The 144179-nt window shown below is 38.4% G+C and overlaps 2 protein-coding genes and 1 long non-coding RNA gene across 3 annotated transcripts in view; 2 read left to right on the top strand and 1 right to left on the bottom strand.

Moving 5' to 3' along the window:
* The first annotated feature begins 27793 nt into the window (after nucleotides 1–27793).
* CPB1 (carboxypeptidase B1) lies at nucleotides 27794–72718 on the top strand. Its single transcript, XM_037154298.2, has 11 exons — nucleotides 27794–27864; nucleotides 27975–28050; nucleotides 40679–40803; nucleotides 53419–53518; nucleotides 53605–53706; nucleotides 54537–54638; nucleotides 58040–58150; nucleotides 58239–58329; nucleotides 58987–59189; nucleotides 70705–70789; nucleotides 72387–72718. Exons 1-11 carry the CDS (start codon nucleotides 27794–27796, stop codon nucleotides 72572–72574), a joined length of 1254 nt encoding a protein of 417 aa, XP_037010193.2. The 3' UTR covers nucleotides 72575–72718.
* A 6525-nt stretch (nucleotides 72719–79243) lies between these two features.
* CPA3 (carboxypeptidase A3) lies at nucleotides 79244–110179 on the top strand. Its single transcript, XM_037154300.2, has 11 exons — nucleotides 79244–79311; nucleotides 79408–79483; nucleotides 82324–82448; nucleotides 90411–90513; nucleotides 92369–92470; nucleotides 93505–93606; nucleotides 94923–95033; nucleotides 95923–96013; nucleotides 97027–97229; nucleotides 99818–99902; nucleotides 109659–110179. Exons 1-11 carry the CDS (start codon nucleotides 79244–79246, stop codon nucleotides 109844–109846), a joined length of 1254 nt encoding a protein of 417 aa, XP_037010195.2. The 3' UTR covers nucleotides 109847–110179.
* Nucleotides 110180–141337: 31158 nt separating this feature from the next.
* LOC128627752 (uncharacterized) overlaps nucleotides 141338–144179 on the bottom strand; it is a 3355-nt gene continuing 513 nt past the window's right edge. The window contains exons 2-3 of the long non-coding RNA XR_008392047.1: nucleotides 143887–144010; nucleotides 141338–141397 (exon numbers count right to left, since the gene is read on the bottom strand). This is a non-coding gene — a long non-coding RNA (uncharacterized LOC128627752). The remainder of the gene's footprint in view (nucleotides 141398–143886; nucleotides 144011–144179) is intronic.

Here is a 144179-nt window from a genome sequence, read left to right as displayed (position 1 = left end):
CAATCACCTTTGAAAGGGAAGAGATTTCTGACCGTTGATGAAAATCAGGAAAATATGATGGTGCAGCTGATGTCAATTGGGAAAACAGTGTGAGGTCCCAAGGTGCCTACTTTGCAAGAGACTGAGGCATCATTGTCCTATGTACAATGTTTCTTGTATCTTGTATCTCAACAAATGTCTTTGTTTTTCATATTGCATGGATGGATATTTTATGAACAGACCTCATGCAACCTATGAAATGATGCCCCAATACATCTAGTACCCACCTGATACCATACACAGTTATTCTAATATAGCGGTCCCCAACCTTGTTGGCACCATGAACCAGCTTCATGGAACAAGTGGTAGGGGGACAGGAGGCAGAGTTCAGGTGAGCTTCATTCCCCCGCTGCGGATGGGGCAGGGGAGAAAGAGAATGGGGGAGGTAGAAAACAGTGCTCAGGTGAGCTTCAGTTACGGCCCAGGGGTTGCAGACCCCATATTCTAGTGTATACTCATAAACATTTTTACACATGCTGATGTTATTTTTTATATAATTAACATCCTACAATTTTGTATCATGACTTCTAACCTAATATAGAACAAGCATTTCCTATCTAATTGATTATAGTTAAACCACATTACATGTAATAGTTATATATTATTCCATCTTGCAACTACATTATCATTTACTTCAGCAGACCACTATTGTTAAATATTTAAGTCATTTACTATATTTCATTACTAAAAACACTACAGACTTCCCTGATCAAAATATTAAAATGTGTACTAATGTATAACAAAATATACTTTTTAAATTTTAATATGCAGCCCAACATAAAATAAGATAGGGAAATTTCTAGGCTCCAGAAACAAAGAGAAACCTAAAAATCTTAAGGATATGTTGGAGATGAAACCACTCACCAGGGGTATAAGAATCACATATAGTCCATAGGGGCTAGAGGCTAAAATCTAATAGGAGTCAGGAAATAGGAGAAGAGAAGTCATACCTGTAAGAGTCAGAACTAAACTTTGCTTGAAACCAGGAACCATGGAGAACTGTGCATTCTATTCTATGAGTTCTGCTTGTGAGCCTAGGAAAGCCGAAAGAAGCTGAGTAAGTAAACAGGGTTAAGGTTGAAAAATAATCACCAATAGAAGAACAGAATAGCCCTGGCTGGGTTACTCAGTGGGTTGGATCATAGTCCAAAGCTGTGGGTTCAGTCCCCGGTCAGGGCATATACAAGAATCAACCAATGAATGCATAAATAAGTGGAACAACAAATCAAAATCAACGTGTCTGTCTCTTTTCCTCTCATTGATAAATCTAAAAAATTTGAAAAAGAACAACAGAACCTCATGGGTGTACGGGTCATGTTCCCAGGGTGTGTACAGCTCCACATGAAAAATTAATAGAATAGTTTGTCCAAACCAGTAAAACTCATAAATCCTTGGAAAAGGCAAAAACAAAATCATTCCACAGGAATGACTCCACAGGGACAATTCCACAACCCAGGACACTTGGACTTCTGAGGTAAACAACCCCCAGTGAAGTATTGCTCACAGCTTAAGATTACAAGCCCTGCGCACAGAAATGAGCCACATTGAAGAAGAGCAGGAAGATGCTACGAATGGGACCATTTGAACCCTAAGAACAAAGATAATAGAACACTGCAAAATAACACTTTAAATATAGAAGTGTCAAATGACTTAAGAAATAAAGAAACAAATAGAACTCTGTGTCAAGAAAAAATTAGTTATAAATGTGCCTTTTAAAGAGACATTCTAGAAATAAAAATATTTAATCGATAAAAATATTTAATCAGTGTAATTTTTAAAAACATAAATGTTTGCATTCAAAAATCATTAAGCAGAGTTCAACAAGACAGGTGTCCATGCAAGGTCAGTGAGTTGGGTCACAGCTGCAGTGAGGAATGGGCCACATGCAGGTGGAACTGATGCAGTAAATGAATATGTTGACGATAATGAAAGTCGGTTACCCCACAGTCAGAGAAAGGAGTGGCAAATATGAAAAGAAAAAATAAGGTGGATTGGAATTGAAGGTGCTTGTAGAACTCATGGTTGTGATTATGAACAGTTTGGGGACTAAATGTAGAAGTATAAATATGTGAGTGAGACCTTAGAATTATAGCAATGGTTACGCTTAACACTCAGATCTGTTTGTAAATAACCACTCTCCACTAAAAGAGGAACCAGGACTCCTTGGAGAAAAGGCTCCTTCCTGGGCTGGGGTAGGGGCAGCACAAGGTGAGTCTGGAACACCTTTGGGACAGAAAGTAAGAAAATGATCAAAGGATTGTGGTTAAATATCAGAGAAGCAAGCACCAGCATAAAGGACTTTTAGACAAACTTTGGACACTTTGAGCATCAAAATAAATAATGACTGCAACAGATTATAACCCATTGAATAAAGTAGGAATTCATGAGTCCACACTGATGTAAATAATAAGTGAATATCTAAGTGTGGAGAAAGCTTTTCCTTACAGCAGACTGCCAATGAATAAGTGAAGATAGAATAAAGAAATCAGAAATCACAACTTGACACCATCGCAGTAACACTTAATTCAGCTGAGAAACATCAATGAATCCTAAAGCTACTTGGAGAAAGTTTAAAGAGGAATTGGGTGGGTATTTGTACAGTTTCAAAGTACTTTACAAAACCCGTATTAAGTACAAAGGGATAAAAAGTACTTTTACAGTGGACAATCTTGACGGATACCACTTTAATCACGGGTAAGTAGTAGAACAAATCAAAACCACGTGCAACCTGGTGGAATGCAACGGAAAGAATATGCTATTAAAAAGCATGATAAAAAAATAGAACTTAACCAGCTGTGGAGTAGGGGGTGGAGAGATCAAACAAAAAAAGAAAAAGGACTTGTGGACACAAACAACAGTGTGGTGATTTCGGGGTTGTGGAGAGTGGGTGGAGATGGGAGAGGGTATAAGGGGGACAAGTGGTAATAGGGGAAATACAATAAAAATAAACTATTCAAAAACAAAAATAATAAAAAATTAAAGTTAGCAACACCCAAATAAACATCCTTGGATATATTTCTCTACAAACGAAATCCTGTGTTAAAATTTATGTATTTATGTAGACAATTTTAATAAAGACACAATATTTTTGGTGTATCACAAGTAAAGTAAGGTTTTACTTTACGAACTATATTTTTAATAAAAACATTAGCCGCATATGTCTTAAACTTCACTTTGACATGCTCCACGCTACTGCTAATGCTCCAACCACACTATTCTTCTACCTGCTCCCACAACAGACCAATCTCTTTCTCACCTTAGGACCTTTCTATATGCTGTTTTCCCTGTACTGGGCTTCCACTTTCTCCCACACCCCATTACAAATATGGTCCTTTTGGTCTTCACACAGTCACCAAAGAAGGTGACTCCCCAAAGGTGACCTTCTTGGAGTCGCCTTCTTTTGGACTCCCCAAAAAAGTCCTCTCTTACATTCTTCCTTAAATAGCCCTTCCTGGAAGATTACTTTTCGCCTAACACACAGCCACACTCTGCAGAAAACTTTCAACAACTTTCTCTTCTAAAACTGAGGATATAGTGTCACCTTCTTATGTTAATTTTATAGCACAGTCTTTATCTTTTGACACACTTATTCAATTTTTTCTTTCACAAATCAAGCTACTAAGTGCTAATAAGACATATAATAAAGAGGTAAATGGCCTCTGTATTAATCTTAAGTACTGTCACTTGTAATATGATTTTTAAAGCTATATTCTCAAATTACATAAACCCCGTGGGGCTGATTGTCAGTGTCTTTCACACATAAGAAAGCCTCATTGTGGTTGTCATTATAGCTCATGCCAAATCTGTTTTCTTCTCCTTCTAAAAAAAAAAAAGAAAAGCAAAGAAAACCTTGTTGTAAAGATACTCTTGCGAACTTAGTGCTGGTGAAAGGAGCCACACTGACGGTGCTCCTGACCTTGGCCTAACAACGGGAGAACACTTTCTCACAGCATTGGCATGCCTCACACACACATCAGGAATCCCGGTGCTCCTGCTAACAAGCATCTAATGCTGGTGAAAGTTTCTGTCACTAGAGTTTTTGCCATTTCCAATAGGAAATGACCTGGACTACCACAAAGCAACTGGCTTTAAGAGTCTAGTGATGGCTGATGAGCTGGTGAATTATTAACATTACTAGACCTGTCTGTAGCATTTAGAATTTTCTGAGTGTTTTACGATCTCTTTTCTCAGTCATAACTCAGAGACTGGTGAAGGAGGCAGCTCCTGTCATTTTCGCTTTGCCATTTGGATGCAGATCCCTGGAAAGGTTAAATACCGTTTCCAGGGTCACCCAGAGTTTTTCTGACAGAGCCTACTTAAGCATTCATTGCCTCTGACATGGGGCTCTGGGGGAGGAGGAAAGAGATGAGGTGAGAAATAGCCCTAAACTACGATGAGAATGCAATGCCATAAGCGCATCACCAGGGATAACCTTTCTCATAAACTGCTAAAGACAACCACACCATGAAATATTTGATTATGTCCAATTCTTGCTAATGTTAAATAACAGTATCTTTAGACTTCCTGGGAAATAGTAGAGCTAAAAATTGAAATAGAGTGTGAAGACAATGAAAAAAAAAGGACATTGACTTTTTATACCAAGACAGAATATTTATTTTCTATTTACACTATGTTGATGCTAACACATGTACCTCATGTTTAGAAACTTTAGTGTAGTTCTGTCATATGTGCTAAAAGTACTAGACATTGTTTGGTTTTTCTAAGTGTCACAATAAGATCTGCCAAGTGAATTCTGTCATTTTTCAGAGAACACTGTGTTCAGAAAAGTTAAGTGGCTCATCCAACAACACACAGATACCCAGTGCACCTTGACCCTTGCTTATCGTCCTGTCCTCAAGCCATGCCATCTTCCTCTGCCCTTCCTCTGGTGGGCACTACTGACACCCTTATGTATGTGGAGAACATTCATGAAGACATTTTACTTTGGGGAAGGGCATCAGTGGAGGATATCAAGTGGCAAGAAAGAGCTACTAATGAACTGCAGAGGATTTGGGTGAAATGTTAAAAACACCCCAAAATCATGTGATCTAGAAACATTAAAGTAGAGGGACTCATTATTGCTCAGTAATCACAAATCCCAGTTTACCTCTTTGGTCAAAGAGGAGTTTGGAAAACCAGATTAGCTCTGGCAGTGGGCTGCAACTCCAATCCTAGGCTCAGTCCTCGTAATCATGTGTGTCACCGGACTGGCTTCTGCACAATGAAGAGTGCAGTAATGGTCATTTCTTACAGAGAGCGAAGTAATCATGTACAAATCAAATCTCCAGGGTTTTTTTCTGTTTATGCCAGATACTAACACCTTCATTGCACTGTGGTTCATGAATACACTTGATCATAAAAACTTGGCAGTTCTTGGGGGTCAATGTTGTTTAACCTGGAGTAGCATAAATGCCAAAGCAGAACCTAAAGCTGCTGAGCAGACTTGGTCTTCAAGAAATTCCTTTCAGTCACACCATCCTCTAAGTGCAGTCCAAGCATGGTTCTTTTACTCCTGAATTCAGCAGCAAACCACAGACTTTTCACTGTGGGGTTTGGGGATTCAGTTTGTTTTCCCTTAGCCCTGTGACCATGGCTTTTCTAACATGTGAGCAAGTTCATTGTCTCTCTGCTGAGCTCCTCTATTGGTCCCCACAGAACAGACTTGGCACCCAAAATGACTTAGTTAGGCAGTCCACAGAGTCTCCAGAATGAGGAAATGATAGAAGCAGAAAATATATTCAGCTGAGCATTCTTCCTGGTAGTATAAGGGAGAGCCTGATTTGGACCTTAAAGGTTCAGTGGCAACAACAAATGAACACTAGCTGGTCTTCTTAGATAAGACAAGGTAGGTAATGTGAAAATAAATGTTAGGTACTTGCAGCTTCTGTGTGTATTTTAAAAAGTCACACTGTGCCCTGGCTGGCGTAGTGGACGTCTGGGGTGGAGAATACATTATATTTCTCTCCTACTCTTTCTCCTTCCCTTCCCCTCTCGAAAATTTATCCACTCTATACAGGCCACTGTCATGGAGTCATTCAGCTCTGCAGCCCTTGTGCGTGATCCAAAGCTCTTTGCATTTCTGACTACCTCCCAATACCTGAGGGTTAAGTATCCCACTGAAAGCTTGGAGAGAGAAGCCAGAAAGATTTGGAGCTGATGAGGGTGGCTGTCAAGCACAGATGGCTGGTTATTGATGTAATCTGTGTATCTGCGAGGCATGTGCTTTAAGGAGGCAGCTGCTAAACCAATTGAATCAAGCCACAGTTTTTAAGAAGAGAGCGAGTGTGGACTGGAAAGGATAGAATTTTTTAATATGCAGCTGTGCAGGGCTATGACTGATGGTTAAAAATCAGGATTACATGACTAATTGACTGAAGGTTTTCCCAAAGTATGGCCCTACAGAAAGTCAGAGTGCTGATCCATTTCACCAGGGTGGGGCGGGGGGGGGGGTCACTGTGCAAGCTCACCTTGAACTCTCTCCATCTATTTTTCTCCTGGTATGCCAAAATGTGGTTTATTACTGATGGTGCTCTGTGTTTTAGAATAAGACAGCGGGTCCAGGTTTAAAAGAAGGTATTGAGCTGTGATTTTCCTGTGGAAGGAGAACAAGGAATGTTTTTACTCCATTTTTTGGTCACTTAGATATATGTAGCTTAATCTGTATGGCTGGATAAATTGTGAATTTTCTACTTATCCACGGTATAACCCATTATGTTAGTGGAAAATGAGCCAACATCACTTTGTTCTGGCTATGTGAGCAGCGCTGAACTCTAATTGTGTTGCTCTATCTAAGCCCCAGAATGGAAACTGCCAAGATCAATTCATTTTGATAAATCAACTGTTTCTGATGGCCATCTACACTGAACTACAGCTGCTGTGCTTTTTTTCTCTAACAAAATGATTATGAAGCAAGCGTGCTCCAATGATTACTCACACTGTTTTACTGAACTAATGAATTGCTCCAGGAAGCCTGTTATGAAGACTTTTGATCAATTATTGCATACAAACTGGTTAAAAAGAAATACATCACAATTAGGCTAACAAATCTATTGTGACGCTGCCTCTCCTGATGAGCAAATTCCTTGGAGATGGAGGGCTTGGTGGGTGCATAGGGGTACTTTGCATTTTTTCAGTTTATTGATTTTCATACTTTATAATATGATGGATTAGCAAACACTGGCTCATGATTGCTCTTTGTCCAGAATTTAATAGAGAAAAAAATACCTTTCAGTCTCTTTAAAAGAGCTTCTCCTAGACATGTGAGAGGAATAAGCATATGGTCCCCAGCAATACTACTGAGAACATTCACCTAGATCACAATGAGGATGCATTTCAGCTGTCACTACCGTGTCATTACAGCCCCTCCCCAACTGCATTCACGTTGCCAACAAGAAGCCTCACCAGATCAAAATAATTGGAACCAGGCCCCAGACAGCTGTGGCCTAGATAAAGGAAACCAAATGTTTTCAGTGCCCTGGACACCGAAAAACAGAACATGTCATCGATGGCCAGTTAGCGATGTTGTCCTGCAGGCCAGTGCCGCTCGTCCGAGTGGAACACTTCCTGTACAGCCCTGGGACTGCCGCTGCTTGTCACAGTTTAAAAAGAAGATTCCATTTCCTTTGAAAGCTTTTTACTGCAAAGTTGGGAGCTCAGACACCAAGTGTCACAGAGACAACTTCACAAGGCTATAAAAAGAGCCAACAATCCAATCAACTACACGGGCCTTTATTTTAGAATAAGTTTATTTTTCAAAAACTGCGGCAAAATTGGTATGAATATATATATTTTAGCCTAGAGACTACCAAATGACAAATGGAGTGTGACTCTGAGTTTATTAAAATTTGAGCTTCTATAGTACATAAAAAAGGAAAATCTACATGAAGAGAAAGTCATCAGTTGAAACTCTCACAAGAAGTTTGGGGCATTGAAAAGAAATGAGCCCTTTAATACCCACCTAAGTTTAAAGATGCTGTCACCCTCATGCTCTCTGAGATGAAACTTAACATTAACTGAACATTTTACAGGTCAGATATGAATACAGGTAGTTGAAGTCATTTGAACTTTATGCCCAAACAAATAGAAAAGAATCTCTGGACTCAAGGGAAGGACATTTCTTAGAAAGAATCAGTGCACCATGTCCCCTGTCCCATGAAAGAGGCCAAAAAGTGCCCCTTTAATGGGCCTCCATTTCCCCTGGGCAGTGAGTGCTCTTGCTCTTATCCCAGGGATTCTTAAGCCTCCTCATTCAGACAGCTTCTGCTGCTCTAGCTTCTTGTTCCTCGTTCTGCAATAAAGCTTCTCTCTCCCTAAGATAAAGGTAATAATACCCAACAGCATGGATGGAACTGGAGAGTATTATGCTAAGTATAAGCCAGGTGGCAAAAGACAAATGCCATATGATCTCACCTATAACAGGAACCTAATGAACAAAACAAACAGATGAGCAAAATAGAAGCAGAGGCATGGAAACAAGAACAGACTGACAGGGATGGGGGGGAGGGGATAAGGGAGGAAAGCAGGGGAAGGGTCTAGTCAAAGAACAAGTATAAAAGACCCATGGACATGGACAACAGGATGGGGATTGACTGGTGGCGGGGAGACAGGGCAGAGGAGAGCAACAGGGGAAATTGGGACAACTGTAATGAACAACGATTTTTTTAAAGACAATAATGCCATGTATGAGACAATTTGAGAAAGTGTGGTTTCCTTTGAAGACCAATGTTAAAAGAGTCAAATCACTAATAATTTAAAGAGTGATTCCCAACCCTTCTCACACTGCAGAACCCGTGAAGTTACCATTTGTACACAAAAGGCGGTTAGAGGTCAGGCAGTCTGCCTGGGTTGCAACCTGCCACCCTGAGGACTGAAAGCAGAAATATCTCAGGCAACTTGTACGCCATTCACATGGCAGCTTTGCTGTCCAGCAGAGGCACTCAATTTTCTGTGTGTCAGGGACCCCTTCAGTGTCTGAGAGCACCTATGAGTGCCTTCTCAGAATATTTTTAACTGCATAAAGTAAGCCATAGGATTGAAAAGGAACTAATTATATTGGAATACATTTATAAAATGTTTTAAAACCAAATGCATGATACAGTATATTTGCTTTTCATTAAAGTATTAAATGAGGTCTAGTAACAAAGTCTAGTAACTACCATGATTTCAAAGTACTTACAAGTAATATTTTAAGATACCTGCAACAATTAGATTATAGTACGAAAATATTTGTTATTTTTACAGTCATTGGAGTTGTTAGTACTAAAGCGGTATGTGGCCTATATTCACAGTTGAGGGGAATTCCATCTTTCAATGAGAAGTGAGAGAAAATAAGGATGTAATTTTTCCAAATCCCAACTCACGGACCCTGCATTTTCTCCATGGATCTCAGGTTGAGAACCTTGAATTAAAAGCAGAAAGTTACAGTAAAAAAGAGTCTTTCTTGGTGCTTTCTATTCTTCTATTCCCCAGCTGTGTCCTCTGTTTCTCACACACTTTCCTGTTCCCTTTTCCTGCAGTTTCTTGCTGTTTTTTGTCTGTACTTGCCTTCCCTTCCTTCTTTCCTTACTTCCACCCCCTACTGCCTTCCTTCACTTCAATTTTCTTTCCTCATGTCCCATAATCCACTTCTTAAAACACTCAGCACATGAGCAGGCCCATGGGGGCAGGCCCTTGAACTGGCCTTCCCTGACGAGCTGTGAAGGTTTGGGCAAAGAGGGAAATACGCCTTCAAATGCAGTCAGGTTGCGAGATGGATATAGTTTGCTCCAGACCAGGCCTCTTTGTTATAAAGAAAAGAAAGAAAGCAGCTTCCACAGCTCAGAATGAAAATGGGAAACTGTTTGCAATCTTTAGTCAATGTTCAGTCAGTAAAGTCATCCAGTTTCCAAAGTAGAATATTTGTAGACATTATTTTTATCATTTAAATATCAAGCTCTTCCTATAGAAATTAAGGCTACATTAGCTAATCCTTTATCATACTAGGAATTAGTATTAGCAAAATCCTAAAAACATTTCTGGACAGTCAAGAAGATTGTAAGAAGAATTAAGCATGTAAAATTATTATTCACATACTGTAAATGCACAACCATACACTGGCATTCAAAAGTGTAATAATACCTTACATACACACACCTCCTCAAGTAATATTCTGGAAGTATCTTACATTATTATTCTCTTAGGGGCCACTGGATCCTCTGCTTGGCCTCTGGGCCATGCTGAGTAATCCAGAAGACTATTATTGAGTTGGCCAAAAAGCCCATTTTGTTTTTCTGTAAAATAAAAAACACATCTTTTTCACAAATAACTTTATTGATTTGGCCCTGGCTGGTGTTGCTCAGTGGACTGAGTGTAGACCTGTGAACCAGAAGATCATGGTTCGATTCTCAGTCAGGGCACATGCCTGGGTTGCAAGCCAGTTCCCAGCAGGGGACACACGAGAAGCAACCATACATTGATATTTCTCTCCCTCTCTTCTTCCCTTCCCCTCTAAAGATAAATAAATAAAATCTTTAAAAATAATAATAACTTTACTGATTTGGATATTTTGCGTATGTCGGCTCTCTCCTACTACTGGCTTCCAGTGGGTAGAGGAGGATGGGGTGCTGCTAAACATCTTCCCACGCATCCACAGCCAAGAATCATTTGGCCAAAACGTCAATAGCACCAGAAGCTTCACAAACCACCTTTGACACATTCAACCAGTCACAGCACCTTCTCCACATACTGCACAAATCCTTTTTTGCATTTCAGTCCAATTTTTACCTTTCTTGAAGCATTATACAGCTAAAATATTGTGTGTTTTCTTCCGTCTTCAATATTAAAATGGTTGCACAAAAATTCACCAATTTTGATAAGTTTTTTTAATCAAAAAACTGTCACAATACAATCTAATCAACTTATTTCGAATGAAGTTAAAGATAACTAAGCACTACTAGAGCCATCAATCGGAAAAAAAAAACTAAATGAACTTTTTGGCCAACCTTAATGAATCCCCCAGTAACAATTGAAAGAAATATACTGAATAAGTTTCTCTCCCTGGGTGGTATGGCTCAGTGGATTGAGCACAGGTCTGTGAACCAAAGGGTCATCAGTTTGATTCCCAGTCAGGACACATGCCTGGGTTGCCGGCCTGGTCAGGTTCCCAGCAGGGGGCGCATGAGAGCCAACTGCACGTTGGTGTTTCTCTTCCTCTTTCTTCCTCCCTTCCCCCTCTCTAAAATAAATAAATAAAATCTTTCCAAAAAGAAATATGCTGAATAAACATGAAAACAAGAGATTCTTAAATGATTTCTTTTCAAATTGCACTGGATAGATTAGACTTACAATAAGGAAAGGGAATTCATTTCATTTTAAATATTTCATATCAATAAGGCAGGTGTTTACAGCATTTAGTGTAATCTTGTATAAAACTATCCAAACTATTTTTGCAACAAAAATTCAGCCACTTAGGTAGAAAACTGTGTAGAAAAAAAAATGAAAATTTATGAAAATGCCAATTGAGGAAAAGCACTTATTACTATGCTATCTAGCCCCCCCAAAATGAGTGAGATCTATTCCAATCACTTCATCACCCTGACATGAAGTTCTTCGTGTTATTTTATTTTTTATTCATCACGAAGAAGACCAAATCAAGAGGAAGGCAGAAGTACAAGTGTGAAAGTCACACCTGAATTCACATTTCTTTTTCCAGATGACTCATCTCTTTCCAGACTCCATAGGTCACCCTTCCCATTGTTTCAAGTACAATAAACATGATGTCTCTGATTCAGATCTTGGCTCCCCTAACTGTGTGAGCATAAGCGTTTACTTTCTTCTAAGTCCCAGTTTCTTCAAATGTAAGAGAGGGGCTATGAAAATCAAGATAGACCATCCATGTTAAGTTGTTAGCGTTGAGCCTGGCACAGACGAGGTTCTCAAAAAACAAATGGTGACGGTGTTTACCTGATCCATCCAACTGACCAGATAATATTTCAAAAATTTAACTGTAGTTAAATGCTGTATAATGTGGGATGCTTTTTACCTGTTTAGGAATCTGTTTTGTTCTCCTTATATTGGGTAAAAATATATGCCCGTGGTGACCCAATGCTGTGCCACTTCTTACACACCAAAGTTGGTAGAATTGTAATTTTAGCTTCAAGTATAAGCAGCCCATATTATTCCTAGGACTATATCATCTGCCTTGACACCACATAAAGGAAAACTCTCATCCACCTGGAGAGAGAGGACAGCTATGGCATTGTTTCTCTGATGGAGAACAAATTAAATTTTTGTCATTTCTATACTTCAAAATCCAAAATGCATTAGCTCAGCCTACAGATTTCCAAAATAATATTTTTAAGTACTAAAACTAGAGAAATGATTTAAAATCCATCTCCTTTATTTAGTACACTCAAATATAATATCTATAAAAGCTTTGTATTGCGGTAATAACCCTTTACTATTTCCTCTCTCTCCTTGGTCTTTTCATTTATTCATTTCCCATTAATCGTAAAATTGAAATAAAAAGAGAATGAATTTTTTAAAGTCACTTTCCATTCTGAAGCTTTGTTAATTTCTTCTAAGTACACTTCAGTGCAGTTTAATTTGTATCTGGGGCAGCCCACTGGTGCAGCACTGTTCGCTATTCCTCTAGATAGAAGCAATTAGCTGGGCCAGCCAAATCCTCCACCTGGCCACCATCAGCATATGCACAGCACCAGGAGAAAACAGGAGGCTGAGTGTTCCTTAGGGCCTGCTTCCTGTGATATTCAAAATCCCCACTTTCTCTGCTGCGTCTATGGTGGTGAAGCCATATTTGTGAAACTCAGATAATCTCTGATCCTATTCCCGGCAGACAATGAACACAGTTGTATTTCTATGCTCATATTTCAGAACCACCATGTTTTTCTATTTAAAAACGATTTCACTGACAAGGAATCTTTAAAGCACACTTACGAATTTGGCATTGGTTAATACTTCTGATGTGTGTGTGTGTTTTAACACCACTAAGAAATTTTCTGTGACACCAGCTGCTTATTTTAACATTTACCTCAATTTGGACACTATCTACCTGGCGAGAATATCAGATTCCATTGGTTAACGACTCAGTCTTACAAGACTTGACCCCTCCCCTGCTTCAGATGCCAACTGCAAGTCCTGGTTGTCACCTGGGCTTCGGAACCACCAGCTGTCAACGGAAGTTTCCCATTATCTCCTCCTTGAATTTGATTAATTTGCTAGAGCTGCTTAAAGAACTCAGAAAAATATTTTGCTTACTAGATTACTGGTTTATTATAAAAGGTATAACTCAGGAACAGCCACATGGAAAAGCAATGTATATGGGAAGGGGCTCAAAGCTTCTCTGGATGCACCATTCTCTCCAAAATTGTGAATGTTCACCAGCCCAGAAGCTCTCCAAACGTCATCCTTTGGGGCTTGTATGAAGGCTCAGGGAAAATTGAGACTTCTCAGTACACAGGGAAAATTGACTAAGATCCTTAGCCATCAGCAATTGATTCAACCCTTCACACTTTTCTCCTCCCATAGATCAAGCTGGTAGAATGAAAATTTGAAACTTCTAATCACAGGATTGGTTCCCCTGGCAATCAGCTCACACCTTAGGTGCTTTCCAAAAGTCATCTCACTAACACACACTCAGGTGTGTTTGGGAGGGGTTTGTTATAAATACTAAGGCATCCGTATGGCTCTTATCACTCAGTAAATTCCAAGGGTTTTAGAGACTTTGTGATAGGAATGGGGGCAAAAAGATAAATGTATATTTCTTACGATAAATCACAATACTAGAATTCAATAGGATGGGAGTAAAAGACAGAAAACTGTACTTGAACAACAGTTAAAATTTTTTAAAAAAGAATCAATGTTTTCTTAATGTTATCTATGAAAAGTCTAAAGGCCATGGCCAGATAGCTCAGTTGGTTAGAGCATTGTTCTCATATGCAAAGGTTGTGGGTTTGATGCCCTGGTGGTGCAGCTCACTTACTTGTGTGCCATCCTGCAAACCAAAAAGTTACATGTTCAGTTCCCGTTCAGGCACACTCCTGGGCTGCAGGTTTGGTCCCCAGTTGGGGCACATGCAAGAGGCAACCAAACCATGTTTCTCTCTCACATTGATGTTTCTCTCCTTCTCTTTCTCCTTCCTTTCCCCTCTCTCTAGAATTAATAAAATAATTTTTAAAAAAAGAAGAAACTGATGAATACATGAATGAAACAGTAAGTGTTTTGAATTTGATTTGGTAAGTTTGAAATGTAACCTGATATATTCCTATATTGAAAATGGTTTTTTTTCCTGCTAGATGATAGCAGCAACAGTTTCTAAGTTTTCTTCCCAAAACTTAGCACAGCACCGTCTCTAATTTATAAGAAGTCTCACTCCCTAGATGTCACCTGATGAACACTTACTTTGACACAGAAAAGTTTGACTTTAAGAATTAAATCATACTTCATCTGGGAATCTGGTACCTAAGAGAGCAAACATCTTTAACTAAGGATCTCTGGAGTTACATTCAAATGAAGCAAACATTAAGCATTTTGTATAAAATCAATAGTGTGAAAAACATGCAAAAATTTAGGTAAATAGGACAAAACAATATTTTCATATGAAATGCTTGTAACTAACCCTTAATTTTTCTTTTGAACAATATTTATATCTTTATTCTTAGGGTTCGATAAGAGATGTAGGATTCAAAAGACCCAGAATTTGCAAGCTAGAAAGTGATTGTTTTTGTCCTTGGTCATGTTTTTCCTGGTCTTTGAAGCTGCCAAATACCAAACCCACAGGTCATTCAAGGAAAAGGCCAAATGAACAATTACATCACAGAGTTGAAGGGAAGCCCCAAAGAACCTCAAATCAAGTAACCAAAGTTGTAAGTTTCTTCTTCTAAAGCAACTTACCAGTAATTTAAAAAATTAGTTGGGAAAACCATCTGCTAAATAGCTTCTTTCTTTACTATGTACAATTTGAACAGCTGTTCAAAGTTGCAGCCTAGGTGCCTAGCTCAGAGCCTAGCACATGGAAGATGCCACATAAATATCTTTAGAAATAATGAGAAGCTAATTTAGTGAATACCTAATTGAATGAATGAATGAAGACCATATGTTTTTTAAAGAAAATGTTTACTTTTCTATTAGAGTTGACAGACAATATTGTACTAGTCGCAGGTGTACAACACAGTGATTAGATATTATATAACTTATACAGTGAACACCCAAATAAATCTAGTACCCATCCGACACCATACATAGTTGTTACAACGTTATTGACTATATTCTCTTTGCTGTACTTTACATCCCCATGACTATTCTGTAACTACCAATTTGTACTTCTTAATCCCTTCACCCTATCTTGGCTATTGTAAATAATGCTGCAATGAACATATGGATGTATATGTTTTTTTGGCTTAGTTTTGGGGGTTTCTTTGGAATAAATACCGAGAAGTAGAATTGCTGGGTCCTTCACTGTCTCTTGTTATAGCCTTTGTTTTCAAGTCTAATTTGTCTGGTAAAAGTATTGCTACACCAGCTTTTGTTTGCTTGTTTGTTTGTTTCTATTTTCATGAAATATCTTTTACTGTCCCTTTACTTTTAGTCTGTGTGTGTCTTTTGATCTGAAGTGAATCCCTTGTAGATAGCATGTGTACTGATCTTATTATGTTATTCATTCAGCCTTCATATGTCTTTTGATTAGGACATTTAGTCCATTGGCATTTACAGTAATTATTAATAGGTATGTATTTATTGTCATTTTATTGTTCAAATTTTTAATCTATTTTTTTCTTTTTAAAAAAGACAATTTAACATTTCTTGTAATACTGGGTTGGTGGTAATAAACTCCTTTAGCTTTCTTCCTGTCTGGGAAGCTCTTTATCTGTACTTCAAGTCTGTGTAATCTCTATTTTAGCCCCTTGTTTTTTTTTCATCACTTTGAATATTTCATACCAATCTCTTCTGACACTCAAAGTTTCTGGTAAGAAATCAGCTGAGAGTCTTAAGGAAGCTTCCTTGCTGTTTTTTAATATTTTCTCTTTGTCTTTAACCTTTGGCATTTTAGGTACAATGTGTCTTGATTTGGGTTTGGGACTCTCTGGGTTTCCTGGACTTGTATTCCTTTACCATGTTAGGGAAGATTTCCACCATTATTTTTTCACACAGGTTTTTCATTCCTTGCTCTCTCTCTTCTCCTTCTGGCACCCCCATTTTGTGAATGTTGGTAAACTTGAAGTTGTCCCAGAGGCTCCTTATACTATCCTCATTTTTTTTCTTCTGTTGTGATTGGGTGTTTTTGCTTCCTTACCTTCCAAATCTCTGATTTGATCTAATTCTACTTTATCTATGCCACTGTTGATTCCGTATTATGCGTTTTTCATATAGTTAGTGTATTCTTCATTTCTGACTGGGTGTTCTTTATATTTTTCTAATCTGATTTTATGTTTCCTGTCTCTTTGTTGAAGTTTTTAATAAGTTCATCTACTCTTCCCCTAAATTCATTGAGCATCCGTATAACCAGTGTTCTGAACTCTGCAACTGAAAGATTGTTTGTCTCGATTTTACTTCTGGAATTTTGTTCTGTCCTTTCATTTGGTACATGTTTCTTTGTCTCCTCATTTTGGCAGCCTCCCTGCATGTGTCCTATGTATTAAGTGGGGCTGCTACATTTCCTGGGCTTGGCAGGGTGGCCTTATGTAGTAGATGTCCTGTAAGGCCCGGTGGCACAGTGTCCAGAGCTGAGCACCCCAGGTGTGCCCTCATGTGGGCTGTGTGTACCTTTCTGCTGCTGGCACCTCAATGGAAAGAATTAACCGTTAGGCCTATTGCTGAGAAGACTGGCTGTGAGCACCAACCATCATGACAGATCTGCAGTGCAGGAGAAAACCTCATAGAGGACTTACTTTTGCAGGGCTCTGGTGCCTACTGACTTTACCTCTTGTATTTTTTTCTTGTGGAAGTGGTTGAGTGGTCCTTCAAAGTGGTCTGAAACTTTCCACCAGGTGTACTGGCTCTAGAACATTCCTGGGAGATGCATGCCAAAGTCAGCTGCTGCCTGTGGCCTACCTGGGGCCACCCAGCATAAACCACAATGCAATCTGCAGATGACTGCTACTTGTGCTGGACTTGGAGGTGCCCAGAAGAGGCCAGTCTACGAAGTGAAGCTGGCTGCCACTAGTGCCATGCCTGGGGCCACTTACTGAGAGGTACAGGGCACTTGAAGCCCAAATGCTGCTTGTTTGTGAGATTTTAGGAAAGTCTGAAGCATGAACTAAGTCAATCCTTTTGTATGGAAAAGTCACTGGAAACAGCTTGGGTGGGCCTGCAATTTGGGTGGGGCAGTGTTTCAGGGACTCACCAGGGCAGGTGAACTGTGTTAGCCAGGTTGATGGAGACTCATACATGGTGCCTACTTGCTGGCTCTGTAGAAGGATGGGCTCAGAGAAGTAACAATGACCTCTGCCAGCTCTTCCATTTGAAAGAAAGCTGCCTCTCCAGCTCTTGCCCGAAAGCCAGACAATTTGGTTTCTCTTTTTATGTCCTTGGTATTTTTCCAGCTGCTATGCCCCAGTGCTGGAGCTCACAGCAAGTAAATACAAATCCCTCCATGGGCCCTTTAAGAGGAATGAATACCTGGGACTCCAAAAGCCTTCTGTATCACTCAGCCACACTCTTTGCTGGTTTTTACAGCCAGAACTTATAGGGATTTATCTTTTTTGCATTGGAACCCTGGGTTGGGGGGCTTGGTGTAGGGCCAGGACCCCTCATTCCTCCAAGGGTGGGGAGGGAACATTCACAATAGAGATTTCCCTCTTGATTTTTATCTGCCACATGTTGGTGTGGGACCGGCCTATTCCATGTCTTCATCCCTTCTACCAGTCTCGGTAGAAGACGTGCCTTCTTTTTACCCTTAGTAATAGGACTTCTGTTCAGCTGGACTATATTCTGTCCTTTTTTTATTGTTATTCAAGTACAGTCATCTCAATTTCCTCCCCACTGTTCCCCCCCAACCATCCCTACCCCCCACCCTCTATCCTACCTCCCTTTCATTTTGCCCATGTGCCCTTTATACATGTTCCTTGACAACCCTTCCCCCTAATTGCTCCAATATGCCCCCACCCCCCTCTGGTTACTGTCAATTTGTTCTTAATTTCAATGTCTCTAGTTATATTTTGCTTGCTTGTTTGTTTTGTTGATTAGATTCCACTTATAGGTGAGTTATTCTCTCTTAACCTATCACTATCAATATAGCAGAAGTGTCCTGAGAAGTTTCTTTGTTAATGTTATATTAACATTCATCATCGTCACATTTTCTATATTCCTACTATCAAAAATGGGCAAATATAGAATTGGTCTCTAGACTGTATAAGAAGCCAGGGAACAGAGCGAATCAGGATTAGGAAATTTTCCTATCTCTTTAACTTCTCTGATAAATTAATAAACTATCCTGCATGTTCAGAATTTGAAAAGGTTTTAAAACAATTACCTTTTTATCTTGACCCTTTAAAAATCAATCCAGCCCTGGCTGGTGTAGCTCAGTGGATTGAGCATGGGCCTGCAAACCACACAATTGTGGTTCGATTCCCAGTCAGGGTACATGCCTGGGTTGCAGGCCAGTTCCCAGCAGGGGACTCATGAGAGGCAACCACACATTGATATTTCTCTCCTTCTCTCCTTTCCTTCCCCTCTAAAGATAAATAAATAAAATCTTTTAAAAAATAAATAAATATCCTTTAAAAAAAGAATCAATCTAAATCCTAGTTTTCAAATGTAAAATGTCCTTTTACCATAAAAGGACAAAAAGGGGGTTAAAATGATACACTCAAGGACACAGTTTTAAAGAATTAGATGGCTATATCACCTCATAGCAGTCTGGAAATGACAATTGGTAAGCTGTTTCTTGGTATTACCAGAATAGTTAATATAATGTATGTCATTTTTATTTAAGACAGGAAGACTGAAGGTAATTACTGGTGAAGCACAGTAAATTGTACCAGTAATTTGAACAGCCTTTTAGCTGCACTTCTCATATTCATATATGCATTAGGTTTTTAATTTTTAAGTCTATAACTCAATACCAAGTTTTAACACACCCTCACATTAAAAAGACAATTTTGAAGATATCTGCAAAACAACATTCTGTTCTTGAGACAGGTATTCATAGTTTGATAAAGAAATCATTTTGTTTCTACCCAAGAGAATGAAAACATGTGTCCACACAAAGATTTACAGGTGGATGTTCATAAGTAAAAACAATATAAAATGCTCATGAAGTGGTAAATGGATAAACAAAATGTGGTCCATCAAGACAATGAAATACATTCAGCACTAAAAAAAAAGAATGAACTACTGATAAATGCTACAACATGGATGAACCTCAAAAATATTATGCGAAATGCAGTAAGCCAGATACAAAAGAGTTAGGAAAATATGATATAATATTCCATTAACATAACATAATAATATAAAATTTCATATTAATTATAATATAAAGTTATCATACAAAAATCTATTTCTGTAATATAACATAAAATTCCACATATATGAAATGCCCAGTAAATAAAAATGTGTAGAAATAGAAAGCAGATTGGTGATTACCTAGAAATGGGGGTAGGATCGAGGACTGACTGCAAAGGGGCCTGAGAGATCTATCTGGGGTGATGAAGAAGTTCTAAAATTAGACTTTGGTGAAAGTTGCACAGCTCTGTAAATTCACTTCCTTATTGGTTACTCATCAATGCCTATTTTACACGATTTCTCAGGAGTATGCTTTTGGGTATCATTGTTGCTGCTGTAATGAATTGAGACTCAGGAATACTGCAGTGGGTGAATGCACTTTGCACCTTCACCTCTCCAAAGACCTAGACCATCATTTTCAACTCCTACCGCACATTTCCACTGAATAACATATTGACAGTACAGTTTCATACACTGAATTTTATCAAATCTAAATTGACCTCAATTATACAATAAACCATTATTTTGCATACCACTAACTAATTTTAAAAGTCACCAATTTGATTATGATATGTTGTTCATTGTAAGAACCATAACAAATTGAGACACATAAACATGTGTTGGGGATGTGGGGGACACTGTACCTTGGGTTCAATGAAGAGGGAGGGTTTCCTAAGGGGGACTTCAGAAAGGAAGATATTTCAAGCAGCTCCAGAGCATGAGCAAAGATATGGATGTTTGAAAATACCTGGTCTGTTTGAGCTACTATGGCGTCTGGAAAGACCAAAGCCAACTGGAAACAGTCTGTTACCAAAAAGATCTGAGCAATTAATTAGGCTCTCAACAAATGTCGGTAACCCCCTCGCTCCGAAACGTACTTCAGCATCCACATTCAAACTCCCACTTCAAATGAAAATGCACCGTTCTCTTTAGTGCTGAAACACCCTTTTTTAAATCACCCTGTGAGCAGTTACATATTTTTAAGAATTCTATAACTCAGAAATTAGTCCATTATGTTGGATTTTTACAATTCTAGAAAGAATAGTTTTCTTTCAAAAATGTGTTAAAGGTGAAAGAAAAAGAAACACATGAAGAATATCTGGTGCTTGCACAGATTTTTACTAACAGGCAGGCCACAATCCAGCATGCGCTATGATCTATGGGAAGATGTTAAGGATAAAAAAATATGATTTTGAATTTTTGAATCCAAATCAATTGGAGCACAAAGACACAAGAATTGGCAAGAAATGGGTTCCTCTTCTTCACCTCACTTTGGAAAGACAGTATCAATCACTAAAACAAAAAATAGAAATAAAGGTGCAGCTCCCTGTTGCCCCAGCCTGTCTTCGCCTAGAAGGATACAGAAGAGTAGGAGCACATCCAGGCCCACTTACTGTGGTCACAGCCTCTAGGCTCAGTTGGACTGCGCAGGAATCCAGGTTCCCCGGGGGCCTGGAAGCACTTGCAGATGTTCAGAGGAAAAAAATAACAAGGAGTTTTAAAGAAATAAAATTATCTCTATTCAAGAAAAACTTCCCACTCTGTAATTGCCACCCTCTTGGTAAGCGATTGTCATCTCTGTCCAGCTTGTCACATCTCAGCTTCCACTCCTTAGGCCCAGCTTCAGGGTTATTGCTGCCTTGTCTACAATTGTGCCACCTCACCTCACAAAACCACAGCTGCCTACCTGGCCACCAACCTCTCTGCTCTGCACATTCCAGAGAATCCTCTGTTGGAGTGAGCATCAGCTTCATGCTGGCATGCAGGAAGTATCTCACAGTGGCTGATGTTGCCTTGTGATTTATGCTGTAATAGGTTCTTAGGAATGACGATGGAGCCATCAAAAACCATTGCAATGTCTAATCTAAACATACTACATGTACACCTTCTTCCTGATTGGCTTTGCCACCGGTGTCCACAGCCTTACTCAAGTTCACGGAGGCCTAAGTTGGGTTTGGAGGCCCCAAGGGGACATTTGGCAATGTCCAAAGATATTTTTGGCTATCACAATTCAGTCAGGGCAAAGGGGGTGACCGCCGGCGCCTGGTTGGCAGAGTCCAGGGATGCCGCTAAACACACTACAATGCACAGAATGGCCCCCACAACAAAGAATTGCCCAGCCCAAAATGTTAATAGTGTTAAGATTGAGAAAACCTGTGGTAGTCTAACAAAATATCACTAATTCCATGACTATCGACTCATTTCTCATTTGTCCTGTCTTCCTGGCACACAGAGTTACAGTGCCTGCCTTTCAAGATTTAGCAATAAGAGCCAGAACATGAAACTGTTCTGCATAGTTGCCATGCGTACATTTCCATATTCAGAAACCTCCAGCATGAGATAAAATATTGCGTGTCAGAAACATTGCTGACCTTTTTTTTAATTCTCAGAATGCATGTAAGCTGTTATTAACCTGTATTAATCATTCGCAAATCATTTTAAAAGTACATGAAAGAGCAAAGTCACTGGTGGTTTCCATACAAAATTTTCACTTATGAACCTACTATCCAGGTTGTTTCTGAGCTGCAAGAAACCCTGATATCCAGTAAACATGACATCCCCTCCCATGACCAGGAAGAATGTATGGAGTCCTCTTTAATGTCGGATCAGAGCTGCACACCTGACACTGTATGGCCAGAGTGTAGATTCTGTGTGTAACTGATGCCCGAGATGATGTTCCTAAAACACAGTACTGGTTTATGTGAACATTTTGTTTATTCACTAAAATACTATGTAGGAACATGAGCAAATGAATGGTTTCAAAAATGGGCATGGGTGAGGAAGTGATAAAGGAAGAAATTGGGAACAAAAAGAGACTTTTGTTTCTTTTTTGTTTCTTTCTTTTAACATCAAGGCTTATGCCAGCAATATCAGGGACAATTACTTCAGCTGCGTCCTTTGCTCTGCCTCTGAAGCCCGGCCATTGTCCACAGAGTGTGACTTGGTACTGTATTTCTCTTGATCAACTTGTCAGTCTGCCAATTACAATTTGCCATCAAACAAAACTTTTACCAACTGCTACCCTTATGCCCATTGGACTTAAACCAGCTACTCTTCCCCACATTTTATACTCTGAACTAAATTGTGTGTGAAAATTACCTTTTATTGACTTTAGTGAGAGCCTTATACAAACAACTGAGGGCAGATTTCAACTGCCCACTGCCAAAATAGCCCTCTGTCCCATCTGCTGGATGCACATATCATTAAGACTTTTATTAGCCTCAGAAACAGAGACCTCGTTTTATGGTGTCAGCTAAAAATCTACAGAAAGTCCTTGAAGTGCAGTTCTTACCAGTCCTGGTAACCACTGCATCTGAGCAGATGCTACTAAAGAACCAGATTGGCAACAGACACTGAAACATAAAAACGCCTCCAAATGATAGCACCAAAATGTGATTTCACACTTTGCATTAAACTGCTCAAAGAAAATAGACCCACTGTCTCTTTTGAAAACAGAAACTTTTTAAAATTCAAGTTTTGAAATAATAGAACATTTATGCAGAAACATTGGAAAAATCTATTTTTAAAAACTGCTGTTAAGTAAAGACACACAATCAGAAGAAATCAAGAACTTTCTTGGAAATGGAAAAGTTGTAAAAGGCTTAACCATTAGAGGCTCGGGGAGAAGTAATGATCTTTTGCCAGAAGAAGAGAATAAAATCATGGAAGCCTAATATGGCTTTTTACAGTTCTGCTCACAATTACTCATTAAACAATTTACCCCTTGTGGATGGGTTCCTAAAGCCTGCTGAGATGTCGCACTCTTAGTGATGAGTACATGCTGCTTTTTCTTCTGTTGTGGTTTGTTTTTATTAAAACAAAAACTTATAACAACCAAAAAATCACTTTTCCTAACTTTTACTCTTTCCAAGAAGACCAGCATCATGGATGAACATTTGTCTAGTGTTTTCTGTAAGTCCGGCAGTAAAAGACAATGGCCTACACACCCATGCCCAGTCAGTGTCCTATGGGCTGGAATTCATAAAATCAGGGCAGCAGATGGCATACCTAAATTTTATTTGCTGTTTGATTTACCCTTGTGCTGCCACTCTGAAATGCGGATACTGAATGTTCATCTAGCACTGTTAGAAAACATGAGACCAGGCTTCAAGCAAGTTTATCATGTAATCTGATGCTGGTTTATTAATCCTGAGAATGAAAACTATAGCCCATAGAGAGGCGCTCTCCTCAGATTAAAAGGGACCTGTCAGCAGCCAACACTCCATATATCAAGGATGACCTTTTGTGTCGTTTTAAACCACTATTCATGGCAGTAAAGCAATACCAGAGACCATCAAGAAGAAGAATGTGCCTTTGATTCTGCTGGTCTAATCTGAAATGAGAGGGGAAGTTGTGTGTTTCAGCCTTACTTCCCAATGTTCCCCAAGAAAAGTGTTGTTTTGTTCAATTGATTATGTGATCACATTTCCTTGTGGGTTCTTCTCTTAAACATTGTGCTACTGTCTTTGATTGTCCATTAGTATTTAGACAGCAGACCAATATTCTAGACCACCACATTCTAAAATGAAAAATTCCTGAGCCTTATGTTACTGCTTCTGGCAGCTGTCAAAATAATTCCTGCTGACATCATGTTTAACAGACTTGCCTCCGAGTCAGGTCGATGTTGGGGAGCAGCACGCAGTGCTGCAAAATTAGCTCATTGATTGTGACGCAAGCTCAACCCTCCTTGCATTTAGAGACCAAAACTCTGAGCTAAATGGGAATTAAACAAAAATCCTGGAATAGTCTTTGAAATCTCAGTCAAGGTATCCATTTAGCTATTTTTTTCTCAGAGGTCTTTGGAAGAATTCTATTATTTAAAAATATCATGACTTCCTACCCAGTCCTCTGAAGAAACTGTACAGCATTCCAACATTCAAATATATCACTTTTAACAGGTTAAAATCAAAGTGCTAAGATCCATTGTACTGATCATCTGTCTCAGCACTCACATGTCAACTTTTTCCAATGACTCCAGGATCTCTACCTGTTACTCACAAGTGTGACCCAGAGTGGTTGTCATAAGGTCAACTTATAAAATTCCTCATAGAGAAAAACGCAAGCATCTCAATGACTTCAAATTGGGCAACAGAAAAAACCAGCCTGGTAGTTAGAACCAGATTGCCAAATGACAGCATGAGCTGCATTACCTGGAGGCGGCCCTTCCACACTCATTTTAAGAATAAATTGAAACTGAACTGGAGCCATAAAGTAGAACACAGACCTTTTTAAGATTCCTATCAGGTAAATAGTAAATAGGTTGTCAGAATATATCAACATTTTCTTTTTAAATTGATTTTATGCTTTTATTTCTCTACCCATATGACATTTCATGTTATTAACTTTATTTATGAAAATCTTGCCCTTTCCTCAAAAGGTTTTAAGGAGCTTTAATGTTCTGTTACAGCATTTGAAGAATAAACATAGTTCCCCAATACCTTACAACTAGAATAAAATACATATTTCTCATATATGAAGTAAACATGTTAACATGAAAATAAAACATATCATTTATTCACAAAACAATTCAAAATACCTGAGAACTTTTTCCTACTGTCCACCATTTCATACATAAATCAAAGTCAAAATATTCAGATGGTCTATAAGAATTAACAAAGATAAATGTAGGTGTAAAAACAGGTTGATTTATCTGGCACCGTTCCAGTTCACCTCCCCACGCCTCTGTTCTGATTAATTGCCCTCAGCAAGGAGCTGGAGCCTAGTTACGCTGTTTTCTTAATTCCTGTTGATGGAGTGTTGATTCAAGTCTAGAAAGAAAACCAACCGCCTTTTAACTAACCCATTCTTCCTGAGTTAATCAATCATAACTTGTCCATTTTAATTACCTCCCAAATTCCAAATAGAAATATGCTTGCAGTTTCCAAATATTTGCATGATTAAAGATGTTTTCCTTGTTTCAATAAGAAACTTCAAATTGATGAGTCAGGTGGTAAGATTTATGGGATGAAGTTGTCCTGTTTATCTCCCAGCTTTCAAAAATACTGGTCTGCAGTTTGTAACAAACAGCATTCCCACCAGAGATATGCAGACTATATCCATTAATGATGATGATTATGTTAATACATATATCCCAACATCAGTAGACACCAGAGAGGAAAGCCAGCCAAGAAAATGTTTACTATCCTCTCTCTTCATATCCATAAAAAAGACAGTTTATTCGAATATTAAATGTAATTACACAAAGCTAACAAGCCATTGATGCACCTGGATAACATTTTCAGGTTGTTTTTGCCCTCAGTGAAACAATACCAATAGACTGGGTCATCAATCACTTATACCCATCAAGTTACAGGGAAACCAGCAGCCTCACAAAGAACAGGGCAGTTCAGGTAACATAAGGGCATGAGCAGAATTGTCACTGTATTCACTGAACCAATTAGTTATTTTGAGTGGATGCAAACAAAAAAAAAAGCTAACTCTTCTGAAATAAGTCCCCATTTACAAGCTTCCCACCTCTATCAATTAAAGTATTTTTGTGTTTTTTTAAATATATAATCTTTGCCATTTTTTATTGCCATTTAGTCCCCTTATACCTGTCCCCACCCAGCAATCACCACCCTGTTGCCCGTGCCCCTGAGTCTTTTTTCCTTTTTGCTCAGTTACTCCACCTCCTAGCCTCCCTCCCCTCACTAGCTGACATCTGCTCTCATCTATGAGTATGTCTCTGTTTAGTTCAGTTTGTTTATTAGATTCCACTATTTGTCTTTCTCTGACTTGCTTATTTCACTTAGTATAATGTTGTCCAAGTCCATCCATATTGTTGCAAAGCATAAAATTTTTTTCTTTTTTTATGGCTGAGTAGAATTCCATTCTGTAAATGTCCCATAGTTGTTCCATCCTATTATTTGTTGATGGACACTTGGGCTGTTTCCATATTTCAGCGATTGTAAATAATACTGCAATCAACAGAGGGGTGCTTATGTTTTTTTGAACTAGTGCTTTGGCTTCCTTCAATATATTCCCTGAAATGGGATCACTGGGTCAAAAGGCAAATCCACATTTAAATTTTTGAGGTATCTCCATACTGCTTTCCAGAGCGGCTGCACCAGCCTGCATCCCCACCAACAGTGCGAAAGTGTTCCCCTTTCTCTGCATCTTAGTTAGTATCTGTAGTTTGTTGATTTGTTAATGATAGCCACTCTAATATGGAGTACTTGTATCCAGAATGTATAAAGAACTGCTATAAAACCATTTTAAAAAGCAAACAATAAATTTCTTTAAAAAGGCAAAAGACTTCAATAGATGCTTCACTACAGAGGATTTACAAATTGTCAATAAATACATGAAGATATTCAGCATCAGGAAAATATAAATTAAAAACACAATTAGATACACTGCACACTCACTAGAATTTCCAAAATTAAAGACAAATAATACCAAAATGTTGGAGAGAGTGAAAAGCAAATAGATAGTGGTGAAAGCTTAAAATGATACAAATACTGTGGAAAAATGACAAAATCATATAATATTAGAACTCATCTACATTATTTAGCAATTCCACTCTTATTTACCTCTTCCCAAAATTAAAGCCTGTCAATAAAAAGATCGGTATAATAATTCTTATGGTAGCTTTATTCATAATAATACAGAATTGAAAAAATAAATATCCATCAAGAGGAAAAAAGGTTAAAAATTGTGGTATATTCATGCAATGGAATATAACTCATTAATATAAAGGAACAAACCAATAATGCAAATAAAAATACCAATAAATCTCAAAAACAATACCTGGAATGAAAGAAGCCAGATACAAGGAAATATATATGATATGATCTCAGTTACATAAAGTTTTAGTAGAGGTAAAATTAATGGATGAAGCTAGAAATATGAATAGTGGTTTTCTGAAGGAAAAACAAAGTAAATGTACTCAAAAGAACTTCTCAGGGTGATGATAGTGTTCTACACCTTGATAAGGATGTTTATTACATGGGCATATACATTTGTCAAAACTCATCAAAATTTACATGTAAACCTATAGAATTTATTGCATGTAATTCTTCATTCAAAATGAAATAAAAATATAGACTAAAAAATAGGTTTTATTTAAAACTCATCTCCAGATTATTCAAGGTCTGACATCCAAATTAGACAGGTTGACTTTGAGATTATTTGCTCTGTTTCCACAGGTGTGGAGAGAGATAGCCTCTCAGATTTTACACAGCTACCAAGGCAACAATGCCAGGAAACCCATTAATCAAAATTCGACAGTGCCTATTTGCAATCAGCAAAATAAAACAAAGAACACCCTGAATTATAAAAGCAGGTGAAACACACCCCAAAGACCTAGTGAGGCACAATGTGGGCACTCTTGGTTCTCGCCGCTGTGGCCCTAGCTTCTGCTCACCCTTCTGGTGAGCACTTCGAAGGGTAAGTAAACAACTCCTTAAATGAGCAAGTCCTTCCTTGCTAATCCGAAAGTACAAATGCAATATCCAATTTAAATTGTTCTCTTCTTCCTCTGCTATTTCACCATTCAGTGAGAAAGTGTTCCGTGTCACAGTTGAAGATGAAAATCACATCAGCTTGCTCCAGGAGTTGGCCAGCACCAAAGAGGTAAATAACAATTCTGTACCATAGGTTTGCTTCACACTTACTCTAAAATCTTGGATAGTTTGCACTGTGATTCCATTAGAGGAAGAATGACATGACATAGTAACTATAGAATTTTTGTAGCAAGAAATAAAGACTTGAAAAATATTTAGTGCCACATACCTTTTTTTCTGCTTAAATTAGATTGCTGTAAGGGCAAAAGTATTATAAATCCATGGTAACTTTTTAAAGAGTGGACAGAGCTTGACAACTGGATGAGTTGGAACTGTCATGAAGGTCATAGAACATCTAATGTACAGTTACTTCCCTTCTAAGGCAAAAAGAAAAATGATCAACTTCAACATGACTGAAAAACTGGGCTTTTGTCCAACTCGAAATTCATTTCCACATCTCATGTATCATCTGTTCTCTTTGATTTTCTTTCATTCCAAATCAAACAGCTTGAGTTTTCATGACCTTGATTCAGGCCCTCTTCATGATATGACATGAGGGAGAAAAAGAAGGTAAAAAGACATAAGAGATTTCATTCTTTCTTTTTACTTTCACGAAACCAAAATCTCTATGCTACTTTTAAAACTCTACTGGATATGGGATAGAAACTGACATTTTTAATTACGTATGCAATGTGGCAAGACACTATTGCTGATCACAAATAGCTCATTTAGGCCAATGCTATTTCTTCATGAATATATAAGCCAAAAAAAATCTACTAGCTCCTAAACATTTGTCTAGCCTTCTATCTATCCAGCTGTGTTTTCTTTCTATAGTTTTTTTTTACCTTTCAAGATGTGGAAGGGAAGAAAAGAAAGTAGGTAGTTTCATAATGTGAAACATTCAGAAGTATAGAATTAAAAGATAAAATAATATAAAGTCATCTATTCCAGCCTTCCACTCAAATCTGGAATTTCCTCCATAGAAAGAGCATACTTGGTTGCTACCACTAATAAAACTTGTTTGAGTACTTTTAGGGATAGTAAGAAAACTGCTTTTCATAGTAGGGTTGTGGGGTTGCCTTAAAAATCATTCTAATTGTTATATGAAGCTGAAAACTACCTTCTCTAACTTTGACCCATTGGACCTGACTCAGTCAAATGTTGTCTTCTAAGATTTATCTTTCCCAGGCCTTCCATCATTTCTGTTAGCACTGGTCCACAGACACTTGATCATTCTGGTCACCTCTGGATACTGTTCAAGCATTCTGTCTATATTTCTTTTTTCAAATGTAGCTCTGAGAATGGACCTCCAGGTGTGGTCTGATGAATGCCTAGTGCAGGATCATTACCTACCTTCATTAATGAGGCTCAAGATTCTTTTCAGCATCTTGAATAACTATTAAATACTCTTAGCTCACAGTAAACCTATGGTCAATCAAAACCATTAGGTAATTATTTCCCACATGAATCACCCTCAAGAAAGATATTCTTCCTTATGTAATTGCCCAAATGATTTTATTTAAACTCAAATGCCAGATTTTAGATTTGCCCTGCTAAAATTTATCTTTATAGCCTGTTTTCAGCATGTTGAGATCATTTTAAAAATTAATTCAGTCATCTGGGGTAATAATTCTTCCCCCTAACTTTGCTTCACCAGCAAGTTGGATAAGCATGCCTTCTCCACTTTTATCTTTGTCACTTACAAAGAAAAACATTAAGTAACTCAGAGGTCAGCACAGAATTAGAAGGCTCCTTCATCGTTTATTCATTTAATACTTACTTATCTTGACTCTCCAATGTGCCAGACACAGTGTTAAGCACTGAAAAAGTGATTCACTAACCAACTCTTCTTGAATAGTTTTTGTCAACTACCCATGTTGCTGGGTGTTGTCTACAGATAACACATTGCTTTTCAACTTGTAAAGAATATAAACAGAAACACGGTGAACTTCTTTGACCAAGTGTCTTCCAGATGAGCATTCAGGCTAGTAGTCTCTTCCAATAATAAGATGAAGTTAATTGGGCCTGACTTATTCTTGCTTTAAACTGTGCTGGCTCCCAGAAATCACAGCTTCCTTTTCTGAGCATTCACAATCCATCTGCTTCCAGTTTACTCTTCAGCCTTGCCAGAATCCACGCCAGGCCCCAGCAGCTCCTGCTTCTTGGATTCACCTGTTTTTCTCTTTATGAAATCCCGAACTTGCCTGTTCTACTTTTCAGTGATCCCTTCAAGTTTTGATCCCACCAAGATTGCTGAGAAAGTAGTTTGGCAACCACATCTGCAGTACGTTTTTAGTTACCTAAAATTCAGCATTTTATGGTGGTCAAGAGAAAGAGAATCTGGACTCGGAGTGCCTGGATTGGACTCCTGGCTGTACCACTTGCTAGCTGGATCTCAGACACCTCTCTGGGTCTCAACTTTCTAGTTAATTGAATGAGGAGAACAATAGTATTTGATTTATAGGGTTGTTGTGAGGTTTAAAAGAATTAATGTGAGTAAAGCACTTAGAAAGAATGTATATAACAAGAACTATGTAAGTGTTTATTACATCTGGGATTTGGAAGGCAATTCACACAACCAGTATGGTTCCCTCTCTCTTCATCTACTGTGGGCTTCGATGAATACTCATCAAAGTATTCTTTCCAAAGAAAGTTATTTCTGCTAAAATTATAACATGTGAAAAAAATATTTACTTATGTTAATTTCATCTCTCAGAGGTAGAAGAAACAAGAGATAGTGTTAACGCCTTGGAAAAAACAGAGCCAAACAGGAGTTAAATAGGTTACTTTCTCTCTTCCAGCTGCAAACACCATGCTTTTGCTCTAAGCAGTGGAGCTGCATGTTACTTCTTTATTCATTTTACTTCCAACATAATTGAAAAAGAGATTTTTATTCTCCTTAGTGATCTTGCAAGTACAGCATATTCTGGACTGTAGCCTTCCTGATAAGATCATTAGAAGGGCATCTAGTCTTTGTATTTATCCTTGACCATGTGTCCTTCCTCCCAGCTTTTGAACACATCCTTTTAAAAGTTAAGTGTATCAGACAGATCTGTGACCAAATTGGACTCTAGCTGCCTCCCCTTTTTTATCTACAATTCTACAGTAAGGACTTGATCTCCTTGCAGTCAGAGTTGTACTTCTTCATTTATTGTTGACACTTAACATAAAACCTATTTTCTTTTCTCTGTACTTTTTAAACTCTATTTGTCTAAGGTACCAGTGTATTTATGCCTATAGCAGGGGTGTCAAACTCATTTTCACCAGGGGCCACATCATCCTCTTGGTTGCCTTCACAGGGCTGAATGTAATTTCAGGACTGTATAAATGTAACTACTCCCTAACAGTTAAGCAAGAGCTCAGTGCTGCTGCTGGACAGACACAAGGTGCCTGAATGAATAAAACAAGGTGGAGGGCCGGATTTGGCCCTTGGGCCTTGTATTTGCCACCTGTGGCCTGGAGTAACCTGGTTACAGTCTTCCAGTGTTCTCATAATTCCCACCAAACTAGTAAATTCTTCCATGGAATTAGGAGATTTCAAGCCTAGAAGAGGAGTCACTTCCTCTTCCAATAAGAAAGAAAATTCCATCAAGATAAATGAAGAATAAGTAATATGCTCAATTTATAGTCAAATGCAATGTGAAGAAACAAACTTGCATAAATGTGTGCGGAACCGAAGATCCCCAACACTAATATTCTTTCATATGCCCATCTTATTTCCAGAAGAATTTAAGTTAAGATAATTATTCGTCTTTATCTTGCTATTGCACTAGTTTTGTGATATGTTTTAGGAAGGACTCTTTAGTTATTATCCAGCTAGCTGATTAAGCTGACATTCCCACAGTGTTATTACTAAAGATATTCTTTTATCTTCCAACAAATGTTCTTTATAGTTCTTTATCACTCAGTTTCCTGGATTATAATTTTATGACTTCAGCTGTCTAACTTCTTAACATATAACTCAATTCCCTTCATTTCATGTTATATATTTTATGCCATTTCCATACTTCTGACATAGATCTCATTCACAAGTCCTTGGTAATTATTGAAATTTATATTTATCTCTTTGTGCTAATAATTTGAGTTTATTATTTATTTCCATACTTGATGCATTGGTAAAGATCATGTGACTATAGTGTTACTCCTGATTTTTTGGCTCCATTTCTCCTGAAAAGCACTGGAGAGTAATTTCAGTATAATAAGTCTTCATCATACTTGCAGGACTCCATAGAATTGGATGTTGGTATGTTTGCTGAACAATTTCTCCCTATCAAGCTGAAATTCTAAGAAACCTCAAGTTAGGTCTGCAATTCTTCTGTCAAATATGTTTATGAGATTTCTCTACCTTTTTTTTAAAGCATCATTCTTACTGCAGAATCATATATATATATATATATATATATATATATATATATATATATATATATATTTCTACCCCACCTCCCTGGGATACTTATCAGAGCCAAGACAAATGGGCAAAAGGTTAGATCAGGGAAGGCAACTTTCAACTTACTAACAAAAACTATACTAGCCATAAGATAATTAGGCTATTCTGAAGTGGTACTAGACATAACCAATATCACATTAGAACCATCACCAAGGATATTATGCATGCATTTTTTGTTCTGAGTGACAAGCTATATCTTAATATATGTTGTTCCAAATAAGACCCTTAGCAAAGATTTGTGGGTGAAGATTTTTTTCAGAAATGCAGGGAGAAGTGGTAGAGAAGTGGGGAGTGATTCAGAGAAGCCAACAAAGGGGGCCCTATGAAGTCACTTACCCTAGAGGATTACTAGAACTTAATTCTACAGAGAAACTCTAGGAAAAGATGCAGACCACATGCTTCAGAATTATCCCACCTGAGAACTGAGGGAATTGGAGTACTTAGACATCCACTTCCAGGGTCATGGTTGAGCACTTTCCTGAAAAGAGTTATTACTTGGCCTACCACAAACTGTTAGCTTAGCTTTTTCTAATTCTTGGGGAAAGAGCTTTCAAGCGTGGAAACACAGATCTCAGCCATGGGGAGTCCTCTGAGCACACTAACAGGTCCCAACGTCCTGTATGGATGCTGCACAGCCAACTTGATACAGATACTTGGAGGACTTCATGTGCTTTACCAATTCTAAACTTCTGTGTCTATAAAGATACACCTCCCTCTCCTGTTCCACCTTAGAATGACAAGTATTTATTAGAAATATAGATTGAGTTAACTTTGAAAATATGCTTTCTACCATAATATTCTTTTCTTTATCATACTTCTCTTTACAATGTCAGCTAACTAGAATTCATTAACAGTCCATTGTTCCCTCTGTTTTCCTTATAACATGCCTTTATACTTCCTCCATTACCCTTTTTCAAAATTTTTTACTTTATTTTTATTTTTTACACTACTATAAATGTCCCTATTTCTCCACCCCCTTTACCTACCTCTACCAAGGTCCCCCCACCTTTCTACTTGGCTATCACCACACTGCTGTGTCTATAGGTCGTGTGTATATGTTTTTTGGCTAATCCCTTCACCTTCTTTCAGCCAGTCACTCTCATTCCCTCTGATAGCTGTCAATCTGCTCCATGTATCCATGCCTCTGTTTCTATTTTGTTCATCATTTTGTTCATAAGATTCCACATATAAAGCAGATCATATGGTATTTGTCTTTCTCTGACTGGCTTATTTCACTTGGCATAATACTCTCCAGACCATCTATGCTGTTGCAAAATATAAGATTTCCTCCATTTTTATGGTTGTGTAGTATTTCATTGTGTAAATGTGCCATACTTGTTTTATTCATTCATATATTGATGAGAGTTTGGGCCTTGGGCTGTTTCCAGATCTTGGTTATTGTAAATAATGCTACACCGAACATAGGGGTTCATATATTCTTTTGAATCGGTGTTTCTGGATTCTTAGGATATATTCCCAGCAGTGGGACCACTGGGTCAAAAGGTAGTAAAATTTTTAATTTTTTGAGGAAACTCAGTACTGTTTTCCACAGTGGCTGCACCAGTCTTCATTTCCACCAACAGTGTACTAGGGTTCCCTTTTCTTCATATCTTTGTCAGCACTTGTTTGTTGATGTATTGATGATAGCCATTCTGCCAGGTGTGAGGTGATATCTCATTGTGCTTTCAATCCACATCTCTGATGATTAGCGACAATGAGCATTTTTTCATATGTCTATTGGCCATCTGTATGTCCTCTTTGGAACAGTGTCTATTCAGGCCCTTTGCCCATTTTTAATTGGATTGTTTGTCTTCTTGGCATTGAGTTGTATAATTTCTTTTTTTAATTTAATTACTGTTCAACTACAGTATTCTGTCTTTTACTCTCATCCCAGCCCACCCCCCTGTGCCCCCCACCTCCCTCCCATTTCCACCCCCCTTAGTTGTTGTCCCTGTGTCCTTTATACTAGTTCCTGTGAATCCTTCCCCTTTTTCCACTGAAATTCCCTCCCCTCTCCCCTCTGGTCACTGTCCCCTGTTCTCTATTTCAGTGTCATTGTTTTTATTTTGCTTGCTTGTTTGTTTTGTTGTTTAGCTTCCTGTTAAAGGTGAGATCATGTGGTATTTGTCTTTCACTGGCTGGCTTATTTCACTCAGCATAATGCTTTCCAGTTTCATCAAAGCTGTTGCAAAGGTGTAAAAGCTCCTTCTTTCTTTCTGCTGTCATAGAATTCCATTGTGTATATGTACCATAGTTTTTTGATCCATTCATTTACTGACAGGCACCCACGTTGCTTCCAGCTCTTGGCTATTGTAAATTGTGCTGCTATGAACATTGGGGTGCATAGTTTCTTTATAAACTTTGAAAGTTAATCCCTTATCATATGTCTCATTGGCAAATATGTTCTCCCATAAAATGGGTTTCCTTTTCATTTTGTTGATGGCTTCTTTGGCTGTGCAGAAGCTTTTTAGTTTGATGCAGTCCCATTTATTTCTTTTCTCCTTTATTTTCCTTGCCCTAGAATACATATGGGCAAAAAATATTGCTATGAGAGATGTCTGAAATTTTACAACCTTTGTTTTCTTCTAGGATTGTTATGGTTTTGCAACTTACATTTAAGTATTTTATCCATTTTGAGTTTATTCTTATGTATGTGTAATGGTCTAGTTTCATTTTTTTTACATATACCTGTCCAATTTTTCTACCACTTGTTGAAAAGACTATATCTATACCCCATTGCAAGTGCCTGCCTCCTTTGTCAAATATTAATTGACTACATAGGCGTGGATTGATTTCTGGGCCCTCTGTTCCATTCCATTAGTCTATACACCTATTCTTATGCCAGTACCAGGCTGTTTTGATTACAATGGACTTGCAGTGTAGTTTGATATCAGGTATTGTGAAAGCTCCAACTTTGCTCTTCTTTCTCACGATTTCTGAGGTTTTTGAGTGTCTTTTTTGGTTACATATAAATTTTTGGAATATTTCTTCTAGATCTGTGAAATATGCCATTGGTATTTTAGTAGAAATTGTGTTGAATACATGGGTTGCTTTGGGTAGTATGGACATTTTGATGATGTTAACTCTTCTAATCCATGAACGTAGTATGTGCTTCCACTTATTTGTGTCAATTACTTTCTTCAATATCCTATAGTTTTCTGAATAGAGATCTTTAACATCCTTGGTTAAGTTTATTCCTAGGTTCTTTATATTTTGTTGTGGTTGCAATAGTAAACAGAATTGCTTTATTGGTTTATTTTTCTGATAATTTGTATTAATGTATGAAAATACCAACCAATTTGTGAATATTAATTTTGTGTCCTGCTACTAGCTGGACACAAAAAATAAATTAGGTGTGTTTTTGATGGTCTTCAGATTTTTCTATGTACTGTATCATGCTATCTGTTAATAGTAACAGTTTCACTTCCTCCTTTCCAATTTGGATACCTTTTATTTCTTCTTCTTGTCTGATTGCTGTGACTAGGCCTCCAGTACTATATTGAACAAAGAGTGGTGAAAGCAGACATCCCTGTCTTGTTCCTGATCTTAAAGGAAACACTTTTATGTTTATTATCATTGAGTATGATGCTGGCTTTGTGTTTGCCATATATAGACATTGTTATATTGAGGTATGTTTCCTCTAGCCCCTCTTTAAGGGTTTTTATCATAACTGGGTGCTGTATTTTATCAAATGCTGTTTCTCTTTCTATTGATATGATCATATGGTTTTTATCCTTCATTTTGTTTAAATAATATACCATGTTTATTGATTTGCAAATACTATACCAATCTTGCATTCTCAAAATAAATCCCATTGATCATGGTATAGGATCCCTTGAATATATTGCTGGATCCAATTTGCTACTATTTTGCTGAGGATTTTAGCATCTATGTTCACCAGGGATATTGTCCTGTAATGTCCTGTCTTTGTAGTGTCTTTATCTGGTTTTGGAATTAGGGTAATGGTGGACTTGAATAATGAGATTCACAGTGTTCTTTCCACTTGAATGTTTTTGGAATAGTTTGAGAAGAATAAGGATTAGATCTACTTTGAATGTTTAGTAAAATTTATCTGTGAAGCTATTGGGACCAAGACTTTCCTTTGATGGGAGTGTTATTTATTACTACTTCAATTTCACTTGTTGTAATTTGTCTATTCAGATTCTCTGATTCTTCCTGATTTAGTTTTAGAAGACTATGTGTTTCTAGTAATTTATCTATTTCTTCCTGATTGTCCGATTTGTTGGCATATAGTTGTTTGTGATACATCTTAAAATTCTTTGTATTCTTTTGGTCACAGTTGTTACTTCTCTTCTTTTGTTTTTAATTTTACTTATTTGAGTCCTGCCTCTTTGTTTCTTATGAATCTGGTTAAAGGTTTGTCAATCTTGTTTATTTCGTCAAAGAACCACCTCTTAATTTCATTGATATTTTGTATTGTATTTTTAGATTCTAATTTATTTCTGCTCTGATATGTGTTATTTCCTTCCTTCTACTCACTTTGAGCTTTGTATATTTGGGCATTTTTTTTAGTTCCTTTAAGTGTAAAGTCAGATTGTTTATTTGAGCTTTTTCTTGTTTTGTGAGGTAGGCTCTTATTATTTGTGAGAAATCCATGAATTTCTCTCTTGGAACTGTTTTAGCTATGTTCCATAGATCTTGGGTCGTTGTGTTCTTATTTTCATTTCTTTTAAAATAACTTTTAATTTTTTTTCTTAATTTCATTGTTAACCCATTCATTGTTTATTAACATGTTATTTAGCCTCCATGACTTTGTGTGTTTTTCAGTTTTTGGAAGGCGAATTGATTTCTAGTTTCATACCACTGTGGTCAGGGAAAATGTTTGATATGATTTTAATATTCTTAATTTATTGAGACTTACTTTGTGTCCTATCATATGGTCAACCATAGAAAATGTTCCATGTGCACTTGAATAGAAAGTGTATTCTGTTGCTTTGGGAAGAAATGCTCAGAAGATATCAATTAAATCCATATGACTAAGTGTGTCATTGAAGGCCAATGTTTTCTTGTTGATTTTCTGTCTGGAACATGTACCCATTAATGACAAAGAGGTGTGTGTCCCATACTATAATTGTATTACTATTGATCTCTTCCTTTATGTCCATGAATATTTGCTTTACATATTGTGGGCTCTTATGTTGGGTGTGCCAATGTTTGCCAGAGTTATATCCTCTTGTTGGATTGCTCCTTTTATCATTATGTAGCGTCCATCTTTGTCCCTTGCTACAGCCTCTGTTTTAAAGTCTATTTTGTCTAATATAAGTATTACTATCTGAGAAGTTTTTTTCACTTTTATTTGCATGAAATATCCTTTTCCATCCTTTACTTTTAGCTTGTATATATCTTTGTTCTGACGTGGGTCTCTTGTAGACAGCATATATATGCATCTTGTTTTCTTATCCATTCAGCTACCTTATGTTGTTGATTGGAGCATTTAAGCTATTTACATTTAAAGTAATTATTAATAGATATGTATTTATTGCCGCTTTATTCTTTGAACTCTGTTCCTCAGTTTATTTTCTTTTTCTTCTTTTATTGCTTAAATCAGGCCCTTTGATATTTCTTGGAATATCAGTTTGGTGGGGGAAAAAACCCTTTAGCTTTTCCTTGCCTGAAAAGCTTTTTATTTCTCTTTCAGTTTTAAATGATAGCCTTCCTGGGTAAAGTGGGTAAAGTACTCTTGTTTTTACACCCTTGCTTTTTATCACATTGAATATTTCATTCCAGTCCCTTCTGACCTGAAATGTTTCTGTTGAGAAATAAGCTCACAGTCTGATGGGAGATTCCTTGTAGGTAATTAACTGCTTTTCTCTTATTGCACATTGTTTTTAAACTTTGCCATTTTAATTATGATGTGTCTTGCTGTGAGCCTTTTTGGGTTCATCTCGTATGGGACTCTCTGTGCTTCCTGGACTTGTGTGTCTTTTTCTTTCACTAGGTAAGGAGAGTTTCCTGTCATTATTTCATCATATAGGTTTCCGATTCCTTGCTCTCTCGCTTCTTCTTGCACACATGGGATATGGATGTTGTTACAGTTCATGTTGCCCTAAAGGTCCCTTAAACTATTCTCATTTTTTTGTTGTTATTGTTTTTGGCTTCTCTGATTGGGCGGGGTTTTGTTTTGTTTTGTTTTGTTTTTACCTTGCCTTCCAAATCACTGATTTGATCCTTTGCCGCACCCAACACACTTTTTCTTCCTTTCAGTTTATTCTTGGTGTCAGACATAGTATTCTTCATTTCCAACTCATCCTTTTTCATGGTTTCTATGTCCTTTTTCATAGTGTTATAGTTCTCAGTACATTCCTTGAGCTCTATAACATTACTTTGAACTCTATATCTGATAAGTTGTTTGCCTCTATTTCAGATTCCTCCTGTTCTTTCATTTGGGACTTGTTTCTTTGTCTATCCATTTTGGCTGCTACCTTGTGTTTGTTTCTGTGTATTAGATAAATCTGTTATGAGTCCCAATCTTCATGGTGTGGTCTTATGTAGTGGGTATCCTGTGGGACCCAGTGGTACATTCTTCTTGATCTCTTGAGCTGGATGCTCTAGGAATTTCCTTCATGTTGGTTATGTGAGCTCTCTTGTTATAATTAAGTCTTAATTGCAATTGGCCATTTTGTGCCTGGGATCAACCTTTAAGTTGGCTGACTGGGCACTTCAACCTCAACCATAACCTGTGAGCTGTTGTGAAAGTGCAGTCTCTATGTGGTTTCTTTTGTAAATCTTTGGTTATAAGACCCTCTTCAGCCACTCTTAGTCGGTTATTCTGGGTGATTGTTCTTTAATTTAGTTGTGTTTCCAGGTTAGCCCTGGAAGGAGGTGAGTATAAGATCCACTTACTCTGCTCCTATCGTGAAACTCCCTTCCTCCATTACTTTTTAATATCTCATCTTCATCTCTCATCTTTGATTCACTAGGTACATAAAATCATAAATACTCTCTCCTTTCAACACCTGAGTGTCAACCACACTCAAACCTTTTCATCTGGAATCCTTCCTGATGTAATCCCCATGCACCTGCCTTCCATTGCACTGACATTCCTTATGACCCTGATTCATGACTCAGCACCCATTAGACATCAACATGTTTGAAGAATACTAGGACAGGATACATGCCATTGGATTTTCCATAGGTTTACCTAAAATTGAGTCATCTTAACATTTCTCCTGACCAGTTTCTATTAAACAACCTCTAAGTCTGCCTAAACTCCCTTCCAAGTTTCTAAGCAATGGCCCTAAATATCACCACCTGTCACATCTTCAGCTTGAGACTAACTCGTACACATCTACACAAGGATCGTGCATGACACATAGGTAGAGAAAGGCCCACTGTCAGGGCCACTCATGTTTTTAGGTCTTTACTCAGCTCAAGGAAGGAACCGGAAAACAGTACCTACAGGAGACAGCATATCCTTAGAAAAAGAACATTTGAAACCACACATGCACAAAGAAAGTCATAGAATTGTCAAATACATCATCCTGTTATTTTGGGGCATAATTTTCTTTAAATCATCCCTGAGGGCAGAAGACACGTTTGATTTGTTCACTATTATATTTCTAGTCTCAGGCACAGAGCCTAGCACCTGGTAGGTCCTCAATAATAATTGACAAATAATTGAACAAATGAAAGTGTCAATATATTACTGGATCTTCAAAGGTGATTTGTTTCTGGCTAGAGAACCGAGATGGCCACTGTGGAAAGATACATTTTTCTACCCTCAAGTATCCTCCACAAGTCAGGAATGCTCCTGGGTCCACACGTCACTGTGATATGCACAACACTGGTTTCCTCATAAATAAATCCATTCAAAATCAAAAAGAAAATCTCAATTTCTCTTTTTTAAATTTTGTGTCTCATTACATATTCAGCATGTTTATCCATCACCACAATCATTGCTATCCCAATAAGTGACTGCTCCCAAAAATCAATCAATAGAAAAAATAGCTATAAAATACTGCAATTAACTAGCATTCTGGGAAATAATTATACATTCCTCATGTTTGTTGATAATAAATTAAGGCTATGAATATATGTATAAACATTTTTATTGACATCTAACTGCTTGGTCCCAATTCTTGTTCACTCAAAGGGTATATCTCTAAGAGATTTCATGAATAATTTAAGTTTGAAAATGACTCAATGGTGTAGAGCAATAATGTGCTTGACAGTGATAATTCACCCAATACATTATAGGTGTCCAATACAATATATCTTATTCCTTACTCAGATTGACTTCTGGAAACCAGATTCTGTCACACAAATCAAACCTTACAGCACAGTTGACTTCCGTGTTCAAGCAAATGATATTTCCACTGTGGAAGACTTTCTCGAGCAAAATGAACTACAACATGAGTGAGTTTATGTCTTATAGCTACTAATATTCTCTTCCCTGTATGTTCTCATGTGAGCCTCTGAATAACTCTGGGAAGGTAAAAATAAGACCAAGACCATGGCTTTCCCAGAGCCCCACAAATAGATCATGACACAGCTGGCCCTAAAATCTTAATATTAGGACTTCAGGCCTCGTAGATTTTGTGTTTAGTTATTGCTTTAATAAAAATGGTTTTGATTATTGAACCCCAAATATTCAGTCAAATATCTGACCTGCTAATGGTTTATAGGTGATATATAGGCTACAGGCCAAATAAACTGGCACTCTTTTATCAGAAAGATACAGTTTTAGTCCCAAATCATACCAAGTCTTTCCAGATGAACGGCCAGATGTATAGTGAGCCATGAGAGAGCTATTCATGTTCCTTTAGGTTAAGGAACAACCAGAATCAGAATGAGTGGTCTTCCTGTCCTTTTTCTCCCAAGGCCCCATGACTATATCTAATGGTAAAAGAAACATGGAAAGAAGGACTAAAAAAAAGAAGTCATTTTCCAAAATCCTAGAATACAGCTGGCTAAGCTGATCACACCACGCCTCCTCTCCCTAGTAGCACACTGGTCCCTAAGCATTTCGAGGTGAGAATGTCTTCCTAAGTAGAGGCAGTTGTCCATTTTTTCACCCAACAAATAGTGAGTGCCTACATATACCAAGTACCAAAAAAATAGATATGGCCCTTCCCACTTCTGGGGAAAACAGACTATTAATAAACATTGTAATAATGTGTAATAGATGTTAAGAAGAGTAGACAGCTCAAACTGCAAGAAAACAGACTAAGTCTGGGGGCTAGAAAGTTACCCTTATTTTTTTTAATATTTAAGATGGTGGCAGAGAAGATGGATATTATAGTCACTTCTTCCCAGGACAAAAAATGGACATTAACAGCTAAAATATAGAAAATCAACCTGAGTAACCAACTGAAAACTAGCTGAAGGGGAGTTTTTAAACCAAGGATTCACAGAAGAAGCCACACAGAAACTAGTAGGAAGTACAAAGACACAAAAAGGGATGGCCACCCTCCCATGATCAGTGGCTGAGATTCCAGAGGGATATCTTAGCTATAGGAGGTATGCCTAAGAAGTGTGGGGTTTCAGCTCCAGGCTAGGTTCTAAAGCCCAAAACACCAGAGCCAAGAGGAGATGGTCACATAACATCAGACTGAGAAAATCAGTGAGGATTCCATCTGCCAGGGAGAAACGAAAGTACACTAGAAAAACAGGTGTCCTCTTAAAGGGCCAACCCACAAAATCTCATTCACAACCACTCAACCTGGGATCAGGTGAAGTGAGGGCAGTGTGGACTAGAGTCATCTGAAGAGAGACTAGGTTTTGTGGCTCTGGGGAGAGAGTTGAAGGGACAGCCACCAGGTTACCTGTGCTAAGTCACTTTCCCATACTGTAGACACCATCTTTTTTGTGTGGAGCACTCCCCTCCATATGGCATCAGCCTGTAAAAAATCAATAACTCCACCCTCTAGACTCCCTGTAGTTTCACCCCTGCAAAGATTGGGCCCTGCAGAGAAGTCAGCTGTCTGGGCTGCGGTGTAGAAATCTGGACCAATTCAAGAGGTGCCAGTGAGTGTGTTGTGTGGCTCTGGGGTAGGGGCCACAACTCTACCTTCCCCGAAGCCTGACTGGCACCTCCCCCTTACAGCAGATCCATTAGACCCATCCTCCTGATTCCCAGAGGCCCTGCCCTGCTGAGATCAGGTTCCTGACAAAACTATGGGACAGATTAAGTTGGGTAATTCTAAGAAAGGGGCCATTTTCCCCTCATATGACTAATCAGTACAGAGCCTTCCCCTTATAAGGCAAAATCTTGATCTGGTTGGGCCTGATAAACTCTGCTAGCTTCAACCTGATTACTCCCTGAGACATCACCCCACCACAAAGTTGTACGAATACGGGTGGTAGCTAGACTTAGTATACCCTGGCACATCAACTGAGTGGCCTTAAACACAGCACTGTCACCATGTTTGAATCTGTAGCAATCTGATGCAAATGAGCACTTTCCCCTACCTGATAATTTACTAAGAACCTATCTCATGAAATGTGAGTATCACCAGAGGCTCTTGCAGTGATGGAGCCTAACAAGAGCTGACAGGCAGAGGCAGGCAAAGGCAGACCTTGAGGTGCCTTGGGACTCTTGCAGATCTGTCCCCAGGCCTGGTGCTGGTAAAAGCTGGCCTTGGTGTGCAGCTTAGTCCTTCCTGCACACGTGAAGGTGATGCAAAGACAGCCACAAACTATGGATCACTTTGTAACTACAAACAGGTTGCCCAGGGCCAGTCACCAGCATCCTCTGACATTGACTTGCACAAAAGTCCCTCCATACAGGCCCCAAAACAAATACACCCAGTGGCCAGCTTCAGACACTATCAGAGCAGGATACAATTAGTTTCACAAGTGGCATATCCAATGAGAGAACTCAGCAGGGACCAGAACCTGCAGCAGTGAGTTCTGCTTCATCTGGTCAGCATCTACAAAGCAGCTCATACACTGAGGTACAGGTCAGTCCTCATAGACTTCCAACCTGAGGGTCAACCCATGCATAAAACAACCAATATAATCAAGATTTCATTTAAAAAGGAGGGCCTACATAACCCACAAAAGAGACACTCGGGAGGACCAATTTAGGAGCTCAAAGAAACTATACCACTGGGTCCCACGGGACACCCACTACATAAGGCCACACCGTGAAGACTGGAAGTCATAACAGATCTATCTAATACAGAGAAACAAACACAAGACAATGTGCAATAAGAGAAAAGCAGTTAATTACCTACAAAAAATCTCCCATCAGACTGTCAGCTTATTTCTCAGCAGAAACATTTCAGGTCAGAAGGGACTGGAATGAAATATTCAGTGTGATAAAAAGCAAGGGTGTAAAAATAAGAGTACTTTACCCAGGAAGGCTATCATTTAAAACTGAAAGAGAAATAAAAAGCTTCCCAGACAAGAAAAGGCTAAAGGAGTTCATTATCACCAAACCAGCATTATAAGAAATGTTAATGTGCCTTCTTGAACAAGAAGATAAAGAAGAAGAAAAAGTGTAAGAGGAAGAAAAAGAAGGTGAAGAAAGGAAGAGCAGGAGGAGGAAAGAAAAAGAAGAAGAAGAGGAGGAGGAGGAGGAGGAGGAAAGGGAAAAGTTATAAGGAATTAAATGACAATAAACACCTACCTATCAATAATCACTTTAAATGTAAATGGCTTAAATGCTACAATCAGAAGACATAGGATGGCTGAAGTATAAGAAGACCCATATATGTACTGTCTACAAGAGAAACACCTCAAAATAAAAAATACACATAGACTAGAAATACATAGATGGAAAAATGATATTTTATGCAAATAAAAGTGAAAAAAGCTGAGGTAGCAATACTTATTCTAACAAAATAGATTTTAAAACAAAGGCTGTAGTAAAAGACAAAAAAAGGACACTATATAATGATAAAAGGATCAATCTAACAAGAGGATATAGTCCTTGTAAACAATTTATGGACCCAGCACTGGAGTATCTAAATATATAAAGCAAATCTTCATGAATATAAAAGAACAGATCAACAGCAATATACTAATAGTAGGGATTTTCACAATCTTTGACATAAATCGACAGATCTCCCAGACATAAAATCAATGAGGAAACAGCAGCTTTAAATGATACACTAGATTAGATGGATTCAATTGATTATCTTCTAACCATTTCACCTCAAAGCAGCAGAACACATATTCTTTTAAAGTGCACATGAAACATTTTCTAGAGTAAACCACATGTTAGGACACAAAATGAGTATCAATAAATTTAAGGAGGTTGAAATCATATCCAACATCTTCTCTGATCATACTGGTATGAAGTTGCAAATTATCCCACAAAAAAAAAACCTGAAGAAAACAAAAAGGCATGAAGGCATGAAGGCTAAATAACACATTATTAAACAACTCATATGTTCATAATAAGATCAAGCAAGAAATCAAAAGAGATGTTGAAAAAAATGAAAATAAGAACACAACAACCCAAATATATTGGACACAGCCAAAGCACTCTTAAGAGAGAAATTCATAGCATTACAGGCCTAGCTCAAAAAAAACACAAGAAAAATCTCAAACAAACGATCTAACTTTACACTAAAGGAACTGAAAAAAACAATAAACAAAATCCAAAGTGAACATAAGAAAGGAAATAGTAAAGATCAGAGCAGAAATAAACAAAATAGAGTCTAAAGTAAAACAATACAAAAGATAAGAGCAATACAAACCTTTAACCATATTCATTAAGAAAAAGAGAGGACCAAACAAATAAAATCTGGTATAAAAGAGGAGAATAACAACCATCACCAAAGAAATACAAAGAATTTTAAGACACATTGCAAACAACTGTATGCCAACAAATTGGAAAATCCAGACAAAATGGATAAAACTCTTATAAACATACAATTTTCCAAACCTGAGTAAGGAAGAATCAGAAATATGAATAGACAGGTTAGAACAAATGAAACTGAAGTAGTAATACAATCTAAAAAAAAAACTTCCAACAAACAAATGTTCTGGACTGGATGGCTTCACAATTGAATTATACCAAACATTCTAAGAAAACTAATGCCTCTCCTTCTCAAACTATTCCAAAAAATTCAAGAAGTTGGAAGACTCCAAAGCTCATATTAGGAGGCCACCCATATCCTAATTCCATAAACAGATGAAGACACTACCAAAAAGGAAAATTATAGGCCAATATCCCTAGTGAATGTAGATGCTGAAATCCTCAACATAATATTAGTAAACCAGAGGAAAATAGATGATACCTTATGATTAAGTGGGATTTATTCCAGAGATGCAAGTTTAGTACAACATCTGCAAATGAATAAGCAATACACTAAATAAATAAAATGAAGGATAAAAACCCCATGATCATATCAAAAGGTGCAGAAATATCAATTTATAAAATCCAACTCCCATTTGAAATAAAAACTCTCAGCAAAGTGGAAACAGAGAGAAAATAATGTAATAAAAATGTTATGTGACAAACCCACATACTCAATGGGCAAAAACTAAAAGTGTTTCTTTTAAAATCAGGAACAAGACAGGAATGTCTGCTTTCACCACTCTTATTCAACACAGTACTGGAAGTCCTAGTCACACCAATCAGATAAGAAAAAGAAATAAAAGGCATCCAAATTGGAAAGGAAGACATAAAGCTGTCATTATTTGCAGATGACACAATGGTATATATAGACAATTCTAAAGATTCAACCAAAAAAACTACTAGACCTGATAAATAAATTCAATAATGTAGCAGATACAAAATAAGTATTCAGAAATCAGTTGCATTTTTATACACCAATAATTAACTATCAAAAAGCAAAACTAAAAAAAAACAATCCCATTTACATCTAGGAATAAATTCAACTATGATATAAAAGACCCGTACTCAGAATATTATAAGACATTGAAGAAAGAAATTGAAGAAGATACAAATAGGTGGAAGTATATGCTTTTTCATGAATAAGAAGAATTAACATCATTTAAATGTCCATACTGTCAAAGCAATCTATAAATTTGATGCAACTCCTATCAAGATACCAATGATGTATTTCACAGAACTAGAATAAATACTCCAAAAATGTACATGAAACCACAAAAGACCTGGAATAGCCACAGCAATCTTGAGAAAGAAGAACAGTTGGAGGAATCATGGTATCTAATATCAAACTATACTATAAGACCACAGAAATCAAAATAGCATGCTATTGGATACAAACAAACATATTGATCAACAGAACAAGATAGAGAGCCCAGAAATAAACCCACTCTTTTATGGTCAATTAATATTTAACAAAGTAGGCAAAAACATATAATAGGATAAAGATAGTCTATTCAATCAATGGTGTTGGGAAAATAAGACAGATTTTTTTAAAAAATTAATCTAAGCCACCTTCTTACACCATATACAAGAATAAAGTCAAAATGGATTAAAGGTTTAAATGTCAGAGTCAAAATCTTAAAACTTCTAGAAGAAGACATAGACAGTAAAATCTTGAACTTTGCTCATAGCAATATTTTTTCTGATATATCACCTTGAGCAAGGGAAACAAAAGAAATAAACAATGAAACTATATCAAACTAAAAAGTTTTGCACCGCAAAGAAAACCATCAACAAATTGAAAAACAACCCACTGAATAGGAGAACATATTCTCCAAAGATATATCTGGTGAGTGGTTAATTTCCAAAATTTATAAAGAACTTACACGACTCAACATCAAAAAAAAAAAAAAAACAATTAAAAATGAGGCCAAAGATTTGAATAGACACTTCTCCAAAGAAGACATACAGATGGCCTATAGACATATGCTCAAGGTCATTAATCATCAAAGAAATGCAAATTAAATCTACAATGAGATATCACCTCATACCTGTGATAATGGCTATCATCAATAAATCAACAAACAAGTATTGGCGAGGATGTGGAGAAAAGAGAACCCTTGTGCACTCCTGGTGTACCCTTGGTGCAGACTGGTGTAGCCACTGTGGAAAGAGTATGGCGATACCTCAAAAAATGAAAAATGGAACTGCCTTTTGACCCAGCAATCCCACTTCTGGGAATACATCCAAAGGAGCCTGAGACACTGATTCAAAATCATATATGCACCCCTATGTTCATTGCAGCATTATTTACAATAGCCAAGATCTGAAAGCAGCCCAAGTGCCCATCAGTAGATGAGTAGATAAAAAGGCAGGGGTACATTTATACAATGGAATACTACTTAGCTATCAAAAAGGAGGAAATCTTACCCTTTTTTGACAGCATGGATGGACCTGGAGAGTATTACGATAAGTAAAATAAAGCAGTCTGAAAAAGATGAATACCACATGATTTTACTCATATGTGGAATCTAATGAACAAAATAAACTAACTAAATAGAAACACACTAATAAATACAGAGAACAGACTGACAGCTGTCAGAGGGGAAAAGAGGCTTGGTAAAAAAGTAAAGAGAATAAGGAAAGAAAATAAACCTCCTAGACACAGACAACAGTATGGTGATTACCAGATGGAAATGGGTGTTGGGAGAGGTAGAAAAGGGTAAAGAGGGGATAAATTATGATGGAGACTTGACTTGGGGTGGTGAACACACAATGTACAATATGCAATACAATATACAGGTGATGTATTATAGAATTATACACCTGAAATCTATAAAAGTTTATTAACTGATGATACCTAAACAACAACAACAAAAATTTAAATGGCCACCCTAAGAAATCAGGCTTCAGATGAGCACTGAAAGATGGACAGGAATTAGCCATACAGTGATACGAACCAGTCATGCTCTACCAGAGGTGTCCAACCATGACCTGCGGGCCTCATGTGGCCCAGGATGGTATGAATGTGGCCCAACACAAAATTGTAAATTCACTTCAAACATGAGATATTTTTGTGATTATGTGTCACAATGTATTTAATGTCTGCCCAAGACAGCTTTTCTTCTTCCCATGTGGCCCAGAGATGCCAAAGGTCAGACTCCTCTGCTAGGCAGAGAATAGACTACTATATTTGGCAGCCTGTAAGACACATTCCCACCCCCAAATTTGGGAGGAAAATGCAGCAGTGACCCTGCTCCTGCCTCCCGTGACCCCACTCCACCACCACCCACCCCCACAGTAAGCCAGGTGAGCTACATTCAGACTATAAGATGCACCCCCCTTTTCCTCCCAAATTTGGGGGGTGCATCTTACAGTGAAAAATATGTTATAGGCTAAGGCTTAGAACTGGGAGAAACCATGTTGACCTAGAAGGAAGGAGAAAATAAGGCCTTAGTCCAAGCAGAGTTTTTCCTCCAGGGAGGTTAGGTAAGCATGGAGCAAAGGGACAGTCTCAGACTCTAGTCCTAAACATTGAAATGTTTATCCAACAATCCTCCACCACAAGCTCAAGTCTTCATTATATTTTGATAAAATGTGATATACACAATTTTAACATAAAATTTATTTTTCATATCTTAAACATATAGAATAGCATTTATGCTACTGAATATGTCAGAATTTTCCCTTGTAAAATCTGTACATCCATCAGGGGAAGTGGTGCAGCATAATGCAATGATTTGGAAAAAAATCATTGCTTTGAAAATGCTTTGAATGTTTTAAATAATACTTTCAGGGGGGAGAAAAGTAGACCAGATTCAAATCCTGGCTCTGCAACCTCCTGATGGTGTGATCTTGAAAATTTACTTGACCTTTCTGATCTTATGTTTCCTTCTCCATAAAATGAGGATGTGATGCCTCTCTCAAAGAACTGCTGTGAAGATAAAACACAACAATATGTAAATCAATTGCAACTGATATTCCTATTGCTAAGGATGCTATGGTTTAGATTTATACAAAGAGGGAGATTATACATTTTTTAAAAGGTCAACAAAAAGTGTATGTTTAACCCCATTATCACGTTTCACATAGCGTGGCCATCTGCTTTTGCCTGTGGAAAGTAAAAATTCAGCCTTAAGAGTTGACTGCCTTTTAAAAACAAAAATATAACAGAATAAATTTCAAAATGCAAGAGTAGTTTTTGTGACAATTTGCTCTTCTTATTACACTAGGAAGGACTTCTAAATTCCTAGCCTGTAGGAGCCTTTGGGAAGATTTAAAAAGATGACAGTTTCTTTATAATTGTTTAAGAAAAGATCAGTGACCATAAGCTAATCCTAGTCACCTGAATGATGTCCAAACTACTCATATCAGAAAGTAGTAAAATGGCTTCTCATGTCACACCAATCTCCTTGTATCAGATAGAAAATGTACATGCATTTTTAGTGGGTAAACTTTTTTGGGAATTGTGTATGAACGTTGTCTCAGCTAGAACACAGGACTTTCCCTAAGGGCTGAGATCTTGTTAATTTTTGCTTCTGTATTCACTGTGGAGCACATTTGTAGCATATAATTTTTTAAATATTAAATAATAATAAGTCCCTAGAAATCCTGGAGAAGCACACCAGCAATATCCTTGCCTGGGCTGTAAGCAGTCCCTGTGCAGCCCATTATTACCTCATATGGTAACTAATTTGTATTTGGATGATTTCCTGCCGGCAAGAATCTGCAGTTGTGTTTGTATACAATAAGAACCATCTACTGCACAAGTTCCACCAAAATAGCTTTTTAGATATGTCAGTGATTCCAACCCTCTTCTCCAATACTTGTATTATTTGGCAACATTAATCAGATTCTGAATTATCATGGGACAAAATTCACAATGTATATACCCAGAAAAATAACTATTTTTAAAAGCTTATGTTGCACCCTTAGATACAGAAAGACTATGAATTCAGTGGTATCAATATCCAATCCAGGGAGACACTTATTATTCCTAACTGCCTATAACATCATTTATCTACATCTTTCAGATTCTCACAGGAAAGTGCCCTCACAGAGCATGAGTACATAATAGTGTTCTTCACTATAGCAATGGGTACACAGTCCAGGGACTGAGCAAGTATTCCTTCATCAGGAATCAGGCAAGGAGAACTGAGTAATGTCTCTCCTTCTCAGACATTGTATTCCTTGCTTTGCTGAGAGCCCCCATTATCTTATTTGCCTGCATTTAAAAAAATAAAGTTGCACAGCACTATAAAAGGAACACATAAAAGTATAAAACAGTGCACATGCCTCTGTATTTTGGAGCTGTAATGTGGTCGCTATTACATTAAGAGGCATTGTTTTAATCTCCTAGAATAGGAGCTCATTATTTAGTAATATATTTTGTAATATAGCTAAAGTAGTACTTTGTCCTAAATCTAATAAAATCAAACAATCATAGGGCTGGAAAGATCATTTGAGGTCAATTTCCTGCCTTCAGGCAAAAGTCAGCACCACATTTCAACCTCATTCTGATGCTATTTTGCAAGTTACTGGAGGATACCTTTACTCTTAGGCATCATCTTAAATTTACCTTTTTTATGCTTCTTTGTCCTGGTTATTGATGAAAATGTTTAATATTTAACACAGTAATAATGCTAACAGAATATCTCATCTTAGTACCAAACAGAACACCAACCCCCACATAGTCACTGATTCTCCTAAATAATTTGCATTCGAGGGCTTGGGTGCAGGAAAAGGGCAGAGATGTGCTGTGAGAGCTCTGCTGCCCCTGCCACTCAGGGCTGGTTTGTGATAGGTCAGAGATCATTGCCATGGTTATGGCCTTAGATACAAATGTCTGGGGAAAGTCTTGAGGCTGTGGAATACCTGGGAGCAATTAACTGATGACTTCTTTTCTCTGGGCATCCACTAAGAAACCTTATAACTGAGATGCTATAGTTCCTGCTCACTGACCATAGAAAATCTTGTTAAAGTGAAAATAGATGTCATTTACTGTTTCCTCTTCAATTTTTAGTTTTGTCATTTGATCAAAGAAGTTCATCCTTATGTTAGGCAGGATTTGTTCTTCTAATTTGATAATCTTGGGATGTAATTGCTTTCTTAAAAGTTTCTGCTTACTAGTATTATTTATTTTCATTTATATTTGAAAATCATTTCCTAAACTCTCTCTATTCTAAATGTTAGTTTTCTCTGTACTTTTCTGAATTTTATGAAAATGTTAACTACAAACTTGACCATAGGTTTTTTTGGGTTTTTTTTCCGTAAACCTTGGAAAACACCCATGTAAATTACCAAGGCCTATGCATTTGAGTCAAGTCATTGCATCTTAGAACTGAAAAAAACATTAAATACCAGTTAATCAAATGCTCTCATTCTAAAAATTATAAAATTAATTCCCAGAGATTAAATTAATTTTCTGAATCCTACTTATGAGTTAGGAAAAACTACAACACTGATCTTTGATTTCTAATTTAGGATTTCTTCTACTTCTATCTTCTTCCCTAACATTGTAATGTAGCGTTGAATATAATTATGGAGCTTACTATAATCATTGTCCCTAACTATAGTAGGCAGAATTATGATCCCTCCAAAACTTATACATCCTAATCCCCAGAACATGTGAACACATTATGCTAATTGGCAAAGAGGTGTTAGTGTTGTGGATGGAATTAATGTTGCTAAGCAGCCAAACTTAAAATAGGTGCATTATTTGAATTGTCCAAATAGGTCTACTGTAAACACAAAGGTCCTTAAAATTGGAAAAGGGAGGCATGAGCAGAGGTCAGCGATGCCATGGAAGAAAGACTTCAGCCACTGTTGCTGGCTTTGAAGATGGAGAAGAGAGCAAAGGCCCAAGGACTGTGCCTCTAGCAGCTGGAGAGGGTCAGACTCTCCCCTAGATCTTCCAGAAAGGAACTCAGCCCTGCTGATTCCTCAATTTTAGCCCAGAGAGATCTATATTGGACTTCTCCCCTACAGAAATGTGAAGTAAAAAATTCATGTTGTTTGTGATGGCTTACAGCAGCCACAGAAACTAAGGCACTAACAAAATACTAATGATGGCTCATCAGAAAATTTTCTTTCCACAGGGTAAATTTTAAAATCTGCTCCTTTTCTTTAAAAAAAAAAAACTACCTTAAGACAGTATTTACATTTTGCTAGGAAGCAAATATCAGTTAGCATTATTTGATTTCATTTTCTATAAACAGACATAAGTTCATGTCCAGGTTAACCAAATGAAGGAGAGACCAGGAAGGGGGGAGGCTCAGAGGCTGACTCGGCCATACTTCTTCAGAACGCCCTTGGGTCAGCCGGAAGAGAGGTAGACTTTTGATGTGGGGCTGAAAGGCTCAGCTTGTCGGATAAAAACATTTCAAGGCTTGACAGTGGTTAACAGAAGTTTCTGCTACCTGGCCTCTGCCCATAATATTCACAGTGCTATGATTAAGGACATTAATGGTTATAAAAGTTTGTTCCTTCAGAACATACTTTCCATTTAAAAGTAGCAAAGAAACGAAGGCACATATACACACACTCTCAGGCCTGCCTGTGATAGTAGGAAATTTCACCTGAACAATCATTTATAGAAATAAGCAGGCCTCAAAAGTTCTATCACTAATTTTCATATTACCTTGCTACAGAACCATTCTTAGATTACTTTAAACAGTTGAAAGACAGGCCAGCAGAAACTAGGTCTTAAGCCCAGTATTCTTTTGTCTAATAAGTCCTCTGCTTGTTAATATTTCTGAATTCCCACCCATCGAGTTATTTTTCTCAAAAACATAGAGAAAGAACTCAGATGACGATTGTGGGACTGAGCAGGTTCCTGGGACATGGGACTTAGTACTAACAGCAGCACTGTCCTGAGGAAGGACCACAAATGGCACACTCAAGTGCATACGTTTGTGTGGCATCCCATGGCCCTGACCTAGAATGCCCCTGGTACCAGAATAAAACATTTTCCAAGTGTTGGGTCCTAGGCCACCCAGGAAGAGCCTGCCTTGCTCACATTCTACGATATCTTTCTCAGTGATGTACTCATTATTTGTGAAAATCAGATCAAGTTGAAGGACTTTAGGAACTGTCACAGAACACAAGTGATTCTGTGGAGAATGTATTGTACCATCTACTAATGCAGCAACTCTGAGTGTTCACACGTATTCATCAAGAAATACACTTATGTTCACAGAAGCACCCATTTTGGTTTATTGCAGGGTATTGATAAGCAACCTGAGATCTATGCTGGAGGCTCAGTTTGATAGCCAAGTCCGTGCATCTGGACACAGTTACCTGAAGTACAACAACTGGGAAACGGTATGAAGTACACATGATTTAGTCAGACATTCCTTCGGGAGTCGAACCAAGAATATTACATTAATCCACATGGTTCTATTTGATAGATAGAGGCTTGGACTCAACAAGTTGCCAGTGAGAATCCAAATCTCATCTCTCGGAGTACAATCGGCACCACATTTGAAGGACGCACTATGTATCTCCTCAAGGTAATTACTTTTAACCGTGACCTTGCCAAATCTGAGGGCTTTAAATCAATGAATTCTACATATTAACATTTGTTTCACAGATATGCTCATCCCAAACATTGTTATAATTCTGTCCCCATCCATATTCCCCAGGGAATCAGATTCCCCAGCTTCTTTTATCATATGTGAATTTTTAAATCATTATGTTGATTTATTCAAAAAGAAAAATACAATAAAATAAATGTCCTATATATTTAACCACACTTCTCTAAGCAATGTAAATGATCATCTGACTTGATGAAATACTCCTCTCTCAGATGTAGTTTGCAAATACATTTGCTAAAGAGGTTCATAAACTTCATGTCTATCGAACAACATTACAAAGCATATCAACAATTTGTTTCTGTCATCCTCTAACATCATTTAGGTCATATAATTCTAATGAAGAACATAAAAAGACAAGGAATAAGTGGGAGAGAAGGAAAATTCTTACAAGATTAGCAACAATCATAATTACTTCTAATTACTTATCCAGGCCTGGTCATGTCTCTTAATCCTAGCAGCTGAGAATAACCTTCACATGACAATTAAGCAGACTAATCAAGCATCTTCTGAAAATATGAGCTTGTCAAGCTTAACAAAAATAATAAACAGCTATGCAAGCCTTCAGCTCAAACACAGTGGGTGTGTCGAAATGAGAACATACTATGTTAGTATTACATTTTAACTTAATCATGGGTTATATCTCTTGCTGGTATCTAGTTTCACCTGTTGAGTTCAAAGCTCAGAAATACAGTGAATGTTAAGCCTTGAATGTGATGAAATCTGAGTTTTCCTTTTGTCTGCAATAGGTTGGCAAACCTGGAGAAAATAAGCCTGCCATTTTCATGGACTGTGGATTCCATGCCAGAGAATGGATTTCCCCAGCATTTTGCCAGTGGTTTGTGAGAGAGGTCAGTACCTAGAATGATTTGAGGCAGAGAGTAATAGAAATTATTTTACTTCAATCAATTCCTTATAAGTTAGCTATAATAAAAGAATAATAAGAGAAAATTATAATTTTAAGTTCCCATTTTTGGATATTAGTTTCAACTTTCACCACAAGAACTTAATAAAGCAAGAATTTTTAAATAAAACAGAAAATTGTATTTACTTGAATTTCACTCACTTGAACTTTCACACTCACCTTTGGTGGAGAGGCCAATTGGTAGTATGCTGGATAAAAGTTAATGATTGCATATAAACCACTAACTGGATCATTACTTCCTGAATAATAATGATTGTGTGTTTTGGAATAAAAGAAAACAGTATAAAAGGGGGGGTGGGTCAAGGGTAGAAAGTGGGGATGCCTGGGGTGGGGGGAGTGGTGGGGAGAAAATGGAGACAACTGTAAAAAAGAAAACAGTATGAGTGGTCCCTACTCTAAATGATATTATTTTCATTCCTTACAATTGTAACAATAATATGTGTTTGAAAGCCTTTTAAAAGCACGAATGTTTAAAGTTCCATGATCCCTATTGATATCAATAGATGATTAAGTAAATAAATAAAAGGGGAGGAGGGAACAGTCTTTCTTACAGAACCACAACTAATGGATGCACAAAGAATGAGCAAGATAGAAAATCACCACTAGAACAGCACAGGTATAATCAATTCAGGGAAATCAATGGATGGGGGCAAAAATCAAGGGGCAGAAGTTTCAAGAGAAACAGAATATTTACAGTCTCAAAAGTATCTCCTCAAAAATACACATTAAATTATAAAGGTAAAATTGACAGTTAAGAAACCTAGCACAAACTACCTCAATCAAACGATCCAGGTTAACACCACCAGTGTTAACACACATAATCAATACAATGTACCTTCTGATACTACCCACTGAACAGGAATGTTGTCTTTGTGATATTCTTCCCCCAAATGCATAACCTCTCTCTAATTAATTATTTTTAAAAACTCAGGGAAGTCCACTTAAGAGACTTTCTGAAAAAATAACCAGACCAGTACTCTTCAGCAGAAGTGTCAAATCATGAAAGACAAAGAAAGATTGAGGAACTGTGACAGATAAGAGGGGACTATAGAGACAGTACAACCAAATGCAATATAGGGTCCTAGAACAGAAAGAGGACGTTAGTAGAAAAACTGGTGAAATCTGAGTAAAGCCTGAGGCTTTGTTTATAGTATTGTACCAAAGTGCGTCACTTGGATCAGGTACCATGGTTATGTGAAATGGTAACATTAGGGAAAGCTGAGTGAAGAGTGTACGGGAAGGCCCTGTACTTGCAGTCTTCTGTAAGTCTAAAATTATTCAAAAATTCAAGGTTTAAAACATTAGAGTGCTTTAAAATATAAGTATACTATTGTATACAATATAATTTCTGTGAAGCACTTCTGTATCTATTTGCATGGTTTTGGTTTCAAGATGTTTTATGTATCCAGTTGGTACCATTTAACTTCAGTGGGTGTCTTACCATCTGTCCTCTAGAAGGGAAGAACTTTTATCATTACTTTGATTCTCTCCAACTGTAGACCACTGAAAAGCATGGTTCTATAGCTCCTCCACCCTAAAAAGCTCATGCTTTACCATGTGTTATCAGACTGAACATACACACACAGAGTCACAAAGAGTATTTAAAAACTATTCATCCATAGAAGCCTTGAATATCATAAAGTTTATTCAAGCAAGCCTAGGAAAGAGTTAAATTTAACTTTAAAACAATTCTGGGGCTGAGGGAGTGTGACTAAGACAGCATAATAAATTGGCATGAGGTCCTTATTCATAGAAAACTGTCCACATTACTTAGCATGTAGAACAACTCCAGTCCCTTAACAGAGCTCCGTTCTGAAGAAAGAAGGGTAAGGACACTTCCATCATTGTGCAGGGTGGAGCCTCTGTGAGAGGTTCCCCAAAACTCATCAGTGCAAACTCACTCTATAATGGAAGAGTTTCTCATTTTTCTTCCATGACGGAAATTCTGGTGAGACCATCTAGGGGAGGTTTTATAGAAATTAAAGAAATTTTCTAGATGATATTATGAGAAACATGCATAGCCACCCATAGACATTTCTTACTTATGAGAATGGGTCTCACCCTCATATCCTGCTAACTTTGAAAAAAAAGTTATTGCAGTTACTATTGTAAAGGAAGTGTGAATATACCCAAATGTATGTCCAGAAAAAGTTCAGCCATTTTTTAAAGATAATATTTATTAATTTCTAGAGAGAGGGTAAGGAAGAGAGAAAGAAAGAGAGAGAAATATCAATGTGTGGTTGCCTCTTACATCCCCAACTGGGGACCTAGCTGACAATGCAGGCATGTGCCCTGACTGGGAACTGAACCAGCAACTCTTTGGTTTGCAGACCAGCACTCAATTTACTGAGCCACACCAGCCAGAGCCAGCCATTGTTACTATAATAAGAATGGTGTGACATCCATGTAACCTGTCATCCAGGAAGAATGGACTGGAATGCACATGCATGAACAATGACAATCTCACTGTACTGGTCAGTGGAGGCAGTAGACACCATTGAGTGAGCATGTGTACTGTGTGGTTGTTGCATTCAAAATGACTGAGCGAGTAGAGCAACAACTCTGCATCAAATTTTGCATTAAGCTTAAACATTCCTCTGCGGAAACTATTCAGATGATTCAAAAGGCTGCAGCTATGGATCACCGGTGACTGGAAGCTTCATCATGACAATGCACCCATTCATGCATCACATCTTATACAGTTTTTTGGGGAAACATCAAATCACCCAGGTGACTTAGCTGCCCTACAACCCAGATTTGGCACCCTGTGACTTCTGGGTTTTCACAAAACTAAAATCACCTTTAAAAGGGAAGAGATTTCAGACCATGAATGAGATTCAGGAAAATGACAGGGCAGGTGATGGAGATTGGAAGAACTGTGTGAGATCCCAAGGTGCCTACTTTGAAGGGCACTAAGGTATCACTGTCCTATGCACAATGTTTCTTGTATCTTGTATCTTCAATAAATATCTCTATTTTTAATATTGCATGGCTAGATACACTCTGGACAGACCTAGTAAGTTCTTTAGAAGTCTTTAATTTTGTTAAATCTTTATTCATCTTTAAAGTTAAAATAAAAAATAATAATTATATGAATTACATAGAGATAAAATAAAGTATCCTGAAAACAGAAAAATTAGAAACAAGTATTTTAAACAAAACTATCAGTAGTATTTCACTAAATGCTTTTTAAATATTAATAACATCTACATTAATAAAGAACAAGCTTTCATTACCAAAGTCAATATTCATCCAGTCTACATAAATTTTAGCAGCACCAAACATTCCACTTTTTTCATGAGATTCTGCTTTATATTTCATACACAGGCTGTCCGCACCTATGGAAGTGAGACCCACATGACAGAATTTCTGGAAAAGTTAGACTTTTATGTCTTGCCTGTGTTCAATATTGACGGCTACGTCTACTCCTGGACGAAGGTATATGAACCAATACTGAGAGGCACTAATCAAATTAAAACCAACCACTCTCTATTGTACTTGTTCTAACCCTATAACTTACTTTCAGAACCGAATGTGGAGAAAGACCCGCTCCACACATGAAAAAACTAACTGCGTTGGCACGGACCCCAACAGGAATTTCAACGCTGGTTGGTGCGGTAAGTATCTGGCAGTCCATTGCCATGTATCTGTTGAAAAGCATAGGAGGAAAATAATATAGAAACACAACAGTGCCTAAAAGAAGAAAAATTATGAAATTTTATAGCTTAGAGTTCTAAATCCTGAAAACATAGGTAATAAAGTTTATTTATTCAGTCAATAAAAATGTATCATATGCTCTATTGTGTTCCCAGCTGTGCTCAATGCGGGAAAGATAAGACTGAACAACCCAGACATCATCCTACTACTTGTAGAAGAGATAAGCTCGAGGAGACCATCTTTAAATAGTTATTTAAATAAGATTATCATATAATTGTAATTTTGTGATTTGACTCTCAAAAATGATTACAATAATATGGAAATTTCTCATGGATATTAATTTTCTTACACTATATTGCCTGACTGTATAATACTACACAGGGAAACACTGATGATTTCACATGTAATTTATTACCCTGTTAGCTTAAAAATGTGCTATCCTAATCTTGTGACTAAATGTGTACATATTTTATGATGTATACATACATGAGGATGATCATAAGTAGCTCTGTGAAAAACATTTATTTTTAACTCTCTAATTTGAAAGTTCGAAACATGCCCTGTGAGAACTTCAGTAGATGATGATTTACCAATAACAACAATATATGTGTTTTCAGAAATAGGAGCATCTAAAAGTCCCTGTGCTGAAACTTACTGTGGACCTGCTGCAGAGTCTGAAAAAGAGACCAAGGCCCTGGTGAACTTCATCCTCAGCAATCTGTCTTCCATCAAAGCGTATCTGACCATCCACTCCTACTCCCAGATGCTGCTTTATCCCTACTCCTATGATTACAAACTCACCGAGAACAATGCTGAGCTGGTAAGTAGTCATGACAGTAGACGTGGTAGTTTCCTCTTGGTATTTTTTAAATTTTATTTCTGGAAAACACAATTTAAGAACCATTTCTGCAAGTTCCATTAATAATTTTTGGTAATAGAAGCAAAAACTTACAACAGATTTATAGGGGATCTAGAATGGGCTAGATAAATGAGCTAGAAGAAATATGATTTTGATGCAGGGAATGGTCCCCGACGGGTGGCTTATTCACTGATCTTCAGGGTGACAATAGTTCCGCCTCCTCCTGCTTCACCACAACACTGACTCACAGGATCACGTCTGAGGCCTCTGGGATAATCAACAAAGTGCCTTCATCTCAGACGTAATCTTAATCAGAAAGTCAACTTCGTCAAGTTGTCTTGAGCAGGATCTGACATAGGCAGAGTACGGCAGATGTCATTAGGAATGTGGCACATTTGGTTGCTGTGGGTTAAGCGATGAGATCCTAAAATTACTTATTTCAGTGCTTGATTAGGTGAGACACAAAAGAAAATCAATCAATGAAAAAATGATGTGAATGAGTCCGTACTAGATATAGGAAATAATGGGAAAAATTTAATATACCTGACTCATACCTAGCAATTTTATTGAAGGATCAAGATATAACTATATGAAAAGTTAGATTATATCATTAACAAATACCACACATCAATGCATATTTTTTAAAGAAGCGGGTTTGAATTCTTCAAATAATTTTTTTAGTTTATGAAACATCTGGCTGCCAGAAGTTGGGACCAGCAATCTAAAAGAACAAGTATAAGATTTAAAGCATTTGAGTTATGTCAAAAAAAATTATCCCACTTAGTGACATAGATATTTGGCTTACCTAAATACACAAATTTGAAGACCCAGTAACTTTAGCAACTGGAAATTATTGTTTTGTACTTTCAGACTCAGTCCTTCAGAAACAAATCAAACGTAATGCTGTAAAAATTTTGTGAAGAGAAAAATGGAAAAATAACTTAGCCTCTTAAAAAAATGATAGCTAATACAATAGTTGGCCAGGTCCTTCTTTAAAAAAAAAATGCTATTTTTCAAAAAGCTCCCTGTTTTCCCTATCTGTAGCCAAAACACAAAGGAAAACATCATTAGTTGGAACCATTAAATATTTCAGTTTTTCAATCATACTCGGTCCATCAGTATTCCCAGTGGGCGCTCACAGGTTTGCCATCCCAGAGATGGGGGTGGGAGTCAGCTTTTCATTGCTGTCCCAGATTTCTGGCCACCAAAGGAGAGGAGGTGAGGTGTGTTGTTTGCTTAATTCATGTGAATATGTTTAAATTGTACTACATTAGAAGAGAAAAGGACAAAGACATAATAACTAAACACTAATGAGTTAATAAGTACAATAGTAAAACTAAAATTATAAACCGTATTAAGTGTAACAATAACCAGAGTATCCAGTTTACATAATAGCAACTAGTTTTAAACATAAATTCTAAAAGATGAATGCTTAAAGTATGCTTTGGAATGAAAATGCCTTACAAAGTTTCAATGTTCTTTCTTAATTTGAGAAAATATTCAAGCTCTTTTAGATGAAAACTTCATCACTTCGTATGATAATAGCACAGTACCTGGGCCACTCTGAAAGTCTACAGATTATCCTCCTTAAAAAAATGTCAACGTGTACTTTTAGAAACTCATGAGTAATTTTTGCTGCTCCCCATTGTAGTTTTATTCAGGAAAAGATCCTGACCCAGAGTTGCCGGGTTTAGCAGGCCAGTTCACATGTGCCCGTGTGGTGGGAAGGCTTTCATTCCCTCACAGTACTGGCCACCACTGCTCCTCTAACAGCCTCTTCTTCATGGAAAATCAAGGAGAGAGAGGGAACAGTAAAAGAGATATTAGAAATCCTGACCTTCAAAACTGTTTGTAAATTTGAATTAGCAAAAAAGTGTAACAAGCAGAAATATATCAAAGTAAAGTTTTCACAACCTATTGTCCAAAAAAGCAAAAAACACAAAATAATCTTATCTTGAACATTTATTTTTATATTCACAAAATTAATACATTCAAGGAAAAGTACATGCTGCTTCTCATCTTTTTCAGAATATAATAAGATAGGCGAATGCAATGAAAAATGTAATTTTACTGATATCACACTCATTGATTTAAAAGTTACTTTATTTTCCAATAATTTTTTCAGTGACCAAACTTTAGCCTAGTAACTTAAAAGAAATATTTAAATGCCACTAGTAAAATCTAAGGTAAATGTTATTTGAGTCATTCAGAAACCTGAATTTAGTTTGACACTCCAAAGCAACTTTAAATCTTTTGAATAACTGATCAGCCTTTCAATCTTTTTCTTATTTTTGCGTAAATCCAATTCACTTACTACCTAAGCACATTTTCCTGGAACTCATAACTATAGCATCATTACAAGTATATGTATAGACAAAAGAGAATTTGAGTCTCTCAAAAAGAGCAATATTAGCTTTTTCATGGTTGTTATTGGTAATGAAGTTATCAAGGAAAAAGTAAAAAGTCTTGATCTAAAAAGGTGAATGTTCCATCCTAATCTAGTGCCTCCATATTAATTCTCAGTTTTAAAAAAATGTGACCCCAGGGGAGAAAACAAACGGCAGGAAAAAAATTAATGGGATAAATTCTAGGCATACTACATTATTATAGATAAGTCAGAATCTTCTTAAAGGAACACTAAGCAGATATTTGTCTTACACAAAATTTATGTGTGTATATGTGTATATATATGGATATCTATATGATTCTAATTTCTCTGTATGTACTTATAAGGTTTATAAGATTATATTTATTGCCAAAAAAGGCTTCAGGAGAATAAGACTCTAGGCTGAAGGAATTATTCTGCACTTATATTAGCATTCTCAGTCCAAATCTAGGACACATTGGAAGCAGCAGTCCTTTGATATCTGAGTCATGATAAAAATTTATGTGGCTTCATTCCTGAAAGGTTTTACATGTAGATTGCCTGCCAATTGCTCATATCATGAGACAAACTTCAGAAGGAAGAAAGGCCAAATAGGAATGCAAAAGACCACTAAGGTAAAAGCACAGAAGTAACTACATGTATCACAAGGAAGGCTACAAAAAATATGTCTTCAGCTGATTCGTTTTTTTTTTAAGTGTGAGAAATTGTAAGAGCATCTTATGCGCGTAATGTTTCACCATTTGCAAACTGCTTTTACATATACTATATTACTTAAAGGAAGAATAGAAAGTGGTTTAATAAACTGTCCAGTTCTTCAGTGTTGACTTCTTCAATATAAAGCTATCACTATCTTCAAAGGAAGTTTTAAGACCCAGATAAAGAATAGCATAGCTGGTATGGCTCATTGGCTTGAGTGCCATCCTGTGAACCAAAAGGTCACTGGTTCAATTCTCAGTCAAGCACATGCCTGGGTTGCGAGTTAAGAGGCAACCCATCGATGTTTCTCTTACTTTGATGTTTTTCTACCTCTCTTTCTCTCTTCTGCTCTCTCTAAAAATAAATAAAATCTTTTTTAAAAAAATTTAAATACCCAGATGAAAAGTATGGTTACATTTTCAAAATTCTAAAAGATAATGAAATATTAGTTTGTATGACCTCTTTGTTGTCAGAGGAAATTAAAACTAGGAGACATAATTGAAAAAGCTCCCAAATCTATTCATGTCTTTTCATTTATTGTATATGGAGAGGTTCTCAATCTTTGGTATTCCTTTCCCCTTAAAGAGGACTACATGGTACTGTTAATAATAATAATTATTATTATACCACTTCTAAGTTCAAAAGCAGGAAACCATAAAACTAACAGGTCAGCTAAGTATCCTGACCCACTCCCCAGACTGACCAAACAGAAAGCTGACGTGCACTCACTCTACAAAGGTTCACAAAGGGACGTGCATCTTACACCACATTTCTGAATTAGAAGCACTGAATTTTACAGCTGAAAATCTTGGAATTTCCCTCATTGTTTTCTCATTTTCCAGCTGAGACAATAAAAGCTTGGCTAAGTCAACAGCAATAATAGAGGCAGCCTAGGGCCTAGAAGTATTGGATCTTAAAAAATTTCCTAGGCTCCCCCAATTTTCCAACACACACACACATATTGGAGTGGCCTTGTTCTGTGTTGGCCCCCCATGTACTGTCACTCATCAATAAAGTCTTTCCTACCTCTGTCCATGGACTTTGCTAAGGATTCACACTCATCAGCTGAGGTGCTTGACTTCTCAAGGCTCAGTCTTGATGATGGTGGCTGTACCTTAGTGGGTATATATTCATTTAACGGGAGAAAAATGACAGTCTTACTGAAAAATTAATAAGTGACCAAAAGATAGAAATCTTCTAAAATCCAACCCCTTCTAGTCTCATGGCACCTCACTACCACTTAAAGTTTCAGTTAATAAGCCACCAAGATAGAAATCCAGGACTTCACCCAAGCATGTGAGCATAGAGCAAGACTCTGATTAGAGAAAAACATAAAAATCAGAAGGAAGAAAGTTGAGATTAGGAGGTGGACAACTGCAGGGCCATGAGCACACCCAGTCACAGCCATCCCCATGTCCCTGCCTCGTAACAGGAGTGAGGAGGCCAGAGTCCCTCTGTCAGGCAGGCTGCCAGCAGCTACAGCAGACAGGACAAGAGGCACAAAACATCCACTTTAGGTATTTTCTCAGAATTTGTAATCTTACTTAAAAGACAAAAAATGTTCAAATAACAACTGCAGAGTTTCTTTGATTAGAAAAACTGATTGCTGATTTACCACTATACATTTTAAGTGACTTTTTGGCCTATTAAAATTCTCCTCTAGGGCCTGGTCAGTACATGGCTCATCAGGACATTACCGGAAATTTCATGGAGCACCTAGTAAGTGCTCAGCGTAAACTATGGTTCCTCCAATAGGATCCCACTGGAATGCGAAGACTCAGCTATGTGATACATACAAGAGCAGTACCAAGTGGGACTTCCCAACTAGGCACAATATCAGGACTCCAGGGCGGGGAAACCGCAATGTGTGATGCAGCCATTCCTATTCCATGTAGGTTACGGAGAGGGGACCCAGTTAGTTCTGAGCCTCAGGGGATGGGCAGAACTCGGTGGCAGAGGAAGGAAGAGTGCACTTAAGGCAGGGAGAAGAGCTAACAAATGCACCACAGTGGGACTGAAAATGCAGTTGAGGAGGAGAAAAGAGGGGAGGGCTGTTTTGAGTGATCTTGTGAGAGTGGGAGTAAAGTGACGTTCAAGATTCTGGAGGAACTTGAACATCACAATGAACATCATGTGTCAGAGTCAGGAGCCAGCAACCTGGAAAATACGATTGCCAGGTCAAATACAGGACTCTCAGTTTCATGTGAATTTCAAAAAACAACATATATTTTTTTGTGTTTAAGTATTTCCCAATATTGCATGGGGAAGACTTATACTGAAAAACTATTCTTTATTTATATGAAATTTAAATTAAACTGGAAATCCCATATTTTTTTGCTATATCTGGCAACCCTGCTGGTAAAGTGATATTTTAGCAGGATTGACCCAGCAGTAGTATCTAGAAGAGACTTATGCCATTGTCAACAGAGGAAACTAAGGATTCAGGGCACCTTTAAAACCAGTTACCAGACCTTTTAATATTTTTTCTACAAAATACACTCTTTTGCCTTAATTATGTCCTGCATTTGATTTTCCTTTAAACTAATGTTTCCCCCTCCCCTGCCCCCAGGGGGCATTTGGCAGTGTTGGGGAGACATTTTTTGGTTGTCACAACTGTGGTAGTGCTTGGCCTGGATTTGGTAGAGGCCAGAGGATGCTGATGAATATTCTATGATGCACAGGATGGCCCCGCAGCAAAGAATTACCCAGCCCAAACGTCAAGAGTGCTGAAGCTGAGAAACCCTGCTTTAAACAAAGATAAGAACAGAGTCACATTCCCAACCAAAGGTGCCTGGCTTTCACAGGACCTTATGCCCTCCTCACAAATGGTTTATGATGTTCTGCAAATCTGAAGTGCAGGAGACCCTGTCCGTCCCCATTCTGTAGCACTTGTTTTTTTAATATTTATTTGGAAAAAGCACCACTTCCACACACACAAAAAAAAATCTCTGGACTTTGAAACTTCAGCTGACTCATGCTTCACATTTTCCTTGAATTTTAAAGAGCTTAAAAATATGTCTGTACATCAGCCAAAGGAAAAATTTGGTTTACATCAGGGCAAACATTCCCACACTCCCCGAGGGCTCTGCTGAGATAGCAGGCCCGCACTCCTGAGCCAAGCCTGCCCCTAACTCCTTGCCTTTCTCTAATCTAAGGATTCTGCAACCAGGGCCTGCACTTGTTTACTCTCTTCCTTTTCCAGAAACATATTTGTTTGTTAAAGCCCCAAAGGCTTTCTCTTCAGTGCCTTCTTGTAGGCCTTGCAGGCTTCTCCCTTTGCACCAAAATTATAAAAGTTCAATTTCTCACTGGTCCCTTGGTTTAAGGTCCCCATTATCACAGGAGGGAAGGAAGGAAACTGCAGTTAAAGATCATTTTGATGCGTCCATTCTCGTAAGCATCCACCAGAGAAATGATTAAACTAAGGACTTCCAGTAAGAAACAAAGTTCTGAAGAAAATTCCTTTGAATTGGTTTAGACCTCAAGTCACTCTGAGGCCTTCATTTCCTTGTACTTTAAAAATGAACCAGTGGAAGATTAGAAGGCAGCGTCCCCCATCTTGACACTGGCTGTGTACACGGAGGCTGCAACGAGGACCATGAGCTCAGTCATGAGACAGGGGCTTCCTGATCACGTGTTACCAGGGAACACAGGTCATTGGGAAAAAAAAAACACCCTCACTTTATTCATCTCCCTAGCCCCCTGGAGCTCAGAGCCTAGAGAACCATTACAGTGGTCCTCTGCCTCTGGGGCTTTGAGTTAGACGTGACACTTTAGACTCTGTCTTTTGCTGTGTGACCAAGGCCTCTTTCTAAGAAAACAGGTGACAAAAGAGAACATGCATAAAATGTGGTAGGAGATTCATATCTAAGGATTAATAAAGCCTCGTTATGTTTGGCCTTGACTGAAAGCAAAGTTTTCTCTGAGGCTGATTTATATTTAGCTTTCTTCTGTTCTTTACAATTGGTAAAACCAGCTCCAGCAATACTTCTTTTGAAGTATTCGAAGGCCACAAGGAGAAGTGAAAAAGAGCACAGGATTTAAAGTAAGAAGAACCTAGCTCAAGTCAGCCACTTACCAGGGCTGTGTGCCCTTGGGCACGTTCTTTTATCCTCTCTGAGTTTCAGTTCTTTTATCTGTAAAATGGGGATAAAAATATCTAGCTCTTATCAAGAGTTCTTTGTAGAGTCTAAAGTTTATGTAAATGTTAGTTCTTATTTTGAATCCATTGAGCACAGATGTAAGATATCCCTCAAATGACAGGTTATATAGAAAGTGTCATTAATTGGAGTTTTGCAAGATGTGGATCACACTCTGATGTGCGATTGCTTCTGTGGGTCTTTCGTCAGCTGTCTTTGTCCCTTTTCACAGGGCCATACAAGGGAAAGGAGTTACCACTCTAACATATTAGCAAATGCCAGAATCACCTCCCTCTCTCCCATTCCCAGCGGGGGGTCAGTCACCCAGCTCGGTTGAAACCTCCCCACCAAGCACCCTGCCCCCCATGGCATTCCATTCTGCTGCAGAATTCTGTATCAATGAAATGTGGACAGATAATGTTGGGAAGATAAATGACGAACATTTGGGAAAGTATTTGAATTCTTCAAAAGAAAAGACCCACACTGATTCCAGGGATTTTTTAAGATGGTTGGAATTTTAAATATGATATTTTGGTTGCTTAATGTCTATTCTGAATTTTTTTTTGTCTCTTGGCTTTGAAGAGCTAAGAGAAAGGGTTTACAGATTTCATTTGTTCAATATTAATGAAAATAAGAAAATCCACAGCAGAGGTCAATGTCTAAGTGTGGCAACCCACCAGGCATCACTCCATGGTTCTGCCACCCTCCCGACAAGCATCCCAGTCACCACTCAGGTGGGTTACAGTCCAGCTTCCGCAAAGAAGTACTTACTGCATCCAAATCAGGCCCCAAACCTGCAAGTCCTAGAGTAAAACTCAATCAACCAACCATGTGCTCCATGCTGTGCAGTCTGCTGAGGGTACAAAATGAACAGCCAAGAACCCCTTCTCACGTGGGGATAGGAGACAGATTAATGAAAAAAAAATGAGTACAGCACAGATTGATAGGAACTCCGATAGAGGTGTAAGCCCTCACAAAGGCGGGGACTCAGTGCTCCCTGAGAGAGTTCAGACAGCTTAGCGAAGATAGGTGATGCTACAAACTGAATCTTTAAGAACAATAGTAATTTTTCATGTGAACAAGGAAGAAAGGGGAGTCTAAAAAAGGAAGAAGGACACTCGAAGTCACGGAGTTAAGGAGAGGCAAGGTCAGGTCTACAGGGATGAGTTCAGGGAAACCTGCCTTGGACGGAACAGGGAGGCACCGGCACACACTCCTGTGCAAAGAACAGGGGCTCGCCTTCCTTAGAAGGTGAGAGTCACTGAAAGATGTGATGAGGTGACGCTCGTAACAAGAGTGATGAGGTAGATGCCCAGATGAGAGAGCCCCTGAGGGCAAGGAGGGCTAAGGCTGAGACATATAAACTAAGTGTTCCTGCACCATGCACCAGAGACAGAAGCAAGACAAAGGCAGTTTTAAGATAACATCAATCTTAGATATTGCTTCAGCATCAAAGGCTGTTTCCAAGAGATGCCTATGAGGCTTACAAAACACTTGGTTATCATTTTGAGAAAAGGCAAACAGAACTTTTCTGTGTGATCTTAACAGTAGTATATGGCTAGACCAATAAGTTGAATAAGTCAAACGAAGTAAGAGATCACAAGTAGGTTTTGTTGGATAACTCCAACAGTATGTTACACCAATAAATATATTGAGAGACTTGAAGGTCAACCAACATATAGGAGTTCCACAGATGATGACAATGATCTTCTTGTCTTAAATCCTCTCTAGTCTTTATAAATGTTCACATTTGGGACCAACCCTGGAGAATCATATATCTTTTTGTTTCCAGCTTTATTGAGACATAACCGACATATTATAATATACTGGTAATACAATTTTTTGATCCATGTATATATTGTGAAATGTTTACCGTCTTAGTCCACACATCCTTTCCCTCACACAATTATCATTTTGTTATTGTTGTTATGGTGAGAACATGAAAGCTCTACTCTCGTAGTAGCCTTCCCGTGTTTGATGCAGGGTTGTTAACCATGGTCACAGTGCTGTCCCCTAGATCACTGGAACTTACTGAACTCATATTTCTTCCAAATAAAAGCAGTAATTCAAGGCTGAAGGGGGAAAAAACAAACATATGAAAAGCCTGGAGAAGGTGACAATGGGAGGAATAAAAGTTTTTTAGGGTCAAATGTCCTGCCTTACAGAAAAATAACTACCTAGAGATGGCCTTGGGTAACGGCAAGTCAAAGAAATTGTAGAACAGTAAAAACATGCTGTTTACCTGCCAGAAGAATTAAGAGCTCACCATGTCTCACATTGCTAAAAGATGGTTTTAATCTGAGTATTATACAGTGTTTGAAGGTTACTCCTACTCTATCTGGCAATAGACCCTACTCAGGGGTGAAGACCTAATTCTAGTGTGTTGGTCAGAATAAGATGAACAGGAGCTAGACACTTGGATCACACAGTGAAGACTCCATGCAGTGAGAGGGAGCAGGTGGTAGTTTACCAGTTTGGAAAAAAAGGAAAGTGAAACCCTAAAATTTTCAAGTTACTATCCACAATTCTGAAAATAATAAGTGAACTACCAATAAACTGATTGCATCATTTCCATTGACCAAACCCAAAAATCATGATTTAAATTGTATAATTGTTTTTAAAGTTTCTAACTTACCACTTGGTTGATGAAGCACTGACTCGCTCAGAGCAGGAGTCCTTGCAAGTCTTACAGACATGCCCTCGTCCATTTTATATGAGACTCTACTAAACTGGCTTTAATATTAGAGAAAGAACTAAAAGAAGTTGCTCCATTGTAAACAGAATTATTCTGTTTTCATCACTAACCTCACAGTTTTCCAAGCATAGGTGCAAGACATAACTATGATGCCAAAGTATGAAATATACCTAGTTTCATAGCCATGACAGATTGTGGCTTTTTCTCTTACAGTAAACGGATTTTCAAATCTGCATTCCCCAGACAGCCCATGCAGGCCTTGCTCTGCTTATGATTCATTTAAACAGGCGACGTGTGAGTACACGTGAGAGCACTTACGGTACAAGGAGGGGCTGGGTACAGAGCCCTCCCTCTCCTGAGGGGCCAGTAGACAATGGGTCCTTTGAGATGGGGATGCCACTTCTGAAAAAAGAAGAATACGCAAAAGTTAATATTTTCTACCTATTCTAGAATTCGAATGAAATAGAATAATGTTCTCCAGTTTTTCCATCTAAAACTCGTCCAAGTTGGAACTACCCCACATCCTTGCAACTGCCAGTTCCTAAGCATGTCTTTGCTGGACTGGGGACTGCACTGGCTATTCAGCCCTTCACATGCGTAGTTTCTAATGCTCCTGCCCCAACTCCCATTACCCTGTCGTGGCTGTATCGTGACTTCACAAACTGCCACATGTCCAGGAGATTTGTGTTTCTGTTTGGGGTCATTTTGTGATTTTTGTTTGTTTGCCTGTAATAGGCACACAACCTCTGCACAACCATAAAGACCTCCTTTCCTTTCACTTTTCCCTCACAAGCTCCAGAGACAAGATAAATTTGCCAAACTAATCCTGAGACGTGACCTAACTTTTAATACACAGTGACATTTTGTTATGTCAATAAATGTGATATCTGGGACAGTTACAGATGGCTACAGCCTCATCTCTCTAGCCTGAACTAAGGTTTAAATAAATTGCTTAACAAGCCTAAATAAGAATTCCAGAAGAAAAAACACACAGTTCTATGTAAATAAAAAAAGAAAATGAAGCGAAAGATTGTCCTTTCTCTTTTCAGTAAGACTAAAACAGAACTTACTCCCAGAACTCATACTTTACTGTAACAGTGATTTAAAATAAATAAACCAATTCTCAAATAATTGGGTAAGGGGAGTGCTAACCATCCTCAGAGTTGCAACAAATAGTTACTGAACAATCACTAAGTGACAAGCCCTGAACTAGACCCTGGGGCCACTGAGAAAAAAAAGACAGAAAAAGTCCCTGAGAACTCAGAGGCCAGCAAGTGGTGTTGACACAACATGACACTTTGTGCGTGTGACAGAGGGAAGCTCAGAGTGATTGCCTGGGGCACTAGGGGAAGGCATCCTTTTGGGTAATCACTGGGATCACATGTCTAAGTTCCAAGGAAAAATTGGAATGGGTGCTGGTAAGTATGAAACGTTAACCAGAACTGTGACTTACACCTCTTCAATGTCCTCAAAATAACGTGTGGGTGTTTGTTTGTTCATTTGTTTTTTGCCAGTATGTGCTCTGATTTACTTACTCACCTCCTGCTGGTCTCTTTGCAGAACGCCCTGGCTAAAGCTACGGTGAAGGAACTGGCCACGCTGTATGGCACCAAGTACACGTATGGCCCAGGAGCTACCACAATCTGTGAGTCTGGGTTTCAGAACTGGGCGGAGACCCCATGCCGAAAAAGGCCACAAATGGTTTCCAGCGCCTTTTCTTTCTGATTATTTAAAGCACACGGCTTCTGCCAGACAGTGAATTTTATACAAAATATGGCATCAGTTTTCTGTTCAGGAGACATCCGCTCCCTATAAACACCTATTGAGCAACTGTGGTGTGCCAGCCCCTTACTAGGTCCTAGGGAAGAAAGGGTGGAGAGGAGGGAAGGAGAAAAGGAAGGAAGGGACCAGCACAGTCTTCAAAGAACCCACAACAGGGAAGCAGGGAATGTGAAGACAGGTGAGCTCCGTGCTGGGGCAAAAGGGTGCAAAGGAAAGAACACACCAGGACTAACCAAGCCAGCCCATCGTGCCAGCAATGACCACCCAGGATCATGACCCAGAAGCTTCATCTAGAAGGAAAATGGCCTGAGGAAAGCATAAGAGAGAGTGTTTCCCTGGCTAACCAGTCACCTGGGCTGTGCAAACAAGGGGACAAGAGACACACAGCAAGAGTACTAGGTGGGGGCTAGACCCCAGAACCTTGGACTTCACTGGGAAGACACGTTCTGCAGGCTGTTTTCAATTTTCACCGATATTTTTCTTTGCCCTTGCTTGATTTCTTTCTGCCCCACGTCTGAAAGGACTAGAAGTACAAGGAAAAAGACCCAGTCCTGTCATCAAGGAGCCTCCCACACAATTGGACACCTAAGGCGCTTTTTTAAAGCTTTATGTAAAACACAGTTTTCTATATTTTTGTCCTTTTTAAAACTGCTCTGAATCCAATGGGATATACTATTTTTAAGGGGTTCTAGCAGAAATAACCCATCTATTCATATATTGAGGACATCTTGTCTACTTTATACTGTGAGACCCGGGAGGGAGGAGGCCATATCTTCCCTTTGTCCTGACTTCCCCAGAGCTGAGCCAATGGCCTGCTGCTCAGTGGGTCTGTATGTCATTGACTGAATTCAACAGATGAAACAATGAACGAATGAGTGATCGAGCGAATGAAGAACAAGTGAATGAATGAATGCACAATCTCCGTGGCAGTGACATCATAATTGTTAATGAATGAAGGCTTCACCTATGCCAGGGCATACGCTAGACCCTGTGGAAACAAAAGTGAAGGCGCAGCCCCGCCCTCTGGCTGCTCCGATTTCATCATGCAGCACAGTTTTTGCAGGGTTTGGAGTCCTTTCCTCTCATCAGTCATCACACAGCTTTTCTTATTTTCCTAGGAGATACACATTCTTTTCCCAGAAAGTATACATGTTTTGTAAACAAATTGCAGTCGATGTAGCACAGTTTACCATAGCCTACAGGCACACTGAGAAGTTCGTATATTACAATTACTTCCTAAGGTATTAAACACATCATTCTTACAAAAAAGCTTAGAGGTAACATCGCGCTAATTTTTTTTAAGTAGCCCCTGTATCTTTTATGATCCAGTTTACTAGACAACTAGCCTACTTATTTTATGTTGCACAGTGAAACATTTGCAATTATAAAATGCAGCTGGTGTCTTTAAAAATTTCCTTCCTAGATGTAAAGATTTTTTTTCTGCTATTTGCACATTTTAGATCCTGCTGCTGGAGGCTCTGACGACTGGGCTTATGACCAAGGAATCAAATATTCCTTCACCTTTGAACTCCGGGACAAAGGCAGATATGGCTTTACCCTTCCTGAATCCCAGATCCGGCCAACCTGTGAGGAAACGATGCTGGCCATCAAGCACATTGCCAGCTATGTCCTGGAGCATCTATACTAGTCAAGCATGCAGACAGCCTTAATTCAAAATGCTCACTCTTTCTTTTTCGTCCTGAATTATAATTTCTGTTTGCCTAAATACTTCCAGATCCCAATCTTTCTTTTAAGTTTCTGGGTCTATTAAATTACTTGGATCTTTGAATGTCTGCCATGATAAGAGTGAATTGTCGTAATTGGGAAACCTGACAGATTACCTGCTTCTCTAGGGGGAAAATGACGTGAACAAATGACTGAGCCAGCTGTGCACAGGTAACGACGTGGGTCAGCACACATAAGAGTTCAAGTCCTCAGGGTGTCAGCCAACACGGGCAGAGCACAGAGATGCACAGGTTATGATGGGGGCTTGCAAGGCAGAATAAATATAAGGGGAAATTTAGGACTGTAAACCATAGTAGAGGTGAGAGGACCCCATCTTGGTTTAGCATTCCTCTCGCTCAGCTCGCTCAAGGTATTTTCTGCCCTGTCTACCACATGCCGAGCACTTTGCAAAGCAATTGAGCAGAGCAATGAATGAAAAAGAAAGATAACATTTCTGCCCTCAGTGGTTGTGTAGGCCATTTGGAAAGACAGACCTGAAACAAATATTTAACTTACTATTTATTAATTCATTACTTTACATTAAGCAAGTAAGTGTTGGAGTAAATAAATAAATAAATAACATTAAAAGATCTACTTACCTGACGTCGGGGAGAAGGCTCTCTCAGGAAGTGCCGAACCCTGGAAAATACGTCACAATTAGCTGACAAAACGAGCAGCCCTTTCAGGCCCTGTGACTACTCAGAACCTGAGAGAAGGAAGCCGAAGAGGTTGAAGCTCAGAGATCGGAGGACAGAGGGTATGTGTATGGGCTGAGGAAGGAGCTGGCGACCCTGTCAGGCAGGTCATCTTAAGGACTTGGAACATTGTTCTAGGGACAATGGAAAGCAATCAAGCGCATTAAGTTGTAGATGACAGGATCAGTTTTTAAAACACCCACCACGCTAAGGTGTGGGAGGCAGACTGGAGGTAAAACAGGAGGTGTCTGGAATCCCGGCTGCACCAAAGATCATTCCATGACTTGAAGTTTTCCAGAATCAGAACTGAACATGCTAACATTGGAGTGTATTGTGCAAAGGTCATATTTTTTAAATAATATGTATTTAGGGTGTATAATTTGAGGATGTCCCTTACTTCAAATTCATAATCAAAATATTAGCTTATTGATTTCTATGCAGATTCAAGTAAAATAAAGTTCGACATCTAGCAAAGTATGTTAAAGTATCTATGACAGTGCTCTGTTCAAAATAAAAATTCTACTTTGTGCTCAGCATCAAAAGAGCACACAATAGCCCTGGCCAGTGTGGCTCCGTTGGCTGGAGCACCATCCCGTGAACCAAAAGGTCATACGTTCTATTCCCACTCAGGACACATACCTAGGTTGTGGGTTCGATCCCAGGTCAGGGCACGTGCTAGAGGAAACCACTGATGTTTCCCTCTTTCATCAGTGTTTCTCTCCCTCGCTCTTTCCCTCTTTCTAAAACAATAAGCATGTCTTCAGGTAAGAATTTTAAAAAAAGAAAAGAAAAAACCATAGGGGGGAAAAAGAGCAAGCAATAGAGTATACAAATATTGACTTATAATGTTGTACCCCTGAAATTTACATAATGTTATTAACCAACATTGCCTCAATAAAAAAGTAATTAAAAATGATAGTATGTGACACAAAACAAAACCAAAAAGAATCCTTTGAAGTACCAGTGGTTTGTTTAGAAGTTGTCAAGCTGAAGAATGATTAATGCATTAATTGTCCACTAGATGGTAGCAGTGAAGCTGCTACCACTTGTCAAGCAAATACCAGCATAATTTAGTAATATATTATTTAAATAGGAAGATAAAAAGAGACATCTTAAGGGCAAAAGAAATCCCCATAAATGCTTAAGCAGTATTGCTGGCAATTTAAAAAAACAGATGTAATTTAGCTAAACTATCTTTCCCCCATTCCAATTTAAGTTATATCCATGCTGTGAATTGGAAGGCTACTGTAGCTCCCTGGGTGAAGTTTTCCTGCTGGAGGTGTACCTTCCAGTTCATAGACAGTCCCACAGCACATTCCCTTACGTGCCTCTCGCAGATAACGCCAACCCCTAAATAAGGGATGCTGTGACCCAAAGTTCATAAGTTACGTGAGTAAAACATGACGAACTTTCCAAAGTCCCTAAATTGAATGCTTTGAAATAGAAATTAGGAATATGAATGGGCTTTTCTAAAATTACAAGGAATTTTGCCCTGGCTGGTGTAGCTCAGTGGATTGAGCTCGGGCTGTGAACCAAAGGGTCATGGTTCAATTCCCAGTCAGGGCACATGCCTGGGTTGCGGGCCAGGTCCCCAGTGGGGGCCACGTGAGAGGCAACCACACATCGATGTTTCTCTCCCTCTCTTTCTCTTTCCCTTCCCCTCTAAAAATTTTTTTAAAAAGAACTAAAATATTAAAAAGTAAAATTACAAGGAATTTTTAAGAAGAAAAATAAGAACTGGGTGAGCAAATACACAAATACTCTCACTTACAATCCCATGTGTCTGAGATTTCCTGCACTGGGACATTTTTGCTATATCTGTTGCCAACTAGCTGAGAGTGTCAGCTAACTGGCTAAGAGTGCCACTTGCCTGAGCTAAAGTTAAAAAAAAAAAAAAACCAGAAAAGTCCACTGTATCCTTCCCAATGCAGTGGTGCCATATGCCCTCCTGCCCAGCTGACCAGAGCCTGCCGAGGGCACCAGCCCAAACCTGCCCCCTCGGGAACCTCAGGCTGTTAGGGCATCTCTTCTCCTCCCTTCCTTAACTTACTCCCAGCCCTAGAGCTCAGGGTGGGCTCTGAGCCCTTCCTTCAGTTCCACATTCTCCTCTCCCTCAAAGCAGCAATTAACCAACAACACAGGAATGGCCCGCTGAATCTCTCTTTTCTCCAATGATTTGGCTATACAATAACAAGACTGGTTTTCCAGACTGGATTATAGAAGTTCTACACACCTAGGACCACATTCCATGTGTTTATCTGCTTTTTTCAACTAACTATACAAACTGGTGGGAGAGAATTTCAGGCCTAGACGGAAGAGAAGGAGTAATCATGACAGTTAATGAGGTTATTTGGGCGCCAGATGCGGTCTTGATGATCCTCTTGGGTCATCTCATGTGAGCAGGCAGTCACTGTCCCCTGAAGTCTGACACTGCCTGAATCACACACCCAGGCCTTTGTCCAGAGATGCTACCTTGGCTACAACGACTGAGGGCAAGATTCTCTGCAGTATTTTGCAAGGCAGCTTTGCTTCAATGTTATGAATCCAACACTCACAATTAAAGGTAACAAATTTTTCTTTCACTGTATCCTTTATGAAATATCTAAAGGTATTTCTGGGGTGTATTGGATTGGATTTAAAGTCAGAAAAGTATTTGAAAGATTTTAATAAATTACAAGAGAATTCTGACTTCCATTTTCTAGGATGTTTTTCTTATAAGAATATGGCCTGGAAAATATGCAGAAAAGCATAGTTTAAAATAAAGTGATATTTTAAATCATGGTTAGATATATACTACTAAAAAATCCTAGGAGTACAAAGATCCAGGAAGATGGAAAATTAATGGTATGTGAAGCTTCAACTTTAAATCTCTTTTAAAAGTGATTAATTGAACCTATGAAACATGTTGTCTTATACAGTCAATCCTGAAATGATACGGTGCCCAAAACTTGCCCAGTCCATACACATGCCCAGACCTTTTATGGATCTTGCTGCAGTCATATAAAGCTGTATTGAACTGTGCTCGTCAAAAATCTCTGACCTGTTCTGAAAAAAAGCGTCAGTGTACTCTGTACTCCATCTACTGTACAATTCTTCAGAGGCTAAATAGATTGGGGAGAAGTGAGAGGTCTTAAAAGCATCACATGTCTATGTCTTACTCCAAAAACAGGGAACTGTCAATATGTAACAGACATTAACAAGTCAAAGATTTATTTATCATTGAGTCTTATTCTGAGAGATATCAGGATCCTTAAAATATTTACCCAGGTCCCAAAATAAAATAGAGGTGTCCTTCCTACTTGACCTAAAAAAAGATACCGAAGTCTTTTCTACACAGTTTTAAAACTGGTCACACACACAAAGGATTCAAGAAATATATCAGAATGTTAGAATTCATGGATTTTTCTGTTGTCTTCTTCTAACTTTCCTATATTTTGCTAAATTATTTTCAATGGGCATTTTAGAATCAGAAAATATATTTCTAAACAGCAAAGTTATTACATAAAAATTTTTAAGGTAGCCCACAGTGACACAAATAGAGAGAGGTATCAGTCGCCTTCAAAGGTCACAGCACACATTTTAGTCTGCCATGCACCCCATGCTGACACTCGTCAGTTGTGCAACCTGCCAGTGGCCAGTGTGAGTTGGTTTACAGAATCTGACAATTTCGTCAACTACCTAGAGGTCACAGCATGCTTTTTAGCAAGTCCCTTACGTGTGCTACCTCATGTAGTCCTCACAGCTACTTTTTAGAGGTGCATTTGCACCCCCATTTTACAGATGAGAAAACCAAGGCCCAGAATGACTAGGCAGCTAGCTCAAGGTAAAGTAGCCAGTGTTTGGGAGCTACTCTGAGGTTATATCTGTCTAAGTCCAAAGTCAAGCTCTTTCTTTTTCTCTGCAACCCTGTGAAACATACACTTAGAAACAATAGAATAAGCATTTGGTCTGGGAGTTTCTAGTGCTGATGAGCTTGTCCAATGTCGAGAATATGAAACCATTTGTAAAACCCTCTTCTTCCTTACCTGCAGGGCTGGGGCTAGGGGACCTTTGAAGGAATAAAGGAAAGTCATACATTATATCACACACCTATCAGATAAGAGAAATAAACTATGGCTGCTACTTATAACCTATAATCTCCCCCCAAATATTATTTTGATCATGAAAACAGGCAACCATGACTCTAAGAAGTTTCATATACAACCACCTATATATCTGTCAATGTAAGGAGGAATTTTTAAAGGGCAATTCTAATAACTTCTCTGATTAGATCAATTCACTCACGCTATCAGATTACCCATGATTCTGGGTAAAGGTGTGTTGTCTCCCAAATAACCCATAATTAACTGAGCTGTATTCAAAACGAAAGGCCCTCCCCCAAGAAACAATTTAAAATGGCCTATAAGCGATATTCATTAATTTGACTTTCATAAAAGCATTTGGGGGCACCTGCCCCGCCCAGATCCTGAAGATAGCAGCCAACAGACAACGTCTGAGCGACCATGTTATCCTGCCTCCCTGAGTCCTCACTGCTTTAGGCACAGGCACTGCCTCTGAGAACAGAGAGGGAGATGGGAAAGGAGTGGGGAAGTGGATGCTTTAGCTCTTTCCATAATGCTTACTTCTTTACAAAGAGAGGTACAGAACAAATATGGCAAAAGTATTACCACCAGAAAGTCTAGATGGTGAACGTATCAATGTTCTCTAGATTACTTATAATATTTCAATAAATTTAAAATATTCTGTCCTGGCTGGTGTGGCTCAGTAGATTGAGTGCTGGCCTGCAAACCGAAGGGTCACTGGTTTGATTCCTGCCAAGGCACATGCCTGGGTTGAGGGCCAGGTCCCTAATTGGGGGTGTGCAAGAGGCAACTGATCAACCTATCTCTCACGAATCATTATTTCTCTCCCTGTCTTTTTCCATCCTTTCCCCTCTCTCTGAAAATAAATAAATAAAATCTTTTTTTTTTTTTTTTTTTTTTTTGTCTTGGGTGGGGGGCCGGTTTCCTTTCCAAGGGGACAGGGCTGGGGCCCTGGTTTGGGCGTGGCCGTGTCAACATTTCTCTCTCTCTTTCTCCCTCCCTTCCCTTCTCTCTAAAAATAAATAAATAAAATCTTTAAAAAAACATTGTTATTAAGGACCACCCAGCAAGGTTCAGGGGCCAGATACTCAAATGCATCTCAAATTGCAGGCTCCAAATGCAAATTTAAACTGATTCCTTCCATCATTCAATTCAAACACATGGTAGAGCAGTATTTTAGAACAAAGAACTGGGTTCAATGCCAGCTCTGTGATCATACTAGCTCTGTTACCTTAGGCAAGTTATTTGTTTAAACAGGAATCTGCCTGAAAGACAAATACCATATGATCACCTTTAACAGGAACCTAAACAACAAAACAAACAAGCAAGCAAAATATAACCAAAGACACTGAAATAGAGAACAGGCTGACAGTGCCCAGAGGGAAGAGGGGAAGAAATATTAGGGGGAAAGGGGAGGGTTTACAGGAACAAGTATAAAGGACACATGGACAAAAACTAGGGAGGATGGAAATGGGAGGGAAGGTGGGGAGGGTTCAGTGCGTGGGCTAGGATGGGAGTAAAAGGCATAAAACTATACTTGAACAACAATTAAAATAAATTTTCTTTTAAAAAGAGGAATCTGCCTCCCATCCCACCTGTAAAATGGGAATTCCCTATTATAAAATATAAATGAGTAATATGGCCTTTAGTGTTAATGTTGCTACCCCACCTCTCTCCCCTGGACTGGAAAACATGGCGGGGTGCACGGGTAGAGGGACATTTCATCCAGAACCCTAAGAGGAAGTCAGCTGCTCCTCCAGATAAGAGCTGAGGCATAAAACTGGCAGAGGATCTGGGGGTAGGCCAGCAAGAACCATGCAGTTCATCTTGCTGGTGGGTTTGATCGCCACCACCCTGGCGGTTGCTCCTGTCCGCTTTGACAGGTAAGTCTCACCACCCTGTGTGGCAGTCTCTGTGTGGGAAGAGGATCAGGGAATACTCTTTACAGTTCATATTTTGCATCTCTTGCATTCATAAAGGGAGAAGGTGTTCCGTGTAAAGCCCCAGGATGAAAACCAAGCAAACATCATCAAGGACTTGGCCAAAACCAACAAGGTAAAGCATTTAGGGAGATATTTTATCTTTTCTATTCTCTAAAAGCTGCTTCTTTTTTATTTTATGTGTAATGTCCAAAGACAAAGATAAAGGGAAGTGGCAGAAGCTGCTTGGATAATTTAGCCCATTGTAAATGCTTCTTGTTTTTGTTTTTCTCCAAATTATCACTCCCACTTTTCCTCCCAAAAGCGTGGTAAACAAGTGCTTTTTGTAGCTGAAATTGTGAAATAAGGGGATGTTCCTGACCTTTACTGGGGCCTCATTTCCCTCCTTGCCCACTCCACAGTGTTCACTCCCACCCTGGTCTTTACCCATGGCATCATTTCTTCTTAAAGTATTAACTGAGAACATTAAGGACCAAGATGTGACCTTTTCCTTTCCAAGAGCAGGTCCATTTTGAAAGGAAATTCTCCAGGTTTGATCAGTCTTTTAAATACACCGGGTGAACAATCATTTTATCATTTTTTCAGCTGCTCCCATACAAAGGTGCATGTGCCAGCCACCTTGCAGACATCCTTTCAAATTCTCCAACAGATTTTCAGTGTCAGTGTCATAACTTAACCCAGGGGTGTCAAATTCATTTGCACCAGGGGCACATCAGCCTTGCAGTTGCTTTCAAAGGGCTGAGTGTAATTTCAGCTCCTTAACAATTAAGGAGTAGTTACATCTATACAGTCCTAATATTATTTCAGCCCTTTGAAGGCAACCATGAGGCTGATGTGGCCCCTGTGCAAATAAATGAGTTTGACACCCCTGACTTAACCCATTTAAAACAGAATTGAAGTTCAAAGACAGTAAATTCAATAATCAAGATGATACATCAGATTTAAACCCAGAACCAAATCTGGGATTTATTCTAGTCTAACGCAACCTTATCTCCACCTCAAATCCATCAAAGTTCCACCTATTCTAATTCCCAAGTGTTTTTCAAATCCATTCTTTTCTCTTCATTTCAAGGCTACTGCCAAGTTTGCACTGGCTCTACCTCTTACTGGGACAATTTTAGTAACAACTTAACTAGTATTCAGGGTCCTAGTCCTTCCTCCCACAAAGTCAGTCCACACCACAACTGATTGCCCTCTCTAAAACTTGATGATTGCATTCCTCCACGTGAAGCTTTTTCATGAGAGGCAGCCGATTACAGACAGAGAATGGTCTTCACAGATTCCAACCCAGCTATTTGGCTTAGGCAAGTTACTTAACCTCTCTGGATCTCAATTTCCTCCTCCATCAAATGGGATAATAATCATACTTATTTTCTAAAGTTGTTTTAAAGACTAAACAAGCTACTATTTGGGGAGTGGTGAGCAGCAGGCCTGGTCACAGTAAGCAATGAAGAAGCACTTTCTATTGGTACTAGTGTATCAAAGTCTTAAGATCTGCCAGACTGTCAGCCTCTGTAGTATCCTCCTCCCCACCTATCTTTCTCTAAAACCCCGTGAACACCATCAACTCACCCACTGTGGCCCAACACAGCTTTGCTCAGGAGGAATGTTTACTCTTTGACTTGGCTAACTCTCCTTCTTCAAGACCCAGCTCAGGCTGTGTCTCCTGCAGGAAGTCTTCTCTGTCCACCAACTCTCATGGCCCAGCTGGGATTGCTTCTCATGCAGCACCAATGCACCTGTGCTTCTCCCTGGTGTTAGTCAGCATGTGATGCCTCTCCTGCAAAACATCTTGTTTCTCCCAAGTCTTTTATTAGTCCCCATAGTGGTGACACCCAGCTCTGTGCCTGATGCTTAAAAAGGGCTCATGAAAGGTCACTGAGCCCTAGGCCTTGTGACACATTACCCTGTTCAGACAGAGAAACTGCCATTATGGTTAAGTGGCCCTGCCTAACTCACCTTTACATCACCTTTACATCCCTCACATGTCCAGCTCATCTGTAGCTTTTTGATCAAAACAAACCAATAAATATTAACTCATAGCAGTCTCATAATGATTAACTGAAAGGTGCAGTGGGATTCAACTTCGAAAGAGCCAGGCAGACTTAGATGTGCCCACAGGCCCAATGTAATGGGTAGAAATTGGGCATTTCCTTCACACCGCCCAGGTTGGAGAGTTGTACTTCATTAGGTTTCATAACTGAGTATGAGAAGAACAACACAAATTGGAATCTCCTCAAAGTTGTCTTAATCTGAATGCTGTCCTACTGGGCCCATTCACCAAATTTCTGAAATTCTTAGCCCGGGGAAGAGAAAGGGAAGGAAATCAGCAGCTGTTGAAAACCTGCACATCTCAGACCTCAAACCATTTCACAATCTTCACAATATCCAAGCGGAGTCCTATTGGTCTTATTTTTTAGGGAAGCAAACAGCAAACTGAAACTCAAAGAGCTTTAGTAATTTGCCCAATGGCATACTACTAGAGAAATTACAATACTAAAGATTATGCCTTCTTTTGGAACTTCCAGGAATTTCAGAGTTTACAGAGACATTTGGTTTTGAGGTTTGAACTGAGAAGGATAATGGGGAACCATATATTTAATCTATATTCCCAATTAGATACAGATGCTGTGGCTAAATCAATTATGGAACACCCCCATCAAGCCCAAAATGGTGGAACCAAACAAATTAACCCAAAGCTGCTCATTCTTTCTGTATTTATAGGTACCCTGTCCTGTAAAACTGACTGGCACAAATGGTTTTTTCCTCACTCTGTCATATTCATCAGATATTAAATATGCGGTATTTGCAAAAATTTCATAAGCTTGTTAAGAAAAGGGTCCACACCTTAGTCATATTGCACCCAAATTCCTTTCATGGTGTATGACATACAGTCATTTCTTAATAAATGTTTTGGGCGAGCTAACAAACAACTGTTTGAACTCGTTTCTGCAGCTCGACTTCTGGTACCCAGACGCCAGCCACCATGTGGCTGCTAACATGACAGTGGACTTCCGAGTCAGTGAAAAGGAATCCCAGTCCCTCCAGTTTGCCTTGGATCAAAACAAAATGCACTATGAGTAAGTCCTATTATTCAATATTCAAATGTGTTGGATATGCAAAGTTCAGGGCAACTTGAAAGGGAAGTACTATTTTTTAATTGGGGAAAAAATAAAAATTGTATCTATGACATAAAACTTACAGTTACTTCCAAACAGACTACTGAGCCCTGACTATAGAGGCCATTAAATCACACCTGGCCCCACAACTTCCACCTGCTGTTTGCTCTGATCTGCAAGAATGGCAATGATCTATATCTGCCACCTCCAAACCAGCCCCTAGTGAGGACACAGTGCATGTGAGCAGACAAGGATGCTTCAGGCACACTCACCACACCACCTCAACAGGCAGTCACCCAGAGCCCAGACACTGCTGGTGATCACCAGCACCACATTTTTATATGTGAATTTTTCTGATACACAAAAGGAGAACCAAATAATAGTGTTCATCTCGTTTGTCAGAGGGAATATAGAATATATAGTAAATAAATAATTTTTTATGAAAAACTTCCTCCTCGGAGAAGCAAAAGCAATGCAATAGAATAAGACAAATCCAAGAAGAGAGAATTTTTGAATGGCCAAAGAGGCCAAAATGAGTCATTGTGATCCCATAGAAAAATAAGGGGAAATTAGAGCATATTGATCACCAGCCATGAGTCATGCACTGTCTGGGCCTGGGGGCAGTGAACAAGAAGGGAGCCCAGCAATGAATATTACAAATGAACACAATGAAATGTGTTTTTATACTTTCAAATATTTAGTGATTAAGAGCAGTCCCATTTTAACTTCCCCAGCCCTTGGCATCCCAGGAATCCCCTTCATTGAGATCCTCACCACTCAAAACACTGCTAAGCACTAGTTCTTTCTTTCTGACTCGGTATTTCATGCCCCTGCTACCTTACTTAGGGCTGTCACTCAAAAGGCCTCTTCTTCCAGCCGAGACAAAGATTTTATAATCTGTTGCAGAGTGGATTTTTTGCTGCTCATCTTGACTTGGTAACATGTGTAATATTCCTTCAATATCCTCAATAAATATGAACCCTACTGAAATTAAGGAAAAACATATGTAAAACAAGTTAAAAAATTCTTCTTGGTGGCTTAATAGCTTAAAAAGTAGTAGGTAAATAATGTAAAAAGTTGTTTATCTCTGTTTCTGCTGTTGTTTCAAGAGGGTTGTGAAACCAATGAAGCTAATAAGTGAGGAAAATGTATTCAAAATTAATTTATACCAACATTTAACTCCTTTTAAATAATATATCAACATGTGTTTTTCTATTTTTTTTTAATAAATTGCAGCATTGAATTAGAAAAGACACTTTCTAAAATATACCTCCAAGATCACAGGAATTAGGTAGTGTACTACGCTAAGGTACAGATGACTTCTTTTATCTAAAAGACAGCACCTCTCCACCCTATACCTACCCCCTAGTGACTGTGTCTCTTGATTCACTTCACAGCCAGGCTTCTCAAATGTGTGTGTCAGTTACTACACTCTTCAGTTTGCTTCATTAGTACAGACCTGAGTTGGATTCCTATGATCATCTAATTCTTACACAGTATCCAGCCTGAGCTAAAATAAATTTTAGCTAGTCAATCTTGTATAATTTGGTTTGACCAGCAGGGTAAAAATGAAGTATTATGTTTTCCTTAATATCTTGGTAATGTAGATAAAAAGCTAGTTGCTTGGCATGAGTGTGGATAGTGGAATAAATCACTGTGACAGAAGACACCTGGGCAGGTTGCTGACACACCTCCATTTTACCAAATTGCTCACATCCTCCCTTTCTCTTCTACGGTCCGCTATTGGCCTCTCCTAGCCTGACTTCAAACAGAAGTCTAATTATCTAAATTCAGATGCTCATAAATAGTGCATTTTTCAATTTGTCTTATGCCATCATCATTACTTGCTATGCACATCAAGAACCAAAGTGTTAAACTACCTATAAAAATTAGTTTTATCTAATTAGGACATGATTTCTAGAAATTGGTCCAAATTAGCTACAGTTGTAGGAAAGCCACATAATTAGATAGTTACCTTACTCAGAAATATAAATATGTAAAGTGATCTCTGCAGATGAGAACTACTTAAAATCTTGTCTCCAAGTACTAATTATATAGATAATTTTATTTGCATATTAATTATATGTGTTACTTGGTGTCAGTCAGTCACAGAAGAGGATTCTAAGAACAGAAACATCTGGCTGGACCCAGGCATCAGTCTGAGTAAAACCACATTATGAGGCTGGTTTGACACAATGATTTACTTCGACAGCCTTCATTAGACAGTGCAGATAAACCACTATTTAGTTTAAAGCATCTGTGTGTGATTTTTAAATTTTCAGAAAATTAAATTACTAAGATTTGATTTTAAAGCAGCATGTTTGCTCCATTTTTATTTACACTTTTACAAAATCATATAAGGCCAAACCAAAAATAACCCAAATAACCCAAATAATGTGTACATACTAACAAACCTGAACAGACTGATGAAAAAATGCATAAAAGAAAATATATCTATTCAACAGAGCCTAAAGGTGTAGATACCATATTTAGATTCAGCAGTTAAAAACTGTAGTGTTTTTACTATTTTTTGTATTTTAGAGACATTTTAGGTTATCCTTTCTTTCATCTAAAGTTAAAATTATAAGATAAGGAGTAGTTCACTATTAATATAACAGTGAAATTCAAATAATACAATTAAGTAAAATCTTGTTCAGATGCACAAAAGACTATGTGGGAAATGCAAAGGATATTTACACCAAGCTGACATAGCAATCATCACCACTTCGCATTAATGTCTAAGTATCTGATGATGTTCAGTCAGACACATGTTCACGTTCCAAGTATATACAGAGTCCTATAAAATAAGTATTTTACTTTACGGTGTTTCACAGGGGTTTCATGAATATTGACTGGGACTACAGAATCACTCTTTGCCTGGCTCCTTTACTCCTATTAAATCAGGTGGAGGAAAGACCACTTACTTGTGCTTACACAATCATGCATGCACGCTCACACACACTGTACAACAGAGGATAACTAGAGGCTATCAGCAGATGCTCCCTGTCCCTCCCGGAGAATAAATTAATGCCATATAGTTTATTGTCCAACATTGGATATGCCTCAGATGTGGGGAAATCCACGTCAGAAAGTGCCCCAGTTTGATACATGGCAACCCAATTAGGAAGCTACTTGGGATGAGTGGGATCTCCTGGAAACCTGAAGTCATGCTTTTAGGTAGACCCTGTCCTACCGAAATGTGGGCAAAAGCCCAGGGTGGGGCTTTTAAGGCACATAACAATGACTCCGCCTCCCTGGAACATGCTCCCCCCCTGTTGGTATACACACAGGCACACACGGACTGTTTTTACCGATACAAACATGCCTATGATAAAGTTTAATTTATAAATTAAGCACCATAAGACACTAACAATAACTAATAATAAAATAGAACAATTATAACAACATACTATGATAAGTTATGTGGATGTGGTCTCTCTTTCTCAAAATATCTTATTGTTCTGTACTCACCCTTCTTCCTGTGATGACGTGAGTTGATAAAATGTCTGTATGAGGAGATGCAGTGAGGAGTACTCAGAAAGGCATCCAGTTTAGAACTTATGAACTGTTTATTTCTGGAATTTTCCACCTAATATTTTTGGACCACAGGTAACTGAAACCTTGGAGAGGGGAAGTGTGAATAATGGGAGATTACCGTAACATTACTCCAAGAGTAATGTCAAGTGGGCAAACATTTCTCAGTCAGCTAAGAAAACCGCAGGTCTGGCGGCCTCGTTCAGGGCTGTCACTGCTTGTAACCGAGGCACGATTGTGCGACATTTCACAGCTAGAGGTCGGCCCTCTCTCGCTTCAAACCCCAACTTCTGTATTCTACCAGTTGTGAGAATTTAGTAAATCTACATAACCTGTATAAAGGTGGGGGTTATAATGGTAGCAAATTAACAGTGTTGAAGTCAAGATTAAAAGGTAAAATGTAAATGCCATGGCGAACCCAGTTCCCAGCACATAAGAAAGACTGGATAAACATTAGCCACTCACATCATTAAACCTTTCCACCTACATTTAGAAATATTTTAATAAATTAAATAATTATTGGAGTGCTAAAGTAATATTTAAGAGCAAGTAATTTGTTTCATCTGCCTAAGCCTGGCTGCTGGTTATTGGAGGAGCTCGTGAAAATAACATCTGGCCCCGGTTCTTAATTTTCAGCCTTAGGCTCAATTTTTAGTCCTTATCAGCAACAGTCTGGCATTGTTCTGATGTCCACGTGCAGCTGCCTTTGTGGAAAGGTCGCATTTCAGCTCACCCAATTTTCTTTTGCTGCTGTTACCACAAGAGCTAAACTGATATGTGCAAGTCTAAAACTGTTATTAGGTATGGGCTTCCTGTGATTAATTAATACTGTCTTATGTTACAAATCAACCTTTGGGACCATAAAATTTCTCTTTGGCCTATTTCTTCTGCTTCTATTAATGCAGGTAGAGAAAACTCCACATGCCCTCTTCCTGACTTAAAATAATTCATTATGTAGGCAGTTACCACCCCAGATATAATTTCCAACCTTCTCAGGCCTTTGTGTGAGTTTTAGTGTGAGATGTCCCGGCTGATTCCAAAATTTTCATCATTTTTTTTCTCAGAAATCCCAGGTTTATCATAAGTCAAAAGCCAAGCAAACAGTGAGTTACACATAATGTGCATAATAATGTGCTTGTCAGTGCTGTTAATGGGAATCAATATGCATGAGCAGTACTTGGTCTCATGTGCTAAATAAACCCTAATTAGGAGTGTACCTCATTTAAGTTCTGCCTCCAAACTCAGATCAGTCAGTCAATCAGCAAGGAGAAAGTGACAAGTAGAGTGGGTGCTTCAGTGTCACAGTTCATTATTGTGAGAAATTGAAGAAACCGGAGTCAAATGAATACAGACCTTCTAAGCCTGCTTTAAAAGACATTTTAAAACTGGGAGGTGGTTGTCAGTTTCATGACTCATTTTCACTATCACACTGAAGTTCACCGGGTGCTTAGGGAATGCCAGGTACCTCTCACATTTCACTTAATTTCATCCTTACCACAATCCCAGCTGGTATATTTGGTGCTGTCATTAAAGCGAGTGAACTGAGAGTCAGAGAAATAGTTAACCTTCCCAAGACCACATTCAGTATTAAGTAGCCTAATAGGCTTGGAACCCCAGTTTATCTGGTTCACAGAGCCTCTTCCCTGGATTCCTGCTTCCTTACTTGATGGGATTTATGGAAGTGAAAGAGTGCATGATACTGTCCTAAATGACTACAATAAATGTTTAAAACTAGAAAGCATCTTTCTACATAGAACTCTTGGCTGAAAAAAGAAAAAATCATGTATTTCATCAACAAAATAGAGTAATGCCTTTTTTATATGAAGTCGATGGCAATCAAGATAATCCAAATAAAGATATTGTTCAGATAAGTACAATTTCAGAAAATCCTTTATTTTAAATACTTCACAGAGATATTTTCATTATAAGCCACCATACCCTATAAAATAAAGTATATTAAATATAGGGTTTTTTTGGCTGGAAGATTATTATTATAAAAGCAAATTTTCATATGGTGCTGTAAAAGAATGATCTTTTCCAGGACTAAATTCCCAAAATATGTTGGGTAATTTGGATTTACATCTGACCCTTGTGTTTCCTAAGTCCTCTGTCTAAGCAATTCTACTTTGTTTTTTTTTACTGTCAGCTATCACCTATGATAGTATGCTTGCTTCCTACAAATCATTTTTCCTGTGTCCAGTGCATTACTCCTAGGTTACACAAGCTTTTATAATTATATCTAAAATAAGAAACACAGGCATTTTAGTGAGAGTGTGTCTAAATCTCCTGTGGCTGCAACATAATATTTAACATATTATGAAATGTAATAATAAATTTTAATTGCAACCATACATCAATGGACAATAATAATTTGATCATAAACACTGCCATATTAATCTCAAAATGGCAATCAGCATTATATATACTTAATGGTAAATGACAGGTTTTCTTGTTCAAACCAGAAAAAGAAAATAGAACATCCTCTTTAACCACTATTATTACCCTGGTTCAGAGCTTAGTCAGCTCAATAAAACAAGAAAAAATTAGACATTGGAAAAAAGTAGAAAGTATAATTTTTTGCAGAGTAACTACACAGAAAATCCTAAAGACATAACTTAAAAAATCAGAAGTAAAAGGATAGCTTTTAAACTAATACGGTGCCTAATAGATAAGTACAATGAAAACATTTCTAATATATAAATAATAAATAGTTTATGTATTTAGTTGGAAAAAACCACTCATAAGACTCATAAAATTATTAATAAACAAAATATAGAAAATTTTACTAAAGTATCAAAAAAGCTATATTGTTTTAATGTTAATTATAAATTTCTCAAACTTATTCATAATTTAGTGCAATTCTAATCAAAAGCCCACTTTTCTAATAATTCCTAAAGTGATTCTGACAAAACATTTTTAAATGTAGGTAAAATTACTCAAAAAATGTGGAAACAAGAATAAGGAGAGACTTTATCAAATATTAAAATTCAGTATTAAAACTATAATTATGATTTGGTGTTTAGACAAGCGTAGGAAAACAGATCAATAGGACAAAATAGAAAAGCCCTAAACAGACAAAATATACAAAAATATTTGTATATGAAGTTATGACCAGAGGGAAGGTCAGACGGGCTGGGTTGAGGAGAGCAAAGGTTGGGGACAGAATTGGGGGCATCTTTAACAGTATCAACAATAAAAACAAAGAAAAATAATATTTGTATATATGATGACAGTGGTATTTTTGGAACATCAAGCTGACATTCAAATTCCCCAGTCCACCACACACAAGCTGTATTTAAAATTTTGGAACAACATTTACATCTGTAAATGGTGATAACAGTAATAAAATAAAGTGTGTAAGGAAGTACCTGGGCCCCAGTAAACATGAAAATGTTAGATAGTCGGTTGGATATGAAAGTCACAGGAGAGGTAGGGGAAGAGGTGAGGAGGAGGCAGGTTCAGGCAGACGCCAGAATTGGAGGCACAAATATGGATTACAATTAAGTTATATTCAAAGCCAGGTGATTCAGTGAGGTCATGAAATGATAAAACTCAAACTGAGATGAAATAGGTAAGAGGGCAGAGACACACCTTGTGGTCCCCAGTACTAGCTTTCCAATGATTCTTCCTGCAACTTATGTCACACTCCAAGCCAACCTAGCCATTAACTTGCCTGTAACAATGGAAAGTTATTTAAGCCCTTTATATCTCAGGTTTTTTTCATCTGTAAAATGGGGGCAATAATCTCAATGTAGAAATTAAATAAGTTAATGTACATAGGTTGCTTAGAGCATGACTGACACATGGTGAGTGCTAAGTAAATGCTCATTATTCTTGTTACTCAAGTTCCTTGGTAGAGTCAGCAGATTTGTGTACAAGAATATCCACTGTCACCTGAGTTGTGTGTTTATGAATGTGTGTGTGTTTGAAGAAAGATTGTGACTACAGAGCAGCACTTACCAACCAATAACAGTAGAATGAGAGACACATGGATGATTTTAAATATTCTAGTAACCACAATTTAAAAGTAATTTTAACAAAATATTCTACTTAAGCTAACACATCCACAATATTATTCCAACATGTAATGATTATAACTTATTAGTGAAGTCTTTCACATGTACAACTATCTCTATGATCAGATAAGTCCACTTTAAGTATCCCATAGCCATGTGTGGCTATAGACTGTTCTACTGGACAGCACAGCTGTTGATAAATGGGAAGATCTTAAGTCAGACACATGACATGTCTAAAGGAAATGGTAAGCGAATAACTGAGAAACAGGAAAACCTGATCTAAGATAAAGGAAGAGAAAATTTTGCAAATGAAAGATAAACGCGTTTTTCTTCCTCTAGTAAACGTGCATTTTATCATTCCCTTGTCAAACAGAATCTTGATTCATGATCTACAAGAAGTGATTGAGAAACAGTTTGATGTCAAAGAAAATACACCAGACAGACACAGCTATGCAAAATACAATACCTGGGACAAGGTACAGTATAAAATGCTTGTGGTTCCAGTCTTGCCTGGGAAAAACACAGGTGGGAGCTGACCTTGGCCTGCACCACCCAGGAAACCTCAGGGCCAGTGCGCCCAGTGGACAGCTACAGACCATGCCAGGGCACCACCATCCTGCCCCTACACAGCTGATCCTCCACAGAGGGTGGAAGTGGGTGGTCAGTGGTCACAGCCAGTCCTTGCACCTGACTAGCCTGGGTAAATCCCTCCCATAGAAATGCCAACAACAACCAAGTCTCAAATACAAGAGGAGGGTGTACTCAGCCCACACTATAGGCACACCTTGAGTACCCAGTTTGGGTGATAAGGAAAGCTGTGCCATTGGACCCTAGAGGACACCTACTACATTAGGCTACACTACCAAGACTTGGAGTCAAAGCAGCCCCACCTAATAGAAACAAACACAGGGAGGCTACCAAAATGAGAAGACAAAGAAACAAGCCCCAGATGAAAGAACAGGCCAATCTCCAGAAAAAGAACTAAACGAAATGAAGATAAGCACGCTATCAGATGCAGTCTGATTCCCTTACAAAACACTGTTTGTATGGATGCTCAAGGAACTTAGCAAGAACCTGAACAGCACAAAAAAGATGTAGTTAGAAATGAAGGATACATTAATTGAAATAAGGAACAATTTATGGGGGAACAACAGTAGGGTGGATAAAGCAGAGAATCAAATCAATGATTCAGAACATAAGGAACCAATACAAAAACAATCAGAACAACAAGAAGAAAAAAGAACCTCGCAAAATGAGGGCAGTATAAGAACCCCCCAAAATGAGGGTAGTGTGGCACCTCTGGAACAGCTGTAAGAGGTCCAACATTTACATCATAGGGGTAACAGAAGGAGAAGGGAAAGAGCGAGAAATTAGAACTCTATCTGAAAAAATAGTGAAAGACAAATTTTCTAATTTGATGAAGGAAGTACCTATGCAAGTCCAGGAAGCACAGAGAATCCCAAACTAGACAGAAAGAGGCCCACTCAAAAACACATCATGATTAAAATGCCAAAGTTAAAAGATAAAAAGAGAATCTTAAAAGCAGCAAGAGAAAAGAAGTTAGTTACCTGCAGGAGAGTCCCCTTAAAGCTGTCAGCTGATTTCTCAAAAGAAACTTTGCAGGCTAGCAGGGATTGGCAAGAAATATTCAAAGTCAAGATGAGCACAGACCTACAGCCGAGATTGCTCTACCCAGCTAAGGGATCATTTAGAATCAAAGGGTAGATAACGAGCTTCCCAGACATGAAAAAGCTAAAGGAGTTCATCATCATCAAACCATTATTATATGAAATGTTAAAGGGACTTATTTTTTTAAAAGAGTAAGATCAATACTATGAACAATAAAATGGCAAAAAAAAAAAGGTTGATAGATACATATCTATCCACAGTTCATTCTAAAAAAAAAACCCACACTAAGCAAACAAGAACAGAGATAGAACCAAAGATACAGAGAACATTTTGATAGTTGCCAAAAGGGAAGGGGTCGGGAGAATGGGTGAAGAGATGAGGGGATTAAAGAAGTACAAACAGATAATTCCAGAATAGCTGTGGGGCTGTAAAGTACAGTATAGGAAAAGGAATAGCCAAAGAACTTTCATGCATGACCCGTGGCCATGAACAATGGTTCGCAGATAACCTGAGGGAGTTAGGGGTGCTGGGTGGAGAAGGACAAAGGGGAAAAAATCAGGACAACTGTAAGAGTGTAATCAATAAAATATAATTAAAATAATAAAATAAAATGCCTGTGCTTCAACTAAAAAAAAAAAGATATCTGTCGTCTCTTATTAGTTTTCTTTTATCATGATTTCTCATATTGAGTTTACTCTTAAGATTGTTGCTTGGACTGAAAAAATGATGCACAAGCGTCCTGAAATGATCTCTCGCATTAAAATTGGAACTACTGTTGAAGATAATCCCCTGTATGTTCTCAAGGTAAAAATAATTCAAGAACTACTGATTCATATTATTGTTGAAAAACATGAATTTTAAAGTTATCTTTTAACACATATAGCTAATTTTGATACAATAAATGTCTTAAGTTTTAGAGAATATTTAAGCTCTAGACATCCATTCTAGAACAGAAGTGACAGGTAATTTTAAGTGGAATGAGAAAGTTCCTGATTAAACCATTTGTCAAGACACCATGGACAGATGCAAATGTCTTATCCTGTATATTTGTTACAAAAGTTTATGATGTCTCTGGTTTATAAAACAGTTTTTTGTCCATTAAAATTCAGTGAAACTGTTAACTAAAATGTCATGAAGAAAAGAAAAATTCAAGAACATAGAATCCTAGGCTCCCAGAACAGTCAGTGAAGCATTTCAACCCCACATTGATGGGTGATTCCATTCTATAAGAAAGCTGAGAACTGCCTTTCTGCTGCTGTTGGATTTGTGTACATCCAAAGACACTGCTCCCAGATACAACCCCTAACTGGGAAGCCCTTTCTTACCCTAAATTCCCATCCATTCATTCTATCCAACTATGCAAAACAAATTTAACCTCTCTTCAATGACAGCCCTTCAAATATCTAGTCACTAGTCCTCCTTCCCACATCAAAAACAAAATCTTTTCTACTCCAAGCAGAACATTCCCAGGTTATGAAGACAGAAAAAAGAAATGTCAGAAACAGAAGCAACTTTATAATTTATGTCCCAGACCAAAGAATATTAGCAGAAAAATAAGAAAGACATGATCGTGATTTTTTAAAAAATCCTAAAAGCAACTTGACACTAGGAAAAGCTTTTGAAAAATATCCTATGTAATCGTTTAGGAATTATATACAGACATTTAAGAATATACGCCATGGTCCTACCTGAGAACAATATGTACTTGCACAGTTACTCTTTAACAGGAGACAGGAAGAAGAATTGCTTTGAGAATATGAATGAGTTATAGGACAACAAGAGATCAGTGTGTGAATTTCTGCAAGTTACAATAATATCTCAACTTTATTTTTAAATAGATTGGGAAAAAAGATGAAAGAAGAAAGGCTATTTTTATGGACTGTGGCATTCATGCACGAGAATGGATCTCCCCAGCATTCTGCCAGTGGTTTGTCTATCAGGTAAGTGAATTGGAACACGCAATTCTCTGATTGTCAAGTCTCCAGCACTTCACTAAGGGCAACTGCCCTTTCCAAACAAGCGCAGTTCCACTGAGCTAGATGAGCCCATGTTTGGTGCTGTCAGGAAATAAATGCTTTGGATTTTACTCAACATTCAGCTTTATAAAAGCTGACACCTTCCTTTTTATAAAATTGACACCTTCCTTCAGACTGTTTAAACTCCAGCTGACAGCTTACAAAACAAAAAGAAAATTCGGGAGGTTACAGTATGAGAGTTTTTTTCTGCAGTTAAGCATGGAAAATCTGAAACTATCTTAATATCCAACCTACAAACATGGACTTTCTTCAGTAAGCTCAAAGCAGAGACCTTATTTCTGCATAGGTATTTCATTAACCGCACATACACTTGGCATACTTAAATTCCCTTTCCAAGTGAAAAATAACTCATTTTTTTAGTTTATGTTTGTTATTTCTCTCACTCTGTTTCTATTATGTTCTGACTCCAACTATGTTTAATCTTCTCTGTCCACAGCTTTGGCACCCAACACACTGATGAAACAGGCATGACAATGGCCTTCTGGGTGTGCGTACTTTCACTAGGTGTGACTCCGCCCGTTGAGTTGATGATGCTTGCCCTGTTCTAGCTCTTCCAGCTGAGGGTCCAGTGCACCCCTCATAAAGCAACACCCATCTCAGAAATACAGGGTATCTCCCAACTCCAGTACAGCTGTACTGGGGAGAGATTTTCCAAAAATGATGACAGAGATTTTAGGTAGCCGTAGAAAGTCCAAATAATTAAAGAAATTTCAGTCAGGTATGAGAGAAAAAAAGTCGAGGGTCAATTTCTAAACTCTTGATATTTTTAGTCAATAGAGCACTTTTTTAGTCCTATTTATAATTAATTTATGAATCCTCTCCAACGTTTACATATTCTAATGCTTACAGACTCAATCCATATTTACAAAAAGGATGCGAGGGAAATAATCCATTTAAAATAAGCTACACTGCTAATTTTTCACTTGGCTTCTAATCTTTCTATGAAATGTATCTTGCATGCTACATTTGAAATGCCACACGTCTCAAAAATCAAATGATCCTTTAAAGAATGCTCAGTTCAATTAATTTCATTAGTCTGAATAAATGTCATTTTATGTCATCTGTATGGGTCATTTTGTACAGTTTAGGATAAATATGTTCAAAATCATTTGACCTTGGGCAAATGACTTAAGGAGTGGTAGTTATTACCATTATAACCACAACTTTCCACATAATAGCTAAGCTTTACACAATACCTTCCTTTTTTCCTATCCCTATAGGCAACCAAAACTTATGGAAAAAACAAAATTATGACCAAACTCCTGGACCGAATGAACTTTTATGTTCTCCCTGTGTTCAACATTGATGGATATATATGGTCATGGAAAAAGGTAATATACTGTGCTGTAGTTTCTTTTTTTGCATTAACACAATATATTACTTACTGACTTTAATGCACAGTGATTGTTATCATTAAGTTTAAAATTTGGGTAACCAGTTAATTTCAATTCACAAATGTATATTTTTTTAAATCTCAATTCCAGACTAAGGAAAGCATAATTTTCTAACTGCACAGGTGTTCTTAAAACAATATGAAATTTCTGCTGCTGAATCTAATAATGTGAAAAAATGAAATAAAGCAGTTACTGTAAAGGATACTCTAGCTAAGAATACAAGTCATTGAAAGATATTATGAAGTCAAGTCATTGACTTCAAAGCAAAAGTCACTTTATTCCATAAACCTGAGACAGAATTTGAGGAGGAATAATTATATCAAAAATAAATTAACAAGTGACACAGATATCTATCTGTCTTTTAACAGGATCCTTTATTTCCCTGCTGCTGCTAAATAAGGTTAATAATGAACTTTCAGATACATACTATCACACCAAGTTCTTTCCTGAAAAGTATGCTCCAACAGCCACAATTTGACCTGTATTATAACTGAATCTATAAATGGTGAATGATGTAATGAAGTTATAATTTAAGTATAGGTAATTCCAGAACATCATTTATCTTTTCTAATAATGAGAACAGTTTTTAAAACTAATAATCAACAGTTTTTAAAACTAACTGAATTAGAATATTTATATAAAAGCAATATTTCTGAAACTATTACAAGTAGTAAAAAAACAATAGATTTTTCTTTATAATAAAGGGCCTCATTTTAACTAGATAGATCTCAAATAAAGCCGTAGAAATTTGCAGAGGATCTGAAAGGATCAAATTGAAAAACTCAAACTGATCTGCTGTAAATACTTCTGTCATTTAATCCTGCAGAACCGCTTGTGGAGAAAAAATCGTTCCAAAAACCAAAACTTCAAATGCATTGGCACTGACCTCAACAGGAACTTTAATGTCTCATGGAACTGTGAGTTGACTTGATCTCCAGGAAAAAAGCTATAAAGTGTTTAGACACAGAATTTACTTAAACCACCTATTTATTTCAGTAAAGATATGCTTTACCTGAGTGAGTGTTAATTTTCTAATCTAAAAATGAAAGATGTCATCACTGCTATACAAGCATTATTAATGTTTTGTAATATGGGAGGAAATGGGGTATGGGGTTATCAAACTATCTCAATATATTTAGCTTGCTAAAATTTAAGCACAAGTCAGATGTACAATAATTCAAATTGTCTGAAGAGAGATCTAAGGTCCTTCCTTATCCTGATCTGATAAAAGTTGAGAAATACCCATGATTAAAACTAAGAAATACCAGCGGTTAAAACTAGTACAGATAGTAAAGAGGTTCAGTGAAAAGAAACATCTGGAGAGAAGAGAGTGAAAGGTTTAATGAAAATGCAATAATAAACAAAGATCTGGAATATCAGATGACTCTGTAGTTGCTACACAAATATCACTTTATTACATATATTCCTAGAGAAATGACCACTATCCCAATTCATAATATTTTTTGCTATCTAGCTTTGTGGAAAATACCAACTTTTAATTGTAGTCTACTATAATGAATATGATATTAGCAGCTTCCCTAATTGATGACTGCCTGCTAAAATAGGTTGAAGAAACTCGGTTCAAAGAATGTAGCCAGTACCCAGCAAGTTAGAAATGCAGTTGAATTGGAGCTGGGATCTCTCTGGCCTCAGGCCCTGGACTGCTTCTGCTTTGTCATTCCTGTTACTCTGGACAAAGGAGGGAAAATAAACAAAGGCTAAGAATATTCTAGCAAGCTAAGTTTGTTACACTCTGAGTTGTGCATACAAAGTTAGTCTGCGGTGACTCTGACGCCAGAAACACAGAGGGGCCCTGTAAACCTGGTAGGCTAAAATGCTTCAAACAATTTGTGAATCCACCGCAGAAAAAGCGGTGGCTGTGCTGAAGAGGGGAGCAGATTGTGATCTCGTCCATCTGTGTCCTCTGCAGCTTCTCCTACCACCCAAAGCCCATGTGAGGACACCTATCCAGGCCCAGCACCAGAGTCTGAGAAAGAGACCAAAGCTGTCACTGACTTCATTCAAAGCCACCTGAAATCAATCAAAGCCTACATCACTGTACACTCCTACTCCCAGCTGCTATTGTTTCCGTATGGATATACATCGAAATTGCCACCTAACAACGAGGAATTGGTATGTAGAAAAAAGCCTGTGGTTTATGTTTTGACACCACCATTGACTTTCAGTTGAGTCTTTATTAACAGCTTGTGTTATGTTAAAAGAACTCCACATTTTACTACCAAAGAAAAGAACTAATGAAATTTACCTTAGAGTTAAAATCATATCCTTAGATTAATTTTTATGTATTAAAAGTATATAGTTAATAAAATCTTTTGATGTGCTTCTAAGATCAAGCCAATAGGAGAAAATGTCTCTAGGCCATCAGAGTAGAATTCCATTACTATATAGATCATTAAACATTTACCGTATGTCAGTGAAACCACACACAGCGAAAGTTTAGTAGAACAGCAAAGATATCTGTTATTCCTATCTCTAAGACACCAGATTTAAGGGTGTCCATTGCATTTTCATCCTCCAGATCATCTTAGAAATAATATTAATACATTACCATCCAAAAAATGTTTGCAAAACTTCCTCACTAAGAACAGTCTTTCCAGAACTATGATCCACTAAGCATCCTTTTCCATTCTATGGAGACTAATTTGTTAGCTTTAAAAAAAAATGGCAGATATGCCTGGCTGGTGTAGCTCAATGGATTGAGTGTGGGCTGCAAACCAAAGGGTCGCTTGTTCGATTCCCAGTCAGGGCCCATGCCTGGGTTACAGGCCAGGTCCCCAGTATGAAGCACATGAGAGGCAAACACACATTAATATCTCTCTCCCTTTCTTTCTCCTTCTCTTCCCCTATCTATAAAAATGTATAAATAAATTCTTTAAAACTTTGTACATATGAGTTTCAATGAATTACAAGAACTAGCCATGTGAATAAATGAACATCCACATAAAGAAATAAATATTTGCCCTGGCCAATTTGGCTCAGTTACTTGGAGCATCAATTTGTAAATCCAATGGCTGCTGGTTTGACTCCCGGTCAGGACACATGCCTAGGTTTCTGGTTCAGTCCCTAGTCGGGACACCTAAAAGAAGATTGATCAATGTTTCTCTCTCTCACATCAATGTTCTCTCCATCTCTCTCTCCTCCCTTCCCTCTCTCTAAAATCAATAAGCATGTCCTCGGGTGAGGATTAAAAAAAAAGAAAGAAAAGAAAAGAAATCTTTTTAATTGCTGTAGAAGAAAAGAAATAAAGCAGATAAAATTTAGTGTCCTAAATCCCATGGTGATTGGCAAATACCATATATCCAGTAAAAGATATGGTTCAAATACTGCCTCATAAATTTTTTTTTAATTTTGAAGACAGACAGACACACAATTGCCATTCTGACTTCAGTCAATTGTTTCAGCAAAACAGCATTTAATTTTGAGTTGAAGCAGACATTTGGACCAATCAGTAAAACCATCTGTGTATTTGCAACTGAGAAAATGTACAAGCAATCCAGGACCCACAGAATCATTTATTTAACTAATTTAGTTGAGAGTCTGAATCCATGAGTATGAACAACTTATACAAAGACACAGCAATGCAATTTCAATCTGCCCTTAGAAAAATGGCACTATGGATTAAAAATTAAAAATATATACAAGAAACCATTTGAGTAAAGTAAGAGTTTTTACACAGCAACTAAATCAATAAATACTTCTTGGTTATATGCACTATACACATAGCCAAAAAACTTCATTTGATTACAAATACATTAATAATTGTATTCCAGTAAAGTTTGTTCCAATAAATCATTCTCATAGCACAAAACACTAATGTGTATTAAAGATCATGAAATGCTGCTCTGGAAAAAAAACTCCAATTTAATAGAACTATTTTAAAGAGGAGCCAACCACCCTTCTTCTGCCCTTGACATGCTAAAATATGATGCGAAGAAAGACCTGTGATGATGTGGAACCTATAAAGATGAAGAAAAGAAGAACAAGGGAGAAAATGGCTTAGAAGAGATAAAAATCTGAACCTAGCAACAACATGGATGGACCTCGAGTATATTATGCTAAGTGACATGTCAGTCAGAAAAAGCTAAGAACCATATGGTTTACTTAAATGTAGGCTATAAAAACTGAAACTCATAGACACAGACAACAGTATGGTGGTTACCAGAGGGAAGGGAGATGGGAGTCAGTAAAGGATAAAGGAGGCCAAATATATGGTGATGAATAATTATTTGACTTTGGGTGGTGGGCACACAATGCAATATATAAATCAATGATGTAGCATAGAAATGTACACTTGAAACTTATATGATCTTATGAAGCAATGTCACCCCCAGTAAATTCAATTTAAATATATATATATAAAAGCTAAAAAATCTGAAGCCAGAAATAAATCTGAAAAAAGATATGTTTTATTATAAGGAATGATAGAATGAAGAGAGGGAGGAAGTCACAGAGGAAGGGAAAGAAGGAGAGAAAAGAAATAGAATCGCAAAAGGAGATAAGACATTACTGTAGATAACTGATTTCACATTTAGAAGTCTTCACAATGACAATATATCTTACTGAAAATAAATTTTTTATTTAATCACTTATTTTGTTTTGACTTCAAATACCAAGTAACCAGTAAAATGGACTTTTTAACCTCCAGTAAGTTAATGGCACTTACATAGCACCCTAATTTTCTAACTTCCCTTTCTCTCTAGACCAAAGCTGCAAAGATCGGCACCGATGTTTTATCAACTCGCTATGAAACCCGCTACATCTATGGTCCAACAGCATCAACAATTTGTAAGTTTTTCCTATTACTTAATGTGTCATTTTCCTTAATTCTTTTTTATAAATATTAAAGGAAATTATAGAATTTGTAAATTAGGATTAGAACATGTGGAATTGCTAATTTGACCTTTAGTTTTAACAGGTGATTTTGAATTAAATGTGAATCTGGGGGATAAAATCTGCTGTTGGTAAGGATAATATCTTTCTTGAAACAAAGTACACTGAGCTTTTTAAAAGGTTACAAAGTCAACAAAAGTTATTAAATCAAGACAAATTTACAGTTTAATTCATCCCCCCTTCCTGTGCCCACCAACCACACATTTTTATCCTCACAAGAATAAGAATTAGTTGGGGCAGAGTTGATACTTTTTTTAATCATTTAACTTTAAATGGACTCTTTCTTACTTGGGCTAGTCTCCCAGGCAAGCACAGTTTTTTTCCTAGCTCCTGGTAGAAAAATAGGTAGGCCCACAGACTGAGCCACTTTAATCATACAAAAGCAGTTTTCTGTCTCTCTCACCAGCCCCTTCCTATTGTGTTCAACCAAAATCTATATGGTAGATTAAGAAAGGAGGTCACAGGGTTCTGGTTCTGTTGTTCTGTTTTAGTGTCTCAGCACCACTTCTTACTCTTACTCGGCACTATTTTTACTTTCTGTCTGCCACTTTAAATTATTGACATATTTCTTACTTGTCAGACACTGGCGTAGCCCTCGATTTTCACTATCTCAATTAATTGTGACAGCACCTTATGACTTGAGCAATACTTGTAACTAGCTAAACTGGCGATCATTCCCAGGTTTTAGCAAAACGCAATGCTCAGGATCTTGACCACTGTGCATACTGCTTACCCATTGGGCTTTTGCAGCTATAGTTTTTAGGCTGTTCCATACTAAAGCAATGATAATAAATTCATTTGTTTTTTACCAATCAAAACCATTCATTCAGACCCTGTAAAGTGAGATCATGTCTGCTCTGGTGGCTAGATCGCACTGGCATTAATTTGGAAATACTGCAGTAAAAATTGCCTTTTCTCCAAACCATTTCTGAGCTTCAGTTCTTAGACTCAAACTTAACAAAAAATTCACAATGAAACTGCTTACAAAACCTTAACTTCTTAACAAAATTTAATTCCTCAAGAGTAAGGATCATATTTCCTATCTCCTCTTATACCGCCTAATATCTAGCACAGTGCAGGGCATGGACAACATCAAAAATATTTTCAATAAACTTGCTCACTCTTTTTGGACTTATCCAAAAAAGGTGAACTTGGATTGAAACCACAAGACTGAACTTGATTTAGCATGCATCACTCTCTAGAGCCATGATAGCCAAATTTTTTAGCATGAAGATCGCATTTCATAGACCACTCAAACTTATTTCTGTAATACTTTTAGAATTTGTGTATTGAAAAAATGAATATGTGCATATGAACCTATGGATTCCTTGCAATAGCTCTACCTGGCCACACTTTAAAAACCACTTCCCTAACCCAGGCTAAAAGTATAAACTTTGAACTGAAAGTCTACACCTTCAACAATTGGCATGAAGTTTGAAAATGCCATAGTCATTATATACAACTTCTAGAACCAACTTATTGGCAGCATTTTTGGTGGAATTGGATAAATGACAAAAAAAAAGAAAAAAAAACAAACAAGTCCCATTCCTACAGAACATTCATCAGCAATCACCTATTGACCAGTCACTGGCAAAGGGCTAAAGGAAAAGAGCAGTGACACAGCCAATTGCCAGCACCCACATGGGTCATGATGAATAAATAGCCAAGCCAAGAATTCATTATACAAGTGGATGACAACAAGGTTTCAAAACAAATGATATACCTAGCCATGTGAGTGGGCAAAAAGCAAGCAAAGTAAAGAACAAGAGAGCAGACTTGAACCCCTGTTTAAAATAGCAGTCTACTTAGTGGATACTGAGAAATAGCAGGGCCAGATAAGCCATCCAGACATGATGTAAGAGCAACTTTCACATCATAAGTAAGAAAAACACACAGATATTCTTAGCATCAAAAAAACAAAGGGTTCCAAACAGGAAAAAAATTTGCAAGTGTCAACTAGAAAAATCAAAGGATTTTTACACACTTTCCACATCTATACATGCAAATTATCAGCATAGCAGAGCTATGCGTGGCATTGCATCACAATCGTTTGATTTATGGAGCACCTACCTAATAAATGCCCAGCACTTTGGAGCTTTGAGAGGCAGGTGAGAAGAGTTAAGACACAATTACTACGCTCAGGGAGGGACATGCTAACTGGCAGACAGCCAAAGATACCATACATTGCTCCATGCCATCGTGTGTCACACTCGAAGTGAGAGGATCGAGTAAAGAATTACTATTCTGTGCAACTGTGTAGCAGCATTTTTAACTTGTTTATTATAGAACATTAAAAGACTTTTAAAGGAATTCAGATTTAGAAAGCATTGCCTCTTTCATACAGGGGTGCATCAGCTTGATATTCAATTTTTTTAGCAGTGAATGCTTAATAAAGTCTCTGATCGAATGTTAAACAGTCATGAGAAGTAAAGGGTCACAAAGTGTTTGACTTGGTAAGAATTGAAAATAAAGGCACTCCACAATTCATGTTTGGTCATACCAATATCCTGACTGTTACTTAAGAAGTTCAGGATTTGCCAGTATTTTTCTCTTTGACGTGATAGCAGCAGAAGTGAAGGTCTGAGGGAGCATTTGTAATACCCAAGTTATGGAGAGATCTCTGACCTCCAGAAAAAAAGAAATATGCTTGCAATCTAAACCTAAGAATAAAATACAACAAATTTTTTTAAGTTAAAACCAAAAAGTTTTAAACCAGGAGGAAACATAAAAGATGATCTACTTCAGTGATTTTCAATCATTGTCACCTCATGGCACACATAGACTAATTACTAAAAAAATATTAATTTTTTGCTGATCTTGTTATATCCACCAGATGCAAGAATAACTTTCGAAGACCTTTTAGGGTTTTGATCTTATTTTATTGGCCAAGCTTAACCTGTGCAGGGGTGAACTCTCAGAGTGTCCTGAGACACGGTGCCCAGAGGGCTGCAGATGGGAGTCTCGCCGAGTGCTTACAGCTAAGTCCTTAGATAGGGGCGTGCAAGCAAGCGTTGAACAGAAGCAGACTGGCAGTTAGCTGTTTGCTGACAGAGACCGCGTGGGAAAAGGGTGGGGTTTCAAAATTCAAAACTAAACAGATTACAATCTGCCTATCTTGCTCTAAGTAGGGCACTCACATACTGCAGGATGTCTGCTCAGCCTTTGTTTGCATGCTGTTCCTTGTTCCTGTTTTGCTGTGGTCAGGCTATGTTCTCAATTTCCCAAGATCTCAACAATCTGACAAAAATTAAGTATAATTTTGATTCACTCATACTTAATGGGCGGAAACAGACCAAAAATGGCTCAAGAAGATCTCAAAGCCCCAGAGCCCATAAATCTAAGTGACGAAGAAATAGCTAAACTTTCAGATGCACAGTTCAAAACACTGGTCATCAGGATGCTCACAGAACTGGTTGATTTTAGTCACAAATTAGAGGAACATATGAAGGCAAAACTAATTGAAATGAATGGCAATGCACAGGAAACCAATAGTAATGGAAAGGAAACTGGGACTATAATCAATGGAGTGGACCAGAAGGAGAATAAAAATGACCAACCAGAAAAGAATGAAGAAACAAGAATTCAAAAAAAAAATGAGGAGAGACTTAGGAACCTCCAGGACATCTTTAAATGCTCCAATATCCAAATTATAGGGGTACCAGAAGGGGGAAAGGAACAGCCACCAGTGGAAAACTTATTTGAACAAATAATAAAGGAGAACTTCCCCAATCTGGCAAAGGAAAGAGACTTCCAGGAAATCCAGGAAGCTCAGAGAGTCCCAAAGAAGTTGGACCCAAGAAGAAACATACCAAGGCACATCATCATTACATTAGCCAAGATTAAAATGAAGGAGAGAATCCTAGAAGCAGCAAGAGATAAGGGGACAGTCACCTACAAAGGAGTTCCCATCGGACTGTCAGCAAATTTCTCAAAAGAGACCTTACAGGCAAGAAGGGGCTGGAAAGAAGTATTCCAAGTCATGAAATCCAAAGACCTACAACCAAGATTGCTCTATCCAGCAAAGCTTTCATTTAGAATGGGAGGGCAGATAAAGTGCTTCTCAGATAAGATCAAATTCAAGGAGTTTATTATCACCAAGCCCTTATTATATGAAATGTTAAAGGGACTTATCTAAGAAAAAGAAGATAAAAAAGATGAACAGTGAAAGGACATCAAACACACAGTTATTAACAACCACATCTAAAACAAAAGCAAGCTTAAAGGACAGCTAGATCAGGAGCAGAACCATAGAAATGAAGATCTCATGGAGGGTTAGCAACAGGGGAGTGGGAGGAGAAGGGGGAGAAGGTACAGAAAATAAGTAGCATAGACGGTAGGTAGAAAATAGATAGGGGGAGGGCAAGAATAGTATGGGAAATATAGAATCCAAAGAACTTGAGACACATGGTCATAAACTAAGGGGGGGAATGGTAGGGGTGGAGGGGTGCAGGGTGGAGGGGAATGAAGGGGGGAATAGAACAACTGTAATGGCATAATAAATAAAATTTTAAAAAAAGAAAAGGAGAAAATCAAGTAGTTTATGACACTCAATATCTAGCTACTGAGAGAAATACAAGCTGAGATCATATTAAGGAACAACGAAAGGGCAGAAAAAATATTTTAATTTATGACCATGTATCTCTTGCTTCAGCCCCCTTGCTTAAAATAGAATTTTGACTTAGTGTTGATGTAAAAAAATGGAGGTTATTACATTTAATGCATGTCAATAACACTTTTTCTTAAAAAATTTACCAGCATCTCTTTATGTGAAATCCTTTGGGCTAAAACTGGATTCCTAGCTCAGTTCAGTTTTATTTTGACTTGTTTTAATTGTATTAGAGTAAGTTCCTTGCATATAATGTAGCTTGAAAGGAGCAAAAATATTTTTAATGTCTATGTATTAAAAAAATATTGTCAACAAAAAAATTATCTTGTAGAACTCAATGAAGACTCTTCACTGGGAGAACTATAGATTGACATAGGGAGTAGTGCACTATATGGTTAATATCACAAATTCTAAAGACAGGCTTCCTTTTCTGTAAAACAGCAACTGGTACTTAAATCATAGGGCTATGATAGGAATTAATGAAATGAGTTAATTTAGAAAGTTATATTATATTTTATAAATGTACACATATTTTAGTCAGTATAGATGGAGACAAATACAAGGCTAAACCGCATGTTCAACAAATTAAGTTCTATAATACTGTGTTCTCACAAGTAAAAAACTCTTAATGTTGCATTTATTTTATGCCTTAGTGGAGTTTTGGTTTGTAAATTAAGGTTTTGAAAATACAAAAAATGGTATCATAAAAGAAAATGTACACTCAGTAACATCACAAAACTATGAAAATCCACTATGTGTGTATAAGTGTGTGTGTGTATACATATATAAACATATATATAAAAGGTCTGTCCAGAAAAAGTCCAGACATGGTTAATATAACAAGAACTGTTTGCATGATGTCAATGTAACTTAGCAGCCAAGGAGAGTGGACTGGAATGTGCATGCGTGAACAATGATGATTTCACTGTACTGGTGGTGAGTGAGGGCAGTAGACACTGTTGAGTGAGCATGTGTACTGTGTGGCCGTCACATTCAAAATGACTGAGCAAGCAGAGCAATGAATCTGCATCAAATTTTGCATTAAGCTTGAACATTCCTCTGCAGAAACTATTTACATGATTCAGAAGGCCAACCTATAGGTAATTGGTGACTGGCAGCTTCTTCATGACAACTTGCCAGCTCATACATCATATCTCATGCAGTTTTTTAGTGAAACATCAAATCACCCAGGTGACTCAGACTCCTATAGCCTAAATTGGGCACTCTGAGACTTCTGGCTTTTCCCAAAACTAAAATCACCTTTGAAAAGGAAAAGAGTTCAGACTTTTGATAAGATTCAGGAAAATGCAATGGGGCGTATTGTGATTGGGAGCCAATGGGCTGATGGTGATTGGGAGAAAACGTATGAGGTCCCAAGGCCCCTCCAATGAGGCGTCAGTGTCCTATGTACAATGTTGCTTGTATCTTGTATCTTCTTCAATAAATCTCTCTATTTATCATATTACATGGCTAGATACCTTCTGGACAGACCATACATTTTTTTTTCTCAATCACCACTATTAAACCTAATGAGAAATTTCACATAAATTTTTCAAAATGGAATAGCCATTATCTTTAATTCTTTTAAATCAGAAGAGTTTATTTAACTGCAATTGGAAAGCTAGTACAAGAAAGTGGCCCAGTTTGTTAAAGTATCTAACACACTCTAAATCACAATTTTTATTTTCCTTACTTTCATTGCTACCAAACTCTTACCTTATGTGCTTTCTTCCTAATGAACTTAAATCCAACTCTAGCTAAAAATGGCAGTCTTCTTGATCACTAAAGCCAGTACAGTTACCTCAGCTTACATGCTCCACAAAATCCATGCCACATTGGACCCTGCTGATGTCCCTTCTTACCATTTCTTACCTTCCTTGACACTAAACTCACCTGATTTGCCTTCTCATCCCTTTTTTCTACTCCATGTTTGCTGACACTTCTAAAAGTAAACATTTTTCCAATAATAGATATAATATGCAGCTACTTCACAAGGTTCTCTCTTCAGGCCTCTCCGGCTACTCTCCTCATCAAGGAAGTGTTCTCCATCCTCACAGGCTGGAGCCTGTGTTTGACCCCTAGAGGCATCAGGTAGACCAGCTAAGAAATCACTTTCCCTCCATGCAGCAGGCACCTGCAGGAATCCGTTGGAGCCCCGCATCAGTAGATGAACTAACCAGACCAAAACAGCAATGCAATAGCTCTGAAAACTCTATTGTCATTTGAGCCACAAGTCACAATAGAAGACTAGGAAGGACCTGCACACTAAACCTAAACAGGGTGACTACTGCTAAAATATATTTCAGTTAAGATTTCAGATTTAACATAATAGCCAAAATGTCCAGCTAATAATAGCTAAAATTTTTATCTGCATAATCAAAAATAGCTAAAATAGTAGCAAATAATAGCTAAAATCTTTGATTTCTATAATCAAAAATCACTTGTTCTATCAAAGATGAGAAAAATCACAGCTTGAATGAGGCAAGACAAGCAATAGATGCCAATATTAAAATGATGATTTAGATGTTGGTATCATTTAATAAGAATTTCAAAGTTACCATCATGAAAATGCTTCAACAAGCATTACAGAGCCATGAAACAAATGAAATACAAGTAATGTCACCATAACGCTGTAGAAAAGAAGAAAGAACAATGGATTAGGGAATGAATGAATGAATTACTTAACCTTTTTCCTTCTGATGGGTGAATCAAAAATTATAACTCCTTCTAATGTAATGTTCAATGTATATAAAGTACTCAAGATAATTGTATTTAAAAAGTGGGAAAGGGAAAATAACCTAAATGCAAGCTTTTTATACTTACTTGACATGATAAAACATTGATACTAATAGATTTTGATATATTATGTATGTATATTATCACACCTAAAGCAACCACTAAGGAAATGATACAAAGTGGTATACTCAAAAGCATTCTTATAAATAAATCTAAAGGGAATCCGAAAAATAGTCATGTAACAAAACAGAAGGAAATAAAATAAAATATTAAGTATACTTAAATATATTAAATATAAAACAAATTCCTATTTCGGAGTAATAAAGAACAGTTGGAACAAAGAAAAATCAAATAATAAAACAGCAGATTGAATTCCTAAAAATAATTTACCTAAATATATTAATTGAAAGTAGAGATTGGGAAATAGATTTTAAAATATGTGATTTAGCAATGCACTATAAGTTACCCAATTCAAATATAACATAGATAGGTTGAAACTGAAAACTGGAAAAAGATATACCATGCAAAGAAAGAGTGGCCATATTAAGTATCTGATCAAGTAAACTTCAAAGAAATTTTCTAGAATCAAAAAGGGACATAATATTAATAAAAGAATCAATCTTATGCAAGCCAATTTCACCTATGATGTTTCTGCCAAAATTTCAAAATTGATTTGCCCAAGTTCCCAGCTGCTTTAAAAATAGCCTTTCGTCCTACTTCCTTCACTTTCTTTTCCCCATCACTACTCTAAGTTTCTGTTTCTGTTAACAAAGTGGATCCTTTTTTTTCAGCCACCCAGATTGAAATCTCACCAATTTTTATCAAATTCTGTGACTCTTCTACTTCGTTTCCTACACCAAGCCCTGAATCCTCTTCTCAGCACAGTGAGAGTCTATACTAGTTCAGGCTTCCCTTCTACAAGACCTCTGAACCGGTCTCTACTTACTCCAGCCCAGGTTTGTCGTCCTAAATACAGCATTAAAATAACTGTTGTTGCCTCCTGAACCAAAGACAGTGTCCTGATTTATCAGGTTGTCTGAGTTTTGCCTACAAATTCTCACTGCTTCATTTGTTCCTGTCCCACTGGACATCACTGGTTCCTAAAAACGCATGCGTGCTTTTCCATCCTTGTAGTTCACGGGCCAGAATATCTTTCTTCTATCCCCATCTGGAACATGACCTTTCTTCAGAATTCACCTCAAATACCACCTCCATCATGAAGGTGGTACTAGAACAGGCATTGAGCATGAAATGCCCTCGTTGTCACCAAGCATAAGCCCTTTTTTCTTTAAAATCTTCATATTTTACCTTTCCTGTGGTGGTTATACAGTCTGTCTAGTCTCAACTGACTTGCATCTTTGACTCCTCTCCCCGAAATTCCAAGTTCCCAAAGACACCAGTCGCATCGTCTTTGCGCCTGCACCACCCACCCTCCACAGTGCCAAGTGCAGTGTGCATATTAAAGGTTTAATAAATATTTGCTGAATAATTTAAGAGGCAACTTTATCTCTTTACATCAAAACATTATTTCCCTCTATTTTTACCACAGGTTTGAATTCTTAGCTTTAAAACCTAAAATATTAATGTCAACTAAACTCAATACTTGTCCTGGAACACAGATTATTTTATGTACAAAAAACTAGTTATTCTATTATGTGAAGCAAAATATACATGAATGTATTTTAGTATTTATATGCACTATATAAACTGGTAAGTACATAACTTCTGGATGTGTTTATATTTTTAATCCTTTTACCAAATAATATTATTTTTAGTAAAATTTCAAAAAAATTGCCATGGAAAAGATGAATGAGGGGATCAAATACCTGCCTAAGATAACTTTTTGACCTTTTAACTATAAAAGAGTTTACCCTAGTCACATGAATAGAAAGAGACCTGAATTGTTAGAAAGAATGTAATTTTTCATAGTTTGTACGTGTAGTTTTCCTTGGTGGGTTTTCAGTGACCAATAACCCCCGTCTCAGTTGATTTTCTCAGCAGCTTGTTTTTGCTCTGATCGACTACATCTGCATCAGCATATGCAGGAAATAAACTCAATGTAGGGTACTGACCCAAGCAAAACTTAATCTCAAAAATGCAGCATATATTTAAAATATGCGGTGGGTCCCAAACCTATAATTATATTTTACTCTACACTCTAAACTATGCAGACCACTACTCCCATTCATTACTGCAATTAACTGTACACATAATTATTTTTATTGCTAATTTTACACCAGTGAATTTCCATTTCAAGAAAAACATTAGCACTTGTTTCTAATTAAATATTTACTGCTTATGTCTTACAGACAAGACACCAGGTTCTTCTTTAGACTGGGCTTACAACCTGGGCATCAAGCACACATTTGCCTTTGAGCTCCGAGATGAAGGCAGATTTGGTTTTCTCCTTCCAGAATCTCGGATAAAGCCAACCTGTAAAGAGACCATGCTTGCTGTCAAATTTATTGCCAAGTATATCCTCAAGCATACTTCCTAAAGAATTGCCTCAGTTTGGAATAAGCCAATTAACGCTTCTTTGTGCCTCTCGTCAGAATGTCAATCTTCAATAATCCTTCAATAATGCTTCCGAATCGCCTGATTCTTGCTCATTTAAGTACTATATTATTTCTTTTTGCTTTTATTTTTCTCTCAGTAGCAACTTAACAAATAGCTTTAAACAAAATATGTTACCTGCCTTTCTTTGTTCCAAGTAAAGTTTAAAACCAGCACAAAGTATTATTTTGATCGTTTTCAAAGGTGATATAAAGTGGGTCATAATAAAGACATGAGAACCCTCATGTCTTTGGACACCCTCATGTGATTTCTCCAGAGAAACTGAGGGTTTCTCCAGAATCACATTTTCACAGTGTGGCTTCATCATTTTATGTGCTAATATAATAAAAATAAAACACATTCCAAAACGTATCTTGTTTTTTATAAACTATATTCTCTACATTCCTCTATTAGCATTAATAATCAAGCATTAATGTTTCTCATGCATACTGTTAAAAAGGAAGAATATCTTCAATTTCAGAAACATATTTTGCTTACATATGTACATTTTTAAATATACATAGGCATTGTTTGTGTCTTCACAACAGCAAAAGGATGTCCTAACAGGAAATAAAATAGTTCATGTACAGATGAATCTCAGTGCTTTAAACCAGTTCCCATCAATGTAATATGTATTAAATTCAAAATAATTTAACCTGTCACAACCAGAGGGAACTACTTGCCAAAACACCCTTGGCAGTTACAGACACCTCGGGTCAGCTGTGAGCCCTGACCCCATATGAGATCAAAGGAAGCCTGAAAATGTATAAGTTGAAAAGATAAAAAGTTACAGTGATCAAGGGCAGTTGGAGTAATTTATACCTTTCTACTGTCTATAATCCTATTGTCTAAGAGACTGTTACAAAGTACCTTTTCCCAGTCTTAATTCTTCAATACTGCATCATGTGATGACAGTGGTGTCTTCGTTCTAGAAATCCAGAATGTAGATGCCTCACAGAATCTGAAGCCAGGGAGAAAGTTTCTTAACTTCTTTTAAACTTACTTTTCAGAACATCCTAGAAAATTTTTGGAGGATCCACAAAGTCCTGAGAAACCAGGTCAACAAATCCTCTGGCACATTCCTCATAAATCCTTTAGGGGCCCATAAAAGAAAGAGTGCCATCAAATCTACAGGTGATCATGATTCTGATAGTTATAAGGCTGGTAAAGGTAAATGTTTTCCATGTAAAATTGTCTGGGAGAACCAACAGTGCCAAAATCGCTTTATAAATAGAGGAAAGAGAAAATGACAGAGTCAAGAAAGTAGAAGACAAAACTGTGGTTATGAGATTAAGTTGTCCCTTATAAAAAATATAATATCTATGCCTAAATATTTACATTCAAAACTGGCTCAGAACATAGGAATGTAAATTTGTTCCCATAAACATGCCATATGGAAATCATATACTCATTCACATTTACTCACTCAACCAAGAAAGGACTAAAAGAAATTCAAACTTAAGATCTACATAAATACTTCTAACTCCACTGGGTGTGTGGATGGAGGATGTGAGAGGATAATCCCAATTGTTGAATATCATCCTGCATTCGTCCATTATTCAGCTTATAAAGGGCTCAAACGTTTTATGTACTATTTTATTAAGCGATTATATTGTTTAACATTTATTTTCTCAGAGGAAAATCATTTGAGTGAGTTAAAATTCTAACAAGACTATTTCTTATCTTAAATAGGTTTTGCACGGTATCTCAGAGAATTTTGCTTCTTTGTCTTCATATAAATTGTGAAGATAAATAGGTCAAGAAAAATATCCATGTTAAAATTAAAAACTAAAACTTTATGGGAAAGCTTGAGTACCCAAAGCTGCGATTCTTTTTTTGACATTTCTCATTTAACAGTAAAAGGACTTTTTACCCAGTTATAAATTATGCTGTCTCTTACAATATGTCTCACACACATACAAAATAATCTTCTGAATCATCATTCCTTTTCCAGTGTTCTTACTACCAAGTTCACTCAAAGAACATTGTTTTGTATTCTGAAAAAATTCTAAGATTTCATTTATTTTTAGAGAGGGGAAGGGAGGGAGAAAGAGAGGGAAAAAAACATCAATATGTGATTGCCTCTCACATGCCCCCTAATGAGGTCCTGGCCTGCAACCCAGGCATGTACCCTAGACTGGGAATCGAACCTGTGACCCTTTGGTTCCCAGGCTGGCACTCAACCCACTGAGCAACACCAGCCTGGGCAATATTTTGAAATTTTTTGTGGCAGTGCTCTAGTGTCTGAGACATGGAGGTAGAGAGGGCAAAGGGAGGATAAATGGTGATGGAAGGAGACTTCACTTGAGGTGGTGAGCGCCCGATATAATACATAGTTTATGTATTATAGAATTGTACACTTGAAACTTATATAATCCTATTACCAATGTCACCCTAATAAATTCAGTTAAAAAGTTTTTAAAAATAATGAAATAAGTAAATAAATAAAAGATCTTATTGATTATTTTTACTAATGTAAAAAAAATTGAGTTTCCAATGGGCATTATGACTCCAAACTGATTTTAAAATGTCTTATCAGAGGTCCCCTCCCCACCTCCTATACATCAGATACATTCTACAATTACAAAGTGCTCCTTGGCTAAGTAAACAATAGGCTCACTGACTAGAGTCTGTTTCTCATTTAAGACAAATATCTATGCCTGACTTTCTTTAGATGAAAAAAATAAAGTAATTCCCAGAGAAACTTACAACAGATCACCGAGAATGCACAAATTCTCTCTGTCCTCAGGTTCTTCCCCTAGCAACTTGTTCTTACAGAGCATTTGCATTAACTTTGGCCATTCCAAATGGATGGACATACACCTGAAAGTTGTTGAGAGCACACCTTAAGTGTTCTCATCACACACACACACACACACACACACACACACACACACACAATTATGTGAGGTGATGAAGGGGTTAATTAACCCTGTTGTGATAATCATTTTACAACATATGCATGTACCATATCATCAGGATGTACATCTTAAATTACATGGTGTCTATGTCAATTATATCTCAATAAAGCTGGAGAAAAAAGAAGAAAATATGAGGCTCTTACAGAAGCTATGATATTTGTAACTGCACATTTACAGTGTTTTGAGGCACTTTACATATCTTCACAAAAAATTAACCCACCGAAATAGGAGAAGCTGTATTCTACCATTTGGCAAACAATTTATAGAGAATTATATGAAGTTCAGATTACCTCTGGTGGTAGAAGATGCCTTCTTTTCATTCAACTAGTGATATACAGAAAATTATAAGTGAAAACTCAAATTAGGAGTAACAAATAAATGCAACCTCCCAAATTAGAAGGCTTTAGTACGTAAAACCACATTAAAAGCAACAACACTTACTAAACAGTGTAGCTAATATGAACACATGGCAATATTTCATAGATTATGTCTCTACAATTCTTACTCCTTTCAACACAATTGTATTTCATCATTAAAATACCAACCCATTTTTCTATAATGAGTGGAAATGAGTCATAATAGCATCTTGAAAATCTCAGCAGCATATAGGCTACTGTCAGAAATTCCTTAGGCAAAGCTTTTTGGAGACTCCCTTGCATTTCATTGTCACAAAACCCATTATACCAGGACGGATCTCAGCCTGCCTGAGTAACATCTATGTGAGGGTTATAATTTTGTCATAAAAATTTACTCTCACATGAACTTAGCATAAAAGGTCTCAGTCCAGAAAATAGGAATTGAAATGGATATATTATCACTTGAACTGCTTTTTTTGCTCACTTATCCTTCAATTACAATGTGCCTTAAGTTCACTGGTGTCAAGAGAGGTTAAACTGGAAAAAATGTAAAACAGTTTTTGAAATACGTGAGGAAAATTTGACACTTAATGTTGCAAATGCATTATTATTGCCATGGCATCACCGAAGTGCGTTACTGAGTTGGCTCATTTTACACTGTGGAGTCAAGGCTTAAAAGTCTATTCATGAAACAAAGAAAAACCTGTATCTCCCACTCCGTATATAAAAGAAATAAGAACTCTGGTTTATTTTTTTATTTTAAATTCTCCAATTCTTTTTTTATTAAATCTCTGCAAAACTTAAAAATCAAGAGGTAATTAAATTTTAATGGGGCAAAAGGCAGGGGTGAGAAGGCAAAGTCCTGAGAACTGCAATCATACTGGCAGAAACGATCATATGAAAAGGAACGTTTGCATAGCACCGGTAATTTAAAAATTGCCCTCCCGTGCACATCTGCATTTGATCACAACTCTGTGAGAATGAGCTGAGGGGGTGCTATTTATTATCCACATTTCACATATTAGAAACCATGATTCCAAGTACTTAAGTGACTTGCATATACAAAGTTGCAAACTGAAACTGGATCTTCACACTACAAAATTCAAATTATTTTCACTACACCACACTGTTTAATGGTCATTTGCTCGAAGGCTGAGAGGGGACAAGGTTATTTAATTTGTGACTCATCGATTTAGGTTCTAATTCTAGAACGTTCTTAATGGCCCATCACGCACCCTTCTAGATGATGTAGACAAGGGATTCTCACATTTGACCGCATACTGGAATTCCCAGGGAAGCTTATTAGGGTGCAGATTGCTGAACCCTCCCCCACATAATGCTGGTCCGGCTGGTCCACCACCCACACTTTGAGAAACAGTGACATAAAATAATTCTAAAATTTCCTTTAGCTTTTCAATAAGATTTTTCAATGACTTTAGTGATTTGTATTGAATCGTGCAGTTTATTTGCAAAAGTAATTTACTCACAGGTTTTATCTTCAATTAAAATTTTAGACTGAAAATCAAATAGACAAAATAGGTATTTTTTCATTAAAATTTTCTGCATCCATAAAAATGTTTGTAAATAACAAAACCAAGTGTTTGAACACAAATTTACAAATTTTGAATCCACTCAACATAAAAAATTTTTTAAATACATCAGTAAATAGATAATAAGGATCCCTGCTTTGAAATTTTATTGATTGTACAAATTGCATCATAGCTGGCACTAATTTGTTGTAATTATTTATAGTTTGTTTTTATTCATCAATTTGGGATGTTTTAAGTTTTTATGTTAAGTGGCATCTCCAAATCCATTTTCAGATCATAAAACCTGTGGCCTCCACCAAAACCCACTGTGTCTGTTGAGGAAACTGCTTTAGGATGCACTGTAAAAATTCCTTTCACAATGAGCAATAGCTTCCTTAATAGTAAAACTAAGCAAGTTCTTGAAAAATATTTGCAGAAATAATTTTGGAGTCAACAGCATTTGTTTCATTGAAGACTAAGGAGAGGATTCCAGCTGACGTGGTTCTTGGCGATCACTCACAAGCTCAAGCAGGGTAATAGGATAATCCAAAAACTTGCTTACATTCAGGCATCCCTTGATGCTGCACTTGACAAAGCTCAATTTTGTTTACTCTAATTAATTGACACAAAGGCAGAAAAATGAAGAAAGACAAGGAACATGCGTCTGGTGGTTTTGGCAGAAAACTAGAAAGAAAAGGTCAGTAAGAAAAAAGTAATAAAGTCAGATTTTTCCTTAGCCCCTTCCACAAACTCTCTTCCATAATAATTTAAATATAACTGCTTCATCTCAACCCAACTGTTCATTTCATTTGGTCTACAAGAAGCAAGTCTTTGAAATAAGAAAGCAAGTCATTAAGAGGGGTGGGAGAGGTAGGGACTGCTGGAAAGGGAAGTGAAGGGAGTAGTCAGAGAACATACATGAAGGAGCCACAGGCGTGAACAATGGTGTGGGGATTGACTGTGGGAGTGGGGTGGGGGAGGGTGGGGTGTTGGAGGGCCAAAGGGGGCAAGAAATGGGACATCTGCAATAGCATAAACAATAAAACATCAAGAAATGAAAGAAAAAAAGGAAGGAAAGAAAGTCTTAAAGAAAACATGCCTTTCCTTAGACCTTGGACCTGGGCAGCCTCATGATTCTGGTGTGTCTAGTATATCCCTAATCACCTATTCTTTTTTTTAATTAAAATAACTATAGAATTTAAAGATCTTTTATTTCTTTATTTTATTCTAAACCACATATGCATATAAAATGCAATTTAAAAGGCTAAATGAGAATACGAGAACATTTGAATGTACAACCCGAGTAATGGAGCACACAGGGAATCCGAAGTCACCGCGAAGCAGATTTGAATAGAGGCTTCACTATTCGCTAGCATGGCCCATCTGTGAAATTCAGATAACAATACTTTTGTCACAAGGCTATTGTGAAGATTTTAAAAGCGCTATATAAAACACAAGGTTAACCAATTGTTCTGGCTCGCTCAGAAGCAAGGGATTTCCCAGCATGCAAGATTTTCGGTGCTAAAACCAAGACGATTCTAAGAAAACTGGATGGTTAGTCGCCAGATTGTACTGAAATGTTTCTCAAGTAAAACTAAATATTAGGGCTCCTTTCTTTCCCCTTCCAACTTTCTAGAAACTATTTTCACCAGATAATATAAATATTAATATTTATCAGTAGTTATCACTTCACTATTAGACAGATGTTCAATACTTTACATAGATTCTATCATTCTTTTTTCCTTATATTTTATTTATTATGCTATTATAGTTGTCCTGATTTTTCTCCCTTTGCCCCCCCTCCACCCAGCACTCCCCACTCCCTTAGGCAGTCCCCACACCATTGTTCCTGTCCATGGGTCATGTGTGTAAGTTCTTTGGCTACTCCATTTCCTATACTGCACTTTACATCCCCATGGCTATTCTGTAACTACTTATTTGTACTTCTTAATCACCTCACCTCTTCACCCATTCTCTCCCTTTCCTCTTCCATCTGGCAACTTTCCAGTAACTAACTTTTCTCTTGCTTTTAAGATTCTCTCCGTACCTTTAACCTTTGGCCTTTTAATAATGATGTGTCTTGGAGTAGGTTTCTTTGCATCCGTTGTAACTGGGACTCTGCTCTTCCTGGACTTGCATATTTCCTTCAGCAAATTAGGGAAGTTTTCTTTCACTGTTTTTTTCAAATAGATTTCCAATTTCTTGCTCTTTCTCTTCTCCATCTGGCACCCCTATGAAGTAAATGTTGGACCTCTTAAAGTTACCCCAGATGCTATTTATACTATCCTAATCTTTTTGGATTCTTTATTGTTCCTGTTGCTCTGTGTGGTTGTTTTTTGCTTCCTTATGTTCCAAATCATTGATTTGATTCTCAGCTCCATCCATTCTGCTGTTGTTTCCCTGTAAACTGTTCTTTATTTCAATTAGTGTGCCCTTTGTTTCTGATTGGATCTTTTTATGCTGCTGAAGTCCTCATTAAGTTCCTTGAGCATCCTTATAACCAGTGTTTTGAACTCTGTATCTGATAGATTGCTTATATACAATTAGTTTGGCTCTTTTGGGGGGGGGGGCGTTGATCTGTTCTTTCATTTGGGCCATATTTCTTGGTGTCCTCATTTTGGCAGCCTCCCTGTGTTTGTTTATATGTCTTAAATAGAGCTGCTTTGACTCCGTGTCTTGGTAGTATGGCCTAATATAGTAGGTGTCCTATAGGGTCCAGTGGGGTACTCCAGGTGCACCCTTCATAGTGGGCTGAGTACACCCTCCTTGTAGTTGAGACTTGGTTGCTGTTGGCAGATCAATAGGAGGGATTTACCCAGGCCAGTCAGCTGCAAGTAGTGGCTGTGACCACTGACCACCAACCTCAGCCCTCTGTGGAGGATCAGCTGTGTAGGGGCAGATTGGTGGTGGAGCTTCAATGTGGTCTGTAGCTGTCCACTGGATGTGTTGGCCCTGGGGTTTCCCAGGTGGTGCAGCCCAAGGTCAGCCCTGACCTGTGTTTTGCCGGGGGCACCCTGCCTGAGCTGTGAAGCAATCTGAGATGGTGCAACTCGTGCTGGGCTTAGAGATTTCCAGGTAAAACCAAGCTGGGACTCCAATTTGGCTGCCTGAGGCTCACTGAAGCCATCTGTTGCTTGTTTGACAAGGACTTGGGAGCCAAAATCAGCCATTCTTATGGAAAAGCAGTTTGGGTGTCCCAAACCACTGGCCTGTGAATTCAGTGGGACAGAGCCTCTGGGGATCTCCAAGGTGGGAGGTGGGTCACACAGTGTTAGCCAGGTTGATGGAGTCTCAGATATAGCACCAGCTTGCCAGCTCTGCGGTGTCTGGTACTGGGGCCTCTGCTCTCCCCAATAACAGACACTTCAGTCTCTCCCTGTATACCACTGGTGCCCTTCAAGCTACCACTCCAGTGTTGGAGTTGAGAAGGAGCGAGTCTAAGTAGGTGAGTCTGTATGAGGGCTCCCTGAGAGGAGCTGCTTAGGGCTCCAGCAGCCTCCTCCACTGATTTCAATTCCCACTGGTTTTCGCAGCCAGAAGTTGTGGGGACTTATTTTCCTGGCATAGGAATCCTGCTCTGGGGGGCCTGAGGTGGGTCTGGGACTCCTGACTCCCAAAATATCCCTCCTGAGTTTTTACCATGGGCTGGGGCCAGCTTGTTCTACTCCCATGCCACTCTTACCAGTCTGGATGGATGTGGTTTCTTCGACTCTGCAGTTGTCAGACTTCTGTTTAACTTGATTTCCTAGTTGTCAAGCTTCCATTCAACTAGATTTATCATGTTCCTGAGTGATAGTTGTTCTGTGTTTTACTTGTAATTTTCATTTAGTTGTGCAAAGAGGTACTCCGTGTCTGCCTACTTTGCCATCTTGACCGGAAATTTCTATCAGTTATTCTTTAAATAAACCCTTAAAGCTAAATGCCATATTAATTGCTCCCATTTTGACAGGTCTCAAATGGAGGCAAAGAGCAGCTAAATGCCCTGTTCAAGGTCATAGAGCTGATAAATGGTAGAATGGGCAATCAAACCCAAGCAGTCAAATTTCAAAATGTGTGTGCTGAACTGTTTCTACTCAGTGTGGTCCTCAGACCAGCAGCCTCAGGATTGTCTGGGACCCTGGGAGAACTGCAGACTCAGCACCACACCCACCCAGGCTGCCCAAGCCACAGTCTATGCTGTGACACTATGCTACAGAGCTTGGGACATTACAGCCAGGGGAAAAAAAGCAGATTCTTGAGCTTTAGATAACACTGACAATTTCTCATTCATGCCCCTAACTTCATAGGTCACAAATCTGAAGCCCCAAACCTCTAAAAGCCACACAAAGACTTAGTAATGAAAGAAACTAAAGTTGGAGTAAAGGAGAACTTGCATTCAGAAGTAAACTTAAAAACACTAAGTAAACATGAAGCTGAAATAAACCCAAACAATGCTTTCTTAAAGCACTGGTTTGGGGTGTTTTTTCCCTCAAAATACACCTACTTAAAACATGACCAAAATAATACCATTTTCTTATAGGGATGCATCAAGTAATTGGGAGGGCAGAAACCAACATCAAAGCTGTTTGAAAAGAAACTTTGAGCTGATCTACTTTTTGTGCTGTTCAAGTTCTTGACACAAAACTGAATACAGCAGGGAAATTTATGATTAGGAGATTTGCTTATGTTTAGAATGAATTTAGAGTTTTGAATATAAATATACATTAACAAGTATACAATGTTCTTTTCAAAAAACAGGATCTTAGAGAAATAATCTATTGAGCGCAGTTACCAAAAGCTGGAAGACTATGAAATCTCATTGCAGGCTGAAACCCGACACACAGGGTCAGAAGCGATGAAGTCATTATCGTTTGCTAGATTAAAAACACTCAGTCTCAATAACAACTCAGACCCAGTTCAGAGTAACAGCCTCAGTCTATCAGAGTAAATATTTTATGTGCCAAAATATGTTGCGTACATAGTCAGTACCAAATTATGTACTTAATTAGCTGCATTTCATCAGATGCCTTTATACCAAGGCTATCTCTTCTCTATGACATTTTTTCCCATCTAAAGTGAACAAAATAGTCACTGGAAACAACCACGTTTAGGAAATAAAAGTATACCTCCACCTTTAAAATTCTTCAGTTTAAATCTAAAGATTTTTTTCTTACTGTGTCTTATTATTAAATAATGCATAAATATCTTATTTTTCATTTAAATTCAAGTGTTAAGGCTTTAGCTTCAGGTATCACAACTGACCTATTAGGTCCAGTTGGAAGAAAACTGAGATTTGTGGACCTCCATGCCAGGCTTTTTACATCATTAATTTACTTAATCTCCTGATGATGCTAAGAGACAGGTATAACTAACCAGCACATAAAGGAGGAAACCAAGACTCAGAGAACCTAAGAGAATCACCAATGGCTTTCGCCTGAGGGGCAGCATTTGGATTTGACCCAGGTCTGAGACCCACACATGCCGCTTTCCAATGCTGACCAGAAATCCTTGTGGTGCATCATTCAAGGCCTCTGGACCTGCAAGTGACTTGTTTCCTGCCTAACAAGTGAAAGTTTACAAACAATGTGGACTCACAAAGAATGAGTAAATCAACGGAAGGTTTACTGCCTGTCCTGGATACCATAGCCCCTGCCTCCATCTCTCCATAGCCCATGGGAAAGCAAATGCTACAGCTCTTCCCCAGTGATATATAAGGGGGGCAGCATGGCTCCACAGGGTGCAGGGCCACCCGGGAGCTGATCTGCATCACTCAGGAGGCCAGGGACAGAAATTCCCCCAGAAAGTTCCAGCACAGGTGACAAAATGGCTTGGACCCAAATGCATGGACCATAATATGTCTGGCTGCCCCACAGAACAAGCCAACAGATGCTTTTCTTTATGGGTCCCCCCATACCTATGGCTCTTAGCCAGAGCTCCCTGGCATTTATAAACTGAGCTTCCCACACACAAATAAGCTACTAAGCCTCTCCAAGGACACCGCAAAATGTCAACTACACACCCCCCTGTCAAACATGGCATTTGGATCTACATTCAAACCTCAATCCCACAATCACATTGTCTGCTCTTAAGAGCTACAGAATTCAGCCAACAATTCGGTGACCCAAGAAGAACACTGTCACGTTTTTAAATGGCATCTGCTTGGGAGGCCAAGTCTTCAAAAAGAAAGTGTCCTGGGGCCCTTAATCAATAGTGCACCCCCAATTCAAATTCACTGCTCTGACCTGGCTCCCCCAAGGGGCTTTTCCCAAGTGTTCCAGTTCACACGTGTTCTCCACTCTCTCAGCTGCTCCCAGAGTTCAAGTTGCTGACTTTGGTAAACTGCCTCATATGTAGGGTTACTCCTACATAACCTGCATCTTGGAAATCAGCCACGACTGCATGGACTCTTTTTAAGCTCCCGACAGCTCCGCACACCTCTCTGACACAGCTCTGGCAGGCTGCGTTAGCAGGCCCTCCTGGTACCTCAACACTCAGGTGGAGTGACTGCAGTCCAGATTCTGGTGTGCGGAAACGTGCTGACAAGTGAACGGGCTCTGCTAAATGAACACATGTCAGCCAGACTCCTCAGAACCTGACTTTTACGTGACATTGCCAAATTATTAATTTAGTATGGGCCGATGGGGGTTTGGGATGAATTGGAGAACACAGAAAAGATCCACTGGGGATAGGCAGACAGCATCCATCCTCAGCAGTTGGTAGAAGCACAGAAGCAAACACGCTGAGAGAAAAAAGGTCACAAGCTCATGCTAAGTCTCGATGTTATGCATTTGGCCTAGCAAATAACACGAGCAAAACAAAACCAGCATAGTGCTTCCAAGTAGCCATCTCTGTCTCCGTCACTATTCCTTCTCTTTATCCGAAACAATGAGGGTGTCTCTGCTTTTTCAACCTCAGAGAAGCCTAGAAATTAGGGTGTGGGAGACAATAAATGTCCTCGGGGTGAAGTTAATGCCTCAGAGGGTCACTTGTTTCCAGAGATTGCCTTCTAAATTTGCTCTCTATGCACCCACAACCTTGTCTCAGGCTCCGCTTTTAGGGAAACCCAAAATCATAGGGAAATAAAAGCAGAAGAGAAATAAATAGACAAATAGACAACCATCCAGAAAAGATAAAAGAGGCATGTGTGCGTAATTTATGCACCATCCAGGATTATCCATAAGGCCCTACGTATCCATTTGTGAGAAACTTTTTGCTGACTATGAACAAAAGTTACTTAATTTACAGCAACATGTGATTCAAGTGAGGAAATTAATAAAACTATTTGTTTGGGAAGTGCTAAAGGAATTACAGGGCTCATACTGTCACTACTAAAGGTGCTAAAGAGACTGAGATTACGACACAGGTCATAAAAGAAGCCTAAACTGGTAAAGCTATACATAATTGCTGATAACAGTATTGTTGTCATACTTAATTTTTTTAAAGGTTTTCATTTTTAGGGAAATTACAGGTTCATAGCAAAACTGTGCAGAAATTATAGAGCTGCCCCATGCCCCTCCCCCACACGTGCACGGTCTCCCCAAACCAACATCGTACACCAGGGTGGTACCTTTATTGCAGTTAGTGAACCAACCCTGGCAAGTCTCTGTCACTCAAAGCCCATATTTAGATTGTTTCACTTTTGCTGGTTTACATGTCATGGGTTTTTTATTTTATTTTAGATTTTAAAATAATATATGAAAAAGAGCTCTTTCCCCAACATGTTACAGTATATATCAGAAACATACATGGATTCCCACAAAGCTACCTGAAAGTCTTCAGAAGAGATATCCAGGAACCCTACATAACCCACCAATTAGGTTAGTTCTTGATGCATCACAGTAATGTGTATTTAAACTGGTAAAGAATTAGCTCATTGAGAAGTGCAGAACCTCATGTTCGTTCCTGGTGGCAGAATGAACCATTGCAAATCCTCCCACTTTAAATCCACAAATCATTTCAGGACTCTTTGAGAACAGACTATGAGTCAACATAAAAACAAGACAATACCAGTTAAACTGGCAAAATAGGTGTTAGCAGCTTGGAAGAAAGACAGAAGACAATGGCTGAAAACTCTTTTAAGAAATGATCCAAGCCCTAGCTGGTGTGGCTCAGTGGACTGAGCATTGGCCTATGAACCAAAGGGTCACTGGTTCAATTCTCACTCAGGGCATCTGTCTAGGTTGTGGGCCATGTCCCCAGCTGGGGGCGTGCAAGAGGCAACCGACTGATGTTTCTCTCCCTTCCTTTCTCCCTCCTTCCTCTCTCTCTAAAAAATGAATAAATAAAATAAAATAATAAATGATCCAATGCTAATGTCGTAACCAAAAGCAGGTATGGCTAAGCCAACACTCTAGAGGCAGGTGCTGATGTAAAGGAAAGTGGTTTATTCAGATGCTGGCCATCTGGAAGATGGGGGACTCATGTCACAAAGCCCACCTCCACATCTCAGTGGAGACAGAGGTTTTTATAAGGGGGGAGGGGAGAACAGAACAAAGAGATCGAGGTGTGAGTTGAAAAGTTCTTTACATGCAAATGAACACATTCCAGTAAATGATGGTCCAGTGTGCTTCTTCCTGGCTTACTCATCCTGCCTTCATATCATCCTGGCCCCAAAGTTGAAGGTCAGAAAATCTCCCAGGGCTGGGATGCCTGAAGGTCAGAGTCTGTATGTTTTGAAGTTAGTTCCTAGGGTTCTTATACAAACATGCTGTTTATCTACAAGTGACATTAGTCAGAGTCATCATTTACAGAAACAATGTCAAAGAATGGTGGGGTGGGATACAATTTCCCACCGTTACAATGCTCCTGATGCCTCTCGATGATTGGAAAAACATACACATTGAGGCCTCTAAGTGAAAGAATGACTGACAGGAGCAAAATTCTGAATGAGAAGTTACTTAAGAAATAGCAGCAAATTTATTGTGCCTATATTTGCATTTTTATTTATATATGATTGTGATATGTTTTTTCAAGCCTGTTTACATAAGTCAATCAGGCTTTTTTTTTTAAAAAGTATGGAATAAAAGTGAAGCCTCTGTGGAGAGCAGTACAGAGTTGCCTTAGAAAATTAGGAATGGACCTTCCATGTGATCCAGAGTTTTGACTTCTGGAAATAATTTATCTGAAGAAACTTGAAACACTAATTTGAAAGAATATATGCATCCCTATGTTCGTTGCAGCATTATTTACAATAGCCAGGATTTGGAATCTGTCCAGGATTTGGACACAGCCCAGGTGTCCATCAGTAGATGAGTAGATAAGAAAAAAATATGATACATTTATACAATGAAATACCATTCAGCCATAAAAAAAGAAAACAATATTACCCTTTGCAAAGGCATGGATGGACCTGAAGAACATTTTGCTAAGTGAGATGGACCAGTCAGAGAAGGACAATTACCATGTGATTTCACTCATATGTGGAATCTAATGAACAAACTGAACTAACAAGCAAAATAGAGACAAGCTCATAGAAAACAGCAGGCTAAAAACTCCAGGGGCTTGAGAGGGTGGAGGGATTGAGCAAAAAAAAAAAGGGGGGAAAGAACTAATGGACATGGACAACAGGGTGGTGACTGCAGGGGGGGTAGGGGAACGAGTAGAGGTAGAAGAAGATATAGGGAAGATAAATAATAATGGGGAAAAATAAAATAAATAAGTTAGGGAATGTTAATTTAAAAAATATATGGGACACAAATCCCAGGGCTAAAAAATTTTAACCTAATTAGTAGAATTTTTTTTCTTTCTTGATGGCATCTTAAACTCAATAAAATATGGCAGGTGCTTACAAAATCAGGAAGGTATGGGGGAGCAAATGTCAGAGCAAACCAGAAGTCAAGAAGGCTTAAGAAAACTTCTGCTTAAGATCAGGTAACACCAAAGCTGCATCCAAAGAGAACCTCACGACTGTCCTTTGCCTTTTATCTGCCCACCTTGCAGAGAATAATGCCTTCCCCTAGTTTTCCACATTTGCCATCTCGAAAAAGTGTTTTTCACTAACAGAACCTAACCCAAAACTGTATTATTTAGGAATTTGGGGAAATGTTGTTCCTAAAAAGTACAGACAGAATTTAGCCCCACCCGAACCCACCCCCATCAAATTCATACGTGTGATTAACAGCAAAGGTGATGGTATTTGGAGCAGATGCCCTTGGGAGATAATTAGGATTAAATGAGGTCCCTGGGATTGGCCCCATAATGGTACTGCTGCTCCTATGAGAATACCACACAGAGCTTGTTCCCTTTCTCTGCTGGCCCTGTGAGGGCACATCGAGGAGACCGCAAGCCAGGAAGAGAGCTGTCAGCCGAACCTGACCATGCTGCCACTCTACTCGCAGGCTCCCAGCCTCCAGAACTGGAGAAATAGATGTCTGTTGTTGAAGCCATCCGGTCTATGGTATTTTGTTATGGCAGCTCAAGCTGACTAGTACAGTAGGCTTCTTCTCCCCTAAAATGCAATGCAATTAGCACCTTTAACATAATATATGGGGTGGGGGTGAAGATGACCGTAAGTTAACAATAGACAGTCTGCACAATTGCTTTGAGGATTATGATACATGGAATTATTGTTCTCAATTCTTTTTTTTCAGAATTTTATTTATGTATTTATTTTTAGAGAGAGGGAGAAAGAGAGGGAGAGAAACATCTACGTGAGAGAGAGACATTGATCAGTCCCCAACTGGGGACACGGCCCATGACCCAGGCATGCACCTCAACTGGGAATGAACTGGTGACCTTTTGATTTGTGGGACAATGCCTATCCCACTAATCCACAGCAGTCAGGGCTGTTCTCAGTTCTTCCTCCACTCGTTAATAAAGTTACATATCTACACATTTCCCAACATGACTCTACAATGTTGGGCGTGGTGAACAGAGTGTATATTCCAGCCTACTACAGTTGGGTTCACCCATGAGATTTGCATGGGATGACGGAAATTTAGAAAATGTGACATACACAGAAGTTTTAAATGTGTTTGTGTGGCTTGACCTTCCCTCTTACATTTCTGTGTTCTGCAATGGAAGAGCATGCCCCAGGAAGCTGTTGGCATGGGTGAGGCCGATGGGAACCCAACTCACAGCCTGGGGTCAAAGCCAGCTGCCTGAAGCCCAGCTGAGCCACAGATGACTCAGAGACCTGTGAAGGAGAAAAGAAACATTTATCATTGTAAGCCTCCAGGATTTTGACATTGTTTGTTATGGAGCAAAAATTAATGCAAGGATTAAACATATATTATCTATAACAGTGCTTAATACATAGTCACCATAATTATTTCAGGAATCTTGTAAATTATACTGCACAATAAAAATGTAAATACTATATTCAGAGTATTTGTTTGAAAATAGGAGCAGGTAATGGCAGGTCTTCAATATGTAAAAATGTTACAGTTTTGAGGGGTTTTTTTAATATCAAATTAAATCTAGGTTGAGCAGCAGGCCTTGGGGTTGGCGAGAAGTCTAGCAGCCGTCATTTTCCCATTCCTCGCCCCTTTCTCAGCTGACAGAAAACCCCAGGGCTTACATGGCTCCAAACAGAAGGAGAGGCCAGACTTTCAGACGACGTCCAAACTAACACGAATTTCAAAAACATTTTGTACCTTTCTGGGACATCAAAGACCTCACACTACTTAATACATGCTCTCTATATCGCTAGAACCTGAAGGAGTAAATATCACCCATTGCCTTAATTTATACTTATACTCCTAATTACTTAAATTAAAATTAGAGTTAAGAGGATTTTACATGGTTATTTGGAAGTAATAGTGTTTTTTTTTAAGGCTCATCACCATTTTAATGTAATGTATCCTTAAAAAATGTAATCAAAGCCCTGGCTGGCATAGCTCAGTGGATTGAGCGTGGGCCTGTGAACCAGACAATTGCCGTTCGATTCCCAGTCAGGGCACATGCCTGGGTTGCAGGCCAATTCCCAGCAGGGGACTCACGAGAGGCAACCATACATTGGTATTTCTCTCCCTGTCTCCTTTCCTTCCCTTCTAAAGATAAGTAAATAAAACATTTTTTAAATGTAATCAGAGTGGTGCAAAAAGGCAGAAGAGAATTTGTCCTAAGTGATACCCAACAAGTTTGTGCATATGCAAGTAAGTATACATCAGAATAAGTGTTTTAAAAAAGCATCATTCTCTGAAGGACAATTTGGCAACACTTATTAACAGCCATAAAGTTTTTATATCCATGGACTTTGTAATCTTTTTCTTAAATAAATGTAAACAAATAAATCAAATCTATATGTATATGTATATATTTATAAACATTTTGTACTCATCTCCAGCAGTGAAAACTAAAAATAATGTAAGAGACCTTTAGTAAGTTTTGATATGTAATTTTTAAAATGTTATGCAATATATTAAAAATATACACTATAGAACAGTAAAAATAAACAAAAAGAACACACCAAAAGAGGTACATTCAAAATGAAAAAAACTTGCAGCATAAAAAACAAAATGAAAAAAACTTGCAGCATTAAAAAATGTTGATGAGATTTAGGTGTCTCAAGATTGGAAATGGAGCAGAGACAAAAGAGCCTGGGTGTACTATTTCGTATTCTACATTTTATTTATATTTATATTTTTTATAAAAAGTAAAACCATGAGGTAAAACTATATGCTACTTGGTGCTGAAAAATATTTTGTTTCTTTAAAAATATTAGCAAAGAGTGGGTGGATTCATTTCCAGATCCTACAAGAAAGGTGACCAGGCGTTGCTGTTGTCTCCCTTCCCAAAGATCAACCAAAAACACCAAAGAAGTTATGAGGAATCCCTGAGATAAAGACAGAGGGCTGTTTGAACTGACGTAAGAGGGCAGGAATGGCTTGGCCCTGCACAGGTGGCAGCCCCATAGAGTACAGAGAGGTTAAAATGGGAAAGATCCTGTTGGGATAAAGAATAGACCCACACCTAATGCAACTCAGATTTGGTCCAAGTGATCTGGAAATCAACAGCAGAAGCCACAATGAGAGGATGTTGAGCCTGATGGCTTTGGGAAGCTGCCAAGGTTAAAGAAGATCTCCACCTGAAGCTTCTCTTTCCTGAGGGGCAAAAGAGGAAAGCCCTACCTTGAGCTTATTTATTTATTTTAAATGAGAAGTGATTGACTCACCGCCTGGCCCTCTGCACATTAGGATTCAGGCATACACCCTGCTTTCTCCCTGAGTAGATCGTGGTGACAGAGTGGCCTGGCCTTCTGCTGTGTGCATTGCCTGGCAGATTGAAAAACACTCTCAGAAAAAAAAAAAAGTCCACAAACTGAAAGGAAAGGATATTTAAGAAGTACAACTGTCTCTATCTCAGATTCCATCGGAAGCAAAAATATATAAACCAATAATTTTAAATCAGATTAATGAAATATTTTTAAAAGGAAAAATGGATCAACATGATAAAAGCAAAAACATTAATAAGTGCCAAGACGTATTTGAAAGATAAGATTATAATAGCTGAAATACAAAAACACAAAGATAAGAAACATTAAAAAAAAACACTGCTGAGAAAAGATGAAAAGGCAAAGAAATGAGAAAATACAAGTCAATAGGAACAAGGAACAGAAGCAGAAGTGCTAGAATCCAAATCACAGAAACACAAATTTTAAAAAGAAGAGTAAGTAGTTGAAGAAATAATATAGGTAAATTCCCAAATTTTAAAAAAGATAACAGGCCTGGGACTGAATGAGTCTATAAAGTGCCAAACAGGAGGAACAAAGAAAAAGTCCATACCACATTTCACTAAAATTTAAGAATAAGAAATATAAAGAGAAAATTTTAACAGCTAACAAAAAGAAAAAGCATATCATCAAAAGAACAAAATCAAATTGTTCAAAATCAACACTGAATGCAAGACTATGGAAGTAGAATTTCCAAAATATTGAGGATAAAATTTTTAATTGAGAATTTTTTATTCGACCCAAATTGTTAGTCAAATCTAAAGACCTGGTAAATATATTCCTAGGTGTGTAAAGCCTCCAAAGGTTTGCTATATAAAGATCCAGGTTGAAAAGAGTAGGGATATTCGGGTTTTTTTTTCCTCTTTATTGAAAGGTGGAGAGAAGAAAGCAGACCATCTAGGAATGCTGGGAACAAGGAAGGATATGCTGATGACTTCCTTGGGTCTTCTTTTGTCTTATACATACCATTCTTAAAGCTGAAGAAGCATAGAAACTCCAAGAGATACAGAAGAGAAAAAAGCCCCAACAGAGCATATTTTTCTTAGACAAAGAACCAGGAAAAAGACAACCTAGCAAGACAGAAAACCTATAGAAAGTAACTACTCTATTCCAACAAAACAGCAAGCAAAAACTGCGGCCCAACCCATGCCAGCAAAGACTGAGGAGGAAGTCCAGACTTTCATCCCCACCCGACTCCATCAGACGGTAATGAGGAACTCCAAACCACCCACAAGGGTGATGTCAAAGGGGAGTAGGAAGCTAGGACTTTCATCTCCACTGTGAGGTAATGAGGTCCGTCAACAGTTTCAGCAGAGACAACATGGGAAACCTGGATTTCTCCTCAAACCTGCCTGTAACAGGACGCTCCTTCCTCTCTCCACTGTGAGGTTGTGAGAAGTTTTGGGGACATTCAGGACTTATGCCACCACCAAGGAGTAACAAGCCTCCCTGCCACCATGGTGTTGGTGGAAGCCAGAGAAGGAGAAATAATGAGGAACGGGAGAGGGGGGGGAGAGGGAAAAAATGTACTTGAAAAATTTTATAATGAGGAACGCATGTTCCTCTCTATAGGGGAAGTACCGGTGAGGAGACAGAACTCCAGTCCTGCCCAGCAGTAAGCAGGAACCCCACCTTCAGGTGTCAACAAAAGTTAAGTAGGGAAACTGGACTTGTACACCTACCTGGCCATAACGAGGCTGCAGCCTACCTTACACTTCCAGAGAGGTGTCAGAAGAGGCCAAATAAAACAGAAGGTTTAAATGAGAGCTAGTATCCCATAACATAATGCCCAAATGGTCCAGATTTCATATGAAACTTACTCATCGTACCAAAACCAAGAACAGCAATTATGAGCCCACTTGAAAAAATTGAAAAATTAGAAAGTCTCATCAAAAAAAGTATCAACAAAAAAACAAGATAAAAAGAACCACTGGAAATTTTAGAATGCAAGAATCCATTAAAAACTTTTAACTAACTTCATGGATGGGATCAACAGCAGAATGAAAAGAATAAAATAAATAGAAATTATCAATCTAAACAACAGAAAAAATGACTGAAAAAATTAATAGAACTTTAGATTCTAATTCTACAAAATCTTTTTCAACAAGAAGGTATGGAATAGAAGAGGAGAAAATATGACCCAAGTCATTTGTGAAACCAGTGTTATCCTGACAACGAAACCAAAACAGTACCAAAAAAAAGAAGAAATCTATAGGCCAATATTCTTCATACATACAGATGCAAACAATCCCCAACAAAATATTTGTAAATGGAACTCAATGGTGTATAAAAAAGGTTATATATTATAACCAAGTGGAGCTTAACAAACCCATAGGGGAAAAAAAAAAACAGTACTATATCAATAGATACCAAAAAAAGCATTTAACCAAATTCACATTCATTCATTATAAAAACTCTCAGAACAATAGGAATAAAGAGGAATTTCCTGAACTTGATGAAGATCATCTACAAAAACAAAAACAAAAGAAAACTCAGCCCTGGCTGGTGTAGCTCAATGGATTGAGCACGGGCCTGCACATCAAACAACCGCGGTTCAATTCCCAGTCAGGGCACATGGCTGGGTTGCAGGCCAGTTCCCAGCAGGGGACACACAAGAGGCAACTATACATTGATGTTTCTCTCCCTCTCTCCTTCTCTTCCCCTCTAAAGATAAATAAATAAAATATTTTTTAAAAGTTTAAAAAAAAAGGAAAACTCAACAGCCAATGTATTAAGGGCAAAGGGCTGATGCTTTCCTCTTAAGATCAGGAACAGGCAAGGGTGCCGACTCTCACCACTCACTCCACACAGTACTGGAAGGTCTGGTCAGTGAAATAATGCAAGAACATAAAATAGAAGAATGCAGGTGAGAAAGGAAGATACAAAAGTGTCCCTATTACAGAGGACATGACTGTCTACATAGAAGTTCCCAAAGGAATTTCCAAGAAACTTTCTAGAACTAATAAGTAAATTCAGTTAAGTTTACAGGATACGAGATAAACATAGAAATATCTATTATATTTCTACATACTAGCTATAAGTACATGTGGACACTGAAATTTAAAATATATCACTAACAGTCCTGGCTGGTGTGGCTCAGTGGATTGAGTGCTGGCCTGCAAACCAAAGAGTCTCTAGTTCAATTCCCAGTCAGGGCACAGGCCTGGGTTGCGGGCCAGGTCCTCAGTAGGGGACACGTGAGAGGCAACCACACATTGATGTTTCTCTCCCTCTCTCTCTTCCTTCCTTCCCCTCCATCTAGAAATAAATAAATAAAATCTTTAAAATATATATACCACTAACAATTGTGCCCCAAGAAATAAAATAATTAAGTGTAAATCTAACAAAATCTGTATACTGAAAACTACAAAACAGTAACAAAATAAATCAGAGATGAAAATGAAAGGAGAGTCACAGCACGTTCATGGATCAGAAGACAACATAGTAAAGCTGTCAATACTCTTCCAAACTGACATACAGGTTTAACACAAATTCTATCAAAATCCCAGCAAGACTTTTTTGTAGATATACACAAGATTACTCTAAAGTTATGGAAAGATAAGGGAACTGGAAGAGCCAAAACACGTAATTCACCAATTGCATTCCTGGGCATTTATCTCAGAGAAATGAAGACGTATGTTCACCAAAAAGTAAAACTGTATATGCATATTTATAACAGCTTTATTTATAATAGTTCATAACTGAAAACAATCCAGATATCACTCGATGGGTGAATAGTTAAACAAACTAGGGCGCAGCCACACCACGAAATACCTGAGGCGCAATAAAAAGACAGACTACGGTACATGCAACTATCTGGATAAGTCTCCAAAGGATTATGTTGAGTGGGAAAAAAATTTTTCAAAGTGGTTCCATTTATATAGCATTCCTGAAATTACAAAATTATAAAAGTAGGGAACAATCTCACAGTTGCCAGAGGCTGAGCAGGGAGGGCAGGAGGAAAGCTGGTGTGACTATAAAAGGGCAACATAACTGGTCCTTGTGACACTGGAAATGTTCTATATCTGGACTGTGTTCATGGTAAATCCTGTTATGATACTGAAGTATAGGTTTTCAAGACGTTGCCACTGGAGAAATCTGCATAAAGGGCACACAGGATCTTTCTGTATTTCTTACAACTACATGTGAATCTAGAATTATCTCAAAATAAAAGATTAACTTTTTAGAAAAAGGAAAAGAGTAAAATGACCAATGCAGTTTCAGGATGACTGTTATCTTGTGCAGAGAGTCACGGATAGAGAAAGTGAAGACTATAGAGTTAGTTGCAGGACATTGTCAAGGTCTCAGTCTTTTTGGTGGTGATTTGCAGGGAGTTACCACATGATTAATAACAGCTAGATAAGTAATTAAAAGCAAAAGCTAAAAAACAAAATATGGTAGTTCTAAATTCTGTCTCAGGGTCTTATATTCTCAATAAAATATGGTGGCTGGACAACGCTATGAGTTTCCCAAAGTATTTTATTATCCTCTCAGACACAGAGAAAGGCTACATTCCCTGGACCTCCTTACCTCTAGGTGTGACTGTGAGACTGAATTCTGGTTGATGGTGCTGGCCAAAAATAAAGTACAGCACTTTCAGGACTGGCCATCGAACATCCTTCACAATCTGCCACCATCCTTCTTCCCCATCCCCGTGGCTAAAAAGGTGACAGAGTTGTACAATGTAAGAAGCCTAGATAAATGTGCGTACTGCTTAGAGGAGAACCATTGGGACTGCCTACTGACCAGAAACACATGCATCGAACACCGCAGGAGCTAGAAAGGAGCCTTCACTGGATTAAGCCACTGCAATGTGTGTGTTTGTTCATTACAACAACACAGTCTGGCCTACTTGGACGCTTACAGATGCTTAATAAGACTCCCTCCACCAAAAAACAATGATGGAAACTTACAGTAGGGAAAACTAGAACTGGAAATTAATTGTCAAAACCTGGGAGAAATGATCACTATTTGCAAATCCCTTAGAGTTGGATTGTGAAATATAATTGGTGACCCATGAATGTGTTGGCACTGAATTGCAGAAAACCTGATGACCGAAAAGAAGGTGGAAAGATGCTTTGCCCCTCCCTACTGTCTGCTCTGGCTCAGAAGTGCAAAGACGCTGCCAACCAAAGAAATGGAGCAGCCACTGTATTTTCGAGGAGGTCTGTTCTCTCCTCTCCCACCTCCATCCCACCCTTACCGGATTTAAATAAAAGAATAGTAATAGATATTTGAAACTCCTTTTATGAGCTTCCCAAATCCTTCTTCCTACTTTATTCCCCTGTTCTGAATATAGTGTCTATTGTTTTTCTCCATATGTTTATAGTTTTACTACATGTGTATTCGTTCCAAAGTAGTATAGAATAGTGTGGGGTGTTTTAGATTTACCTAAATACTAGCCTATCCTATGAATCCTCTCCAATCTATTTTTTATTTAACACTGCTTTCTTTATTTATTACACTGATACCTACAGTAGCTTATTCATATTAACTGCTGTGTTTATTCAATATACCACAATTTTACCCATTCCTCTCCCCCTGAATCTTTATTTTGCTCCAGGTATTTTGAGTAGGGGCTCTGTCACATGTGACAGAAGTTTTTCTATCTGTTTCTGCCATTTGAAAACCCAATGGAAACAGAGTGTGTATAAGCCAAGAGGGGTTGGTATGTAAGTCCTTCCTCGGGAAGACAGGCACTGCGGACCATAGCTGGGCTGACTCCCATCAGATCCAGCGGCTTGAATGAGTAACAAGCATCAGATAAAGCCAACAGCATACTACTTGGAGTGTGCTCTTTAATGGCAAAAACTCCCTCTAAGACAAGGCAGAGACCTCAATTTTTTACTATTTATGTTACCATATTATAGTTTTTCTCCTTTCATCTCTTTGTCAGGGAAAAGACTGTGGCAGTAATCTGTGTGGTCTGGCCACACTTTTTGCATGCAGTCCTATGTCCAATTTTGTCCCTCATTTCATCACAACTCCTTCTGTCCAGGCCTAATTTAGGTCCAGGAATATCGCAGGGTTATCCTCCCCCTCTCTGGCTACTTCCTGTACACACAGAACATGTATGATTCCACAATTTTTATTTACTTCACGCACGCAAGAATACAATCAATTATTTATGGGGAAATGAAAGATACATGCATAAACCTCACACATTTGTGAACTTAAGTGACCCTTCTCTCTTTTCTTCTTCTTTTAGCAGAATCCTTTTTCTGGTATTACGGTAGTGATTTCTGTTGTTTGAACATATGTGCAAGGAATTACATCAAATGTCACTGGCCAAATCATTGTGCACTGCCTCTTGACTTAATGCCTCACACAATTATGTAAATCCCAAACCCCAGGGTTCAGCACTGAGCCAAAAACATGCCACATCTACATGACACAAAAGAGCTTGACCTTGAAATGCATCATACCAAATGGAACCCCATTCCTTGCCAAAAACTTGGCAGACATCTGTCACAACTTTTATCTACCTTCAAGCAACAGCATCAGCCATTTATACTGGTTTCTAACATTCACGGTCCAGCCCAAGTGTCTCCTCCTTCATCGTCTACAGATCTTCCGGATGCATTAAATAGGTTCTCTCCTCAAGCCCAGCAAACCTCACCTTCTTTCCATTATGAGTTTCCTGGTTTACCCTACAATAATTACTTTTTGTTCCTAGTAAGAAACTCCTTTAAAATATATGAAATGGACATGCATCTTTCAGGGCTATTTCTTAACTTAGTCTCCTGATCTGTTAGTATCACATGGTTCTAATTACTTTAGCTTTATATTGTTTGAGTTTTTAAGTAATATTTGCACATGAATCCTTCTTAATTTAAAAGGGTACAGAGTGAAAAGTACATTTTCTTCCCACACCAACCCCCATCTCAAACTCTCCTTCCCCAGAGACAACTACTGAAAACCGTTTGTTGTGTTTTCCAAGACGAGCTCTTCTCTTTGCCAAGAGAGATGGATATCCATTTTATGGAGAAATAGCAACTCAGTGGGGTTGAAATTGAGATACCTGTACTTTTATTCAAGCATCACAGTTCAACAGAGTTCTGAAATCTCCTCTTCCTCCTGGCACAGAGTCTGTAACTTTCTCACTACTTGCAGTTAAAACGCATTTTATTTTGTTTAAAATCCCCACCTTACGTCTAATTTAAACTTCGTCTTCTCTCTTCTCCCCAGTGTAGACCTAGCATCGCCCGAAGGGACTTGGAGTTGAGAAGAGGCTCATTGGGTGAATAAAGAGGGAAAGGGCCTGGCTCCTTTTCTGGGTCAGGCATTTTGGATTAAGAGTGGAGAGCAGGACAAACAGGAGAAGCAGAGACCCTCTTGCATTACTGACAACCTATGGGTGTTCGGGTGTATCCCCGGTCTTGCTCGGGCTCAGTCGAGTTCCACCTGCTGCTGGGGCGGTCCCCTGGTGTGTGGGATGGCCTTCAGCCCCACCATGGCTTCCTCCACTGTTGAGAGCCACCTCAGAAAATGGCAGCTGTGCCTCCCTTCAGCTCCGCTAAACAACGAGGTCCCTGTTATGGTTTGAATTCCACCCCCCAAATTCATATACTGAAGCCCAAAACACCAGTACCTGAGAATGTGACTATTTGAAGACAGAGTCTTTAAAGAGACGGTCAAGATAAAACTGTTCATGTGGGCCCTAATTCAATGTGACTATTGTCCCTTTAAAAAGAGGACATTCCTACACACAGAGAGACAACAGGGCTGCACACAGGCAGAGGGAAGGCCACGTGAGGACACAGGCAGAAGGCAGCCGTCGGCAAGCCAAGGAGAGAGGCCTCAGACAAAATCAAGCTTACCAACACCCTTGACCTTCATTTTCTGAACTTCACAGCTATGAGAACACAAGTTTCTGTTGTTTAAGTCTGCCAGGTTGTAGTACTTTGTTATGGGAGCTCTAGTAAACTAACACAGTCCCTAAAGCCTATACACACACGCGGACCAGAGGCTGCCTACACCCCCAACTCTCTCCCTCATTATCTTTTACACCAAGACAGATACAGTATCTTGCGCATTCATCTCCCATTTTTCCAAAGGACACAGGGAGCTGCAGACAGGGCTGCCCCTTTCTTTTCCCATGCAAACTGCCCCCACCCTGTCTCACTTCTCAGCAACAGATGACCCCTGCAGGCCTCCCACTTTCAGAAATCCTGAGATAAGCAGTCTCTGGGTTCAGGTTACCTCCAAAGCCCTGGAGCACCAGTTAAGCTTCCCAAGAAGTAAACTTCACTCCAGGAGTAATAGCACAGCGAGTCTCCAGGTACAAATCCATTCAGCCAGGAGAGGAAATACCAGTCTGCCCTGCTACTTACAGGAGCCCCATTCTGAAGGGTGAGTCTTCTGGAACCCTTCACTATCTTCTGGGACACTGAGCCTTAATCACGGGACTTCTTCCATAACCTTTTTATAGAAGCATATTGGGGCAGAGGATGGTTGAGGACACAGCACCCATTCAGCCCCTCTAGGTAAGCCCAGGGGAAGTGCCTGACCTTAATTGTTGGCACTTCTCTTTAGCACATGGAAGCAGAACACCTCTGTCCTTGACTTTGAAACTTATTTATCAATTTGGGGGTGACAGGAAAAGTAGTAACTCTATACATGTATATACTTCAAGTTTTTACTCAGGGGTACAAAGAAAATTAGGTTCTGACTGTAACTGATGTAGTCTTCAATATTTGCCCCCATTTTCTAGGAGGTAATGGAATATGATGCAGACTCTAACCAGTGGTGTCCATGTGTTGTGGATGCAATGAACAAATTTACATGGACTGCAGAAGTCCTGTGGAAAGAAAGGGACGGCATAGCCACTCTCTGAGAGAGGGCCCCAACCCTTGCCTGGACAGGCTTTTATTTCTTTCTAATAGCATGCATCAAAGAAGGTTCTCATTCATTATGCTCAGGTTTGCTTTAGGTAATTATCTTTTAAGATAACAAAGGAAAGGATGTTACTGATTACTTCTTACAGATTAACAAAGAAAAAAATGTTGCAAATGCAAGGGAATGATAAAAAATGATTGATCTGGTTACACTCCGTCCTTGGGAGAATTAGCACAGACTTTAGGAAGTTACTTTAAAGATATACAGTAAACATTTTCTGCTTCAATTCAGGGTGAGGGAGTTTTAGCAAAGGCAACCTCAAAGCAGCCTAGGTACAATGCAGGCCTGGTTTCCCATGGGAAAGCTGATCTGCGGGCCTGTCTTCTGTGTGCTACCTCACGCCTGCTGGTTTTCCGAATCAGCGCTGGGCTACATTTGCCACTGCCACACAGATCAGTTCCCTATAGGAATACAAATCAATTTTTATTCCTATCTCATTTGAGACTTTGGCAATCCCTTAAATAGCACTTTCAGGTAATGCATAATCTTTTAGGATAACTGTGCAGTCTTTATAACAGCTCAGTTTATTATTGCTATAACAAACAATGTTCAGGGACTACCAATTTATGTTGCTTTGTGCTCTCATGTGTAAGTATGTCACAAAATAAATGTTTAGAATGGACTTGCTGAATCAAATTCCAATCAATAAATTCAAAACTATCCAATAAATATTTTGGAAATATATTTATAAAGAAATATTTATTGGACAGCTTGCCAGTCACTGTCAATAATGAAGCAAAAATATATATTGCTACTTTTGATGAGCTTCCATTCTCATGGAAAGCAACAGATAAAGCCTCCATAAATAAGTCAGTCAGAGTGTGTTAGAAGATATTAATAGTTATAGAAATAAGCAGAGAGGAGTAAAAGGGAAGGGGATCAAGAGGTTGCAACTGTAAATCAAGTGGTCAGTGAAGGCTCCATGGAGAGGGTAATGTTTCATCTAAGACCTAAAGGAGGTGAGGCATTGGACCCCGCGGACACCTAGGGAAAACTATTCCAGGCAAGGAAGCATCTCATGCAAATGCTCTGGAGTTGAAAGGTCACTGAGACATTCAGGGAAAGCAAGTAGGCCAATGCAGCTGCAGCCAAGGCAGCAAGAGGACAAAATAAGACCAAAGCGACACTTAGGCCGAGTTACGTAGGGCCCTGTAGCTCATGATGGGAATTTTGGCTTTTGCTCTTAATGAAAGGGGAAGCCAATGGAGGGATCTGAAAAGATCATGTGACATGATCTGTCTTTTGCTTTAAAATACTTTGAATGTGTGCTGAGAATAGATTTGGGGGGTCAAGAGTGGAGCAGGAAGACCATAAAGGAGGTGAGAAATGGGGTGACTCAGAACTGAGTGGCAGTAGTAAAGGTGCTGAAATGTAGCCAGGGTCTCGCTGTATTTTGAATGCATGTGACAGAGGTTACCAAACTGCCCTCCAGAGGGGCCACATGGGTATATTCCCACCAACAGAGGAGACCTCCTGTTCCCCCAGACTCCAGCGGAGGCAGCACATCGTCAAGCTCTTGAGGCTTTGCACACTGGTCGGTAAAAAAAAATAAAATAAAAATACAGAAATCACATAGCCCTCAGTAGCAATTCCCCATTTCTGTCCTTACCAGGTGAATGGGGTCCACCAGAAGGCAAGCTGGCACTTCAGCTGTGGGTCAGAAGAAAACAGTAGAAATTTGGAATTGGAGGGGACTGGGGCTAAGGGAATTGATTCAGATTAGGGCTGGTCCTCAAGGGGGTCTTGTGAGGCACCAAACGACAGTGCCCAGAGGAGATCTGATTGAATGGCACAGTGGAGGAGGGGGATATCCACTGTCAGACGGTGGATGGCCAAAGCAGTTTAAAACAGGACTTCAGACAGCCACACAGGTTTTGGAAAAAGAGAACAACTCAGGAGTGGAAGAAGAGTAGAGTGGTTAATAGTAGGAATCTTGACACCACATTGCCTGGGCTCAAACCCTGATTCTGCCTGTAACAGGCTGTGTCACCACAGGCAAATTCCTTATCCTCTTTGGGCCTTAGTTTCCTTGTCCTTAAAAAAAGGACCAACAGCACAGACTCATAGAGCTAGCACCCACCAAGAACTTAGAACAGCACCTGGCATAAAGGACTAAGGAGGGAACCCAGCAAGAAGCTATTAGGCGCAGGAGAAAGCAAGTGAAAACAAGGGGAACTGAGGAATGCAAACACTCCAGGTGTTTGTTTGTTCGTTTGCATGCTTTGGAATGATCAGCAAGTTAAGAGAAAAATCCTTAGTTTCAACACAGCAGAATATGACCAATTCATTTCAATTCAGGCAGAGGCCTGGGACCAAAGGAGCAAAAATAAACCTTTTAAATATTAACTCAGCATCAGGGTCACTGCTTTCCTAGATGGCACATTTTGCAAACTTGGGGGTCGGAGGGGAAGCACCTTCCCCCAAACATTTCCAAGTAATTTGCTAGGAAATTATTGTGATAAATACACACACGTACAATGGCTGTGATGTGAGGGGAGTCCCAGCATCGTTCTGTATCCATTCTGCAAACCCTACGCACCAGCCTCCCGGCTCCGGCATGCAAGCCTGCTTTCTTGTCTTTACGCAACACACTGTATATTCTTCATCGCGAAAGGCTTTAAACAAAGGAGAAGGGCATAAACCACACTAATCCTTCCTCCTGTTGTGGTAGATTGGAATATTTGAATCCTTATCAGATTTTAAAATAAATTTCTGAAATCCATTTCACATGAGATGTGACTGCTTCGAAATGGAATTTGAAAAAAGGAACTTAGTTCAAAAAGTTCAAGTTGTTTAAAAGTAAAGAATGTTGAATGTGATCTAATATTGAAAAGGCTGCATTAGTAACTCCTTAATCTTGAAATAAACTTCTGAAGAGGTTTAATTTAACAACACCTGAAAGGCTTTAAAAAGCATTTCAACAGCAATGGAGGGCCACAGAAATATACGACAGGGCTTGAAGCAATTTCACTGAAACAAACACAAACTAAATTTCTCCTTTGAGTAGGGTATTTCTGTCCTCCCCCCAAATTATTTTCCTTTCATCAGAAAATAGAAAACCCCTTTGTTTCACGGATCCAGCTGAGCACCCATGGGCATTCATTCTGGTTTGGTCGCGGCTAAAAGCAGAGAAGCGCCGTGGACCTGTTTCAAGTCCATACTGCCTAGTCGTCATGAATTCATCACTCTACTGTCACAAATGTCCTCCTACAGTGCTTTTCATTGCCTAGTGGTGTCAAAAGAAAGGAGCCTGTATTGTTTATAAAATGGCTGTGAAACAGATATTTGATTCTTTTATTCCCTCTGAATCCGTTATAAGCAATGGAAGCAAAGGAAAGAGGAAGAAAAAAAGAAGAGGGCCGTCACTTCAGTGGTATCACACAGGGTGAGAAGGAGAACGGGAGAAAGAGAAGAAGCAAGTCGAGGCGGAAAAGAAGAAAGATGGAGGAGAAGGAGGAGGAGGAAAACCTCAGCGCTCCAGCCACGTGCAGACGTCACTGGACAACCTGCCCGTGCGGCTCCAGGGTTCCAGACCACTGTGGCAAAGCAGCAAGGCTCCTGTGAGGTCCTGGCCTCCGGGCGGCCAGGCAGAGCGGTTTCTTGGTCGGAGGCTCCTCTTCAGCACCCGCCGAATCACCACAGGGGCAGTCTGCACTCCCCCACCTGCTCTGGAAGCAGCCTCTGGATCCCGAACACAATTCTGCCTTAGATTCTTTTGATAGAAGAGCAACAGAACAAAAAATTGCTGTGGCAATCAGAACTGTTAAGGGCATGTTAAGTGGTCAGAGTTTAATTGAGTTAATCAGGAAACATCAGTACATTATCTCTTCCTGGCTCCTTCACACAGATGAACTCTTAATGGTGTGTCCTTGAGACTTGGCTCCTTCTCACCTAGAGTCCGTCTCCCAGACAGGACTGCAGGGTTCCAGGAGTGACTTCCACATGGATGAAGTAGGGAGGAAGGTGTGCCAGACATTTACAAACACTGTCTCATTTCATTCCAAAAAAAACCCCAAAAAACCCTGCCACATACCTCCCAACCTCATCATTTGGCAAATGAAACAGAAGTTCAATGGCTTTCCTAAGGTCACTCAGGAAAATGTGAGGTTAGAATTAGAACCCATGTCTAATCTTCTTAGACTCTTTGCCCCTCTTCATCCTTCCCTACCCCACTCCCTCCCCCACCCCTGCCACTGTTTACTCCCATAATGCAATGTGACCAATTCTCTTCTCAAATGGAGGGTTGACAGCTTGGCTTATTTATTAAGAGCTGGATCTTGGCATTTTTTCTGAGCTCCAATCTGCTGAACGAATCTTCTGAGGCTGGCTTGTGCAATCTCTTGAAATTATTATAGAAAATTAAAGTGCAGTGATTAAGTCACTGTGCGCCTAGTGAGCCACTGAGTCAATGCCAGGAGCAGGACCAGCACTGACTCTACTGCCGTGCATTGGTGCTGTCAAGATCATACAAGGAGAGACTCGTGTCCTGGATGTGGGGAAATGATTCCCCAGCTTTCCTGGGGACACACACAGGCGAGTGGTGACGTCTGGAGTGCTGATGAGGGGCAGCATCCCTACCTGTCACATTCGACTCCAGCGTTCACTGTTTCTTTTCAGAAGAGCAGTACTAGTCATCAAAACCTGTAGCAAAAAACAGATGTTAGAATGAACAGGAAGTAGACTCCCAGCACTTTTCCAGGTTGATCCCTGCATCTCATCCCAGGACTTCCTGGCCCCCTCATCCTCAGGCACTTACAGAGCCCTCCGTAGCAGTATCAGATCTAAAGAACTCTTCAAATCACACCACCACCACCCTCAATTCCTCGTAACCTATTTTCTTTTTTTTTAGCCTATTTTCCAACATGGCGCCTTGGTCAGAGTCAACCCAGTGTATATACAGCAGCCCCACTCCACACGCCCTCCAGGGGGACTCTCCCGCTGCCAGCTCCGGCCCAGTAGTCATGCCACTCTGCCTCCGCCCGACCGTGCCCCCCTTTCCCAGTTCCTTTAAGCCAGGGGTTGCAGTCATAACTGTCTTCAAGGGCCTGAAAGGTAAGAGAAGTGTGTGAATGTGAAGTGCTACATACACAATGACAGGGAAAGTGCACACCCCACCTAAACAAATACAAAATTTTAATTTTTATAGCAGTCTATAGCAGCCTGTAGCAGCCTGTAGCAGTCTGTAGCAGTCTGTAGCAGTCTATAGCAGTACTCCTAATCAGACAAAGTGTGCAACCTGTCCCAGGCAGATACCAGTTTTCAACCCCTGTCTCAATTCTAATCTGCAGACATTACTTTCTTAAAATTATGACAGTCAAATTTATTTCCCTGTTATTTTCTTTACTAATACTCCTTCCTTTATAGCCCCTTAATTACATGTAGAATTTGTACTGTGTCATCTAGCTTTTCTATTGTATACACACTGAGGTCAAAAAAAAATTATCTCTGTTTTACATCTCAACTTTATACAGCCTCTGCCTCAAATTTGGTTAACCAGAAACTCCAAGAATATATAGCATATAGTGTACAAGTCTTATACAAGAACCCTTGTTTGGTGCAAGTCCTATTCCTAAGTATGTAGGTTTGAGTCATTGGCATCTCCAGAACCACCTAACAATGGGCCAGGAGTTAAATTTTTGCATTCTCATAGTTCAAAGGAGAGAAAAACATTCTATTGTTAATTTTCACTAAGACAAGTAAACCACATGGCTTTCTGAATGACAGAGTCACTGTGACACCCAGCCAGGTATGCCTGGACCATTTCTCACTTGTCTCCCAAAAAGCGGTCAACACAGAAGTTAACATCTGTTGCCCTCTAGTGGTCAGAAGGGATATACCAGACAGTGTGGTCCAGAGCCCTGAGCTCCCTCAAGCCCTTAACTCACAGAAAAATCACCCCTTCTTCTGTAGTGCTGAGTTGGAGTGATTATTATAAAAACTGGAAAAGCTATAGAATAATCAACCTACAGTTTTCTATTGTAGAAAGCAAAGTTTGTGTTGAAGTAAAATAAGTAGGAGTCAATGATTCGTTGGTGAGATATAAAGCAATTGGTGAGGCTGGGAGGTCTTCTATCATGCAACAAACACGTCATTTTTAAAAAGTAGCATTTAGCGGTGTTTTTCTATAATATAAAGTATATAAACTTTATTGCACAAGTTTTCATTCTGCAAGTTTGTGTTCATCTTAAGAAGTATAGATAAGCAAGAAGATAAAAGTGAAATCATCCAGAAACCACCCTCCATTAAAGGAATACCACTGGCAATACTGTGGAGATGTCATCCTAGACACTATTAAATGCACGTGCAAACAAAGGATTTTGTCTTAACAAATAGAGGATCACATGTGCATCCAGTTTCACAAGCTGCTACTTTACCGGGGTAGCCTGAGGTAAAGGCTACCTGTCCTGACAGGGTGCATGTTTTCTGAGTCGATCCTCACCTGGGTGTCTCGGTCACTCAGAGTGCGGACTTGTGACTGTGGGGACAGGCGATGTTCCTTGCATTTCTTGTCTGGAGCTCTCTGTCATCCAACTTTTCCAGCTGGCTTAAGCAAGTGACCAATCATAGTATGTCATTTTATTTTTCCATGCAGTCTGTAACTGTATTCACCATAGTGAGTTGTTTAATTGTTTAAGATCCACAATTGTAGTGGATTTAAACCTTATGAATATGGCATTCTACCCCTACTCTAATAAACATTTTTAATTGTATCTATATGGAATATTTTCTTCTAAAATTATGGGATATTTAACTCTCTTGAGAGAAAATTTCAAATGTAACCAATGTGCACATCTCTAAGAAATAAAACACGAGCATCATCTCTCCAGGCATATGTGTAGCTTGTCCCATGTTATAAACACAATAAGGAAAAGAACATCTACTTAAGAGAAAGCCCTGATGGTAGGAATGAAAGACAGCAGGACCAGATTTAATGTTACAGCAAAACTAAAAACTCCAGGATGGTAGTTAAGTGAGCGTGATAGGAATGTATTGTTTCCTTATAATGATTTTAAATGGAAATTACAATTCAATCACAAATAAAAGTAAATTGTAGACAGTGAGGCGAACAAATCTGTTTCACTTGGATTCACGGTGATTATCAAATTAGCAGCTACTCATTCACCACTCACCATTTTCAGTCTTCTTGGTCTCTAACAGCCCTGAACTGCGGTTTCATGGTGATTGCAATGGTGGCAGCTCATCAGGGTTGTATTTTAGCTGTGCTTTTATCTTCCCTGTTTTTCCTTTTCATTGCTTGGCAAGGCAAAAGAAAAAAAAAAAGAAGAACATTAGAGGAGTGAGAATGTGTGCCTGAACCTGTTTTAAAAACTGCAACACCAGCTGAAGGCCTAACATCTGGCCCCCAGTTGCCTCCTGACCCCTCTCCCAGTGTTCTCCTCACCAACGCCACTCCAGGACACTA

Source organism: Artibeus jamaicensis, unplaced genomic scaffold, assembly GCF_021234435.1.
Source record: "Artibeus jamaicensis isolate MK-2021 breed Jamaican fruit bat unplaced genomic scaffold, CSHL_Jam_final contig_466, whole genome shotgun sequence".
Taxonomy (NCBI): Eukaryota; Metazoa; Chordata; class Mammalia; order Chiroptera; family Phyllostomidae; genus Artibeus; species Artibeus jamaicensis.
This window is presented reverse-complemented; position numbering and strand designations above follow the sequence as displayed.

Bases quoted from the DNA above. Each gene is read 5' to 3' on its own strand.
- CPB1 (XM_037154298.2), top strand. From the start codon at position 27,794: ATGTGGGCACTCTTGGTTCTCGCCGCTGTGGCCCTAGCTTCTGCTCAC. The intron at 54,639-58,039 runs GTCAGTACCTAG...TTTCATACACAG, and splicing joins GCCAGTGGTTTGTGAGAGAG to GCTGTCCGCACCTATGGAAG. The intron at 58,151-58,238 runs GTATATGAACCA...ACTTACTTTCAG, and splicing joins ACGTCTACTCCTGGACGAAG to AACCGAATGTGGAGAAAGAC.
- CPA3 (XM_037154300.2), top strand. From the start codon at position 79,244: ATGCAGTTCATCTTGCTGGTGGGTTTGATCGCCACCACCCTGGCGGTT. The intron at 90,514-92,368 runs GTACAGTATAAA...TTTACTCTTAAG, and splicing joins AATACAATACCTGGGACAAG to ATTGTTGCTTGGACTGAAAA. The intron at 99,903-109,658 runs GTAAGTTTTTCC...TATGTCTTACAG, and splicing joins TCCAACAGCATCAACAATTT to ACAAGACACCAGGTTCTTCT.